We start from the raw sequence: 144,179 nt of genomic DNA, 5'->3' as shown, positions 1-144,179 counted from the left end.
ATATATAGCGCCATCAAATGAGAAAAGCTTTCTAATATACGCATCCGCGCTGTTAATATACACATATAATAATAAATATAATTACCTCTATTCATAAAATTGGAAATTTTTTATGTTAGTGGAAATTTGGTTCGACGGTACGTAGTATAAATTTTACTGGCAAAGTTTGAAACCATGGCATTCTATTGAGGCCTATGGGTAAAACTTACTAAATATTTTCTTAGAGCCGTGGTGGCTCAGGGGATAGCTGACATACTGGGGTAGAGAACCCACGAGAGATTAAATTTCAAATTTGCCGGATAACGCAATTGGTCGAAAATGACATCACTAGTTGTAGGAAAGGAAAAGGTACGTATCGGGTGACGTTGGTGTGATTTTGGAAAATTGCGGAAAATCTTGCCTTTAAACAAGTTAATTTTTGACTTTCTTCATTTTTAATTTAATAATTTATTGGCGATCGAAATGAATTACAGGTAGAGCAGAACTCTCTATCTATGGCAACATTTCGTATGCTTTCCCCATTAGCGTGTGAAGAGTCACAGGGGAATGAAGAGCGTCAGTTTCTGTCTTGATTTTCGAATAGATTAAAAACTTATAAGTTAGGAAACTATATGGAACTGAAAACTACGTTGAATATAGTTCTAATAGAAAACGTAGTGGAAATTTGAAAAAAAAAAAAACGTTTTTGACAAGTAAGTATGAAAATTATTATGAAAGGGGAAAGTATCGCAGTACATTCCTATGCAATTGCGAAGTGGATAAGGGGGGGGGGGGTGTCAAGACATGGAGCAGGTCTTCTCCCTAGATGGCGTATTCGAGCGTTGCGATCGCGAATTATTGATTTTATTACAGTCTCAAGATATATAACTACATTAATTTTCAAATATTGCTTCAGCTTAAACTTGTGGTTGATTGCGATCGCTTCTATTGGCTTTCATTAGATGTGCATATAGATCCTGATATCTAACCTCTTAGTCAGAGAGTTACGACAAGGATGGTTGGATGTAAAACTAAGCACAGATGGGACTAATGATTAAAATTCGTCGTAAGACTTGGGGGTTACTACTTCCGATTGATTTTTACGTCTGAGCTTAAAAAAGATCGCCATCTAATATTATTATACTTGCAGTGCTTACATTATAACGCGTTCTTTCAATTTAAATTTCAAGAAAAGAATCGACAAATGAATTTTGAAAGCGCCACAAGCATGCTATGATTCGATCCAAAAAATAACAAACAACGATATTGTACGCTAATATAACAAAATATACAAAACATGGCGAACCTTACGCTATATTTATGTTGTGATATTAATTTTCTTAAATTTGTTTAAGGCTCTCTACCTGCTAGAGTTTATAAATTACAGAAAACTGATAAATGGTAAAATTATGCTTAAATTTAAACACAAATCACAATAATAAAATTTCTTGGAATATTAAACCTATTCACACATTGACTCGTATACTTAACATAAGCTGAGGAATACACCAGAAGTTTTCTCTTTTTCTTCTGATTTTGGGAAGTTTGTTATTGTTTACATTCAGCCAACCATCCATAGCTTCAAAATTGCCTTAAATAGCAGGGTTTCGAAAGAGAAAGATTATATGCAGGGCCGGATTTAAGCTTGGCGAGGCCCTAAGCTACTGAAAATGATGGGGCCCTTTTAAGTTCAATTCTATTTCTATACACCTAAAGTAAACTGTCGTATTTTTTATTGCTGAATATTAACATTATATTATTAAAAATTTGATAATATTGCTTGATTGTTAAATATATTGATCGTGATGGGACTATAATGTAGAGCCTTTCTATTATTGCACATATTTTTTGAACGAGGAAAAAAACTGAAACTCTTTTTAAGAACATCATAAGTACAGAGTAAAGATTTGGCATGTTAGAAGAGCCATTATATGTTTAACAGAGTTTTTTTTCCCCTTGAAATTATGAATATGTGTAATTTGGAATTTTAAATGATTTTTTTTTCTTTTCTTTTTTTTTTGCGAATTTTTTTTCTAAATTGTGTTTTTTTTCTTTAACGTTACATTTCGCTTTGCTGCTCTATGACTTCGGAACATTAAATTATGAAGGTGTGTCAAAAATAAGCAAGGAGTTAGAAAGAACATAAGAAAATACAATTTGATTATTAGTTTTATTTTTTTTTTATAACCGCCGTTGAACAACCGACTTAATTTTAAGTTTACGGCTACAAGTGTTTAACTCCGTATAATATTGAATAATCACCTTATAATTTTGAACTCAATCCAGAACACAAGAGAATTGAATCAGTACCCAGAGGTATTGATTTGTTGTGAGAACTTAGAGGACTTTGTGACCACGCAGATTTAACATGCACCAGTCACCATTTTATACATGGGTATTCTTCGGCCGGCTGGATTCGAAATCCCATTCTCACGAACACGAGTTCAACGCCCTACCAACCAGGCTATCCCGGCCAAATTATTAGTTTATTTTATAATAGTCATTGAACAGCCAACCTAATTTCGAGTTCACGACTACTAATGTTCAACTTATTAGACTTCTAATTTTAAACTCAGTTCAGAACACAAGGGAACTCCAGGATCAAGTATTGGAAGAAATTTTTGTCTTGGAGGGGGACGTTTTGATGGAACTGACCAGCATTTAAGTTACATGATGAGGAAAACCACAAAAGCTTTCCACTGTCAGTCTGACAATAAGGGGACTCTAACCTATGATCCGTCTACCACTGAGGATATTTTACTTCGGCACAGTGGCTGCTGTAAGCCGGGTGTAGAATTCGTATCGACCAGTCAACACTGGGATTCGAACTCAGTGCCCTTGAGTCTATCTTCACTGGGTAATAACTCTGCAGGAGGTACCAATTTTATTGAATTGCCAAATTTTATTCATCTTCAAAATGTAAATAGAAATTCAATCGTAATTTTTGTAGAATAAAAAGATGGAAATAAACCGTTTTTCCTCTTAATCTGCAATGATTAATCAGAAGCAACCATGAGGGTTAGTGTGCAAAATGAACAGGGGGTGTAGCTTTCTAGTTTTTTAAATACTTGTTAAATTATTAGTTTTTAGCATGCATACTTAAAAAAAAATAAGAAATACATTTTTCAGCATTAAGAAATAATAATTAAAAACTGTCATCAGCTGGAATAGAACCCGCCATCTCACAGTTTTGTGTTAGATTTCATAATCATCAGCCCCGAATATTCACACCTGCCTTGCGGATATTTATTTATTATTATTATTATTATTATTTTTTAAATTTAATAAATGAAGTCATTTGGATACTTGACATTCTTGAACTGGATACTTTAAATGCTTGACATTCGTTATTACAGAATGAAAAGCTTTGAAAGACAAATACTAGTTATTGTTCAATAATATTTAATTAAAGAAAAAACATAACCCGTATTGAAATCTAACGAATTGTCCCTGATAAATTTTGTGACAGAAAAAAAAAATTGAAGCCTGATACATGTCCGGATTTTTGAAACACTTTCTAGTTTTACTATTTAATCAAATTGGTTTCGATGTCTTTCATCCCGCCTGTCACATTAGTGATTCAGCATATTTCGATATCATTTTTGATTCGTTCTTATTTAAGATTAATTTGTTTGCGACAATTAATTTGTATAACTTTTTTACTACATTTTTGCGAGGAGCTTAAAAATATAATATCAAGGGCATTAACTGAAGTTAAATTGACTTTTTTGTATGCCTCTTTTACTTACATCATCCACACACCCACACGCGACTTACTGCTTCTTAGAAACGGATATTAAATAGTCTCTTGATCAAATAATGGGGCAAAATTTGCCTTTTAAACAAATCAAAAAACTTTTTTACCTTTTAAAATTGTTTATTTTTAAATAACTTATTAATACTCATATTGTTTAAAAGATATGTTCCTTTTCATTGACAACACAGTTTTATATTTTATCTATTCATTTATTTATATTTTTAAAACTTATTTTTTATTTGTTTTTATTTTGTTAAATTAAATTCACAGATTTAAAATAAAAACAAATCTGCCAAAATTTTATTAGTTTCAATTTGCAATTTTAAGAAGTTATTTCGACTTTGCTTTTAAAATTTGAAATCCTTATAAATTAAAAAATTTAGATGCCTTATTAACTTTAAACACATAATAACAACAAAAATCAGGGAGTTAAAAATATAAACAAGTATGATCAATAAACAATAAAATCATAAGCTAACTAAATAAATGAATTTTGTGTACGAAATATCATATTTTACAAATTAAACATAATTCATATTTCGGGGATACATGGAAAATTTGGTCAGACAGGAGGTTTGAACAATATTTTTTACATATATATTTAAACATTTGTTTAGCTGATGATCACTTGATTTCAATGCTCTATCAAGCAATATCACATGTTGCTTCTGTCTATTAGCAGTAAGTAAAATTAAGAAAAGTTGAAAAAAAAGAGCACGTTTTTAAAGGACCTTTACGAGTGGTTAAATTCAAATTTTAAATGAAACAAATGTTCTTGTTTTGAAAGATCAAACATATGGAACAGTACATTCCAGAAAATGGGTGCATTACAAAAGTCTCAATTAGTAATCAACAACACCTTTTACCCTTTTAAAATAATAAACCAAAATTCACTTCACCTGCTGTTTCAAACAGCTGCTTTTACCAGCACTCACAAGTTAGTACATGGAAGAAGAAAAAAAATACTTGAATAGCGTCTTAGAGCAGACGATTATTAAGTTAATAATTTAAAAATGTTGGATATAATAAATTTTACTTTTTGTTCAGCTGTTAAAAAAAGTTTTTTTTTAATTATGCAATCAACTGCGGAAAAATTTGCATTCTGGTAAAATAGTAGGGGACGGTCACGGCACGTGCCTCCCCCCCCCGACGCTACGGTTATGGTAAATTCGATTATAAGTCTTCATTTTTTGGGTTTGTTTTCTTAGCATTTATAGAAGTAAAAATGTCAACAGTCACAAACAAAACATTAATATTAATACTATCTTACGAATGATACGTTAATTATTCTAATGTTATTACTAATTTAATCATCATTGAAGATTTCCTAGTAAATAAAAGCACGTGTAAAACCAAAAACTTGTTTTTGTTTTTACTTTTTGTTTTTAAAACAAAAAAAAAATTGTTTCCTTTTCACATTATTCCATAAAAATTTCATTTTGAAATACTTTATTGTATTTTCAGTATAAATTGATTTACGTTTATATTGAAAAGAAGCGTGTATGAATAATATTGACCATCGGTAAATTTAAGCAAAGTCCCACGTATTTGTTACTCCTTTGCATAATAAATTTTATTTCCTGGCCGTCAGGTAAAAGTTCCCTTATTGTTTGCTACGCCCGCGTTAATTTCACAAGTTTTTCGTGTGAGCAAATTTGCCCCTTGTTTATCACATGATGTCGGAGGTCCTTAACATTTTGGAGCTCATAATAACTGAGATACGTGAATAGAATTTTACTATTAAACACTGCAAAACCGCTTCATGAATCCTCTGTTCAACATTGATTATTAGATAAAAATTTTCCCCTAGTTTCGAAAACTTGAAGAGATGGCGCTAAGGTACAACTCATTGAACTTGAACCAAAGAATATATTCTTTATGTATTCTTTGCTTTAACTACGTTTATAGTTGTCAGGTAGTTAAAAACTAAGCTTTGATATTTAAAACATTTTTTCATTTAAAATACCATAAATTTATTGTATTTTTAATTGACTCTCGTTAATCAGAAGCTACGTTAGTAAAAACTGACAAAACTTTTTTCCAACAAATTTAAAATCAATCACACAATGAAATTACTTGATTTCGGGATAAGACGTTATTTTTTTTTTTTTGGATTTTCGTCTAGGAAGACGTTAAAAACGTCAATGTTTTTTATTTATTTATTTTTTAATTTAATTTTTAAAATTAATTTTATACATTTGCCCTCGCAATTTAGCAGCTAATTTTTAATCTACGGATTTTCCATCAATTTTTCGAATGCCTGTAAAATTTTCGGCAAATTTTTATTGTATGACTAGAAAAGCGTTTCCATGTAAAAAATAAAATAAAATAAAATAAATAAATAAGTATGTAAATAAAAAAATAAAAAAAGCAAAGCTGTGTTCGAATAATTTCTTAGTTCTAATAATTTCTAAGCACAATTAAAATATTAATTAATACATTAATTAATGCTATCAATTAATTTATTAATTAATATTAATAAATAATTAATAATAATTAAAAGCATTAATTGAAAAGAAAAAGCATCTGCATTTTAATTTTCAACAATACCCAATTCTAAACAATTTAAAAATTCATTTCTCCAAAATGAACTAATTGAAATTTGTTTACGTGTTTCGAGATCAGGGTGTTAAAATAGTCCGTGCACCCGTTGCTCTAATGTCAGGACACTCTAGCACAAATTCTGGTGGGTTATAAGAGAGACTCACGAACTCTTTCTTTTATAATCATAGATTCTGATCTTATAATGACATATTTAAATTTTAAAGCATTTTTAACAATTCAAAATTAAACTTCCCTCTGCACTAAAACTTCAGAAATAGCATCATTGTTCACATTTCTAATGCGAATATTTTTAAACACTTAAAAGCTAAAACTATCTGTATTTAAATTCCAACAGTCGTCTCATTGTTCAATAACCTAATGCGATTATTTTTTGAACAATTAAAAATTAAAATTCAATATTTATTAATCCAATGTTAACCTTATTTAACCTCAATACTTATTAGTCCAATGTGATCATTTTTAAACAATTAAAGAAGAGATAAACTGCATCTAAAAAAAAAAAAAAAAAAGATAAAGCTGTTTTATTGCCATTTTAACTACAATATTAGGTTGGCCTTCTGAGCCCAAGTCTGCGGGTTCGATCCCCGGCCCAGACACCGGATTTTCGGGAGGCAGAAAATCCTCAGCGGCCATGTCGTATGATTATGCGGCATGTAAAAGATCCCTGGAGTGCCTTATTGGCTCTTGGCATTTCCGGCAAAATTAAATTCCTAGTGCCCTTTAGCATCCAAATAGAGTCTCGGTGCTGCCATCTAGTGTGGCAGAAACTAGACGTCCAAATTAACTTGGCCAACGGTATCTCACCCATTGTGGTGGTCCTGAAGTAGTGGATACCACTTCTGGAGAATGCACTAGGTCTGCACATTAGGAAGACTGATTGTGCAGCTCATTGGAAGTAAAAAAATAAATAAATTAGTCTAATATTAATCTTTTAGAAATGATTTCACGTTTAAAATTTGCTTTGAAAGTTTTTATCAGAAACTATAAAATTGTACTCCGTGGCACAAAATATATTGCTCAAGTCTACCAACCATTATATAAAAGTTTCGGTCTGTAAGTTCCACCATATGCTTATTAAATACGTACTCAGTTAAGCTCATAAACAAACATGAATATCAATTACCATATTGTACCAACGAAATATAATCTATGATAAAATAACATCCTATACACATTTTTCTGTAAGCATCAACGGAAGACTCAGTAGATATAATTTCAGATAGGTACATATTTCTGATATGTAAATAAATATCTTATTAGCTTTATTTTCATAAATATAAGTCTGCTTCCTCTATATTTATTTCAACGATTTCTACAGAACTGAAAGTTTTTAAAATAAATCCTACTCATGACAATTAGGAAAAAACTTGATAAAAGTAAATAGTTTAATTCACGCATTTAACAAAATCACATTTCAATATATTATTATCAAAATTAATTTTCAAATTAATCAAATAATCTTCTGTAGGCATAAAAAACTATATAATCAAATGCGAAATTTATCATTAAAAGCTATCATTTTAAATGCGAAATTTATCATTAACATTTGCTATAAATATGAACTTCCCTTTTAAGAAATGACTATATTAATTATTGTCTTATCTAAGTAATTAATAATAAGTAACTACGCATCTCCTCTAAGTAATAAAGATCTTCCGATCCGGCTCGCCCAGGTTTTCATGGTTTCTCGACCAGGAACAATCTTTTAATGGGGCACATTAGGACCCATAATCCTCATAGAACAATCCCTGACGTCTGTAAGCTACTTGAACATAGTTGCAGACCGGGTTCACCCATTCATGGCGACAGTTTTTCCTGCGGGGGATGGTGTTTACCTACAGGATAATGCACCATGTCGTAAGGGTCGAATCGTCGAGGAACATTTCAGTGACTTTCAAGTCATGTCTTGGCCCCAAATTCACCTGACTTTAATCCAATAGAGCATTTGTCGTCCTACTTGGAAAACCAAATTCGTACTGCCACGCTACCCCCTCGCAATGTGAGGGAATTGCAGGACCAGTTAGTGAGCGCTTGGTACCAGATACCTCAGACTACCTATCAGCACCTTGTGGAATCAATGCCACGGCGGGTGCTAGCAGTTTGGAGGGCTAAAGGTGGTCCTACATGTTATTAGCAGGGTGGTCATAATGTAATGGCTCTTCGGTGTATTTATAGCTTTCAGATCTTCGACTAATTTTAGTCACTTAACAGTTTAAACACTTTTGTAATGTCATAATTTCTGTCAGTAAATATCTTTCTTTATTTTGAGCTCGTTACTTACCTATACCTATTTTGAGAAATAAATAAAACTGTTTATCAATGATATATGTAAAACTATTATTAAAATTCTGAACGATATCTTCAATTGAGTAAACAAGAAATGCGATTTTGATTCTTTAGAAATATAATTGAAAACGTGTGTAAATACTGTAACGCTTATTCGAAGGAATCGTTAAGTCAGTAATTTCTTACAAATAGTGAATAATGTTCGATTTAACAAACTTTTATTTTGAAAACGTCTCTAGTTATTACGAGATAGGATTATTATTGAAATGGGGAATTTTTACTTTATCAGGTATTCCATTAGGGATAGCATTCTTTTGACTTACTACGCCATACTTCGTGACTTGGACGAAATCAATTGATTATTATGATTTAAAATATCTTCCTTTAGCTGTCGATCGTAGGTTTATGTCGATTCATTACGATAAAAAATTCAGAAAATTCTAATAAATATAAAGAATTAAATCTATTGATTCAAATTAAATATTCGTTGATTGGAGTTCTTGGATTCCCCCCCCCCCTTTTTTTTTATAAAATCCATAACCTGCTTATTTAAATAGATGTGAAAAAAATATTTGATTCATTTTCTTTCTTCAAAATATTGATTGCATTCATAATCAGTTTCCTCAATCAAAATTTATCACTTTACGATATTAATTAGTCGTTTCTGATTCCCTGATTAGTTTTGATTCTCAGTCATCTCTTATTCATTTTAAGACTCATTTCATTTTAAAATAGACATGGAGAAGAGAAATTCAAACGATAAAAAATCTTACTCTAATTTCCTTCATTTCTTTCCTGTGAAAGAATTATTATTTGGATTCTCTAACAGTACCGTGCTCTTATTATATTTCCTTGCAGTGAATAAGTTGTCATTTAGCTGGAAGAATTTAATTTAACCAAAATTTCCCGTGAATAAAGTTGGAAATTTAAGCAAACAAGCAATCAGAAGCTATAATTAATTGAAGTTTGTGGTGATATTCCAAACGATTAAGTACATTGTAAGTGGTAAAGAGTTCATGATCTTAGTTAGGGTTGTGGCACTGCTTTAGTAATAGGGCTATTAGGAAAGAATTTTTAAAATTCTATTTAGATTCTATTAAACTTCTATTAAACTTTAAAATTCTTTTCAATTTAATTAAATAAATAAATTGAATTAAATTAAAACTTAAGTTATAAATTTTGTTCGATATTAAAGTTTTTCCGAGTATGAACACAACAATAAGCCAACTTCGAAATTTAAACTTAAATTATTATTTGTAAATGAACTTAATCTCACTGCTCGAACAATGAACTAACACTAATGTATAATGGTGCGCGGCTTGCAACGAGTACAAACTGTGATAAACAAATAAAAAGAGGCCTGATCTCGACCGCCAAAAAAGCGAGCGCTTTCTAAACCTAGCAACCATGTCAACGAAAACAAACTTTTTATTCCTAACACAGCAGAGTTATTTAATATCATTATTATCTTATGAAATACAGGAAACTCAGAAATAATTTAATTTATTTCTTTAAAAACAAAATTATCTGTTTGGAAATATCGTCTCACAGAATAAGCTGTAGTAAGCAGCTGCATACTTTCCAACCAGAACTAAAGCAGATCTATCAATCAATCAATCGACTTCATCAATTTCAAGTTGATGTTTGATGCAAGGCCATTTCAAGGCTGCCCACGGGCTTTATTATTGCGCAATTGCATCACGCAAGTCTGGTGATAAAATTATTATCTTTTCGGATTAAGCCGGTCTGGGTTTTTGATAAAATAATTATCTTTTCGGATTTAGCCGGTCCACGTTTTTGATAAAGTCTTTATCACTGCGTATTAAGCTTCTACATTATCCTAGAACATCCATAATCTGCGTTATTATCAGAATTTGTTACATTTAATTGAATAAATATTTACAGTTATTGTTCTCTTTACCCTTACCGGCTGTTTCTTAAAATTGTCCGATTTTCACGTGTCAGACTTAGTTGTAAGTAAATTTTCAATTTCTTTCGTTTTTATATGTTTTATTTGTTTATATTTATAAAAGTGAAAAAGCCTTGTTTTTAGATAAACTCATCTTAGGTTAAATTAGATAACATAATTCTATAATTTGGTAATTATTTCTGTAAAAGCAAAAGATGTTCAAAATTCATTATTTCGGGAATGTATCTAAAAAAAAATGTATGGAATTTTTGGAGCAGAAATATATTTTTATTTTTGGTACCTTTGAGTGCATTGAAATACTATATTTTACTGCACTCAATGGCACTTTTCCAAAAGTGTCCTTGAGTGCAATTATTATTAGTGCTCAGATTGCTTGAGAAAAGATTTCTGCATGGTAATCTGCAAATAAATAATCTGTAAGTCTTTGCGACTTCCAAGCAGCCTGCATGAGAATATAAAATAAAACCATCGCGGAAGGGGATCAACTCCAAGGGTATTGCTTGTGGGAGCTGGGAGGAGCCACCCGTGGACAAACCTTTGTATGTTTTTGATTAATAATATTTTAAAATTCGTTTGGTGCCTGACCGATTGTAGTTGACACGACAGATCACAATATGGAAATATCCCCTTTGTTTGTGAATCTGTAGGAATGGATATTATTTTTCGAATGGATATAATTCGCAAAAATAAGTAATGAAAATATACGGAAAACATTTCTGACTGGTCAAGACAGCTTTATAGTTATAAGTATAAAACTGTTTCGATTATTCAGAAATGTGTGCCGTATTATTTCATTACTTATTTTTGCGAATTATTTTATAATATGTGTTATATAGGAGGTATTTCATTAGAGTTATCTATTTGTGTTAACTTCATTTGCCAGGGCACCCATGCAATTTTAAAATTTCAGAAATCAAAAAAATAATAAAGAGGGGGGCTCGAAGGTATACCCTTCGAATTGGTCTCCTTTAACTTTTTTTAAAAAGTTTCTTGTGGGGGGGGGGCAATCGAAGTCTATTGTTTTGGTCTAGCTACCAGTATAGAAATATCCACATCCGATAAATTTATTGATTGTGTTTTAGAAAACATTATTTTTATAATTGAGATATGAGAAGATTGGTGTACCCTCTATGGTTTTTAAAAACCCATTTTACATCAATTTTGCATTTTTTTAAATAATTAAAATTATTTTGTTTACTGTAAAATTTGTTTAACTACTTCTTTTATTTTAAGTATTTTTATTATTGTTTGTTTGTTTTGTACTGCAAATATTTTTGTCCTTTTAAAAGTTCTGTGAGTAGTAACTATAATGGTAAATGTGCCAGTAGGTTATCGGCGTAAATTAAATAATTGAAGTAAATGGATTTTCTGTTGGTTATGGCAGAGATCAAAAAAGTAATGTAAGATGTCTGATAGAAGCGGAATGAAGAAAACAGGATCATGAACATAGCAACAAAAAAAAAAAAAATTCAATCAAACCTCGAGGTGTAAAATAAAAAGAATATATTATACGCTTGACATTTCAAGCTTCCACTTAATATTGATATCAATAGTGTTCCTTTTGTAGTTTATACTTTTCTGATTAGGTTGTCATTTTTTCCAGTGTTATTGAATCACTTACAGCATCCATATGATGGGGAAGTTTATCTTGTAAAATTTCTATAACTTATTGCGATTTCATACTTACTACTTTATTGTGCTAGTTGAAAAGCGTTTTAAACTTATTCTTTTATTCATTCTGATATAATAAACTTTCCCTGGAAAGTTTTTATAGAAGAAAGTATTTTTTATTTTTTTGCTATGCTATTTTACAACACTATTTACTAAACAGCACATTAATTATTTCACAAAATATTAAATACTCTGAATGAATGAAATAATATTTTTAATGATGCAAACTGTCAATTTAAGTTAACTGCCCTTTTTGTGTTTAAGTAACTTCTTTATTTATAATACATTATTAATATTTAATTTTAAATTTTATCATAGTTAATTTTATAATTATAAGAAGTTTAAAATTATGCTATGTAATTTGAATCAACTTCACTTTTTTGCTAATTTTTTCCATTTCTACCTCTTTTTCTTAGTATTTTTCACGTTTGTCACAGCCCTGGTAAAAATTGATTTTGTCCAGTAAAAACCCAACCCTGTATGGTTGTATGCAATTTAAAGGATTTTAAACCAAATGTAGACAGAATTTTTATTTTTATTTTGAGACTGAAAAAAATTTGTATGAAAAGTTAAAATTTTTAGTGCTTGTTTGCAAAAAAATTTGCCACTGTAACACTGCTGATAGTTTTCTTAAATTAATTCAGTCTTAGTCAGATATGCATAATATATACGAACCGGCGAATGGTATTCGTGAAAAATTTATTAATAATACTCATTACTTATAAAAGACATATGAAATTATGATGTTATATACAGACGTATATCACTCTCTTTCTTATAGGGTAAGTATGTAATTTGATTATAGTATTTTTTAGTCATAAAATATATTGAAACAATACAGTTTTAATACTCTTTATTTTTGTACTATTATATATTGAAAAATAGGTAACACAAGAAAGCAAGGTGATTTAAGTGTAGAAGAATTGAGAAGTGATTATTAGAAACATTTTGAGCAAACGTTTCTATTACAAAGAAAGTCAAGCATAAACGAAAACATAAGGAATCATTCATTCGTTTTATATCTTCTTAAAACTGCTAATTTTAAAGAAATGTATGCTGATATGCATTGTATATATCAATATATATATTTTTTAATTAAAACATTTTTAAAAATGCTTTTTAAACAAATTTCTTTAAAATTAGGTGGTGCTAAAAAGGTTAAAGCTTGTTAGAAGACTTTATAAATTGCTTGCAGAAAGTTTTTGAATTGAGATTTTATGTTTATAGATTAGTTTTTTCATTTTATCTAAGTCTGGTCTTAGTGTTATATTGTAATGTATTGTTCACCAACAGTCTATTTTAAATATGTATTATTTAATTCTGAATCTGATGTTCATTATTCATAGTTTGAAATGGTTCATTCAAGTAAAGCCAGATCTAGAGGTTCTTCTTCAAGCATTGAGTTCCTCCCACCTGATTTACCTAGTAAATGTACTTGGCATTTGGATGTGTCTGAAAAATCGGTACATAATCATACCTCCAGGTAAATTTCAGTTTATTTAAGAATATTTTTTATTTAAACATATTTCTTAGTTTTATTGAAATTTTACAAGAATAATGAGTTAAGATACATTTAAAAGTTTTTATATGATGAAACAAGTAATTTCCTTCCATGAACAATAATAATTTGTATAGTATTGTTTATTCATCCATATGATTGAGACAGAACTGACTTTATAAAAATCATGATACTCAGATAATCAAAACAATTTTATTCATTATTATCAAAGTTTCACAGGGGATTGATCGTAAGACACAGTTCCTAGTAGACCACTGAAATCAAGTATCACTTTCAGCAGTCAGTGAGTGGGTGGAGCAGTCAGTGATCACTCTGATCAGCCCCAAAAGATTGAAGATGCACAATAATTGTCCTCATTAAACTGTTCTGCAGTAAATCAAGCAGTTAGACTACCAAAACAGAAGAGCTATTATTTCTGTAGAGTATTCTGTACGATGGTATGTCTTCTGATCATCCTCAGGGAACATTGCCAATAGCTCATTGTGCAGCTTTTATCTTACGTAAATAAAGTACTACTATTACTGCATTATTATTAAAGCTGCTCACATGGCTATATATATATTTTTTTATCTGTACTAAATTGTTATCTGCATCTAACAAATTTGTCTCTACATTGCTATCTGATATACACTACCTTTGATATTGGTTATAAACAAAGTCTGTGAATAAAAGGTTTGCTGAATGTTACTTTAGCACATATTGTGAAGAGTTTTCAAATGTTTGGGACTTTTCTGTATCTGTCCTTGATTGTGCTTGTTACAACAGCCAAAATTTTGTTTAATTGATTGCTGGTTGTGCCAATTATAATTGCCAAGAGGTCAATACCCGACTTTTGAAGTCATAACAATTTAAATATTTATATTAATATTATAACTTGTATAAAAATGGCTACAAGATTTATTCTTCTGTGTTTTTAGTTCCTTGTATGCCACTGTCTGGTTGTTGCCAAAATGTAGAAACAATTTTTGCAAAAGATCCAATACAAATATTCTTTCCTAAATGTTAACAAAAAGAAAACAAAATTGAGAATTGAACTTGGAGAACTGATATAGGAAAAATGTTATAATAAGCAAGTATCTATAGTATATTATCAAAATACTGTTGTGAACAGAAGAGTTAAAAAAAAAAAAAAGCAAATTCATAGTACACTTGTCTTCATATTTCATATAAAAATTGTAAGTGTGTTTACAATCAGGATTAATTTTTTCAATATCTATGTATATTTAGAACTTTTAAGCCTGAAAGCCCCAAAATCCTCCCTAATGTTTTGCATGCAATTGGAAATACTCCTATGATAAAATTGAATCATATACCTCAGGAATATGGATTGAAATGTGAATTATGTAAGTAAAATTTCAATCATTTATTTTTTTTCTTTCTGTTCAAAGTGCAATATTTTACATGAAACTTTTTATTCTGCAGTAGCAAAATGTGAGTTCTTTAATGCTGGAGGAAGTGTAAAGGATAGAATCGCTGTGCGCATGATTGCAGAAGCTGAAAGAGAAAAGAAAATCTCTTCTGGTGCAACTTTGATTGAACCAACTTCAGGCAACACTGGTATATCGTCTTTTATATTTGTTAATTTTTAGAGAGACTGTGGAATATTTTTGTATAAGTTTTGAGATTACTAGATTAACAATTGCACATTCTCAATTTTATATTTAGAAATTAGGAAGCATTCTTCTTATATTCATTCTTTTTTAATTAAAAAATAATGTTTCCTTATTTCTATAAAAAAATTATGTTGCAAAATTAAGTTATATAAATGTTTATAAACATAGCACATTTAAATTTTTCTTTCTGTAATAGTAAATTAAAAAATTAAATTGAAATTTATTATTTTTCTAATATGTATAAGACTAATTATATGAAATTGTAATAATTTTATTTCATAGATGTTAAAAAAATGTTGAATTCAGGAATGAGTGTTTTGATTCTTGAATTCTTTACAATCCTGAAATTTATCAACCAGATATAGTAAAAGTCATCAAATCAAATGAAATAAGGTATGGACACTTTTTTTGATCAGAGGATTACAACCCCACCAAGCTATTAACCTCCTTCAATAAACCAGGAGGCATTAGAAAGCAAAGACGATTTTCACTCAGATGGTTTTTTGATGACATTGAAAAGATTTAAAAACATTAAAATAACTACTAAAATTGGAAAAAACAATCATCTGTCACAACCGGAGGAGAAAACTTGTTTTGATGGCCTTGGTTTTTGATCTGTAGTGCCAAGAACAAAAGAAAAATGATTTTTTACTTCTTTTAAAATTATTTTCTTATTTTTTTTGTTATGTTTATGAGTATGTTAAACTGCCAAAAATTTTTTTAGCTTGCAATTTTGAAATTGCATAGAAACTGATAAAACAAAAGTTTAAATGCATGAATTGATAATGACTAAGTTCAAATGTTTAACCTATTATTTTTTGTATATTTTTATGTTTTGTAGTTTGTATATTTTATTTTTAATTATTTGTATAATAACTAGGTAACTGGAGTTTTTAATGGTATTGTTGATATTTTTATTAATAGCTTCATTTTCATATCATAACATAATCATAATCTCATTGCATAATCTTATTTTTTAAATTAAAACTTTGTTATTGATATTCTTTTTTTCTAAGATAGTCCCATAGTGGACTGATCGTAAAGACAATAAAGATCCCAGTAAAACACCAAAGTCGAGCATCACTGGCTGCAGTCAGGGATGTTTCCCAGACCGTCGCCAATAGCCCATTGTGCAGCTCTAGTGCGACATGAAGTACCTACCTATTCCAAAATAATTAAAAAAAAAAATTTTCAAATGCAATATTTTCTGGCTTTTACATTTCTTAGTGTTAATCCTCTTGTTAATGTTTAAAAAACTTGTAAGTTAATACAGCAGGTTGTAGTATAAAATTTATGATTTATTTTTATTCCATGACACAGTATTTTAATTAAAATAATTACAAGTTCATACATTTCTATGCTCAACACACAAAATAATGTTTTTCATTGTTTTTCAGCGCATTTTAACTTTTGAAAAATTTTTGCACACAATTATAAAAGTGGTTTATCCAAAGATAATTCCATGCAAAAAATAACTTTTAGTAAATATTTATTTTATTATCTTAATTCATTTAATAATGGTAGAAAAAATTTTGAATTTTAAGGTACACAATTTTTTTGCATAATTTTAAGTAATATAATTTTACAAGGCAAAATACAAAATTTGAGCAAAAGCAGTTGAATAGTTCCTGAAAAATGGAATTTTAAATATCTGAAAGTTTTGAAATTCAATTTCTCATGAACCATGCAACTAATTTTGCTCAAATTTTGTATTGTGTACGTAAAATTACATTCTTTAAAATTATTAAAAAAAATTTTATATCTTAAAATTCAAAATTTTTTCTACCATTAATAAATAAAGTAATAAATATTTTTTAAATTTATTTTTTGCATGGATTTATCTCTAGATATATGAAATTTATAATTGTGTGCAAAAATTTTCAACTCTGTTAAAAAGTTTTGGAGATACAGCAAAATGCGCAAAAAGTAAAATTAACATTAAGGAGTCCAAAAGTTTGGAGCACTCCTGACCAAACTATTGGGAACACATTTCCCAGATTGTGATTACCCCTTAAATTTTTGAGGTCAGAATTCCGAGTTCATTGAAAAAAGGCATGCTAATTCAGAGAAAGTATGTTTTTGTCTCTGATTTTGTAACTTAAGATATCGTCTGTGCAAATTGATTAGCAAATTTGAGGTCTCTCCCTTAAACCATTAAGGTTGAGTCCTGGAACTTGAAGATCCGCTCATTAGATCAAAAGTTGTTCAGGGAGGTTCATTATTTTTTTTTGGCGCACTGTACATAATAACAAAGATTATTTTGGGGGAAACAAATGCAAACTCCCCCCAAAATATTTCCTTATTTTTGCCAAAAAAGAGTGAGTAAAGAAATTTGATCCATAGGTGATTGGTTTATATTATTAATGAATTTTTCACACACATACATCAATTCATTGTGTAACTCAGTTTTTTGCTTGTAGGAATTGGATTAGCTCTGGCAGCTGCAGTTAAGGGATATAAATGTACTATAGTAATGCCCGAAAAGATGAGCAATGAAAAAGTGTCTGTTTTGCGAGCTCTTGGAGCGGAAATCATCCGAACACCCACTAATGCACGTTATGATGCCCCAGAATCTCATATTAGTGTTGCACAAAAAGTCAACACTCAAATTCCAAATAGCATCATTTTGGATCAGGCAAGAAATTTTTAATTAAACTTCAATTCAATTTATAATCGATTTTAGAGATTCCTGTTTTGTTTCCTTGTAAATTTATTCTTCTCGCAATTTTTCCATAATAATATTTAAAATTTCAATTTTTAGCTGTAGTCTTTACAAAGAATGAATATGAAGATTTTATTTTTGTATAAAAACCATTTTAATTATGCCTTATATGTAAAAGTTTTTTTTTTCTCCATTCAATATAGTGGTTATTATTTGTGTTTAAATAAAAAGCTTTTAAAGTATATTTTCTTTCACTTTTATTCATATTTGTTAGATGTCTGATGTGTATTGTTATTAATTGTTTATAAAAATTTTAATTCTGCAGCTTGATTTCTGTTGTGACATTTACAGGAAATAACAATCAGCATAATTTTTTTTAAAATTAGATTTAAATGAAAAAAATTTATTAAATAATTTTCAGAGATTTTTGTCTTGCTTTGAGTATAAAGCATGTGTTCTTTCTCAAACATTTCCTGTTTTTAATATTTTTAAATTTACATAAATTTATTATATTGTCAGCAATTAAACTTATAAATATATATTTTAGTTTTGTATTACAGAAAAAGGGAGTTAAATTTTTTTACTTTACTTTCAAGCCTTTTTTTTAAAAAAAAACTGATTTGTTATGCATCTTCACCCATTTTTGGCTTTTTTTTTTCCATCACCAACGACTTTTGGTTCAATTTCATTGGCAGTACTTTCGTGCCTTGCCATAGCTTGGTCAAATATTATAACTCTATTAAATTAAAATTTTGTGTGTAAAAAAAGACATTATTTAACACAAAATTGCAGTTTATAAAGCAAAAATACTGTAGATATATATCATATCATTACCCCTAGATAAGTTTTCTAATGAATCTGCACATATTTTTTGTAAATATTTGCAACAAATGCTTTTTTTAATATTTCAAAAAATTTACAATTCAAAAAATACTTTAGTTCTTTATCAAACCATTCCCCACTGGCAGCAGTTTTATGCATTTGCTCCAATTTTTGGGTAAATTTTATGCAACAAACACTTTTTAACGTTCATAAGTAAAAAGTACTGTAGATCTATAATGGATCATTACTATATTAAACAGCATAAAAAACACAAATAATGCCAGATAAAATGTTCATGTGCTAAAATTCTAAAAGCCTGGAAAATCATAAATAATTTATAAAGATTCAAATTTTTTTTCAAAAGAGATTTCAAAAAGAAAACTTTATTTTTTGATCAGAAATCAGCTCAAAAAACGTTTATTTCCTAGAAACTTCGATATTTTTCTATTAACTATTAATAAATAAACTTCTTTGAACAATCACAAAATATTATTTCATTCTTTGTTATTTGTCTGAACTTAGTTGCTTAGCAACAGAATTATAACTTAGTTAAATCACATATTATTGCAATAAAATATTAAAACTGTTAGTAAAATAATTAGTAATTTTAATATGTTGTTTCACACTTCTCATTATTATATTTGATTTCTTTATAGTATCGGAATCCTGGTAACCCTCTCGCACATTATGATGATACTGCAGAAGAAATACTTTATCAGTGTGATAATCGTATTGATATGCTGGTCATTGGAGCTGGAACTGGTGGCACCATTACTGGAATTGGCCGTAAAATAAAGGAAAAATGTCCTGGTTGCAAGGTTATCTACCTGTTTACTTGCTATATATATAAATTTCCTGCAATGCTTCTTAACCCACTAGCGATTTAGAAAAAGGGCAAAATTGAGAGAATGTTTCTTCCCAAGACACTATTTCTCTATCTAATAACATTGAAAAACCGGTTTTGCTATGGGAAGAAGACTGCAGGTTAAAAAAAGTTTTTTTTTCATGCAGAATCGTCAGTGGGTTATGAATCTGAATAACATCAACATCACAAATTTCTGAGTATCATTTGAAAGCATTATTACGGTATTAGATGGTGTAATCTTCTTAAAAAAAATATGTCATTAAGAATTTAAAAAAAGACAGGCAATAAGACAATGTTTTTGAAAATAATAAAAAGACATTTAAAAAAATAAGAAATATTACAGTAAATTGCAAGTTGAGAGATTTTTTTTATACCAATTCAAATAAAGTATGTTTTAATTTTTTTTTTAATAAATATAATGCATGTTTACTTATTCTTTCTGAAATGTTTCACTCATATCAGTAGTTTTTATTTATCTATACTATAATTAACATTAATAGAATTATCTAATTTTTAAAAGAGTGTGAGATATAAAATATATAATTAAAGAGATGGTTATTTACATTTTCTGGATTCATGTAATAAATAAAATAATCTTTGCCATCTAATGTAAGTTTTGCCCTTTTTTTTTGTTTCAGCATTCAGCCTCACTTAATAATTCTATTGAAATCAAAACCTTTACTGGTCAACTCAAACTCAATAGATACACCATAAAGATTTTTAGTAATGCAGTACCTTTTTTTTTTTAAAAAAAAATTCATCTATAACAAAGCAAATTTCTATGCTATGTTAAGAAAAAGTTTTCTTTTAACCCTTTAAAAATTCTGGACTATTTTAAGCTTAGGTTCCTGAAAAAATCACCAATTTTTTATTGCTGCCAGTAATTCTTTGTTATTTGTTATGACAAGAACTATTTGTATTGGTGTAATAGTTACCATGTATAATAATATTTAATTTTATGGTAACTTATTTTAAAGTCAGAATTATATGGGTAGATCATTTTTAACAAAATCAAATTTTCAGACAAAAGTTTCAATCAAACAGAAAGTTTTATAAATGAATGCATGCTAATTGTGCTAAGAGAGCAATTTCTCTGATCCATATTATAATCAAAGGTCTCATTCATAAATGCTAATCTTAAGACATAAATTAATATGCATTTTATAGTTATTGCCAAAATGTTCAGTACAAAATCTAAATCAAAAGCCCCAGTTGGTTCAATTACAGATTTTTGCAGTCTTTTTTATTTAATAAAACTGAGATTTAAAACGTGAGAAACAAATTTTTCTTTTATTGTTTCCGTTACAAATTTCCAAGGTTTTAATGATATGAAGACGGAAAATAGTTTTTCCATAAAAGGAGCTTGGACGTGAGAAGAACAAAATATAACGTAAATAGATACAACATATAAATCAGTTAGTACTTCAGATGTTAATGATTGTTAATGAATGTTTTGTTATTAAACATATTTTCTACCTAGAAAAGTCAAGTTCAAAAATGGACAAAAATCACTAAAAAAAATTTACTAATTTGTCACACAAACTTGGAAAAGTTAAGATGGCAAATGCTATGGGGGCAATTTTGTGTGGTGCCCCATATTTGTTTTGTCTTTAGAATCGCCCTTACATACTGCAATATTGGGTAGAAATTATCTTAAGATACACATAGAAAACTAGAAAAATCTGGCAATTTTATTTTTCTGCATAAATAGTGATTTAAAGAAACAAATATGTAAAGAAGTATTTATTCATTATTGTACTATTTAATATTTATTCATTGCACACTGATATTATTCTTTTAAATTGAAATATATTAATTAATCAAAAAAATTCTGCTTCTTATTTCTGTTTTTTGAGTTACTATAATGCTTTCGTTCATTACTATATAATTTTAGATTGTCGGTGTTGATCCGTATGGATCCATATTAGCTGAGCCAGAATCCTTAAATTCATCTGATCAAACATCATATCAAGTTGAAGGCATTGGATATGACTTTATTCCTACAGTTCTGGATCGTTCTGTAAGAATATGCATTTATTTTTCTTAGATTTAGGAGGAACAATTAAGATTTTATTGTTTTCAGATTTTTTAAACTGTTTTTGGAAGACAAGTTAATAGAACTTGTTAGATATCATTACTTGTTTCAGGAATGTTTTAGTTAAAATGAATTTATTTTAGTTTAAAATTTTAGCATATATAAGTATAACTATTTTTTAAGAAAATTGTGTTTATTAAATTAATGAAATGTAAAATTTATTGTATTAAAAAAATCAATGCATTCATTGAATTGTCATTTTATGTTCCAAATCTTTGATTTGCTTCTTGCCATTTTGATTTTTTAATTATGTAAAAAAAGATTCATGGCATTTCTATTTGCTAGATTGAAAAAATTGTTCGTTTTAAAACTATCTTCAATAGTGCCACTACCCCGCCCCCTTGTTCCACTAGTCTCCTCTGGGTAGTTTAAATTTACTAGCAAGATTTGTGTAATAGAGTGTTCAAATCACATTCCACATAATCTTTTCTAAGCATTTGGGCTTAAAAATAATTGTTTTGTACTGTCAAGGAAACTTAATAATAATTATAAATATTTGTAATTAATGAAAAATTGATATCAGTAGTCAAAATCTCTCACTTTTTATAGATATTATTTAATATTAATTTTCAAACTCTTTCTGTTATTTAAAGTGAAGAATGCTTTGATGAATTTTAATGAACAGCTTTGTTTTTAATGAAAAGAAATTGAAAAGAAAAATAAGATGCATGAGCATTTCGCTTTTTAAAGTGATTTTGTTTATGCCTTCTTTTCTTACTATTAGGTAGTTGACAAATGGATCAAATCAGAGGATAAAGATTCTTTTCATATGTCAAGATTGCTGATTAAGAAAGAAGGACTGTTATGCGGTAAACAATGATAATTTCAATGTCTATTTATACTTTTATGTTTGGTATATACAGCGTTTTTAAAAAATGTTTAATTTTGATTTATGTTTTTTAAAAGCCCTTAAAGGTGTTTTTTTATTTGGGGTTTGTAAAAATTAAATTTTGTCACGCTATTTTTTAACGAAGATTTAATGAGCAAAAAAGCCAGTATATGTCAGGGTGCGTAGCATTTGTAAAAAGTACTTAAAGATGCTTTTTTGGGGATTTCGTTTTTAAAAGCTTTTAAAGGTGCTTTTTTCAGCCGGCGTTTTTAAAAAGTGCTTTTTTTCCGAATAATATTTTTTCTTCCCTTCAGTGATATCTGGTGGATCCCATGCATTTCACGAAAAATGGGGAGTTTGCTACGTAATCATTCACGCGAACTTCATGTCGTACCCACGTTATGACTTGCGCATGCGCGCACACTTGAAACCGAAACCAGAGTGCTCCAATTCGGATAGAGAATATCAGATTCTTGTGAAATGTTTTTCTTTTTAATTTATTTTAATTTTGTTCTTGTTTATTTTATTTTACTTCTAACTCTTTTTTTGACGTAGGGGGTAAGGGTCAAGTTGAATTCACTCGGTGATGTGGGAAAGTACTGATTGTTTCGATTTACGCCGTTTCTTTCTTCTTTTTTTTTTTAATGCTAAAACTGTTTATAAAAAGTTTTTGTTTTCAATAATATCATTGATTGAATATGAATTTTTTGAGTGCTTGAAAATTTTTGTAAAGTGCTTGAAAAGTTTTTAAAAAGTGCTTATTTTTGATTCAAAGATTTGGCTACGTACAATACAATGGAACGTCAAGCAAAAAAAGCAAAGACAGGGCTGCCATTGGCGACTAAAAAGGCTACTAAAGTGACTATTTTAAAGCAGTAGCAACTAGGGCGACTATTTTAGTAGAAATATGAGTAAAAACAACTAATTTGCAATGAGTTGCATAAAATCGGCGACTTTTTAAGCCAATTAGCGACTAAAATTAAGAATAACTTCTTGAGTTTCCCTCTTCCCCCACTTTTTTTTTTGCCGCGCATTTTCGTTTTATCCAAACTTTATTCTTCCTTACTGATGTCAAAGGCAAGACAGACATGTTTAACCAATCAGACTAATGGAATTAGAATTTGTCTTCTCTTGGAATTGGAATTTGTCTCACTTTGTCTTCTCTTCTTATAGAAAAAACAAAAGCATTAACAAACAAAAAAGTGTGTTTCGAAAGGAAATTTTCTGATGCTGAGATAAGAGCTGCAAAGCAAAGTACTAAATTGGATTTACATATAACAGATAAATAAAAAAAATTTATTGAAGTTTCAGTTTCTTATTTTGTGTTCAGTTTCTTATTATACAAGTATGTATTTATGTACCTTTTTAGGTCAATCTTAAACTCAAATTTTATCTTTTTTTAAACAGAACAGTTTGGGAATATGAATTATTAAGATAATTATATAATTAATTAATTCTTATTAATTTTTAATTTATAGTACCATTAAAATAAACATTAAATCTTTAATATTAAAATTATGAGGTAAAACTTTATTATTACTGAGGATTACTGAAAATCCTTATAAGTTATATGTGATTATTACTGAAATCATAATTTTCAAGTTGGCATCTCTGCTGTGTTATAAGTTTGATATATAATAGTTTTATTATTTAAATTTAATTTGTTTATGATATTAATCCTGTTAAACTTGTTGTAGTCGTAAATTGTGTAAAAAAAAGTGCATTTTTTGCAGGTGGCAGTAGTGGAAGTGCAGTGAGTGCAGCTGTTAAAGTTGCACAGGAATTAAAAGAAGGCCAAAGATGTGTAGTTATTTTGCCAGACGGAGTTCGAAATTACATGACTAAGTTTCTCTCTGATAGCTGGATGACAGAACAAGAATTCATTAATATTGATTTGGAGATGAGTGCTAAACATTGGTAAGCTATTTGAAAAAGTAATTACCTTATTATAATGCATGCTTTGATTTGAGATACTTTGTAATTATTGAAGTAATAATGAATGATTGATAAAATATTGAGCAAAATATTCTTTTTTATTTTGTGTCTGAAAACATTGTTCAATTAATTTTGTTATATTATTCTCTTTATTTGACAATGATGATGTTAAAGTATATTAAAACTAAACTGATATTGCACTTTGGTATTTAATTGTGCAGTTTAAAACTATATTTTAAAAAAAAATTTGTTTATGAAATCACAAAGCAATATGAAATGAAGGTATGAGAAAAAATATTTGCTACTGTGATTGTGTAAAAAAAATTATTGGTATAGATACATTACAGATTTTGACCAAAAAGTATGTTTATTTTAAAAATTTATTTCTTAAAGTTGTAAACTAAAAGTCTTTAAGCTGGTTAAGAGGCTCAAGTTTATTTTATCTCGCTCTTGTATGCACGTAAAATGGGATTTTAAGATGATGCATTGTGGATTTCAATTCATATTTAAGAATGGATCTATAAACGAAACTAACGTTAAGGATTAATTTTGAATTGGTTTTTTAGTTAGACATTAATTTGTATGTGTTCAGAGTATCATAATTAAAAAGAAAAACAGCATATTTTAATGAAGTATATTTTCTTCCTTTGTTGACCTTGATTATACATTATTAATAATTTAATGAATCTTTACCTACTGTTATAGTTTCTATAAAACTATAGATAAACACTGAATTTTTGATTCTTATATTAATTTTTCCTCTTTCTTTGATCTAAAATTATTTTAGCATAAATGTTACACTATTCTTTTTTAATTTGTACTTAAATTTATTTTACAAACTTGGTTGAATAAGAAAAAAAAAATATTGAGAATTAAAAACAAATTTATTAGTAATCATTACTGTAAAAAGAAAAGAAAAAAAACGATTATTCAGAATGTTTTTGCAGTTTTTAAAAAAATCTTTATGGAAATTAAATGAACTGTAATGGTGAATTAGAGAAAGCTCTAAGTTGTCTTGAAAAACCATTGTCTATTCCCAGTTGCTTTAAGCCCAACCAGCTTCAGAACAGTGAGTGTTGTGCAATGTAAACACTGCCAACACGCAATGCTGATTGTATTGCCATTGTTATATCAGTGGTCTGAAAGTTTAATAAACTGTAATAAATAAAATAATTTTTCTGAAAGTTAGGTACAATACAAAATTTTATTTATAAGTTTAATATTTTTTTTAATGTTTTTAGAGTTATATTTTAAAAATAAATCCTAAGTTCTTTCCACATTTTTTGAAAGAGCCTTTTGCAAATTTTTTTATATTGTTGTTGTAAATAGTTTGTGTATTTTTTTATTATTTCAATCAGTTTTTCTTGGGCTAGCAAATTTATTTATTTTACAGTGCTAAATTTTGGTAAGTATGCAATTCAGTTTTTATTTTCTTAAAGTTTTATAACTGTAAATGTAAACTCATCATTTATGGTAACGATATCTGGCTAAATACTCATATTTGTTTTTTTTATTACAGTCTACTCACAATATTACAAACACTGTTGTTCAAAGGAAAACAGATATTGTAATGTGAGGTTGTTATGTTGTATCGTAAGTGCACAAAAATAACATACAAAAATTTTACTGATGGCTAAATTTTGGGCTTTTTTTAACAAGACAATGCTGAACTTACTTAAGAATTAGAGAACTAAAAATTAAATGACAATACTGCTTCTTGTTTTTTTTTTATTTTTTTTTTTTAAGTTTTTAAAATTTTTTTATTGGGTGAATAAAAATACCCTTTAAAATAATACATGGTGTGTGAAAAAGACATTAAAAATACCATGCTGCTTCAGGCAGCCATTTTCTTTTAGTAACATATGTGCAATTAAATATAAAGACAGCATGTTTTTTAAACTGGAAAATAAACCACCAAAGTGAACTTACATTTCACAAGTAGAGTGTATAAAATTTTCACTCTCATTTATAACTCATTTGTGTTCAATAAAAAACAATATTTCCATTCATTGTCATTATTATGGAAAATTTTATGACTCAAAACTTTTTGCTTGTTTAGAATGGAAATTGAGATAGGTCTTAGAATGGTGGTATTTATACTCTTAGAGAATTAGTACAATTTATAAAGTAAGAGTAACACACTGAAGCAAGTAAAAAATTTTCTTCAAGAGTTTTAATTACCTAAATTTTCTTTCTGTTGCTCAATTAGGTGAATTAAAATTAATTTATCAAGCCATATAATTTTTTTAAGATAAATTATCTATGAGTTGAAGAAATAATGAGTTTCTCAATAAATTTTGAGAAAAATGACTTGACAAGTATTTTCTTTTTATTGCAAATGTTACGATTTCTAAAATAGAATTTCAGAAACTGATAGAACAAAATCTATTTTTTTTTAACAATAGATAGCTTATACAAAAATGCCAAATATATAAATATCTCAATTAAGAATTTTATTTTGCTTATGTGGATTTTTCTATTGCATAACAGTATACTAAAGCCAATGTGAATGTTTTTTCTTAGCCAAACTAAAATCCTTTAAGTTGTATCTTAGTTAGCCCCTCTTTGTCGCTGACGGTTTCTCCCCCCCTCACTAGTATAGATTTGGTTGGTTCGGATATTTATTTGTATATTTTAAAGTGTTTAAAATATTTTTTTTTTCAAAGTTCATTAGTGATTAGAAATTTAATTCATTCAAACAAAAAGCAAAATGACTAAGACTTAACAGAAATGTCATTTTTTAATTTAATATAATTTATTTATGCTTTATTAATTTATTATAATTATATATTAATATAATTTACTAAGCATTTTTTATTAAAAAATGCTTAAGTATATTAGTTTAGAAATATATCTAGCCAAAGTATACTTTTTATTTTTACATATTTGACTTTATTCATAACTAAACGAATTAAGTATAAGCATGTGCTGTGCATTGTCTTTATTCATTGATTATTATTCAATTGATTTTTATTTTTTATGCTTTTTGATTGATTGATTGTTTAGTGGTAATATTAAAAGATTTTTGCTGCTATATGTTTGTATTAAAAAACTTTCTTAATTAAAAAACTTTCTTAATTAAAAAACTTTCTTAATCAAAAGACATCCTGTTAATTTTTAAGTAAATGTAATTAAAAATTGGAGTTAAGGAGTCTAATTTGTCTGCAAAAAGTTGCCAAATGTGAGTTAATAATTTAAAATATAGTCAAAATTTATGTAGAATTGATTATTGTGAAAATATATATCTTATTGTTTAGTTTATTAATACTTAATTCAATCAGATAAATCATTTATGTGGCAATTGCTGGTATTCTTAATTAATCATTTGCCTGCTTCTCATAAGAAATTAGCAATTTCCTTTTAATGAGTTTGAAAAATCTATTTAATTTAAAATGTTTTTAGTTTATTAAATATTTTGTTTCTTAAAACAGCCTTTTTTTATGGAGTCAGAATTTACCTAAATTTTTTGAATTTTTTCTGCCTTTTTCAGAAAATTAGGTTCCCTGAGTAATATTGAAATAAGTATATATTTTTCCTTTTGCAATATTGTGTATGTACATAATGAATCAGAAATACTATTAATTTGTTTTATCAACTTAATGGCTCCTTTTTATGTTTAATTAAATATCAATACAAAGTAATCATTAAATTTCACCAGATATAGTTATTAGTTAAAAAGTTTAATTTTCAATCAATTGATTTCAAATTAAAATTTAAATATAAGATTGAAAATGAAGATCTGGAGGGGTATTATTTTTAACTGAATGAAAATAATGCATTTGCTTGATGGATTATTTAATATATTTAAGAAAAATATATTTTCTTACTTAAAATTTCATTGGATGAAAATTGATCTTTATTTGTTTGTAAATACATTACTAATTTTGGGTTACTTCTTAGGTGGTGGGATACTAGAGTGAGCAGCCTAAATCTTGCAGAACCTTTAACTATTCTACCACATATGTCTTGCCAAGATGCCATTGAATTAATGAATAAGGAGGGTTATGATCAATTACCTGTTGTTGATGATACTGGGTAAGCCTTGTGTACAAATAAATACACTATTAAAATTTGATCAACAATTATTAAAATAATTTTAAATTGCATCATATTTTTAGAGAGATCAAAGGTATGGTTACTTTAGGAAATCTGATGGCTAAAATTGTTGCTGGAAAAGTATTATCAAGTGCTTTAGTTTCAGAAGTGCTATATACCACTCTCAACAAGGTAAGATTTAAAAGTATATTAAGATAATGGGCAAAATTTAAAGTAATATTTATCATTTCATCAATTTGCTATATCATGTGGAATTATAGTAAAGCTAAAAAGAAATAATATATTTATGTTAGAGAAGACTAAAAAATGAAATAGATACATTTACCTCTTTTTTCCTTTTATTTTGAAATTTTTTTTTTTAATTTTAAACTCTTGTTGAAATTGGTTTTGAGTAGACTTTTTTTTGACTGCTTTGTCTGCAAATTTTAGAATTTAGAAGTTTCTGCAAGATGCCAAAAAATAAGTAAATGAAATTTTAAAGTGCAATTGCTTTTGACCTTATTAATAATAGTGAATTTTGATTTCATACAACAACCAAATTAGCATTCTATTGAAATACTGAGCAGGTTTTTTAAAAATAGCTAAATCTATCTTTTGTCAGGAGGAAGATAATGTGTCAGATGGACGCACGCCTATTGTCTTTATTAATATAAAACTCTTAGATTGTATAAATGAAATTATGTTCATTTTTCACTTTTATGTATTGATTTATTGATTTCTGAAATAAAAATGTGTTTCATTTTGCTAATTTTTTAATTTTTTTTATAATATCCTATAAAAACTGAATGCATTTTCGCAAAGGAAATTTATCTCAATAGCAGAAGGCTAGTAATTTTAAACTGGTTATAAACAACCAATTTTTGCATCTTAAATATTATTAATTATTATAAATATTAAAATTACTTAAAATTATTATTATAAATACTAAACTTACTTAGAAGGTGACTTGGAGACTTGTAATAGCAGCAGGCTTCTCATATTGTACTAGATGTATGTACTTTTTATATAAAGCTTTCAGTGTATTTAATACTTGTGTTGACAGATCACAAGATTTTGTATGAAAAAATTCTTCCTTACAATTTGTGTCAATAAAACAAATAAAGTGGATCAAGTGAAAAAGACCATCATGATACATATTATCATCCAACTGTTTTTGCAGAAAATATATTTTCTCATGACAATAATATAATAAGTACTAAAATAAACTTGTAAAATTTAAAAATTAAAATTGTTGCTAAACTAAGATAATTTAATTTTATTGTTATAAATTACCACTCTTTAATCATAGATATAGTATAATCACCTGCATTTGGCTGGCAAATATATATATATAGTTATTATTAATAAAACTTAATAAATTAATTTTCATTTTTCTCTTTTCTTTTTGTCTTTATCATTTTACTGTGCTATATATATATATATATATATATATATATATATATATATATATATATATATATATATATATATATATATATATATATATATATATATATATATATATATACAGTAACATCCTATTTAATAGAAACTTTTTTATTCATTGTTTTTTATTCTTAATGTTTTGTTATTGCTTTTTTTTAGAATTGTGTTTTGTTTTAACAAAAAATTTTAAAAAACAAATGTTTTTTATAATTATATCAGCTGTTTATTTTTCTTACATTAAAAAATAAATCTCTACAACAAAGTGTAGGTATATTTTTCTCTTTGTGTTTAAAAATTTTTTTGCCCTCCTGTATGGCTGGGTGGGAGTATAAGGATTAAAATATTCAAACTGTGATGGATTACAATGTTAGATGTAACAGCTAATAAATCATTTAACTTCCTTGTTCTTTCATAAAAAACTGAAGTTTTCAGTTGTATAAAACTTTGCTGACAGTTATTTACAGCACTCTTAACAATTTATCTACTGTTTCCTTTTTACAAAAAAAATTCTCATTTAACATTGTTTTCTCTGATATTTTCTGTACTACAGAGTTGTTGAATAAACGGGTTTACAAATGTTGAGTGATTGTGCGATTCTGTAAAGCATTTGTTTTCATATAATTAAAGTCTTCATTGATGTCTTTTTTTATAGATCACTCTAGATACAACTCTGGGCCGCTTATCTAGGATATTAGAGTCAGGACATTTTGCTCTTATTGTTCACAATCAGAGACAATGTGAGTTATATGTAAATCCATTTTATAATCATATTTCTTTTTCTTTTATAATTATTTATTTTTAAACCTTATACTGTCTTCATCTATAAATATTTTTCTCATAATTTGTAGGGGTGCCAACCACAGTAGAGCCCTGATTAGCTGCAGAATTGGTTGGCAAAAATCCCAAATAATTATAAAAAATTAAGAAGGGAATGAAAAAAATGATTTTAAAATGTATTCATACATCTGTGTGCATTGTTACTTTGTTCCTCTGAATATTAAAGTAATCTGCCTATGTGCTGCAGATCGATTATATGTAATAAATGTTCAATTTCTTTGCAGAACTTGCAATTAAACCGCACAACCAATAATCCACTCACTAATTATTGTTCTACTGTTTCATGATTCATTTGTAATTATTACAATTTGGTAGTCAATACTAGTCTTTTTATTAAGTAATAAAAATTACAATTTTTGAGAATTTCTATAATAATATGTTTAAAATTTCTTTTCTCTTAAATTTTGAGAGTCAAAAAATTTTGTTGTTTACAACTAATCTACGATAATTTTTTCCTACTCCTTAAACAATTCTAAAAAATAAATGAAAAGCAAATACAATTTTATAGAAACAAGAAAAAAAAAATCAAGGATATGTCATCTTTTCCCTTTCCAATTCTAAAACATAGTCTTCTCTCCTTATAGAGAAGTAAAATGACATAATCTAAAATTGGAACAGGATTTTTTGGGCAAAAATTTTTAGTCGTTCAAATACAAGGTGCTAACTCAACCCAAAACTCAAACACTTATTCCAAGTAATCTATTGAGTTTTATCATTTTATAATGAGATAAAAAGTTTGTGTTGTATAATTTTTATTTTTGTATTTTTATCTCAATGTTACTTTAAAAAAAAATTTAAATATCAATTCATGTATAGTAAATTCATTTTATTAATATTACATTATACCTATATAGATATACCTTATATATACCTTATACCTTAAAATTGTGCTAATTTGAATTTCATAAAGGCTAACTGTACATATTTCTGTGTTCTTTTGATTATTGATAGCTAGTTTTGAAAGTTGGCACTTTTGAATTTCTATTTTATTGTAATAATTTAATGATTTCTCTTTATTTATTATTATTTAGGTGGAGACAAAGAAAAAATTGAAACAAAACAGATTGTTATTGGTGTTGTGACTCGGATAGATCTCATCAATTTTATTACAAATGAGGGAGAAAGTAGATCTAAGTCCCATTCATCAGCATCAGCTACTCCATCACTTGAAAGTGATGAATAAAATTAATCATTCATTCAATGATTTAACATTTTGCACATTTGTTTGAAGTTTTATTGCACATTTGTTTAAAATTATTTATTCATGTTTTGATATTGTAAGCCAATTTGCACTATTAAAAATGTAAGTTTCTTTAAAATGTAGAATGTATTCAGAATTAGTTTGGCCCAATAAATTTTCGATCTATTATTTTTTTTCTTCAAATTATTAAATAGCTTTTTCAATCAATTCAGTTTTTTAATTATTAAAATTTTCTTTCTTCTCAAAAGAAAAATATTAGTACATTTTTAATGCAGTTTCTATTTCAAATTTTTTAGTTTCGTATTACAATCAAGTAATTAACTCTTTAATTGTGTTTGAGATTCTTGCTAAAAGATAATTTCTTTGGATGATATTAATCCTTTAAATATTAGTCTTGAACTCTGTTGTAGGATCAATTAGACGCCATCATGGGTAAAAGGATTGATAATTGTATTAATCAAAGTAAATCAGTTTCATTTTTTATTTTTATGTTGAAAAAAAATGCTCTTCGTAAGGTTTTCTAGCGACAAACATATGGAATTCTATTTTGTTCTTAACATCTATCTATGAAAGTGTATTTTTGTTGAATATATTCCTCTATTTTTTCTATTATTTTAGAAATAAGTGTTTGGGCACCAGTCCTTTTATCATTTAATGATCAAGTGATGTAAAGAAAAATAAATTTTATGTTCCATTGTTAAATTTTTCATATATTTTATTAGTAATTTGCATTGTGAATTATGTTTATATGATCAGTTTTTTCCCAACAATCAGGATTTTAAAATTGTATGAAAAATGGCCTTAATTCTATGCTATTTTAGTAGTCTTTTATTTGTATTCTAAATTTAAGTTTTTGTATATTAAGCTTTTTGAAATTAGTTGCGTTTAATTTCTCTCATTGATATTAATAAAATTTATGCCACACAAATTGAGAGTTACGTGTTGAAGTTTTAAAGTTTCTAAGCTTAGTTTTTAATGGAACAAATATTTTTCAAAAAAAAAAAGGATGTAAAGATATCCCACCTTGTTATTCATTTTGTGTTGGTAAATGTTTTTAAAAATGGGAAAAATTGTTCTGCCATCAAAAATGTTTGTTAAAACATGAAGATTTAATTGCTCTAAATATAAAATTCGATATCAACAGTTATTAACTATTGCGTGTAATTTTTATTCAGGAAAAACTAAATCACTTTTCTTAATTTTATGCTAGAATGGTTTTTATTATCTGTCTAAAAATTTATTTCAGTTTTTAAAATTATGATCATGTGATATTTTATGCTATAAAATTTATATTTCTTGTTAGCAGGAAAACAATTGTTATGGTTTTATGCGTTTCAATCTTTGTGATGGTCAAGTGCAGTTCTTAAAAGAAACTTTTTTTAGAAGCTGGTAATGATTAATCCCTATTGATTAATTTTACCTTCTTAATACATATCTGTCTGCATAACGGAAATTTGTTATTTAATTGTCAATCACCAGTTACCAAATGAGGAAAATTCATCATTTGGATAATGCAGAAATGCTGTAGATAGTTAATTATCAAAAAATTGAATTACAGTGCAAACAGTGCTAGACTTATATGTGTTAAAAATAGCTAGCTACAAAGTTGAAAATATGCATCTTTGTTTCAGGATTAGAAATTTTTATTGAATTATCTCAATTATTAACTGAATATTTTGATATTAAATGTAATTTTTAAACTTATCTTTTTCAAGCTTTATCTTTTTTGAATCATAATAATTCTACAATCAAAAATCAGTATATCTATTAAATATTTTAAATTGTTTCAAATTTAAAATTGTTTAAGTAAGTTTTAGAAGGATAAGAAACGTTAGTTCATTTCATTATCCTAAAAAATTTAAACAATTTGTTTCAATGAAATTACTATTAATAGACATAATGCTAACAATTGTAAATGGGAACAACTTATACTTTATGGTGTGTACATTCTTTTTCTTTTTTTGAATCTATAAATAATTTTTGGAAATAATACAATTTACTTTTTGGCAGTATATCCTTTTTTATATTCTTTTCCGTCAAACTTTCAAGGATACTAATATTTTTTATTGAATTAATAACAGTAATCAAATTCAGAATGTTAAATTTAATTTGATCAAACAATGTAGAAATGTACATTTGAACAAATAAATTACAGATGATCAATTTTGTTATCTTTTAAAGAAAGTGTTTTACTATCTGATGCTTGAAACTATAAAATATTAAGGATGTTTTCAAAAAAAAGATGTGATATAATTTTTTTGAATGTTGGACTTATGAAAATAAAGTTTTTTCCTCAAACTTTGCCTTTATTGAACTTAGTTTTTATAGTATTTTAGAACCTCCAATTTATTAAGCAAAATGGATTTTTCTTTATAAGCAAGCCCAAGATATATCTACCTATTGGAAGAACTGAAAAATTGACTGAGACAAAAAATTTTGTTTTTGTAATTTATTAGAATTTGATTTTCAGTATAAGTATTGTTCATACCCACCAGCAAGCTTATATAATATTTAAATATTATATTTTTAATATTTACTACAGTCGTAATGCAGTCAAGCAAAAATTAAGTTAAGCATTAAATTTTCAAATTGAATGAAATTATCAAGTAGAGGACAATATTTTGTATCCATTTATTTTTTTTAAACAAATAGTGAGCTATGTTTAAGACATTTAGGAACGTGAAAAAAGTGTCTCTTTACTCTTCAAATTTTTTTATTATTTTGCTAGTTAATGTATTAAGTAATTTGATATATTTTTAAGCATTTTGTGTTTCACTGAAAATATAATTAAAAGTAACTAAAAAGAAAATGTTTATGAATATGCAGCTAAGCATTTGTAGATAGGAAACAATGCTTAGTGAGAGAAAGCTTCCAAATTCGTCTATATTTTAATACAGCATGTTCTGCCCCATATAATGCAATTTTAATGAAGACTGGGTAATAAGGATAAATTTTAAGTAGCGCTAATAAACTTTTTCTTTTGAAAAAAAAGTTTTGTTTGTTTTAAATATTTTTTTTATTTATACTTTTTCTTCGATTTTGTATAAGGTTAAATGCTTTTTTTAAGCACACTATTAAATAAATACTATTGGTGAAACAGTTTTTTTTCATTTTACTTTTTATTCTGCATTACATACACATATTTTGTAAGTAATTATCTTTCAACTATCAAACATTCAAAGCAATTCAACAAAACATTATAATTATAAGCAATGAAAGAACATTTAACAATAAAAAAAAACATAATAAAAACATTTTTGTAACATAATTCATTCATTTTTGCAAAAAAAAAAAAAAAAAAAAAAACATTTGGACTAGAATTTTTTGTATGCAATACTAAAAATAAACTTCATTTAATAGTATAGCAATTTAATAATTTTTAGTTTTAATGTAGTAGTAAAATAAGTTTTCATTCCTAGTAAGTATTTTGTTTTAAGATTAAAGTTTGATTTTAATACATGATTTATGTATCAGGTGCCAAATCAAAACTGGCAAAATATTTTAAATGTGTTGTTTCAACAAAGTGGTTTTGAATTTATCATAACAAAGAAAAAACTAAAAAAATATTAACAATTTTTTATAAAATGTGTCTATTATAATTTATATATGTATATATACATTTAAACAACTTGAAAAAAAAAAGACTTACTTGACATATATTGATATCTCTAAGTATAACGTTTTGAGGTTTTAGATATGTTTTTCACGAATGAGTTCATAGGAAAAATATTTATTTGAATTGAAATAATTCAATATATGCATTGCTGTCAAAAATATTAAGCTATATGATTTTTCTTTCTTTCTTATACATGAAGTCAATTTTTCTAAAATATTGTAATGTGAAAAGCCTAAAAGTTTTAAGACAATATGTGAATTTTATAAGAATTATGAACGGCATGTATGCATAAAGTGACATACTATGAAGATAATTATCTTATTTCTTTTCAAAACGATAAGATGAAATTAATACTGCGTTCTACATCGCAATAACACTGTAACAGAGATCTTATGTGTATTATTTATATAAAATTGTTTCATGCAGACATTTATTAAAAATGCTTAAGTTTTTGACTAATATTTTTAAGTTTTCTTTTAATTAGATATTGCAAGATTTTCGTATATTATGAAGACAAATATATACATCATCAAGTATAATTGTATTGCTATTAGAGAATACTAACTGACTAATAGAATTATGCACTTGTAAACTACAAGAAAATGTGTATTCCCAATTTTTAATTACAAAGTCTAACAACGTTTTTGCACAGCAATGCATATTTTACTAGACTAGCTTAATGGATACAGTTAGTGTAACAATAGTAATAATTTTAATTTTTCATGTTTTACAATATTTTTATACTAATCCATTTGGGATTTGCATCTAGAAATTGTTATTAAAAACTGGCATCGAGTAAAAAACGATATTAAAGGAAATGTATAAAACATTAAAGTTTAATTATTTTTAGAAAAATACTGTCAATATTTTAAACACAGAACTGGCGCAATGCTACCAATCAGTCAAGAAGTTGTATCACACAAATCACGAGATCTCCAACTCCATTCAGAAGTTTTTTAGACATGGACTTTTTCTTCCTATCACTTTTTACTGGTTGAATAGAATTGGAAGATGAGACACCCAGTTCTGAGCTATTGCTAACTAGTTCTGAACGAGGAGATGAAATTGGTAGTAGACTGTGACATTTCTCGCGTTTCACAGATATTTTCCAACCACTCCATCGATCTGGCAGTGAACTGTCTGGAACAGGGGTACCATCATTAGTTAGACGAGATAGCAGAATTTCTTTGTCTTCTTTGCTCAGAACACCTTGACTAACAGGGCCACGAAGAAATTCTTCAGAAGTCATCGTAAGATAGCGGACTAGAAAGAGGGCTTTTCCAAGTACAGAGCATTTGTTTTCTGCAGTGAGTTCTTTTCTTTGTTTCTTGCACGCTCTGCAAGCCCATCTCATCACTGAATCAAAAACCACAGCTTCAGAGCTCACTTCCAAAGAGTCTCTTTTTATAATTTCAACCATGAGTTCGTGTTCTAAAGTTTCAAAAAGTTCGCTTTGGAGGATATCGTCTGCGTGTCTGTCTACAATAAGCAAACACTTGAAAACGAGTTCGTTTCTTTCGTTGTCGTTGTCATGACAGTCATCTTGAGAAGTCTCATCATCTGATTGGTTAGATGAGAGTAAGGCAGGATGATGAATATTTGGATACAGAAGATGGCTAAGCACAACTAGAACATTAGTAGTGTTAACGTTTTTTGAAACATAATGGAGGCAATGGGAAGTCAATATTGGAAGATGATACACTCGGCATGGATATAGGAGGCGTAGAGTTGTATCCATATTTGATAATGCTACTTGACCAGTATAAATGTACCTAAGCAAAAAAATAAAGGTTTTAATCGATATTCATAAAATCAAGACTAAAAGATTTTAGGGTATCGTATCATGGGTAGTTGGAAAACAAATATTTTAATCAAAAATGAGAGTTCAACTATGAAATGGTAAATCTATTCGATAGAAAATATGAAACAACTGATTAAATGGAGGAGTTTCATGGTAAAGGAGAATCATCTGGCAAATTTTTATCCGCAATTAAGTAGGAAAATATATTTAAACTAAAAACAAAATTAGAGGTGTCTCGAGAAATATTTTATTTCTTCTTCAGATTTAGCTAGTTTCGAAGTCGAATAACTTGTTAATAAAGCAAATTCTTGCAGTGTTTTTTAAAATATTTCCCTCAGTTATGCATTTACATTTTTATTGTACATATATTCGTATTTAGTAGCTGTTATATCTTGCATTATATGTTTTGAGCATTACGTAGTTTTCGCAAACTTTATTTACCTCAAATGTCATACATTTGATTGAGATGAGAGGGTTTATAACTACTACTACTATATAAAATTTCTTTATATAGCTAGGCTCATTTAATATTTTAAGGATGAAACAAATTAACTTTCTACTTACACTTTCCTTTTCTAATCTTTTAGAAACATCCTTAAATTATATTTCAGGATATAATGTTAGTGATGAGACAGACAGTATTTAGTGATGAGACAGACTAAAACGAACGTTTTATGAAAAGTAATTATATAAAATTTCAGAAGACTACCATTCGTCATTTCAGTTACACCAATAGTTATCTAAAAGTGCCCATATTTAAACATTACTTATTTATCAGTTGAAATGTATAACTGCCATCTTTGATTCTTTATGTACGAGTAAATTTTCTTTCATTAAAAATTTATAAACCTACAGTAAAGTGTTAATAAGCAGGGCTGAGTGTGCTCTGGAAAAAATCCGGATTTCCGGATTTTTCGCTAACAGTGATCCGGAAGTTTCCGGAGATCAAAGGTCCAGACGTTTCAAAAAATCAATGATCACAGAAGTTTCCGGAAATCGAATTTTCAAAGGTGGAACTTAAAAACACAGTTTATTTTGTTTGTTTGTAAGGGAGAGCCAGGGAGATACTTTATAAGCTCATATTCATGATTAATATTCATTTTTTATCAGTAAATAGTTGTTATAATCATAAACTCAAGAAAGAAAGACATAATTGTAAATTTTAATTACTTCTCCAGGTCATCATAGGTATGTGTAAATGGTAAAGGTATGTGTAAAATTTTAAACATATTTTAAGTAAACTAAGAAATGTTGAGAAAAAAGAAGAAAAAAAAACGTTGTTTAAATTTTTTTCTAATTTTTCAATTTAAACTGTTTTTTTTTTTAACTTAAGAAATTTTCCGGAACTTTGACTTGGGGCTCACAATCACCCCTGAATAAGTCTAAGTTACTACCTAACTGAATAGAAGCAAGGATTAGACATGTATAAAATAAAACAAATTTTGTTTTTCCCAAAACAATAACAATAAAAAATATTTTTAATATTGTGAACTTGCTTAGGCATTATACATTAATATTATTTCATGTATTTTCAATTTAAAATGAAACGATACATATGAATTTCAGCAGTTTCTTTTTTGAGTTATAGCATTTTCGCTAAGGTTATTTAGCTTTGCCCACCCTTTTAATATACTTTTAATACCCCCTTTTAATAAAATTGTTTGACATGTTCATAATTAACTAACTGTTAAATTTAGGTGATGAGAATCGTTTTACAAAGGTTAGTTTCAAAAATTAAAAGTATAGATGTAGACGATAAGTTTATAAAGTTTCACTTTCTTCCAGTTTTTTTTCTTCGATTAATCAAATCACTGAACTCACTCACAAAATTATCTGACAAGATGTGGAATGTTCAAATAATACTTCTTTGAACTAGACCGATCCCAAAATATTTTTTATCAGCTTTTTCCATTAACGAATGTAATCAACACTCTCTTTTTGTTGTTAAACCGTTAAACGAGATTACAATTCTAAAAACGTTAATTTAAGACATATGTGAATACATAATCAGCTCTTCAAAAATTTAAATTTGGTTATCAGTTTCTAGCGTAAAGGTAAGTAATTTCGTTTGAGAAGTTTTTTAAGTTTATGACCGAATTGATATCCAAGGGAGGGAGGGAGGGAGGAAGCTCTCGGTCAAGGGCTCGATCAAAATTTTTTCCCGGTCAAGGTTCCCAAATCTTAGTGTTTTTAATATAATTGTTTTCAAAAGAAAACTCTGTTTACTCTTTTCCATTCATAAAAACTACAATTTTGAATAATTTTTTTTCAAATCTTCTACTAAATATGAAAAAAATAATTTTTGTGTTTAGTGAAAGTAGCCTGCAGTATATTTCGTCTTGGGGGCCCGTAACACTTGTGTCTAAAATTGTTTACAACGTTTATTTCTCCAGAAGAGTGGTTTTTCACTTGATATGTACTTCATATGTAGAGTGAATATCTTTGTAGCTTTCCCTGAAATTGTTTTAAAAATATGACAGTGCATTGTTTTTTCTTTTTGCATATTTACTTTTAAAAATCCCACTTTTTTTTCAATATGTTAAATATTTGACCTATTTTTGATTTTTGAATAATCAATTTGTTTTACTTGATTTTTTTTTAAAATTATTATTTTAGCTCACTTATTTTATTGTAAAATTAGGGTAAAATTAATTACCTTAATATTTGTTCAAAGACTTCAGGTTGCAACTTGGGAAGCTTAAGTATGATGGGAGACCTTTGAGCAGGACTTGTGTCTGTGTTATTATCTGAGCAAGAGGATATGTCTGCAAGTTGAGGTTGTGCAGTTCTCAGGAAAGCAGACAGAGTAAGGCGGCTTTTTGTCAAAATGAAAGAATGGGCTGGGAATCGCCATTCTTCCGGGCCTACTATAAAAGTAATATCACTGTGATCTTCACTATTGTAAAATAAATGTCCAGGACTAGGAGCGGAAGGTTCTGGCCGGGGTGTATACTGAGAAGCATTATCCTGCAATAAAAGACATTGTTTTACAATTTATAGAGGTGTATGTTGTCAGAAACCAAATAATTAAAACACATTTATACATGAAACATAAAATGTTCTATGCTTGTTTTAACTTTAATGCTAAATTATGATTCTTAAAGTAAATATATATTTGCTGTACAATTTATACTTTTACTGTTTATTACTATTTATATGTACCAAGTCAAACCACGAATTTAGGACTCGAAATCTCTTTACAGGGGTCTGTCCAGACATTTTGTGAAAGGTCCGTTTTTCGTGAAATTGTGAAAAAATTACTCACATTCTTTCAACCAGGGTCCGCTTTTATAAATTTGTGCAAATAGGGTCCGTTATTGCAAAAAAAAATTTCAGAGTTTTTAAATTGTAAAGATATACAAGATTATGCTCAACACTGTAAAATTATAATTAAAAAAATTAAATTTCAAAAAATAAACAACAATTGCTGCTTCTAAATTAGAGATGCAACATACAAATATTTGGTATTTAGCCTTTACTGCTGAACGCAGAACATTAATTTCGGACGAATAATGGAAGAATCGTCTGCCGAAGACAAAACTTAATTCGATTACATCCATCTTTCTTGTTTTCTGTCCTGGTAAGGGTTTATTCGATTAACAAAATAATAATGAAGATAAACAAATTTGTGAAGGGTCCGATTAAAAGAAAAATCATTTTGTGAAGGGTCCGTGTTTAAGTTAAAATATTTTGTGAAGGGTCCGTTTTTAAGTTAAAATATTTTGTGAAGGGTCAGTTAACGGACCCAAATTTCTTCTAAATAGACCCCTGCTTTAGTACAATAAAAATAAGATTTTTACCCGACATAAAAAATAGTTTTACCCAGTACCAGTGGTAAACAGCTAGTGAATGGTAAAAAGTTGCGTTACATCACGCGTCGGGTTTTGGTGGGAGGGAAAACTTGAATATTGATATCGGAAACAAATAAGGTACATTTTAAAATAAAGGAGCCGAATGAAACCAGGTGCGAGACGTTGAGACCAATAGTTTAAAAATTGCAATGATTTTATGAACAAAAAGAACAATGTATGACTTGTACCTATTTACGCATCTGACAGTTTAATCTAGGCAAGTATTTTTAGTTTCCTACGTATTTTTTCATGCTAAATCAAATGGAATTACCGAATACGGATAAAAAGAACTAACGGTTCAAAGTTGCAAGGGTTTTTATGTATAAAAAGTACTTTTTTTGTCTAGTACTTATTAACAAATTTTACACTGCTATCCGATAACTTCTTAGAAAAATTGCTTTGTTGGGCATTCAAGATATTGACAGTTGATCATTTCAAGATATTGGCAATATGGTGATTTACTTACATGAAGTCTGATTTAATTGATAAATTTGTCATAGCCGATTAAATACAAAGTAAGTTTCAATCTTCTTTCCTCATTGATCACAAATATTCATTGTAGCCGATTATTTGCCTAGTAATTTCAATCTTCTTGTTGGATAAATTTGACAAAAGGTATTTTTAAAATGCTTGCGTGTTTTTAATTTAAGTCTTAAAAGATTTACGTAAATCGGTTAATTGTGTAAAATAGTTTTATAATATTTAACTTCTATTCACTTCGGTTTTGTTCGAATTCATATTAATATTCTGAGTAAGTTTTATTAAAAAACTTATTTTATTTTAAAAAGTATTGTGTATACTTCACACACACATTCTAAATTTGACTCTTGCTTTAGATTGGGTCATAAAGTAACTTTATTGATACTTATGTGTATTATATCTTGTTTAATAATAAATTTTAGTGTTACTGAATAACAAACAAACTGAATAACAACTATTGAACACCAACTGGTTTAAAAGAACATTCCTAGGCGTTTCACTACACCAGAAATTATCCTTAGTTTTGGTGTTAAGGAAGACTGAGTGAAACACTATTTGGTGTAAAGTAGTTGTCACCATTCTTGATGTTCAGATACACGAAAATTTTCACAGCATGGGAAAAATTATTTCAGATAATTCGAGAATGTACTTACTATCGTGTGGTAGATATAGTTTTGTGAGTTATCTTCACTTTGTTGAACGCGAGTTGTTACCACAGGTGCAGTGGTGCCATTGCCTTCTTCCCTCAAATTATCGGTGGTGCAAGTCATGGGTGGAAGTAGGAGGGTCGGGCGAGTAGATGGTGGTGTTGACGAGCTTCTGTGAGAATGTTTCGATTTTGATTGACTCTTGCGACGCCATGCGGTACTACTGTCCGACTTCTTGATTTTGTTCGGCAAACACTAAAAAAAAAATTAATGCTTTGAAAATTAATTAAGAAAAAAAAATTAATGCTTTGTAGTAAACGTACACATGTTTAGTTAGCACAAGAATTTGATAGATGGATTTTCCAATTACAAGTTTTAAGGCATAAAGATTTTAATTTTACAAAAAATGTTTGAAAAGAAATCATTAAAAATTCTGTGACTTAAAGAAATCATTGTCTTGCAAATAGGCTGTCACATTGTTAAAAATTCCATATCAAATTACAGTATAAAATATCAGCACTTTCGGTGCATCATCCGGAAAATTCGTTTTTACCTTAAAATATTACAACGTAATTTTTACAGTAATATTTACGTAACTACAGTGATTTTACTGTAATTATTACTGTAAAATCACGGCAAATCAGATTTTTTGTTTCGTAACATGTTTCGGTAAAAAATGGATTTTACGATGAGAAGTACCGGCACCCTGAGTGCCGGTAATTTTTATCGCAATTTGATCCGGAGTTTTTTTTTATGGAGCACAAGACAAAAGGTTATGTAATCGGATAAACTGAGAAACGTTCAGAAGATAGTATAGAGCCATACATCCCAACCTGAGATAGATGTAGATGCATTACAAAAATATATATTTTGTCAAATAAATTTGCATTACTAGCTTATTTAAAAAGAACAATCTGAAAATTAAATTTCTTTAAAAAATTCATAAGAAAAATAAAAGCGAAGTTTTGAGCCATTATCTAGCAATACTTTAAGGTTTAAAAACTGTTTGCAATTTTATTTTTGACGACTATTGCAAACTATTCGCAATTTTTATTTTTGACGAAGAAAAGAATTTATCCTCTCATTACAAGTCTTTAATGATATATATATATTTTAAAAACCAATAAGGTATAAAACATTGTATGAGTTGATAAATGCGTTAAAAAAAACATCCTAAAATGTTAATTTTACAGGAGTGTCAAAAGATTGTTAAATGGCGTGGTTTGACTCTTTTTTTTTTCAATTAGGGTGATTTATTTTAAACTTAACTACTGCCTAAAAATTTTTGAATAAATGTTAGTTTACAAACTATAGACATGTTGCTATTTTACAGTAATTGATGAGCGTATAGATTATTTTTAAAAAATCGTCAAACAATCGTCAAGCAGTGACTGTGTGTAGAAAAAAATTTCCTTTTTACGTTTGCAAACTTTGGGAAGAAAAATAAATATCGTTTAAACCTTTTTTTTTTTTAAAGAAAGGCTACACAATGAAAACAGTAAAATTTTTTTATACAATTGGTACAATTTCTGAATAAATAAATAATCAAAAAAACTCATGTCAACATATAATGTAATATAATTTTTTGCTAATAAATGCGATAAAGAAAAAAGTATTAGTTAATTACTTTAAAATCTCAGTAAAAATACCAAAGAAGAATAACACAATTTAGGTTTGAAATTTTATTCGTTTACGAATGCTTACATTTCAATGCAACGAAGATTGCTTGAGTCACTATAAATTTAAATTCTATTCTGGTATAATTTTATAAGTTCTAACTCAATAAGGCGTTTCATTTTATAAAGGTCAAAATTTTTATATAAGAAATACTTGATATTTTAAGAAAGAAACATCTTACCTTCGCATTTTGGGAAAGAATCAACTGTATCATGCTGAATAATTGTTTTCACCATTTTAGAAACCCAAAACGCATTCAAATCATTCGAGCTAATTTTTTAAAAGAGGCTTTTTTCAAAGCTTCCATAAGATTTTTCCACAGGCGAGCGCCTGCTCTTAGTCTTCCCTTCATCGCACCTTCCCGATGCGACGAATAATTAAAATCTCTCCCACGTAAACTTAGCATTAAAAACCCCCAAAAATTGACTTCGTTTCATTGAGCAGCAGAGAGCGTGATATTTTACGCTTCTCTGATTTCATACAAGGTTATAGTGATAGGATAAAGTGAGCTAGAGGCTTGTACTATTTGGTAACTATTTAGAGATCATGGAGATGAAGAAAATGATTCGCGCTCTATGATTTTTTCTATCACGCAAGGAGAAAAGGGACATATAACTGTGAAACAGAGAGGCTATTTTAGTCAGCTTTAAAAGGGATTAATTATAATTTCCCAATCAGATTCTGATTCTTTTCTTTATCATTTTGAAATTTATTTTTGAACATTTTAATTTTGCTTTAGAACGATAGTATCTGCCGAGAAAAAAAATTGGGTTGAAGTAGTTTATAATAATAAAATCGACAACATAATGTAAAAAAAAAAAATGAATATTTAAGCCCCGTAAACCATAAAACTATGTGTTAAATATAGTAAAATAGAGATGTTCACAAAAAAATAAATATTTCTGTTCAACACTGTAAAATATTCCGGATCAAATAACGGTAAGAAGTACCGTAATTTGATCCGGTATGGAAAAAAGTACTCCGGGTGCTGGTACTTTTTATTGCAGAATCCATTTTTACCGGAACCAGAAAATCTATTTTTACCTTAAAATATTACGGTAAAAATGGATTTTATGGATGCTGCTCAGAGAGTGGCAGTACTTTTTACCGTAATTTGACCGGAATTTTTACAGAGCATTCTCTAACTTTACGGAATAAAAAATGTAATAAACCGTAATTTTTACAATAATAATTACTTTAAAATAACCGAATCAATTAATTAAATGAATATTTCTGCAAAAATTGAGGTATAATATGTTACAGTAAAAAGGATTTTACAAATGATGCATCTAAAGTGCCGGTACTTAATACCGTAATTTGATCAAGAATTCTTTGCTGTGAAATTGATAAGTAGAGCTTTTATAACCTCTTAAATCAAAAATTTTCCCTCGAGCTCTTAAATTATTGATTTCATATAATTACTTTTGAGAATGTAAAATGCAAATAAAATATCAATGCACATTGAGAATTGGGAAATTAATTATTGTACATTGGGAATTTTTAAAATAACTTATTTATTATTAACGTGATTTTAAAGAAATGGTGATAATATGTATTAATTATAAGAACGAGTATGAAATACATATGTAGAAGAAATATCATAAAAAAGTGACTATAAGCATTATTCCTTTTATTTATTTGTACAATTTATATTTACTTATAACAACTAATATTGAAATAAATAAATAAAAGGGTTTAAAAATAATAACTTAAAATGAACTTAGAAATCGAATACGTCCAACACTAAGTCGCATACTTCTTTTAAATCACAGATATACCATAACCAATTTCCTAAAAATAAGTTTGATAATGTTTAATTTCTTTTCTATTATAAATAACTCTTTCAAAAAAAAAGTTTAAAAGCATTTTTATGTTCTTCCTACGTAATCTTGCACTTCCTTAGACAAGCAACTAAAAACGGCGGAGGCATCAATTGTGCATCTATCATAAAGTTTACTTTATTTTGAGTTGTCGGTACTATCTTTAGATCTAAGATATGTCATAGCTTCTTTTTAAGGAGGATTAATATCGGTAGTATTTGAGCTAATACATTAATAACATCATTTAAACAATTAATTAATAACAGTAATAAATAAATTAGCATGTAAAAATAGAACACAGGCCTTTACTAGTTTTGCTCTATAATCAAGAACTGATTTTTACGGGGATTGTTTTTTAAATAAAAAAAATTATATTTTGTAGGAAAGTTGATAGTTTTCAATTTAAGCTTATTTGCCCCGAAAAGTTGCATTTATTGTTTAAGCATTTTAAAATTGGATTATATTAAATACATATTTTACTTCTTTTAATTGAATTCATATCTAAAAAATCGTTATGAGGTATTATGAAAGATTAATAAGTCGATATATCTATGATGACAAAACTTTATTATTTATGAAGATAAGGTTAGTTTAATTTAACTCTTGGAAGAATAGCAATACTTTGTAATTTGTTGTACACTTATGTAATTATCCTTAAAAATCTTAGTGTTCTAATAACTTAAATTGCATATAGAGTTGAATTCATTTATAATGAGCAAGGAAGGGCAGCCAAATTTACTCGTTATAAGCGAGTTCTTGTAAAAAATGGGTTCGTGAAAAAAAATCATAAAAGTTGACAAATGCTTATAAAATTTTATATATAATACTTTATTTTTTTGGAACAAAAGAAAGTAGTTAATTGATTCGAAGTATCTTATTGTTTCTTTGTTGAGTTATTATTATTAGGATAAGTTTCAATAGCCCAAAAAACATAGTCATTTACATTTCTGCTTTTGAAAAAAAATATGAAATTTTTTTACGCATTCTGAAGTCATTAAGTACATTGGGGCGGATTAGCTTAACATTTTTAGCATACGTTGTTATTACTATGGCTTTTGTTATTTTTTTCTTTCAAATTTTCTAGCTTGAATTTCAGTCTCAAAATATTGTTCGCTAAAACTGGGGTTTGCTCGTAAAAAGAGAGCTATGCTTGAATAGGCTTAAGATTGTACCAACGTTAAGATTGCATTTCCAATTTATTCGTTAAATCTAAGTTCTCGTTATAAGCAATTTTGACTGATCGTTATAAGCTAGTATTAATTCTCTATTATGTTAAGGCTAGATAAGTTACGCAAGCGATAAGAAAAAATAACCCTTTTAAATCAAAATTGATTTAAAAGGGTTATTTTTCAAGTATCAATTTTTATGTTTTCTAAATGATGAAAAAATATTCTGAAAAACTATGTCGCCAATATGATTTTCGAAATTTTTAACATATCATAAAGCATATAAACATAAATTGTTGGCATCAGAAAAATGTTATTAAGTATATCGAAACATTAATCCCCACAAATTAAGACATGAATTCAAACTTTAATCTAACTAAAAAAATTTACGAGAAATTTCAAAATAAACAAAAATTCTCCCGATTTAATTCCAATTTGTAAAAATTATCTATAGGCTAGTTCTAGTAGAAATAAAAAAGTAGAAATTGAAGTGAATTGAACAATACATACTTTAATGATGATGCTATCAAAAAATTTATCAAATCAGAATTATATTCTATATTAGCAGGACTTTAATTTACTTATAAATATCCACTCCGTACCGAATATTTACTAGAAAATGAAAGATTAACATTCCAGTCCATATTCGCTGCATAATACATATTCCAATACCTATACAATTCTATCAATTTTTCTCTATATTTCAACCATAGTATAAAACAACAATAACTCTTTCGAATGAAATATAACTAACGGAAGCTGACTAATCAGGATGTGAATAAGTCTCATATAAGCTTTATATGACAAGAAATGGCTGTTTTTGATTTTTGTTTAAAAAACAATGATGAAAAATTTTCTGTACGTAGAAACCAATAGACTAAAATGTAATAAAAGGTACAAATATTTATTTGTCATAATTTAACCACAGACACATTTTCTTCAATGAGCAACTGGTCATTAGTACCAGATCAACCGTCAATCATAATTTTATTTACAAGATAAAAGAAAGGAAATAATTATTCGCGTAGAAACGTGAGGCCTTTAAACTACTCTTCACGCGGCAGATATCAAAGATAAATAATTTGCAGTTCTTAGAGCCTTGTAAATCAAAAGAGTTAGGCCTGAGTCATAAAATAAGATAATTGCCGCTTTCGTTGGAAAGTCTACTGCCCTTCTGCGAATCACACTCCTTTATTACGACATTGGGCATATTGAAAAGGCTATTATAGGGCAATGAATTATTTAGTGCATAATATAATAATACAATTCTCAATACGGTGAGTTGTTACAAAACATTTTAAAGTAAGCTAATAAACTTGATTGTTTCAGACAAGAGAAGCATTTTTGTAAACAAATTTAGTACAATAGATGAGTAGATCAGTTAAATATCTTATTTGCTTTCATTGATTTTGTTTGCTGAGTTGTAGATAAGTATATTTCATTTTGAAAGTTATGCAGAACGGTTTTTTGAAAGCAATTGTTGATAAATATATATGTTTTTGAATGAATATAGTAATGTAGAAAATCATGCAATTTTTCAGATGAATGCAAAGTTTACTTCAGACTTAAATGAAACTGAAGTAAAAAACTATGCACAAAATCTTTAAAAAAAATGTTCCCAAAAAGCTTAAGAGATTTGACACAAGCATTTTCTTTTGAAGGGAAAAACTGTTATCAAAGCCGAAGTTTTTATTTTTTATTTCTGTAAACCGCTTTCAAAAAACCGTGTTTAAAAATACAAAATTGTGAATATAGTCTTAATGTTTTCATGAAAGCTATCCTACACAGTTAAAAATTCTGTATCAAATTACGGTAAAAACTATTGGCACACAGGATGCCCGTACTTTTTACAGTAAAATTCTAACTTTTATAGAAATAATTACCGTGAAATGACTGAATCACTCTAATGAAATAAATAATATTGTAAAAATTTTGGTACAATAATTTTTACTGTAAAAATGGATTTTGCAAATGATTCACCTGAATTGCCGATAGTTCATACTGTAATTTGATCCAGAATTCGTTACAGTGTACCTGAGCCAAAGCAGCAGGTTTTCTGTCATAAGGAAAGTTTATTAAAAAGAGCTTTGGAAAAGGGTTTGTACATACTTTTTCATGTTTTAAAACTTTTATGTTAGAAAAGCTAGTTTCAGGAATAATGGTATTTAACCATTAAGAATGGTTTAAATTTTCATATAGGTTATTCATGACGATTTAAGAGATGAAAAAGCTTTTAATTGATTTTTCCTGCCTATTCTGAATATGCGTTCAAAAATTTTTAACTGACCACAAAAAAAAAAAAAAAAAATGCACACAATTTTTTAGATTTTTAGTTCAATAAGTCAATTTGAAAGTTTAAGTGCATTTTTTGAAATCATAAACTTCAAAGTTATACATATGGGTATAACTTTAATTAGAGATTATAAAAACTTTGATAAGAGATTTGGTTATACTTATATGATTTAATTAAATAGAAATTATATTTCATCTAACATATTCTTAAGAACAAAAAAAAAATACATGCTGAACTTTGAGATTTTTAACTTGAACAAAAAAAAGGAAAATAAAGCATGAAAATGACATAAAAAGATATCATAAAAGATGGAAAAATAAAATTTAAAGTTAATAAATGAAAGTATAAAACAGGAAATGAAGACATGGATGAAACAAATGCCGTTCATAAATGTTGGAAGCCAGAAGAGTAAATTTTTTAATGGGGGTCCAAAGCTATATACTAGCGAACTTTAATAGTTTTGAAAAAATAATTCTGTTTTGTAGTTTCAATTATGTTTTTTTTATTCAGTCTTTAGAATAGATCGTTATATTTTCGTGAAGTCATTCCCTCTCCCATAACTTTTGCACGAATTTATAATCAACCTGCATCATTTAAAAATTATGGTGGTTGGCAAAATAAGTTATATTGCAGCATCATGCCGATAAAAAATAATTCTACAGGTAAAGAACAACAGAAAATATGTTTACTGATGTAAGGAAAAAAGTTCGTAAAAATAGATAAAAGTTTTATTTATAAAATAAAATAATATAAAATAGTATAAAATAAAATAATATAAAATAAAATAATATAAAATAAAATAATATAAAATAAAGTAATATAAATAAATAAATGAAATATATCATAATTTGATATAATTTACAGGTGAACATGCACTTTTATAAAAGTATTGAATTGTATAAATAGTGGTTGGTTTAAATTTCTTATTAAAAAAAAACTGGAATGCAAATGAACAGCATCATAAATTAAAATGAATCAGCGACAGCTGTTTGATTTAGTTTCTAATGCATTGTGAAAAGCTTTCTAAAACTTTCCACAATAAAATTTGATTTTTTGGGAAAAATAATAAAACATTTGGTGGAATTGAAAAAAAAAAACTTATTACACAGAGGAAAAAAAAATGTAATTCTAGTTAATGAAACCAAAATAGATACTATCTAAAACACTTGGTAATTTTTTTTAATATCGTAACGGCTAACCAAAAATTCAAGTTTTTAGAATTACAGTTCTTATTACCACACATTTAGTAAAAAAATACAAAACGGAAAGGTGAATTTAACTATATAAATGATTTTTATGCCACGCTCTAAGGCAGTGTCTCCCAAACTTATGACTTTTGTGTACCCTTTCTAAATTTTTCGTAACGCTGTGTACCACTAATAAAAAAAGTTAATGTATTTTTTACTTTAAAAAAATTGCACAAAATTTAAAAATCACAATTGGCTGTTCGCACAACTAATTGTTAACTAACTGTTAACTCTGCAAAAAATAACCAATAGAAAAATACGTAATCGTATATTTTCATGTCTAGCTTTGTTTTTAAATAAAAATTTTTGAAATTTTCGTTTGTTGCAACATATCTCGCATAAGAACGCGTACCCCTGCTAAACTGTTCAAGTACCCCTAGGGGTACGCGTACCACACTTTGGGAAACACTGCTCTAAGGTATCAAAATAAAATTACCGTATTTTATCACAAATTATAAAACCATATTTTATTGTTAATTTTACCAAAATCATTACCAAAGCTCTTTAGAAAAAATTACCGGGCTTTTTGGTGCTCCCATAGAGCCGGAAACACAGTAAATCTTACTATATATTCTGGTAGTTTTGACTATACTTTTTGTTTCAGTGTAATGCCAAAATTTTTGCATGTAAGCTTTTTAATTCTAAAACGTTTCAAGATATTCTACAATCAATGTCGAACTTAAGATTGAACGGTTCCAATACGCTGATATTTGAAATCTAACAACAAATCTTTTTCTTTGTTTATTTTCTGCGCGTGTACTCTCTCCAACGGACAGTTAAGAAACGAGGCCAAGTAATCCATCGATGCGGAAAAAATGATCGTCATAATATAGTGACAGATATTGATCTAGCCATGACAATGAAACAAATTCTTTCTAAAATCCGACTATTTTCATCGTTTGAAAAATAAATTTTCGAAATGATGAAAATGAAAGTCACCAGGGCGTATGCCCATTGCATAAATGAGTGTTGTCAACACCCAACTCTGCTCAATAACGGAGATTTTATTTTTGGATAAGTGGGTCATTGAAAAATGAAACAAGCGGGATTTTCGACGTTACAGTAATCAGTCACTATATGCTTCTCAATGTTAGGGGTACAGGGGCTTGCAAAATAGTAGGATTATTTATAGGATTTTGGAAGACGGTTGAAGCGTGACAAAATATTTTAAATTGGTAGAAACGAGAAGAAATTGAAAATAATTAAGAGATACTATTAAAAACGCGTTTATTATACTATATTACAGGGTTGGGTTTTTGACGTCAAAAAGTGGTTTTTGACATGACAAGAGTATAATACTGGTTTAAACCGTCAAAAACTGAAGTTTGCCAAGAAAATATATAAACTTCAAAACTACCAACAGTTGCCATGCATTATATTGAAATTTAATTATACTATAGGTAATCAGCAGGTTTTAAAATATTTTTTAATTAAAATAAGGTAAAATAACAAATTTAAAATCTCAGAAATTTATATTCAAATGCATGTGCAGAAAAATTTTGCACCAAAATTGTTTAAATATTTATATTTTGAAGAAAAAAAAAATTTTTTTTTTGATATTTAAGAAAATTAAAAGTTTATTACTATGCATTTTTGACATATAAGGAACATATAACTGATATTTATAAGGAACTTACAAGTTATGTTGTATAAATACAAACTTGATAAAAGTCTATAAAATTTTTTTTAATGTTTTACCGAATATCTTTATTGTCCAGTATGTTAATTTGAATTTAAAAGTAGTTATATTTATGAATAATGATAAATATAATTCATATTGTTTATTATATTTATTTATAATTATTACACTTATCATTTTAAAAATCTCTTAATTTTTTTTTCTCCACTTGTATTAAGAATACAAATAATGTATATCTTGAAAGCGAGAAGTAATTATTCAACAGCTGAATATTTAGATATTCAACAAAACTATATAGTATTCAGCAAAATAAAATTCACAAGTATTTGGATAAACTAAATTTTCAGCATAGTAAATGAATAGGCTGAATATACTGTAAATCGACACTAACTACTCTGTGTATTTAACAGAAAGCACTTAAATTTGTATTGTCTTATATTAACTATGAATTAAAAAAAATTGAAGATTTAAAATTCAGAATTACTGATTTTTCTGAAAAACTAACAACTAATCACAAAAGTCAAACTAAACAGAAGAACATTACAGTCACTGATCCATGAAATATTTAAACAAATTATTATGGAAATTTTTTAATTATCCTAATTAAATACATAATTTTAAAAATTAGACCATGCATCACACTACGTAATCAAAATGAAAATGATGGAAGTAGAAATTTAATTTAAAATTCAATAGTCTAGTTCATTTGCTCCTATATTACACATTGCTCCTATATTACACATTGCTCCTATATTACACATTGCTCCTATATGCACATTGGTTACTATTCAAAATATAAGTGTTTCTTCAAAATTTTAAATTTATTTTTTCTAGAACATATTTAGAAACACTATCCTTTTTAAAAAATATATAATTTTATGTATTAATTAAATTTCACTATAGGTTTTTGACATTTCAATATAGGTTTTTGACATTTGTGACATCTTTGACAGTGAGGTTCTTGACGTGACGGTTTAAACCATGGTTTAAACCGTCAAAAACTGTCACATGTCAAAAACCTGCCAACCCTGCTATATTATAGTACTATAAATGTGCCATTGTAAAAAATTCCGGATCAAATTACAGTAAAAAGTACCGGCACTCAGGATGCCGATACTCTTTACTGTAAAACCCATTCTTACCGAAACATGTTAGAATCAAAAATCTGGAGTACCGTAATTTTTATAGTAATAATTATCGTAAAAGCACTGAATCATTTTAATAAAATGAATATTATTACCGTAATAAACTACTATCGTAAAATATATAAAAATTAGTATATAAAAAGTAGTATATAAAACATATAACTAAAGTAGTTCTTTAATACTGCGCATGCGGGCGAAAAAAAATTTTTTTTTTCTTCTTAATTTTATAGAGCTAATTTTATTAATTTTATTTTCGTAATTTTATAGTTCAAATAAAAAAGTCCGATTTAAATATCTTAAAAATTTAAAAGGTTTCAAGTAATTTTCGAACTTTTAAAAAGAACATTAAAAATGATAAGGGTTTTTCTACAAATATTATGATAGTACCTTAAACCAAATGATAATATGTACTTCACAATAAACGTTCATACACCAAAGTGTCATTTAATAAGGAAAGAAAACAGGTAAAAAAAAGATACTTTTACTGGAAAAGATAATGGTTTAGTTTTGGTTTTGCGGATCGGATATTCAGAATGATTTTAAGGTACTCTGGGACAAACATTCATTTTAAAAATATGCAAGCTACGCTGTCAAAACTGATTTTATCTCGCGGAAAAATTTTAAATTTCGCTTAAAAATGAAGAATATATAGATACTTTTACTGGAAAAGATAATGGTCTAGTTTTGGTTTTGCGGATCGGATATTTAGAATAATTTTAAGGTACTCTGGGACAAACATTCATTTTAAAAATATGCAAGCTACGCTGTCAAAACTGATTTTATCTCGCGGAAAAATGTTAAATTTCGCTTAAAAATGAAGAATATATAGATACTTTTACTGGAAAAGATAATGGTTTAGTTTTGGTTTTGCGGATCGGATATTCAGAATGATTTTAAGGTACTCTGGGACAAACATTCATTTTAAAAATATGCAAGCTACGCTGTCAAAACTGATTTTATCTCGCGGAAAAATTTTAAATTTCGCTTAAAAATGAAGAATATATAGATACTTTTACTGGAAAAGATAATGGTCTAGTTTTGGTTTTGCGGATCGGATATTTAGAATAATTTTAAGGTACTCTGGGACAAACATTCATTTTAAAAATATGCAAGCTACGCTGTCAAAACTGATTTTATCTCGCGGAAAAATGTTAAATTTCGCTTAAAAATGAAGAATATATAGATACTTTTACTGGAAAAGATAATGGTTTAGTTTTGGTTTTGCGGATCGGATATTCAGAATGATTTTAAGGTACTCTGGGACAAACATTCATTTTAAAAATATGCAAGCTACGCTGTCAAAACTGATTTTATCTCGCGGAAAAATGTTAAATTTCGCTTAAAAATGAAGAATATATAGATACTTTTACTGGAAAAGATAATGGTTTAGTTTTGGTTTTGCGGATCGGATATTCAGAATGATTTTAAGGTACTTTGGGACAAACATTCATTTTAAAAATATGCAAGTTACGCTGTCAAAACTGATTTTATCTCGCGGAAAAATGTTAAATTTCGCTTAAAAATGAAGAATATATAGATTATGTTTATTAATGTTAACATTTTTTATAATCTTCACTTAGCTAGTTTATCATACTATCGGAAATTTTTTAACTCAAATTTCAGTCAATTTTTAAATTAAATCAAATTTCGAAATTTAAATGTTTCAGCATTCTACTAAAGTTTGGAGAAGATTTTCTACAGTCATAATTATGATATTAAATTATTTGATATTAAATTCGTAATAAAGATCTTAAATTTTGATAAGAAATTTAAAGAAAACTTAAATACTTACTAAAACTATTTTAAAATTTTTGAAACTCATAAAAAGAAGTGAACTATCAAAATTCCAGATCAAATCAGAGTAAAAAGTATCGACACTTAAGGTGCCGGCACTTTTTCCCGTAAATTCCATTTTTAACAAAAATATATTACGGAAGAAAGAATCCGATATACCGTAATTTTTACAGTACTAATTACCTCAAAATTACAGAAACTCTACATAAATAAATATTATTATAAAAATGGATTTTACGGATGGTGCAATACAAAGTGCCGGTACTTAATACATAAATTTGATCCGGGATTTTTTAACAATGAAGAATTCCACAAAATATTTGATAATAAAATAAAATAAATTTTGAAACATTTAAAATTCCTCTGAAATAAATAAATAAACAATGAATTAAAATTCGTCTTTTATTAAAACCTACTAATTGAATATCTTATTTTAATTATAATTATTAAAAACAGTTATTTCATTAAAAAAGTTAATAAGAATATAAAAATTGAAATCAACATCCAACTATGTACTAGATAATTTCATTAATTTAACATAAGTTGGTGATGAAACTTTGATTTTTAAAAAAGATAATTTATTATACATTTAACTTCAAATACTTCTTAAAAAATGGAAAACAGTCCCCGCGCCTTCTTAAGGAGCAAGAACGCTCTAGTCGAATTTAATTAAATTTCATACTGCTTGAAGTGCTAGTAAATAAATTTAATTTTGTTTCAGTTTTTGTGCATCACTTTGAATATAATTAAAACATACCTGATTAATAAGTATATATTAAAGAAGGCAACAAAAACTTTCAAATGAATTCAATAAAAACATAGACATGCAGAGCGAATGTACTTCGTGTTCTGAAACATTCAAGTTTGAATGTGGCATATACATGATACAACATACAACCATTTTTATTTGAATTTATTGTATTATGTTTTTATTCAAAATGTAAAATGTTATATCAATATGAATAGTTTATATATTGTAAAATTTATTTAAGAGCGTCAATTTGGTGAATGTGTGTTTTTATTTTCTTAATTCTATTCTAAATGTGTTTTCATTTTTCCATTTTCTCTTTCTAGAAAAAACTGTCTACATCTTTTTCCATTTAACGATTGTGAAGTCAATAAAATATACTACCGGTAATACTAGAAAAAAAATCTGATGCGGAGGTTTCTGTCATTCACACGTTTCATACACAGAACGGTTTTTATGTTTGGCTCGTTTTTTCTATCGACTTTTTCTCAGAAGTGCCTTAATCTTTTATGGAAGGAGAGCAATAAATAGGATTTACAGCCTCACACGAATTCATTATGGTCTTTCGTTCAGTCAGTAAAGTATTTTGAGACAGTAACACATGATACTTTACAATAGTCGTTGTAAAATGGCATTCGCATAAAAATATTTTGACAATAAGTTTAAAAAAAAAAATATTTTGGTATTTCAACGATAAATCTTGGGTTTCGGTGAAAAATTCAAAGAGCCTAAACAGGGTGTGTAGCCAGATATTTCAACAAAAAATAAGCACCTTTTAAATATACTTTAAGCAGTCAAAAATATTTTAATCACTTTCAAAAAAGAAATTCATAATTAGGATCTGTGCAGTAATAAAATGATTTTTTTCTATCGTTTAAAGTTTTTAATTTATAAACATAAAATAAATAAAACTTAGAAATACTTTCGAAAACTTTATATAATCATGGTAAAATAACTAGTTTCTGTTAAATATTGCACAGAAAATTGTGAAAATCATGCACTTTTCGAAAATTAAGCACTCTTTATGAGCCCCAAATAAAAAAAAGCACCTTGAAATGCTTTAAAAAAAGCGTAGATAAAAATAAGTATCTTTAAGCACTTTTCAAGAACACTAAGCACCCTGTTAAAATGAAATAAAATTATTTGAGCAGCTTTTCGTTTTGAGAAAGAAATATGAAGACTGTATTCTACAATATCTCTATTTTTTCTTCTCTACATATCTATATTTTTGCTAAATTTTTTAAGCATTAGATACTTAAAGACTGAAGTATAATATATAGATATAATTTGGTCATCAAGCTTCATTGCCCCTTGAAAATCTTTGCTGTAAATTTAGTTTTTTCTTAAGAAGTGATTTCTCAAAAGATATATGATTTATTTTATTGAAAAATTAATATAAAAGAAAAAAAAAGAATATAATTTTTGAGCGATAAATTTCATAAAACTGACGCATTTTTAGAAGTAAGCTTTTGCGATTAAATAAAACAATACTAAACCACGTTCAATGCTAATAATTTTTTATACAATTTGAAAAATGGGATAAAAATTTAGTAATTTTTTTACGATACCTTCCTTAGAGCATGGCATAAAAGTAATTTATTCAGTTAAATTTATTTTTCAGTTTTGTACTTTTTACTAAATGTGTGTCAGTGAGAACTATAATTTTAAAAACCAGAATTACAGCTAAAACGTTATCACATAAAAGGAAAAATCACTAAATGAATGGTTTAAATACCGCATATTTTGGTTTTATTAAACAAAATTATGTTTTTTTTTCCTAAATTTTATTCACATCACAAATGTTATTACTATTCATTTTAAGCAGTCAGTCAGTTAAATATTTCAGTTTCAGTAATGTTTTCCCATTGTTGTTTCAAAAATGCATGATATGGTTTTTTAAAAGTCAAACAAACATGTAACTAGAAAGCTATTCATCTAGTAAAAATCTGTGTCTGTCCTTTTATTTATTTTTTAAACGAATACTAGTTTATAACTAATTATATATACATGTAAATATATAAAAAAGAAACCGTAGCAGCTATTGACATCTAACACAATTGCGCAAAAACTAATTACTTGAAGAAAAAAGGTTTAATGTTAATAATTTAAAATAAGGTTTTATAAAAAAAGAGAAAAAAAATTCTAGGATTAATTAACTTACATTGCAAATTGATTTTTATTGTACTTCAAAAGAAAAGTCTTATTAAGGGAAAGTACAATCTGTCAATTCTGTGCCACACCGTGAATGGGTCCTCTATACAAAAGATTACCCCCTTCCCCTAAAAAGTCAGTGCAGTCATTGCACTTTGCGTTTGAAAGGGGAAGAATGCAGGCGTTGATGGATATTGCAGTAAAAACTTAAAATATAAAATAAAATAAATTCTCCAGAGGTTAATACCCTTACATGGTGATAGTTCCCGATTTTTTTCTTCTTTTTCTTGAATAGAGAGAACCCCCGAAAGGGTTAACCAACTTTCTTTTCTATTGGTATTAAAGTGAAAGCATCTTAAAAGGAAGAAAGATGTTAAATTATTAAATATTCAAATTTGTTTAAAGTTAAAGAACGTATTTAAAATTCAAATGCTCTAACGTAAATGAAGAATATTAAAACAATTTAAGATTTTTTAAATTAATTAAGTATTTTAAAGCGAAGAAAGATCTTAAATTATTAAATATTCAAATTTGTTTAAAGTTAAAGAACGTATTTAAAATTCAAATACTCAAACGTAAATAGAGAAAGGTAAAGCAATTTAAAAAATTTTAAATTTATCAAGCATCTTAAAATGTAAAAATGTGTTAAATTATTAAATATTCAAATTTGTTTAAAGTTAAAGGAAGTATTTAAAATTCAAATACTCAAACGTAAATGGAGAATTGTAAAACAATTTAAGAATTTTTAAATTAATCAAGCATCTTAAAACGGAAAAATGTGTTAAATTATTATATATTCAAATTCGTTAAGGAAAGTTAAAGGATGTATTTAAAATTCAAATGCTCAAACATAAATGGTGAATTGTAAAACAATTCATGACTTTTAAAGTTAATCATAAATAGCTTCATAATTATATCGATTATTTTAAAAGGAATTTTTTTTTCATGATCTTGGACTAACGATTTCTTTCTTGACTCTTTAAATTTTCCTAAGAGGAATAAAATATAATTTTACTTTTAAATTTTTAAGAGACCATGTTTCATACGCATTGATAAAAACATTCCAAAAGATTTTAAAATTTCACGGAAATATTTAAAAAATTTTTTCTTTAAATGCAAATGTTTATGTTCCTTTAACTGTAATAAGTTTACATTTCATGCATGTAATAAATCTCTATTTGCTTAGCTAAACGTAATTTATAAAATTTGAAGGATATTTTAAATAAATATTCGTAGTTTTACAGTATCATGATAAGTAAACAAAACTATAGCTTCCGAACATTTAAATTATTTTCCTGACATTTAATTTAATTTAGAGAATTAAATTAATGTACCTATTGCTCGAAAACTTTATCGAAACAATAAGCATCAATTTAAAAATTATAAAAAAGGACGAAAAAAAACTGATGGTTTTATTACTTTAGGCACTGAATTTTTTAAAAAATTATTTAATTCCAGAAGTTAATGGATTAGTATTTTAAAATTAAACTAATTTTAAAATTATTTATTATTTATTATCTAATTGGAGGAAAAAATAATAATAAATGAAGACTGTATTGATTATTCACACGAAGAACTGTCATTTTCTTGCCCTCACAATATTTTATATTGATTTTATAACTTATGTATATTTATTTTCTGGGATAAGTTTCTTTCAGTATACAGCTTAACAAGAAGAAACAGTAATAAGTATTTATCATAATTTATTTAACTAAAATATACCAATTTACCATTTTCTCACTCTCCCCATTGTTGGTTTCTTTTATAAAAAATAAAATATTAAAAAAAAAGAAAATTACAGTTTGTAACAGCTATTTTTAAACATATTAAATTCATCATTCGTTCACTAATATATAAAATGAGGGTATGATGCTAAAATGATGAAAGGATCATAGAGAATTAATTATTCAAAAGAAATTGCTTGAAATATAATTTTTAGCTATTGCTTGAAAAATTTTAATCTATTGCCTGAAATGTAATTTTTAGTTTTTTTTGTTTTTATTTTTTCTTGTTTTCATTAAAACTATAACTATAAATTATAACAATCATCTCCAACAATGCAGTGAAAATCGTGAATGCTAATTACCTACCTTAATTACTTCAAAGTAGACAGAATGTAATTAAAAATCTTGAATTTATTGTAAACACAGTAATGCATCAATAACCTCATTTAAATAGTTTGGAAATCCAGCATCTTTTTATTTAGTTCAACGAATATTTCTTTTTGATCAAGGGCAAAAGAGATTTTTGATGCAGGTGTTTTGATAACCTGCATGAGATCAACTTCCTACCTTACAGGTTAATTTACTTAGTCCATTGTTTCTAAGGCTAGAATGAATATCACCACAAAATAACTCTTAATATTAAACTATAAAGTAGCCTTTATAGTTTTTTCTTATAATTCCATATAACCTAATATTTGTCTTGAACGAGAAACCTTTATATTGTTATGTTTTGAATGTGAGTTAAATTTGATGACTTAAGTATGTAAATTTACAGTAAATGTGGTTATAGTTAACGATTAAATTAAGTGTTGAAGAGCAATATAAAGAAGATATTTAAAAAAGTTTTACTTTTACATGCAGTCAACAAATATTAGGACTACTTTAATACAATCTAATACACGAATAAGAATACGAATTGGCGTATTAGCAAGATATGAGTCATTAAGATTCTACTCTGCGAGAAGAAAATGGAGCTAAGCGTTTTTTTATCAAGATTTTATGTCAAAAAAAATCTTGACAACGAACATAGATATTTTTTATATATAAAATATATAAATTTCGGGTAAGGAATTCGGATATGAAATTTATTAAGGCCACTTCCAAAGTTATTCCCGAAAAGCGTTATATGTAGCATAACAGAAAAAAAAAAAAAAAATTGCAGTCGGCATGATGCCCCGTTGGCGAAACAGGATAACACACGTGTCTTTCGTTCATGAAACGCCACCAGTTCCATGACTTATGCTTATTATTTGGAAAGTTTTCTTCGAATTTTGAGAGGTTTTTTGTTAGAGCTTTTTCCACTTCATTAAATTTCACACTTTTTATTGTATTTCTTTCTTTAACAACTAATATCATTTTTATTGATGCAAATAAAAATGTTTACACAAACAGCTTTCACATGTACGTGTTACGATATCTTTAATTGTATCGCAACTTAATTTATAATCTAATTTAAACTATTTAATTTAAGTATTTTTCAATTCAAGTTTTTTTAATTGCCTTTTTCTTATGCTTAAACTAGTGAGTTAAGATTAAATGTATTTCTGTTCCTAATCTGTTTTTGGAACATTCGTTTAGGGTTAGCTTCTTCGCGTGCTTCTGAACAGGTTATAATAGGGGAAGCTATTCTAGCCACATACGACGACATTTCCATGCATGATTTCCCATGCAATTTGAATCCTGATGATATGCCCTAACGCCCCTAGAAGTTTGTAACAACATTTACCCGACACTTTTTTTTTTTTTGTAAATTTTTTAAACTTGTACATTTCCTCAAAAAGGAGAGTAAAAATGTCATCCTAAAAAATATATCTAGCTTTAGTGGCACATCTAATTTCGGATTCGAAATCCCCACACCCGAATTGGACAAGATCAAGTATTTGTGTAATGCAACATAAGATTAGTTCTTCGGTGTGATTTATCGAAAGAATTCGGCGACAAATTTAATGTTATTTTATTAAAATATCCATTTTTAAAAATATTCATTTTCAAAAATATTGCATTATAGTGAAAAATTCTTGCGATATTTTTTTTTTTGCAATTAGTAATATTTACTCAAATGTAAGCATAATTGTGATAATTAAAAAAATAAACAATACTATAAAAATAATCTAAAAAAATATAATTAATAATTTTTTTGAATTTATTAGTTAGCTGTCAAAACTGCTGGATATTTTGTAGCGGTTGAATATTTACTCGGTCTGACGGTCCAAAACAATGGCGGATAAGTTTGATCTCAAGGTGGGGCTGCTTGTTATGGCTAGGCAACGGAAGAATGACTTCCGGCCGATAATCTTGACCAACTCTCAGCCCCGATTTGTTTATATCACAGTGAAGAATTGATGAACTGCGACAAAAATAGATTTGCGGTTCTCTCCTCTTACTTTTTTTCCAGGCCGGGTAGATGTTTCTTTGCATATGCTATTGATGTAAAGGATTCATTGTTAAAATAAATAGGTTGTATTTTGAAATGGTATTATATTACGATAAAACATTATTGAAAATCAAATAATGTACTTTAAATAGGATGCTGTAGGTGCTCTTTAATTTGATTCAAAAATATATGAAATGCAGGAAAATTAGCATTTTTGAATATGCATAGCTTTTATTAAAAATATTATAGGAAATGTTAGCTATAAAATTTATCACTAGATAAAGAAAAAAGATAATACGTGTTGTATTATATTTTTCTTATCCATGAAAAAATACAAAACTATTACAAAAACGAAGAATGTTAATTCCATTAATGTTTCAAATGTTAAATTACAAACACTAATCATTTGAAAATTTTTATTCACTTCAATTTTATTCACATTATGTATTTGAGGTCACTTCATCAAACCATTAAGATTGAGTGAAGAGAACGGGAAGATCCGATCATTTGATCAAAACTCATGCAGAGTGACCTATTTTTTGTTTTGCGTATTGTACGTATGAACGCTCAAAAATAAAGTATGCAAAGTGAGGGGAAAAAAGCAGAAAATTTGATTGTGTAGTAATTATGATAGTAAATGAATAGTTGGAAAAATATCACATAACTCATAATGAATAGTTTTTAATTAACATCCTAAACTTAATCTTACATATGGTAATCTATAAAGGTAAAACTTAATGCTAACAGTGCAGTGTTTTTTTTAAATAAACTAATCAATCATGGACAAAATCTTTATCTCTTGGTGTGAATCGCGGTAAAATCTTTCTCAGAAAAGGACAACTCCTAGTAACTGGAATACCTTTTTCTGATTTTGACCCCGATTTCGGCCTATTGTCCAATTTTTTTTCTTCCTTCATTGGATACCACTCCAAGGATATATGTATTTTTTCTAACCTTCCCACTGCATCTTTTTAGGGACGGTTGGGGGTGGGCGGGATTTTTCAGGGGAAGGAATCGATTTTCTTTCATAGACGCTATGAGTTTTTAGGGGGTTATTGAACCAGAGTTTCTTTGCATTGCAGGCTCTGTTATTGTCACGAGTGGTTACCTGTCTCCAGACTTGCACGTCTATATCTATTGGTAAACGATAGGAGAAAAGTTAATAAATACCTGGAGTGTGGGAAAGTTCTGTTTTCGGACTTATGGAGTATTTAAAGAAACGTTTACTCCCGTTGGATGTTTAGTTGGTATTATTGATTGCACTGATTTTAGTTAGAAAATGTTGCTTTTCTATTGACGTGATTTATGCATTGAAATAAAAGATGAAAAAATTTATTTTTAGAAACTTGAGCAATGCCTTGAACATAGTTTGTTGAATTAAATTTTAATGAACAGTCAGTAATAAAAATGGACTATGTTTCAAGCTAATTTAGTTGAAATTCTCTCTCAAAATCACTTTGTTTTAAAAGATGAACTAAAAGCCTTGTTAAATAATTATTCTAATAAGTAAATGAACTTCAATAAAAGTGATCTATTTTAATTACAATTAACAGAATAGTATAATACGATGCAATTGAAATGAATTTTATCATATTTAAAATATTTGTTTAACCGTTTGACGTAGAATTTTTGTCAAACACATTTTCATTATTTTGCATTAATTTAGTCAAAATAAGGGGAAAATATTATAATTAACATTTAAATAATTTAAGATTATGAAATACAGTATGAAGCATCGGTATCTTTATCTGAATTAAAGGTAAAATCTTCCAAACATGGCTCCCTTCAAACAATACTTTTTCAATTTAGTACTTATTTGTAGTTATTTAAACCTAAAAGAAACAGTCATTCCTCAATGAAATTTGTTTAATTGACAAAATCAATGATGAATAAATTCTTTTATATGAATGAAAAAAAAATTTCAAACTACTTCTTCGCATTTTATATTTTGGTACAAATACAATAGAAAATATCAAAATATATTTTTAATTTTAATGAGAGCGTTATATATATATATTGGGCACCTGTGTCTTATCTGCGTTAAAGGGTTAATTTTTCATTATATAGTTAAATATTATAATCTAGATCATGGTCTCTGACTTTTATTACCTTTCCATAAATTAAAACCACTAAGAATTTCTTTATATTTCGCTCCATTATGAAAATCAACGGCAAATCATTTTCTTGGCCGGTTTTTCAGCCCACTAAAATCTTGTTTAGAAGTAAACAAATGACAAATATTATTGAAATACTACTGGAAAATTATTATTTGAAATAAAGAAAAGAATCATAAGAGAGGTGTGTGGGACCAAGAACTAAGAAAGGAAAACAGATTTTACAAGATGGTTTACAAGAGTTGGGCTAAACATATCTTTATAATTTGGTCTGCCCTGCCTAAAATGTTAAACTGATCTACTTGCAATCATTTTTTATAAACAAATAGTTCATTACATTTTTACTGCAAATTTCTGAGTTCATTTTTAATAGTACTAGAATAATTATTTTGAATAATAAAGGGTAGTTACTGACATATAACTATTGTGATTTACATCATTAGCATAATGCACTGACTTAGAAAAATTGTAAATACGATAATGAACTATCCATGTTTTAATATTACAGATTATCGATATTTTAATATTAGAGATTGTCCATATTTTAATAAAAGAAATTATTCATATTTTATTATAAGAGATTATCCATATTTTAATATTAATGATTAATTCCATATTAGTGATATAAGTGATTAATATTAGTGATTATTATTATTTTAATATTAGAAATTATCCCTTTTTTAATATTAGGGAATATTTATATTCTAATGTTAGAAATTATTTATATTTTATTAGTAAAGATTATCTATATTCTAACATTAGAGCTTATCCATATTTTAATATTAGTTATTTAATATTAGATTTTCCATATTTTAATATTAGTTATTTAACATTAGATTTTCCATATTTTTATACTAAAGATTGAGATTGAAGTAAAACAGATTAAAAATGTTTCATTTATGTAAGATCTGAGTAAAATAGATTATGGTTTATTCGTTTTCATATATTTTCGCGAAATTCTTTTTCTATTTAATAAGTATATCGTAGATATAAATGATTACAAAACAGAAGAAAAAAATAACTTCATCATTTTAATACTTCCATTTAAAACATCAATAGATCCACCTGATAGTCATCAGAAGGAGAAAGTCGAAATTTTTTATATTAAATTCCCCAGTGACTTTCCCTGAAGAGTTATGGGAGCCCCACGCGTGATTCATGCTGGGGCTACCCCCTTTTCCTTCAACCCAATGGCAATTAAGCCCTTCATCCATTCCATTAAAGGGGATAGGGGAAGCCGGGCAAAATGGAGGGGGAAAAAATTGAATTTCACTGGTGGGAAGAGTGCAATGACCTCCACCTTGCAGAGAAAGAGACAAAGAATAAAAACTTTTAGAAACACTATGAAAAAAAGGATTGCTCAGCATTGTTTCAAAATTTTTGCGTTCTGACAAATGTTAGAAGGAAAAAAAAGAAGAAAAAAAGAATTACATTGAAACTGTTAAAAAAATGTATCAAACACGCATACCAGTTCCTTTTATTCAAGCAATGCACCTGTTAATTTTTTTTTCTATTGTCTAAATGTAGTCGTAATTGACGATTCGGTAAAAAGGAAATAATGTTCTCTAATCATATCAATCATATAAATGGAAAAAATAAGAAAAGTTTCTATATTTCTTTTTATATTCCATTAATTCATCGTTTTTTTTTTTTTTAAAAAGCAACAAACAAACTAAAAAACGGTGATAGTTTTTTTTTGTATTATTAATAAATATGATAACAATTTATATGAGTATATGATTTTTAATTTCTTTTACATCTGTTCAAAAGGATAATTTTTTTTTATTCAGTATTTAAAAGACTGTGCAGATCACGTTTTTGAAAAATTAATACACAGAATTTTTATTACGTTACTACGGTGGTTTAAAAGATCTGACCGAAAAAAAATTTTTTTTGATACAAAGAAATAGTAGATATTTGCGTATTTACAACTGTTTCATGGAAAACCATACATCTTAAAAAGTAATAAAACGAAAATATAAAAGTTTTAATACAGAATTTGCTCAGTTCCAATTTTTTTTTATAGATTTGATCTGATTATTAATAATTTGAATTTAGACACAAACTGATTACAAATTTGCACAACGGTTTTCATGTAAATTTTAAACTTCAAAATTTTTTATAACTTAAAAATATCCCCCCCCCCAAATTGAGCTCAGTTCTATCTCTAACAATTTTATAAAAATTTTTAAACAATTATTTTTATTATATAAAAATCTGGGAAATTATTTCACTGTGTTACTAGCATAAAAATCATACACAATTTAAGTCCTCCAAAATATTTATACATTCTTTTGCATGTCTAAAAAGATGCCCATATACAACGTAAAAAAACGTCAATGCTGCAGTTACTATAACAAATGGAAATAATTCCAATAAAATTATTGTAACATACTATGTAATTTATCATAACAACAAATGATGCACTTCTATAATAAATAATACTTGTGAAAAAGTCTTCGTGTACTTGAAAAGTATAATTCTCCGATAATTGATTATGCCGTTCAACTATTTTCTATCAATTTTGCTCAAATAATTCATTGAATGTTTAGTTTAATCAATATAATTCTCTTCTCAATGTATAATAACTTGTTTAATGTATACAAATGCTTGAATACAAATTGGTAAATAAACATCCCCCCATTTAAATAAACCTTATTTTCGCTTGTCAAATTAAATAATACATCATGCAATAAACTTTAACATATGGCATAATTTATACATTAAACTGACTTAAACACATGGCAGGATCAAGTTTCATCTAGTTTCTACAAAGTTTAAACAAAACAAATAAATGAAAAAAAAAAAGATTAAAAAAAACTTAAAAAAATGACGCTTGATAAATATTTATACCGTTTGCTGCTTTCGGAAATTATAAATACAAATGGGTGTTAAAAACTCTAGAATGTTTTACCACAGGCTAATTATTGCAGTGAAGTGGGGAGTACCCTTGATACAACTCTCAAACAGAAAATAAATAACTTAACGGAAGAATAAACTTATAGTCTGCCCTTGAGAAAGCAACGTATTTTCTGTTGTCACGCGACTTTATTATTATTTTTTTCTTTTAATTCATTTCCACTTTCTGAGAAGGCGGGAGGATTCAAAACTACTTTCACATTCAAGTGCGACAAGTAAATCGGGATGTGTGAGGAAGAACTTGATGAACACATAAGTCAGAAGCATGTTTTTTCAGCAATGCGCGAAAGATACTGTTTATCTTCGCTTAAAAAAAGGGAGAAAAAAATGATAAATTAATAACATATTTAATAAGTAGCGTGTTTTTATTTATATCAGAATAAAATGGTTCGCAAAATTATTTTTGCCTGCAATTTTAAAATACATCATCAATGTTATTATTAAAAATTAAAATTTATTTGTAAGGAGTTCATCATTTAACTTTTCAATATACTGTGTCCGTAAAAATTAAAAATATTTAACAAGAAGTTTTCTGGGAGAAGTAGGAAGTTTTTTTTAAAAATGATATATTAAGCATGTAATAGGAATAAAACTTACAGAGTGGTTTATCATTTCTAAATAATAATAATAATAAAATTACAATTGAGGGGAAAAATCAATACTTTTGGTAAAATCAATAAGAAACCAGAATTTTAGCAAAATAACTAAATATTATGTTTTTTTTCTCTTATGATAACAATTCTAATAAAATAAGCCGGTGGATATAATGTAAGATGAAATGACATTTAATGGAATACATATTTTCTTAAATACAAAGAAGAATCGCGAGATAATGATAACCCACTTTTTGCTGTTTCTTAGTTTCTTGAAAAAATATAAAAGTTTCAACTAATTTTTATAGATTTGTATCAATCTACGGAGTAGTGAAAATGTTAAATACGTATAATGAAAGAATTTTGCTTAATATTAATCTAATATTTTTCCCCCCAATGTCCACCCGATTGACATTTGTCAATCACGTATGAGGAGGGCAAAGTTGTTAGATGTTGAGAATGAAAGAACATTCATGCCTTGTCCGGGATTCAAACCGACGATCTTTCTGATGTGAGGTTAGCTCCTTGATCACTAAGCAGTCAGGTTGGAGAATTAATCTAATATTACATCATAAAATTGAAATGAGGGCTAAAACAAAACTAACACAACGCACTTCACTTTAGAAATTCTCGATTACTTCTTTTTCTTTTCCAATTTGCCTTTTTTTGTGACTGTCTCGCAATAAAGCCTTCAATATAACTAATGTTTTGTATAAAAAGTAATCAAAGATTATTTGTAAATTATTTTTTTTTTAATTTAAAAGACAAAATTTATAACGATTTCAAAAACTTAATATTTTAAGCTTTCAAATAAAACGTTCTCATAAGTCAAATAAATAATGGAATTTTGGCAGTCAAAAATTATTCTTTTAATCAATTTGTGTAATATTAAGACAGTGTATTAATTCTTACAATAAATAATTAATCATTCATAACAGTTAATGTATGTTTAATTTTGAGATTGAAATAACAAAATAAAAACTTTTTAGAAATTTTTTAACGTTGTGTTTGAGTCAAGTCCATCTATTCGTAAAATCGAATTAATCTAGTTAATACTATTAGACACCGATAAAAAAATTGCTTTTTTTTCCACTTTAAAATCGAACATTTAGCGTATCTTTCGCATGGACTTTTAACATTTTAATTGATATCTATTTTTGATAACGTTTTATATCCAATAGAGCTAATTAAAAATATTTATTATACCAGGAAACCATATGAATAGATAATTGCAATACATTAAAATAAGAAAAAACCTTTATAAAATTATATTTTACAGGGAAAGATAACTGAAAAAAAAATGAAGACACTTACATTTTTAGTCACCAATTTAGCTCGAATAACCACAAGTCTTCTGCGATGTATTCGGGAATGAATAAAAGGCTTGATATCTGTACCTTTGCAATAATTTGAATAAAGTTTAGCATTCTGGAAATCTATGACGAGATAATAAAGAGGATATGATTTCTTGTTTACATCTGGAGTGATCGCTGAAGGCATATTTGTAGGTAATTAAGATTCCGAAAATATTTTTCTACAATTTCAAAATACTAAATGAACATTAATTATTTTAATCTTCTTTATATTCAATAAAAAATAATCTTTAGCTCTTATCTATCCTTTTTACGTATTAAGAAAAAAATACGTTAAAATCGTTTTTAACCGGAAAGATAGGGGAAAATAGCAGTAACTCTGTAGCAGTCATAACGTTGTATCGAGTATTATCAATGACGAGAATTCAGAATTCATCTATAACACGTGCTCGGTGTTTTCTTTCGGCTCTTGGGATAAGAGTCTATCGAGCGGTGCCTCCCGCTACTCCAAGGGTTGCCAAAAACTCAGCTAGTAAGAGGTTTTTCGCCAAGTCTCTTGCAGATTGATTGTAGGATGTTTTTAAGTGAGACTTTTTAAAATAGGCCTTATTATGTTTAAAATGTCATAGGTTTTATTTTTTATTTGGTAAAACTTTAAGCACACTGGGAAACATTTTCTAAAAGCAGAATGTATGGATCAATGATGCATTCATACATTCATGCAACAAATCATTCAAAAATTGATGATAAGTTTACAAAAATTTTTAGGATGGTTCAGAAAGAAAATACATATAGAAAAAGTTAAACAAATTAATTAATTTATTTGGGAAGTAAATTCAAGATTGAAATATATCTGCGATTTAAATGACAAGGTTTATATATTTTTAAAGGTTATATATTTTATGGTAGTACATGTTTACTGGTTGAATTTCATTACTGTTAAAAGTGAAATTTCCATTCAAAAGAATTTTGAAAACTTTAATTTCACAAAAGAATAAATTCGACAACTTGTGGATTATTTATACAATTTCGTTTGAAATTTAACAGCATAATTGTGGTTTAGATATACATAATTTTTATTGTGTTTTTAATTAAACATTTAAGCACAAACTTTAAGTTTATATTTTGTTCAATAATGCAACCTTTTTAATAAAACTAAACTGCATCAATGATATGCAAGCTTTAATGAATTACATTATGAAATATACGTATATAAATTTTTGAAAAAATATATGTACATTAACTGTTAAGAAATTGGCTGGAGTTGTATAAAATTATGTAAAAATAAATTGAGTAGTTTTTTATTAGATCCATGAAGTTAATTTAAGGAAAGTTTTCTTTCTTAAATGTTTAATTCTTAGCATTAACCGAATGCCAAAAAAGTAAATAATTTTTTAAGAATGTAATAGTTACTCTTTTGTATAAAATGATTAGTTTCTGAAATCTACCATATTAAATAACGTGGTTAAAAGAACGCTTTTGTTTTAAACTTAGTTTGGGTTAATAATTATAAAAACATTCGTTAACATACAAGCATTATTTAAACTTATAGTGTCTTTTTGCTGAAATATAAGTATTTTTTTGCCAAATTTGGTCTATCCCATATACATTTTGGAGAATGTCGTACTGAAAACAAAGGAAATATTTTTTGTATTATTTAGAAATCGTAGTTTCCTATTATTTTAATTATTTTAATATTCTAAATTATTGCAATATTTTTTTATTTTATAATTTTCTTTTTCTGCGATGATTTCGTTATATTTCATAACAATTTAAAAATTAATTTTTCTAGATTGGAGAAAAAAATTGAGAGATGCATTTCGATTAAAACTTTGCTCATAAAATTGTAATTAATTGATATAAAACATTTAAGTAGTTTAACTGCTCTATTAAACTGCTCTGACTATTTTCCATTCTTACAATGAAATATTTTAGTTTATCACAGTTTTTTTTTCATTTAAGACGAAATATACAGTTATACACAGTTACAGAATTTATAAGTTCATTTATAAAATATATGAATTTAAATGAATATCTTAAGATGAATGAAAGATAAACCTAGAAAACAGAAATTTTGATTCTGGACTATTTTGGGCGATAAATAAGCAAATATTGCTCTTGGGTTGGAGCCAATCATCAAACGTGTTGACAACTCTTCCGACTGAGATGTGGTCGCTAAGCAACGGAGGATAGTTTTTGTTTTAAAACCCTACTGTGAGGCAGCTGTTTTTAAACTCCCGCATTGAAATGAGCAAATAAAAGGCTGTGATCTTAGCAAAATTGGCTTTTATTTTAAATAATATTATAATCAACTGTTTTAAAAGTAAAAACCAGAAAAAATAATTGAAATAGTTAATCAAATAAATGATAGATAGTTTAAACTACATGTTAATTATTAATCATATGAAAATTAAAGAAAGAATTCCCAATATCAACGAAAAAAATTTAAAATCGAAAGTGAAAATTTAGATCATGAATAAAAATTCATTCCAGTGGTGTGAAGGGAAGAGAGAAGACGACGCCAAGTTAAATCCATTCGATGACTAAAAACAACAATACTTATTTTCTGCCAGGATTATGAAATTTATTTTTAAATCGAAAAATGCTTGGTTTAAGCAAAATGCTTTATGATGAATAAGATGTGATTTTCAATCAGGCTTATTAATGAAATTTTGCTCTTTAAAATTTAAATATTTTTTATATTTTAGAAAAATGTAAGAGCTTTATATTAAAAATAATTTTTTTTTTTTTAACCAAAGAACAAATTTAACTTATAATAGGATTATTTATAAATGTTATGCATATTTCAAGCGTTTTTTTTTCTTTTTTTCCGCACCTCTGAATCTAATTACTTCTTTAGAGGCATTTAATCAAGAAGTTTGTTTCGTCCCTTCGCACATGCCTCTACGCCTCTGACGGAGTCTAAAATTTCAAATTCAAAAGACTAAGATTTAGATTGATGAGACATTAAAAATATTGCAATTTTAGCTTAAATCATTTATATTAATGATTAGTTTGGTAAGCTTTATTATTATTATAACCGCCAGAACTTTTTGCATCAAAAACTTCGCCATAAAATTTGAATAAAATCTTGAAATTACAGGCAGTACCGGTAGCGATGATTTTAACCGAAGTGTCAAAACAGTTAACAAAGTAGCTATATAGAAATTAAAATATTATTACAAATCAAATTCAACTGTTATATGCTAAATTTAATACATATATACTTATTGATTAAAAAAAATGAAGTTTTAAAAAATGTAACTTCAAACATTTTTTCTTCTAATTTTTTCCCCATAACATATGCTGATTTAATTTTAAATGCGTATAAAATAACATACAAAATAATGTTCAATTATTTATCTTTAGATTGTAGTTAATTTTTAAATTGAAATATTTATTTTACTCATGAAAATTTTGCATTAATAATATTTCTTTAATTATAAACTCCTCACCGTAAAAGGACACAACCCACCTCAGATAGATTTTGATAAAATTTGATAAAAACATAAGTTAATGTTATACAAATAAAATAGTTATTGAATAATTATAATATACAGGCATGATCGCGCATAACTCTCATAGGAGTCTAATGGTATGAAAAAGTCGTTTCAGAATCAAACAAAGGAGAAAAAAGGTTGTTAAGAGGTATAGTCCCACACAGTATATTTTCTACAGCATATACTGTAAAAAAAATTCTGAATCAAGTTGCGGTAAGAAATACCAGCACTAAGGGTGCTGGTATTTTTTACTGTAAAATCCCTTTTTACCGGAACATGTTACGGAACAAAAAATCGGATATACCGTAATTTTTACTGTAAAATTTCCATACAATTACTCAATCACTCGAATTAAATAAATATGTCTAAAGGCTTCCTGCTATGATTTCATCCTGGAAATAAAAGCAGTTTGATGTTGGATGTTGTCTACAGCTAGCTACACACCTCTCCAGCCCTTTGGAAGAGGCATTGTGGTTGGTGAGAGCTTGGCGAACAAAGAGCACGGAACTCAAAGAGAACTCAGAGTATCCTTTGGCCAAGGGTGAGAGATAAAGGGATATAGGAGTCCTATGTCGTATAGTCGTACTGTCAGTTCAGATTTCATTTAAATTCACAGTACCACTAGTACACAGGGAGTTCATCTAGTTGACGATTTTTTTAAGAGTTAGGGTATCCGTAATATGGATTGGCCAGCCAAACACTCCCGACTTCAGCTTTATTAGACATGCCTGGGACATGCTGGAGAAGGCGGATGCATTTCGCAATTTATTCCGGTAACAATTGGGGTCCGAAAAACAACGTTGCTGTACGAGTAGGACTAATTGCTGAAGAAGCTTTTAATTTTTTTTTCTTCAGTAGGAAATTAAAGGGTGAAATCTTGCTGTATATGATGAATAATATCATGTGAAGGAGAAACCCCCTATTAATCCATTTTTCTAGCTCATCTCTCTGTAACCTTTGTTTAATACGATCTGACTTCGACACGTGAACATGTTTGCTGCTTTTAACTGTTGAATGGTTGTTTTATTTGCACGATATTAACCTGTGTTCATACGAAATTTCATTAAAATCTCCCTAGCAACTCTGGAGACAATTGGCCAAATCTAGAAATTCTCTTAATTTTCAATTCAAGGGCAAAAAGAATAATAAATAGCGTAGAAATATAAGTTTATTCTATAGTAATTTTTTCGAAAATATAGATAAAAAAATCTAATATAAGTAAAAAAAGTCTTATATATTTTATATCGGATTGTCAAAACTGATGGGAACAACTGAGGATAGAAATTATCGAATTATTCTTTGGTAGACAAGTGGAAGACTAAGCTATCTAATTTAATAGAGTCCATTTTACAAAAGAATAATTTTAACAATAGAATTTATGATTACAGTTTGGAAATCATGCAGAATTTAAAACCGTTTCTTTAGGGTTAAAAGAACTCTAATACTTAAAATATTTTACTCTTCATTGTATTTTACAGCGATTAGAAATTTAAATGAGAAAGAAAACGTAATTTATATATTTAAATTATTTTGTTCTAAACGAATTCCGTTATAACTCATCCAACAAAACGATTTTTACAGTTCTTTTATTTTATTTGTTATACTTTCTCTTCTCCAACTGAGTGATTTATGCTCATGAGATAGAGCTGAAAAATAATAACATATAAATAATGAACTATTTTTTGAGCAATTTAAAGGGAATAAAAATAAATGATTAAATTTTTTTTAAAGTTAATTTTTAAGGGCAAATTTGATTTTTTTAAAAATAAATTATAAATTATTTTAGTAAATTATAAATTATGGAATACTTATTTTTCACAACACTACAAATACTGTAATGTACATAAAATAGATACTAACTAATTTTTTCAAAAATTTTGAACAATTTTTTTCGTGTACGCATTTAGAAAAATTTATTCTACGTTGAACCATTTTTTCTGAACTGTAAACTATAACTTTGGCTCAAATTTGCTGCAACGTTAAATTGAATTATTCTTCCATTAAAAATGAATTTTAGTATCACGTAATTTCTGAGGTATAATGCTATGGTTCAACTTAGCATTATACATAGTAAATGTTGCAGCTAATTTAAACCATATCCTGAGTTTAAAACGATTTAAATTTCTAAAAGTGTTATATATCATTCATTCTTAGATAATTATGTTTTTTTTCACTCAATATAAAATTTTAGAGATTGTTATTTTACGAACGTAATTCGTTTTTGGATGACAAATATTTCTCAATACCTGCTATTTTCTGAGTTGAAAGGATAAATTCCTAATATTCCTTATACTCTAAAAATTCCGGATCAAATTATGGTATGAAGTGGAGCATCAACCGTAAAATCCATTTTCATCGTAAAATATTATACCGTAATTTTTATAGTAATATTTATTTAAGTTGAGTGACTCAGTGATTTTAAGGTACAAATTACGGTACATCAGGTTTTTTCTGGAACTTGTTCTAGTAAATTGTTCTAGTGGATCTTGCGGTAAAAAGCACCGGAACCCTGAGTACCGGTACTTTCTACCGCGATTTGATCTGAAATTTTTTAAAGTGTGTAAACTGTTATCAGACAAGCTTTTCCATATTTAAGGAAACAAGGTAACATTTAATTAATTCAAACTAGCTTTTTAGTCTCTTTTTTTAGCTATAAAAAAATACCAAATGTGGAGACAATGTAAGTAAAATTGCTTACATATAGTTATGACTTTTATGATTTTTTTTATTTATTGAAATTCCTATCGGGCGTATGGATGGGTTTCCTGACTTCTTAAGTTATTGATTACTAAAACCTGCCCATTAAGACAACAAATCATTAGATTATTTAAACTTTGGGTTGTTCGTAGTTTAACTAACTTGCTTATCTATAGAAACATTTCTCTAACGGGGCACCGAAAGTATACGGGTATTTCTCTGTGTAAGTTGGCAACACTTAGTCATATGTAAATGCGTGGGAGTTTTTGTAGTTTTTCAAAATGCGTAACTGCACCACATACTAAAGAAATCCAAATGTTTTCTAAGAAACTCATGTAGACCAAAAAAAACAAGTTTTTTCTTTTATTACCCCCTTCCCCACAAAATGATGCATTTATTGTCAAAAGTGTTTTTTAATTTGTCTAAGGATATTTTTGAAGTCAAATAGGTGCAATAAGAAATTATTCCGCAACACTAGATTGCATAAATATTAAAACCCCACAACAATTTTAGATTTGTGAAGATAGATTTAAATAGATTAGGGAAGTATTAAAGAGATTTTAAAAAAGATGCCAAGTATCAAATAAATTTGTATACTCAACTTTAATTAATTGGAATATAATTCAAGTTTAAACTTTGCAACAAAGTACATTTTCTTTGTAGTTTAATGTGATGAACTTGAAGGGTGTTATAATTTACATAATTAAAACAATGTGATTTTTTTAGTTATTTAAATTATATTTCGGGACACCAGGCGTTTACTAGAGTTCCCGCATGTTGTTCAACGTGTAATTTAGAACTATAAAAGCGTTTTTGTAGATATTGATGTTTAACATTTCTCTTTTTCTTAGCATAATTGATATGAAGAATATTTGCAAATAATTTTTTAACCTTTAAAAAATATATTTCTTTTTCTGGATTATGCTTGGGAACAAATATATCAAAAATATATTAGAATTTTCTTAGAAAAATCAATGTTCAGAACAACAAAAAAAAACCCGATTAAAATATAAATAATTAGCAATGAGTTGATTAGATAAGCATAATACTATTCTCAATATATTTCTCAAACAAAACATTACTTTTCCATTTTAACAAGCGGGAAAAATTCATACATAAAGTGTTATTCACCAATGTATCTAAATTTTTCAAATAGAATAGGTTCGTTAAAAGCACATGAGAAACATTTTTTTTCTATTTTGAGTACTCATGAACTTCTAAGGTTAATTAGAAATTGAAACTACATGCTCAAAAGAAATATAACATAATTTTCAATTCGTGGAAGAAAACGAAAAGCATTGTTGCATTTCAAAAGTTGCTTTGGTTTAATAAAAACTTTCATTCAAGTACATTCAATAAAAAATTTTGCATTTACATTTTTGCATTCCTTTTTTTACATTCAATAAAAAAATATAGCTGGATTTACTTCCTAGAGTTCTTAAATATACAGATTATTGTTTTATTAAAAAACAGTCACAAAATGTCTCGTTATAAATTGTATTTAGTTTAAGTAATCAGAATTACCGTTTTCTGTGTTTCTAATTTTGTATGAAAAAGAAAGAAGTCAACGAAATTCCTATAAAATTATGTGAAAATTTTTAGCATAAAAATTCTATTTACGATTGAAATCGGTGTATTCGATTCACTGGAAATAATAGCCAAGCTATGTTTTTGTGGTTTTTGGATTGAGTTACCACGCAATTATTTGTAATAATTCTCAGATATTTTTTAAAAAATTTACTTTTTATGTTCTTAGATAAGTTCTAATTTGAGTAGAAACGTTTCTGAGTTTCAAAATGGATATTTCCATCTCGCTAAACAAAGCTCATTAGCTCTAAGTGAGGCAAGTTTTGACAACATCTAATTCACTTTCTTACGTGACAGGTCACGGGCAGTGAGGCGGGTTGTGTCCTTCTTTTACGGAAGAAAGAAGGGTATAATAGAAATTGAAATATGAAGGACATACAGGCTCTTAAGTTCAAAGGTATCAAAGATAATAAATAATGTTACTTTATGAAGAAACATAAATAAAAAATTATATTAACTCAAAACGTTCAACTTTAAATAAAAATAATAATATTTTTATTAGTTGAAAGGTACCAAACATTTAGAAAGTAAATTTAGTTACTGTACGAAGAAAAATAAGTAAAAAAATATAAAAATATATAACTTTAAAAAAAAAAAATATTTTTTGCGTTCAAAGGTGCCAAACATATTTTGTTAGCAAATTTTATTACTACTTCAATAGTCTATTATATACACATAAGTTTAAAACTATAAAAACATAAAACATTCACCTTTAAATAAAATAATTAATATTTTTGTATGTTCAACTGTATCAAATATATTTCGATAGTAAATTCAAATTACTATTAGTAAAGAACTATAGATACATAAAACATTCAGCTTTAAAGAAAAAAAATATTTTTACACGTTCAGAGGTATTAAAAATATTTTGTTATTAATTTCGTTTTATTATGAGAAGAAACATAAGTTAAAAACTATAATAAAATAAAACATTCAAATTTTAATAAAAAAATTTATACTTTTACATGTTCAGTGGTATCAAAATATGAAGAAACATATGTAAAAAAACTATAAAGACGTAAAACATTTAACTCTTTGCACTCGGATGTCACCTCTGAGGTGACTACTAAAGTTACCAGTCTAAAATTAAGAGCTTTTTTTTAATAACTAATTTTTTATGAATTTTAAAAATTACGTCAATAATACTTTAAATTATGTAAATAAAAATTATTTGAATTATGTAGTAATATAACATTTTCACTTGTCACTATTTTCATGAAATGCCAACAGTTTTTGAAATGTAACATACACATACTAACTTTTAAAGTTAGCAATGTTAACATATGCTAACTTTTTGACCGCTGAAAGTATAAAAAAGAGTAGAAACTGAAAAGTTTAATCACACTTGTTGCAAAATAATGATTATAATAATTTAAAAAAAGATTGCCATAAAGTTTCTATGATTAAATTATCATCAGAAATTTCAAGTCATTAAATAAAAAAATTTAGGTATCAGAAATGTTTCAGTTCTTAAAATTCTGAATTATTGAGATTCTGAGCAAACCCCGTCATGTGTCTCGAATTTCAAAGTTTCCGTACGCGTTTTTCAATCTATGCGTCATCCCGATTTATAGCGGGTAAAAGTGGAAAATTCATGACCGCTTTATAGTTATATAACTTATTTTTGCCTTATTCGCTTTTTTTAAAAAACTAATATTAATGTTTATATATTTTTTAAAAAACTTTTTCAATATAAAACAGTAAAAATTATACCGTAAATTAAACAGAAATATTCATTTAATTAGAGTCATTCAATGTTTTTACGGTTATTACTGTAAAAACTACGGTATATCAGATTTTATTGTTTCGAAACATGTTCGGTAAAAATGGATTTTACGACAAAAAATACCGGCATCTTGAATATTTTTTACTATAATTTGATCCGGAATTTTTTAGTGTATCGGACCAATTGCATACGAATTAAAATCATTATTGACGTAAAAGAACCTATCGTAAAACGTATACCTAAGGTAATGAAATTACTACCTAATTACCAAACAATTTTGTATTTAATTCGGGACAATAACAAATTCGGGATCAAATTACGATAAAAAGTAATATAAAGTCTAAAAATATCTGAATGATATCTGTCTAACAAAAGCATAAATAAAAAAAAACGTATAACGAAATAAATTAAACAATGAAAGAATGAGACAATTTATGGAACATCAGAGAATTGTTGATTTTTGATGAAAATAGTTTTAGTTTTGAATTTAAGGTTCATACTAACTAGTTACGGGTTTTTCAAGGTACCATTTATTTTACAAGGTTATTACTAACCCGCTACAGTCCTTTTAATTTAATTTTGCTTAATTTAATGCGTGGTTAACAAATAAATGTGCTTTTATTTTTTAAAAAAACTTTTTTTTTAATGTAACCTGATTCGTTATAGTACTTGCACTCAGGGTGCCGATATTTTTTAACCGTAAAATCCATTTTCACCAGAACAAAATCTGATAAACCATGATTTTTCGAGAAATAATTACAGTTAAATCACTCCAATTAAATAAATATTACTATAAGAATTACGATATAATATTTTATGGTAAAAATAAGTTTGATGGTAAAAATGGATTTTACGGATGATGCAAAATGTCAGTACTTTATACTTTATTTGATGATTTTTTTTACAGTTCATTATATCATACAATACATCGGCATAATGAAATAATATCTTTTACGTGAATGAACGGAAGAAAAACAAGTTCAGAAAGTTTTCGTGAGTAATAATGCAGTAAAACAAGCTTTTATGGTTAATAACGAAGATTCAATTTCAATGCAATATGGCTGAATCACTTTAAAGGTACTTTAAAGGCATGGAATTACGTACAATTAGAAGGGAAAACAAAGCGCTGTTTTAGATTAAGTAGCAATTTTAAAGTCACTCGTCCTCCAAATCCTTGACTTTCTCGTAAAAATAATTCAAGTTTCGAAGTGTTTTCCATAGCAGTTTAGGCGTTATGGGGAGATGACTTATACTTTTTCATTTGCTACTCAAAAAGAATAAATGGACCATACCCATACCTTGTCCTTACGGAAATTTTATGATTACATAAACTCTTCTTTCGACAGACAACTCTATAGCATAAATATTTTATGAGTCCCTGCTGTTTCCTTTGGAAGAATTTTTATTTACTTATTTATTTAAAAAAAATAAAGAAAGCCGCTCTTAGCGAAAAAAGGTACATTTTTTGAGCTATTTTTGTGGTTGAAGTTGCTGCAAAGAAAAAAAAAATAGTATATATATATTATTTAAAGGAGTTTTATATTCTATTTTTTCTTTATTTTTTGTCTTGTTGATGAAAAACGTTTTTTTATGGAATGCAATAGTAATATAAACGAAGCAATTTTTTGTTTAATATAAATTTTGTTATAATAAATTAAAATTGCAATCGAATTTCTTTATAAGGGCTGCTCATAATTTTTTTATAAGCCACATCAATAAAACTCATAGCAAAAATAGCATTTCAGTAAAAATACGTTAATATTTTTTGAGAGCTAAGATCATCGGTGAGTTAAAATATTTTGTTTTTTTTGTTGTTGAATAAAAATACATGAAAAAATTATTATTTTCTCTAAAGCGAACATTTATTTACATTGAATAAGAGCCCGTGGTTTGGGTTAGCTATTAGTAACAGTAATTGATTCTATTTCCCGGGTTTCATATATTTAATCCATGCTCTTATTTAGGAATGAGGGGTAAAATGAGAATATATTAAAAAACATCTAGTTTCTCTCTTTAAATTGAGACAATTATCATTTTTTAATACATTTACTGGTTATTGTGGTAAGCATTTTTATTTCAGTTTTATAAACGGATAAAAAGTGTAATGTTTACAGACTATATGCTTATGATCAGATGATAGTTTAAGCTGCTGTGGAACTTTCTTCTAATAGTTATCATTAAAAACTGGCAACAAGCTATTAATTTTAGTTGAAATTAGTAGATAAACACTTAAAGAACCTACATAGAAAGTTAAGAATAAATTTCACAAATATTTCTAAAAAAAATAACTGAATTGAATAACAATACAAGTATATTTCAAACAGTAAAAACGTCTTAAATTACCACTATTGATATTAATTTTTACACTCTCATTTATATTTCAAACATACCAAAAACTATTACACTTTTCTTGCTTTTTGATGAAATTGTATTGACTTCAGCAAAGTATGCTGCATATTAAATGTAACCTAATTGGGATTGCCATAAACATCAACTCCTTAATATAGTAATACTAAAAACATTAATTTTTAGCATTTTTTTCCAAGTCTAATTAAAATACATTTATTCTAAAAGCATTTTTAATTCTAAAACAATATTTACATATGTTTTTTAATGAAATATTCACTAATTTTGGAGCAATCCCCACTTTGAAGTAATATAGGTATATCAAAACATGTTCTTTTGAATGCATTACTGTAAGAAAACAATCAAACGAAATAGATAAGTTATGCTTCATATTTTATTTGTCTGAATCCAATGCTTAAAAAATGCACCCAAAAATTTTGGTAAAATAAATTTAATATTTCTGTTTTAGAACCTTTATTAAAAAAAGTTTGATTTTATACCCACTTTACTCCACCTGAACCTATGCAGAAAGAAAAAAAAATTATCTTGAAATTATCCCAAGGTGTTTTCAATATTACTATCTCCCCACACTTTTCGTGATTAACCTGCGTCTGGATTCCTTATGCCATCTGGATACTTTCACTGAAACTTTGATTCACTAATTACACTCCTGTAAGATTCCCAGGGGGAGGCCTTTTGAAGGAGTGAGAAGGGGGAAAAAAAAGTCTATTCTCAAGCATGTAATGGCTTTTCACATTCAAAGCTCAAAAGCTTCGGAAATTCATAAGCACACCTGGAGTCAAAAAATGTTCGTTCAATTTGGATGACCCATTTTGATTAGCTAAAATGTTCCTCTTGGTGATGAAGACTCCTGAAATCGTGGGTCATAGAAGAGAGAGTGTCTTTAATCCCCAGAAAACATTGCACTCACTTGAATATTTATGAAAAAACTTTGATTTTTCACGGTATAATTTTGTAATTTCAGATATCAATCTAATTTTTGAAATAAAAGTAACCGAGGAAATAATTATTATTAGAATTCAGAAAATAAAAATAGGGAATTTTCGTTTCTACCCTCTTTTGTAATGAATTTTTATCCGTAATTTGAACACTTTCTAAAAAAAAAAGTGCTAAATAGGTATTTGCAATATGAAATACTGTATTTCGAAGTTTTTCTATCACTTTTTCACTGTTAACGGAAATTAAGTGTTGAAAATAAGTTTTTGAGCATTATTATCAATTTCAACACGTTTCACTTTGGCCCAATAAATTATTTCTTTATAGCTAAGTTACTAAATGATTAAATGTATGTGTTTTAATGTATGTGTAAGGATAAGAAAATTTTTTTCCTATATTTATGAATTCAACTCATTTTATCCCAATAAAATTCAGTTTCTCAAGGTAGAAAAGTTTTTATTAAATTTGTCAGTAATCTTTAGTTTCCGAAACATGCATTTAAAGAAAGTAGAAATTACAATCTAAATTTATTTGAGAAATTAAATTTAAGATAAATTTACGAGTTAAACGAGTAGCAAACTGATATGTAAAGTGCACCCCCCCCCAAAAAAAAAAACGGACCACTCTGAATAACCTTTGATCTAATGATCAGATTTTCACTTTCAAGGACGCATTCTTAATAGTTTATAAGAATGATTTCAAATATGCTAATTAATTAATCCAGACAATATTTTAAGTAGCGAAATCAGACGCAAAACGCACTTTTCTAAACAGACACCCCTTTTTTTAAGCGGATTCGGATTTCTGACCCCCAAAATATAGGGTAAGTCTGGGAAACATGGTCCGTATAGCTTGATCAGGACAGCGGTCCAAAGTTTGGACCACTTAATGTTAATTTTACTTTTGCAAATTTCACCAGATTTTGAGAACTTTTCAAGCGAATTTAAATTTTTTTGCACGCAATTATAAAATTCGTTTGTAATTCCACGCAGAAAATAAATTTTAGCAGATATTTATTATTTTTCATTAAATAATAGTCGAAAGCATTTTGAATTAGCATTTGTTAGCATTTTGATAAGGTATGTTATTTTTTCATTATTATAAAGTACGTAACTTTACGTAAGATAATACAAAATTTGAGCGAAATCGGTTCAATAGTTCCAGAGAAATCGAATTTTAAATATACGACTTCCTTAAAATTCGATTTTTCTGTAGCTATTCAACCGATTTCTCTCAAATTTTGTATTTCCTTATGCAAAATTACATATTTTAAAATGACGTAAAAAATTGCACGCCTTACGATTCAAAATGTTTTCGACTATTATTTAAAAAAATAAAAATAATAAGTATCTATTAAAATTTATTTTCTACATGGAATTATAATTGGATAAAAAAATAAAAAAATAACTGTGTGCAAAAAGTTTTCAATTCGATTAAAAAATTCTCAAGCTATGGCAAAATATACAAATTAATATTAAGGGGCCCAAACATTAAACCGCTCGTCTGACCAAGCTATGGGGACCATATTTCCCTATTGTGTTCGATTACCTGCTTTATTTGGGGGAGGGAGGGGGTTAGAAATCCAAATCCGTTGAAAATAGACGTTTTTATTCATAGAAAGTACGTTTCTGTGTCTGATTTCGTAACTTAAAATATCGTCTGCGCTAATTAATTAGCATATTTGAGGTCACCCTCACAAACCATTAAGAATGAGTCCTTGAAGATGAAGATCCAATCTTCAGATCGAAAGTAAATCCAGATCCTTTGTGTGCGCATCATCCGTAAAATACATTTTATCGTAAAATTCATTGTATCATAAAATCTATTTTATCGTTAAATACATTCTTACCATAAAACATTATATCGCAATTTTTACAGCAACATTTATTTAATTAGAGTGATTCAGTGATTTTTACAGTAATTACTACTGTACAAATTACGGTACATCAGATTTTTTGTTACGTAATATGTTATGGTAAAAGTAGATATTACGGTAAAAGTACTGCTGCTCTGAGTGCCGGTAGTTAGATCCGAAATTTGATCTGGAATTTTTCACAGTGTACCTACAGTACTGGTCAAATTATTAAAATAATATCGTTTTTTCCATAATTCAAAGATATAAAACAGAAAAAAAAATTCATTTTCGTTTTAAAACTGTTTTATTAACCTTTTTGTATTATATGACCATTTAAGTATTGGGTTGATTTAAAGCTTTGGCTTGATTCATCACTGATTCATCACTGTAAGGACTTTCCCAGGTATCCCATAAGGACTGTATAGTCTTTATAGTATGATAAATTTGTGTGAGAGAAAAACTTATTAGTAATTACTATTATTATTTATTTTTATTTTCCAAAACAGAATTATATTCATTAACCCTTTATCAACTGACGGTACTTATAAGTACCAATCACTTTAAACTAATTACTTAAAGTGGTACTTTTAAGTACCATTTTAATTAATTAGTTCTAACAAATTAAATTTCGCACCGGGGAGATTTTTTTTCTTGTATATTCCTTAATTATCATTATGACAGCTAAGAAAAATATAAATTTACGAATAAATTTTCAGTAGTTCATAATGCAGTAGATAAATGGTTAAAACTTTATTCAGTACATTTCACATGACTGGAATTTTTTCTGAATCTTATACTGTTCAAACACTTGTAAAAATTCTCATACAAACATTCTATTTCTGCTATGTAAATTGCAGATATACATGAATATAAACCCTTTAAAAATAACTATAATTCATTTCTTCCAAAAGTATTATTTACTAGCAAATGTCATTTGCGAACTTGAAAAAAAATTGTTTTATTAATTTGTCTATTTCAGCTAAATGCTTTTTCACGTTGTTTAAATCTTTCTTTTTGACTAAGTTCCAGAACTATGCCAAAAAGTTATATAAATTACTATGTCATTGATTTCATGTTTACGTGTTTAGAATATAAATTGGGTTTAGATTGTTGATACATCCCTTGAGAATATTACATTATTTCAAAAAAGCTTCAACAGCCTGTTGTGAACATTCCGATCCGCGGGACTGGGGAGCAAAAATGCTTCCTTCCCTCCGATGATTTAAACTATGAGATTTGATACCTGGGAAAGGGCTGGAAAAATGTAGTGGAGAAAAAGAAATCTCCCATTCTAACAAAAAGAAGGTGATTGAGAGGCGAGATGGGGGATATAAAAATATAAATAAAATTAGCCTGCAGCAAAAGATGGTAGCTGCCCGCGGTGACCGCCAAAATCTTTCTCTGCACAGATGGCGAATGACGGTTTGCTCTTGGATGGTGGATGAAGTAAACATTCGCAGTGGAAAGCATCCGCCCGTAACGATTCTTTTCTTGTTTATTTTCCGTTGCAAATATTAACAACGGCATTTTGTCACAGGGTTACTATTGAAGCAACTGATTAATTGTTAACGATAAACAAAACCTCGCGTAATACAACTGGTATCGTCGATATGATAATAATAAAATTTAAAGCCTCGAATTACTTTTTTTGAATTATCATAGAATAAAAACTGTCCTCCCTTTTCCTTCAGATGTTAGAATAGTAGACTCGGGTTAAAAGCTCATTTCGAATAAACCAGTAAAATAAGATGATTAAACTATGTGTTAGGCTACTTTCCTATTATTATGCTACTTAAAAAAAACTGTGATGTTTTTACTAATGTTTTTACAAAAAATGATAATGATTTAGCATTGGGACATTCAATGTTTAAACATGTTCTTTTTATATCTTAAAATATATCGAGATGATGGAAGGAGAGCTTCGCGAATCTATCCATCTAATTACGATAAATGTATTACTCATAAAATAGTTAATGGCGTAAACTAAGCAACCTATCAACATGATTGCTAACCTAAACATTATAAATCAGATGACTGACAATATTATTTCAATTGGGGAGAATAATCTTAAACCTATCTACATTTTTTTGTTGTCTAATATGGGAAAAAAATTGGAATATCATACAATAAAATCTAATCTATTTATATTTTATTGATTGCCGTATATCAAAGTGGGGAAGAGTTTCAACCCGAGTATAATGCAATAAATAAAAATCTAGTTAATTTATATAATTCCATCAAGTTTGTCAAATAGCTACTGTTATTAATTATTGCCACAAAGTTATTTGTAACAGCCTTTCATGGCGCATAACAAGGTGAGACGTGTTACGTTACAAATATTAAAGAATTCGATTTGAGAAAAGTTCATCAGTATTAGAGAAAACAGAAATTTTGCTCGTTATGTTTGTGTGTATGATATATAAATAAATAACAAATAGTGAGTGCATTTTAAGAATTTCTCGCTTGAGTTTAACTGTAAGGACACCCTGATTGAAATTTACAGACACCTTGTATTCTTTTCATACTCATTGAATTTGACATGCAATGAATCGAAAGAAATATCACCACCTCTAAAATTTGAATGGTAGAAAGAAATTTCATAATAGCATTTTAAAACCAGTTTATATATTTTTTTTAAAAATGTCCTTTCAATTAAAACTAGACTCATAAACATATTAGTGCATTTTACTCCACCGACAAAAAGAAAAGCAAAATCTATTGTTTAGAACTTTTTCCGTGACATCTGTTTCTAAGGAACGCGGAAAAGGATGATGATAACAGCAGATGATATCAAAAATGTCTAGAGACGTTAAGTGTGAGCTATAATGGGAGGGCCCTTTAATTATAGCTATACAGTTGTAAAAGTGTCTACTTCTTACAAAGCGATATTTTGTTAATTGTTCGAATCATGAACCGTTACGCCTTCAGGGGATCTACTTTTTTTTCTTTGGGTTTGTAGTGACAGTCAACCCTTATGGTTTTTCTTGGTTTTCTTCTATTAACCAATCAAGTGGTGGAGAACAATCTCTGGCTTCGATGTTTTGCTTTTATATGAAAATTCTTTTTATTAATTTTTATTTCAACAAAATCCGACCGGATGCTGGCAACATCCGGTTTGAATGAAATTGTTGATTACCAAAAACTGAGAACAAAGGCTTGTTTTGCTGTCACGTTTTAATTAAACCCAGAAATAAACATTATAGTTAATTTCTTATTATCTGAGCAGAACGAAAAGATGCAATTAAAACATCATTATGACCTAATAATTTTAGGCAAGAGCTTTATCGTTATAAAATAAAATTTCGAAATTATAAAAAGATAATCTTTATTTAATAGCAACGAAATTTTTACTGAACCATATAATGGAATATTTTAAAGCGTATAATTGAACACTTGTTCCTTCGTGATCCAAATTCTGATATTCAAAAGATGTTAAAAAAATTTTGATATTCAGTAAAAAATTATTAATATGATGATTTATCAATTCAATGAATGGAGAATTTTTTTGATAGAACAATTATAAAAAAAAATAAATTTTTAGTCAGATGATTAGTGCTATTTTTGGTAATTTACCTATGCTAGTAGTTCAAAAAAATGTTGGTTTGTAGCTACTAAAGAAAAAAGTGCAATTTTTTCAAGTTAACGTAAAAAAAAACCTTAATTGTTTAGTTTTAAGAAATTCTTATTATATAGAATATTTATATAGAAAATGAAATAAAATATACATGACTCCACCAATTCTTTATGTTAGTTTTAAATTTGAATAGCTGAGTTTTTGACTTAATTATAAAAATAATATTTTAATTTAAAGTTGTATTGTGAAGTTGTACAATTTAAAAAAGTGTCAAATTATGATTAATTTAATATATTAGTGGCTCGTAATACGGCATTAGAAGTACCTAATCATAAAAGTGGCCTTCATTTTATATCGAGTATAATTTAAGTATATTTAAAAAAGCAGTTTTTAGTCAGTAAAAGGCTTCGGAAACAAAATTTCAAAAAACTTCCATATTATCTACTTGTTGTAACGTTAAGTATTGAGTCATTGATTTGTTTTTTTTTAGCAGAGAAATTTTTAAGATTTCCTGTTTCATTAAATACACAAATCGAGTTCCCCGAGTAAATACATACCAGTTCCCAAATTACACAATTCTATCAATTAAATTTTTAGAAAAACATTTAGCTTGATAATTCTAGAAATTGCACTAAACAGTGGCTTCACATTGCTGCCGGTCCTATTTTTTTTGCCCGGGACGAACTTTTAACCCTATCTATAACTTTTTAATGGGTGGTAATTTTTTTTTCTAGCGGGAAAAAACAATAATAAAAATTTTATTGTTGCCAGTAAGACAACGAAAAACATTTGAACACACGGAAGTTCTATTGTACTGAAAAATACTATAATAAAAAATATACAAAGTCCACCGCCATTTTTTTCACAGTACACACCACATGCTCTGTGTCAACATTGCGTGATGACATGCTATGAAAATTATTTTCTCCCCCTTTTACAACTTTTTTGTTTCGTTTCGGTCAATAACCTTTGGGCTAAATATTTGCCCACACTATTAAGAAGGCACGTTCATTAGATATTTACCACCCTCTCAAAAGCGCGTCATCAAGTTGACCGACTGATGTAAAATACAATTGCTAATTGGATATAACACATGTAATAACTCTTTTCTGCAGCATAACTAATAGGCGCTTCTTTTTAAGTTGTTATTCAAGTGACATATTTAAGTACACTCACAAGTAAGATACATTATCATTTTTTGCCTGTGATGCAGAGGCGAATTATTCATGGGATATTATATACTCTAGTTTATTTTATACTTTTTCATTTATAGGAATTATAATGAGATGTATAATGCTGTTGGAATGATAACCCTAGAATGTTTGAGCTATTTATTACCATAAAAGAAATATAAACAGGGTCATTTGTCACTTACTCAAATTTCACATGCTTAAAATACATAAAAATTGTAAAATAAATAAATGAAAAAAAAAAACTTATACGTTTTACCGATAGGAATCATAGTAATTTCTAAATGCTTAATATTTAAGAAATTGATTTGATAAAAATAATTTTAAGTTCAAAAATCACGTTAAAAACCTATAAATTTGGTAAAATTACCATACTATAATGACATTTTTTGCACAAAAAACGATAATTCTGGTATTAAGAAGCAAAATTATTTAAAAGTATGAAAGCGGTATCTGAAATTTATAATTTTTAAAATTAATTGTATTTATTATTTTTCTGTTCATATGATAACGGTTTAAAAGAAATTCTGGTTTTGAAAATTATAGTTATCCTTACCACACTGAAATTTACTTTTAAGTTTTGCAAATTTCATAAAATTTACAAAACTTAAAAGTAAATTTTACCGAATAAATGGTTGGTTTTTATGCCATGCTGTAAGTCATTATGATGAAATTATCAAATTTTATCACATATTATATTTTGCTACTAATTTTACCAAAATCATTACCAAAGTGCGGCAGTAAAAGTGACCTATCAGCAGTTGTCACCATATTTTCTATATAAAGTGTGAATGCCAAAATTTCCTTTGTAGGTAATAATGTCTCAGATTTTCACGACATTGACGAGCAAATAAAAATATTATTTTTTTCTTAATTTTAATTTTATCAAATCGAAGCGAATTAAAATATATTAACAGTTGAAGTTCATTTCTTTCCATAGCAGATGAGATAAACTTCGAAAGTTCATTTCAGTTAGTAAATAAATAAATAAACTTACCTTGAAAGCAAAAAAGCCATTTATGCCATCTATAATTTGGAGTGTATTGACTTTCGGTATGTTTGTCTTTAATAACATGATTTTGACGCTCTTAGGTACTAGGATATATTATTATATCTAGTAACAAAAGAACAAAATTGTTTTCAAAAATTTTGAAAACCATGTATTTAATTTTAAAAAATGACAAGATATATAGATCTCTTTAATTTATAAATGTATATTTTATACTGTTCAGTTACTTGTCAATATATATTATTATTACATATCAATATTACCACGCCTACTTAAGTTAATTTTTTTAACCAAACAGTAATGCTTATTGCGTATTTTTTCCCAATATATAAAACAAGCGTATTAGCCACCAAATTTGATTAAAAATAAAAAAAAATAGTATTATTTCTAGATATTTTTTATACAGATAAGAAAGCTTATACAGTTCTTTTTTTTATTTTAAGTGGACAAAGCATTCAAATATAGTTAAGGACGAAATAGGCTTTTCTGTAAATTAATTCTATAAAAATTTCATCAGTTTTATCTTGGTGCTTCTGGACCTGTTGTTTTCTTTTTCTTTTTTCAGGACTGTTACTTTTTCTCTTTTTTTTCGATCTATTACTTTCTTTTAATTAACACATTTGGGTGTTGTACTTCAAGAAGAAGATTACAGATACCCACACATGTGACCTTTGACGTCAGAGCTAGCTTATCGTTTATAAGCAAAATGGCGTGTTAAAATTGAGCTAAATTTCTCCCTAAATTGGAATGTTAATTAACGTGAAATTAATTAAATATGACTTAGTATCGAACACTTAATTTGTTGAAATATAATTCTTTCTCGACTACGTTTTTTACTTGGCCTAGATTTATTATTTGTTTATGTATTTTATTGTAACCATGTTGTAAGTTTGTTTTGTGCACCTGGTAACTTCGATGCAAACTTAGTTTGTTTACGTTCTACATGTCTTCGTGGCTGTCTTTATATTAAGTAAGAAATATTGAGTGAAAGAATTGAAATCTTTGTGAAAGAAAATAGAATGTGTTACTTAAGAGAATTGATACTTGATTGGCTTGGCTTACTGTAAATAGAATGGAAATAACCCACACTTCGTCACTTTTCCACACTACGTCACAACCACATTTTCAACAAATAAAAACTTAGCTCAACTTTAAAACGCCATTTTGCTATAAACGATCAACTGGCGTTGACGTTATAGATCACATGTGTGATTATCTGTGATCTTCTTCTTGAAGTGCAAGTACTTAATTATCAGATATGATCTGATTGTGTGTTTATAACACTTATTATATGGTTAATATCTTCCAATATTGCATTAAGTTTTTTTATGATTTTTTCCGGTTCACGAATATTTTTTCCACAAAATTACTTAGTTAAATGGTTCAGTCTAGAGTTATTTTAAACCACGTTTTGAGATACGAGATCTAGTTCGGGCTTTCTACGATAAAAGTTTTTTTTCTCACGTCTCTCTTTTAACAAGAAAATAATTCTTAGCGTGGAATATTTATTAAAATTTTTCCTACAGAGAAAACCTTTTAATGATACAAAGCATAGATTTTAATTCATTTCGAGCAGTAAAATAATCTTTATCTTTTAAGCATCAGTAATTTCTTAAAATGTACGAATTTAGTGATTTTTTATATTTTATATAAAACTAATAATTTATGTTGAAAAATATACTTATAAAGACGCGTCTTTAATATCTTTGTCAAGATATAAATTCAAATTAAAAGATAATTAACGTCACGTATACTTATATATTTTTTAATGTGAACTGTAAAAAATTCCTCAGAAAATTCCAGTCGAAAGTACCGCTCTCAGGATACTAGTACTTTTTATCTTGAAATCAATTTTTATCGGAACAAGTTATGGAACAAAAAATCTGATATAATTATAATTACTGTAAAATCACTGAATCACTCTAATTGAATAAATATAACTGCAAAAATTACGGTATAATATTTCATGGTAAAAATTAATGTTACGGATGATGCTCTCAAAGTGCCGGTACTTTATATTTTAATTTGATCCGGAATTATTTACAGTGCGGATAAACCATTCATTTAAAATTAGGGTAAATAGAACAAAATAGTACCTTCAAATAGTTACTAAAGATAGTCTTACTCAGCTTTCTTCTTTTGAAGATTTCTTTACTATTATCAATTACAAGGTGATTCGAAATATTATACTTTTATTCCCAAATAAACAATTTTTTAATGAAAAGGAAATATATATATTTCTTTTTTATTTATAAAATTGTTATAACCGATTATATAAGGTGATTATATAAGAACCGATTAAACAACGAAATTTTATTTGCTGATTTATTAACTTGAAAAAATTTATCTGTTTTTGTCAGTGAATTTCAGTTATTTAACGTCTAATGACGTCTTTTGTAATATGAAGTTTAAAGTTACTGTTTAAAACAGGAAGTAAATGTAACTATAAATTTATTATAAATCAAGTAATAATTTATGTGCTAAGACTTCCAAAATAGATTTAACATTAGAAAAGAAATAAGATTTGTCAGTTATTATAAGAGATTTGATTTTTTTTTGAAATTTTTCTTTTAAATTCTATTTTATTTTTATTTTTCGAAAGTAAGTTTTTACGTTTCAGCAGTTTCATAAAAAATAACAACGTTAGTTGACATTTATTAAACTACTTAAGGGACTAAATTTAAAATAGACACTTAAAGGACTAAATTTAAAATAGGATTAAATATTTGATATAAATGTTTAGCAAATAATTTTTTTAATTCTAATTATTTCGTGAAACAAAATTGGTTTACTTTGAGAACATTTTAAATTGAAGGAAAGAATAAAAAAAAACGATATGCATCTTAACGAAACGAATTAAATAGGACATTACACTTTTCTTATTTGCGAAAACAGTTAGGACAAATCAAACAGAATTATAATTAATCAGTTAAATTTGACTTCGTAGAATTCGATTAACTTTTACACTCTTGTAAATATGCAATTATTAAGTAAGAAGTAAAAAAATAATAATTCTTAAAAAAAAAAACACCAAGTAAACCTTATTAATAACTTTTTTCAATTGAACAAAATAAAATTCAGTTGGAAAAAGAAAAATTTCAAAACATTTGTCAAAAACCAATTGTATTTCACTAAATTTACAATAAATATTAAATATTTAGTTATTCAATTTTAATTTCTTTCAGGAATTTCAGCTTATTTTGGGAAAATATAAAATGTGTATTATGATTTGAAAGAAACGAATGAAACCATAGGGTATTCATTACAGAGCTTTAATACTTAATTATAAATTAGCTAAAAAAAACTACTTATTTATGTAAAATTATGCTTGGCCTAAATAATAATCAATCACACTCCAAATTCGAAGAAAACAGTTTTTACAATTATATTTATTTATGCCAAAAAATTAAGCTTGATCTCGCAAAATTCAACCCACTTACTTCAAAATCTTCGTGTGTGTGCAAACTTATAAATATTAAATGAGTTTTACTTTCTAAAAATATACACGAAACATATTAATAATGTTTAAACTAAACAAAAAGAAATTCGGGTTTGCAAAAAAATAAAAATTTCTACAAATTTTCTAAAAACTTATAAATTATGATAAAATTTTTACATTAGATACCTTACCCTTTATCATTGCAGAATAATCACAATTATGCATGTAGACAGGACTGGGTTGATTTAGCTTTGTTATGGATGAGCAGTTTTAGATGCTAGAACTTATATGTGTCAAGGTTATCAATATATATTTTCAACCCGAAAAAAATATTCTCAATGTTAAATTGTTCTCAAGTTTGTAAAAGAATTCTCAATATCGGGCGATGACAGCGGATGTGCGTAGCCATTCTCATCCGTTTCAGACGGAAATCAAAGGAAGATTTAATGAGAAACAAGCCTTAGTTGGCAAATATTTAAAATATGCATTAAAGTTTGATCACTAATTTTCGAATAATAATAATTTAAAACAAGTGTCACATTTTTACTTACGTTTCGACTTCTTACTCATTGCCAAAATTCTTTTGGAAATTTAATGTTACTAAACGCAAACGATAACTGAGTTGTATCTGTGCAATAATTTGAACACTGACATGTAGTTAATAAATTGTGCTATTTTTAATTTTGAATAATAAAAGAGATTTTTTTCAGTGTGACCCCTGAAAATATTTCATTAAAAAGATTTTTCGTTTTCTAAGTGCTTGAAATATTTTTATCAAGTGTTAAACGTTACTGCATAAAAATAAAAGAAAACTTTTGTCCTGTTAATTATCCTTGAATAGAAATGTACTTATAACCATACTTATATACTTATAACCAGATCATTTGACTACAACGATATAAAAACATGTAAAACAAAACTCTTAATTTCCATAGTGGTATTTCGAAAAATATAATTCAAACTAACTTTATTTTTAAAATCGTTTGCATTAGTTTTTGTTCAAAATATTTGTGTCCATTCTACTGGATGAATTTCGTTACATGAAGCTACTGGAGCGTACTCCGAATTTCTGCAAATTAGAATTGTGAACAATGAGTTCCCTGACTTGAAGTGTTTGAAGCTCGCTCCAAGGTGTACTTACTCTATAGTTCGAAAACAGACAGAAAAGATTAATCAATTTTAATCTTAAGAGAAGAGTGGATATATTTCATCCTTCTTTTTTTGTCATAAGCAAACGATTTTGTGTCATAAACAAACGATAAAATGTTTTGGAAACAAATGGAAAAATGTTTGTCTATTCATTTTAATACAAAATGTTTTCCAACACTACACCGATTGTATTTTTTTATAGTAACTTTTTAATCAAAAAAAAATTAATACGAAATATAAATTTAGAAATCGAGAATTAGATTGATGTATTTTGGCACAATGATCAAACAAAGATTCAGTAAGAATGTTCCTTAACTCGTAACATTAAAAATCGTAAATGGTATTTTGTTATTCTTTAAGATTTTCATTTATTTTTATTTTAGTTTGCTGCTTTGATGGAATTCTTTAAAATATTTTATTAAATTATCACATGAAAACTATGAATTGGAAAGTTCGAAAAATCGACCATCAAACGATTGTTTACCTTTCAAAAGTTAGAGGAATTTGGAGCTAATTAGTTTGGAAAGCTCCCTATTGCGGAACTTACCAGATCATTTGACAACAAATTTTTCAAGCAATCTAGTTCATAATTTGTATGTAACGTCACGTCATAAATCTTTATTTAATAACAAATCTTTCTTCAACATTTAAAACAATTCTGCCAGAAAAAGGAGCTATACAACAACAAAAAAAAGATTAAAATATTCCGTTTGAATAGTTTCTGTTCTGAGAAATAATAATATAAAAGTATAAAAACTTCTTGTCTTTATTATGAAGGCAGTTTCTTTTGGACAGCTTTACGACCAAAATCGTTTAGCTCGATTATCGGATATTAAAACTTAGTAGTCAAGTATTCTTATGTAAGAGACATGCCCGTGTTTAGACCAAAACTGTCAGTCATTTCTATGTATTACACTGTTTGAAATTTACCGGAAAAAGGGTTAAATAACAGTTCATTTAATTGTTATTTTGCCACATTTAACCAAAATAGTCAAATAACCATGAAAAAGATGATATTCAAACTTTTAATAGTGAGAAAAATCCTTTATTGACTGCTTCCATTTAATGCGATTAAACAATCAGAATAGAATTTTAGCCACACCAATTAGGTCATCAGTTAATGAGAATGAGCCAATTAGGTCATCAGCTAATGAGATTTTCAATCATCAGATGTCTGACACAACAACGGGTGTCTAATAATTATATAATAATTAGTGTGTGATGATACAGTCTTACTTGCATCTGGATACACGTTTTAGAAGAGAAGGCTACTCTGTCAATCTCGTGATCAGTTGAACATGACAAGGTTTATAGGTAACTGGATGGACAGACTGCTGTTGGTTATTTTACCGTAATTTAAAAACGAAAATTTTGACAGAGATCAAACTTATACGTCTTAAGTCATTGAGAGCAGTAATACACAGAATAGTTATAATGAATATTGATATTTCTCCTCTATATTAAAGTATGTTGAACTTACCAAGCAAAAGAAACATAATGATGATTGTTTGCTTTTATAAAATGAATTTGGATCTAGAGTGCTTACCTCAATTGTGAATAACATCCTCCTACTCATTGTTTGGCACTAAAACCCGACACACCTGAGACATCAGAAATTTAGTTTTAACCGAGTATGCTAAACAAATGCCTTTATGTTATTTTATCAATAAATAAATTAAATTAGCAATTTCATATTGATGATTTGCCCTAACAACTTATGCTAATGCGCTTATTTCAATAAGCATGCATTAAATTAGCTGAAAATTTCAACTTTTAATTGGCAATAATTTTTACACATCTTAGTTTACTTTTGCCATTATCTGTTGCCAACGGGCAGAGAAGAAATAGAAAACTCGTTGTCACGTTGCTGTTACCTCGCGATCTGATCTAAGAACTTCACTCTCTCCATCGTTTCGGAGTAACATCCTACTTTTATTTAAAAGTTTATAAATTTTCCTTTTTATTTTATTTGAGAGATTGCTTGCATTTGAGAGATCGCTTTGCTAGAAACAAACGTAGTCCTTTGTCGGGGTTAAGTAAGCTTTTAATTTGTATTATTTAACTTGAGCGTAATTTTGTAATCTATGTCATGCTTACTGGAAGCAAGATGTCTTTTGCTAATATATATCTGAGGAGAATACCTGATGGAAAAATTAATAGTTATAAAAACAGTCTTCAATTAAGAAATGTCATGGCCAAGCGACCTAGATCTTCTATTTACGCTATTTGGAAGGAAAACCATGGCATCCTTCCGTTAATATCTACGCAAATGACAACGGAAATATGATAGATAAAAAAAGAAGATAAAATTATTTTTCTAATCATTCTTTTAACTCTGTCTGCCTAAAGAAATTCTAACAATATTCTAATAAAATTCTTCAATATAAACAATTTAAACTTCAATTGAATGGAAAACTATGCTTATTTCCATTAAATCCAATTTTACATTGTATGATATGTTATGTCGCGATTTCTTAAGGGAAGAAAAATTTCTCATAAAATAAAAGAAAATTTTCTCTTCTTTTTAAAAAATATAAAGCTTTCATTTTAAATGATTTCTGAGCTTAATATGCAATTAGGAAAAATAAATTATAGAAAATTTACACTATTAAAAATTATGAGAGCCATTAAACATAAGAAATCAAATTCATAGAAGAGAAAATAATCAAATGAAAAATTAATCAGAAACTTTCGACATAGAACTAGAAAATTATTTTATTAAAATTTATCCCAAATTGAATTTCTTTTAAGCACTTATTTACTCATAATGGTGACTGACAATTAAAAGAAAGGAATTATTTTTAATATATAATTTCTTATTTACTTAATTATAGTTATTTAGTGAATAGCATTGAATATTTGCAGTTATAACTTATAAGTTACAATAACAAGGTTTGTTTTATATATATATATATAATATTATTGACTTAATGGCTACACAGAGATAGATGCTTTATAGTTTTCTTGACTTTCATTTTAATTAATATTTTTGAGATTTAGTTATTTATTATATAATTTCTTATTTGCTTAATTACAATTATAATAAATACTTTACTATATTTCATAGATATAACTTAACAAAAGTTACAATAAGGGCGTTTTATCTTAATTATTAGAGAAAAAAATTACACCAATTATTAAAATGTCAAGAAATGGATAGATGCCTCCAGTTTTTCAAGACATTCATTTTAATTAATATTTCTTGAGATTTAGTTATGATAATGCACAATATTTTAAGTAGTTAGCGTAATTATTAACTTTTATGTAGTTAGCGTAAGAAGTTATGACATTTATAAATTAAAATCAATTTTAAATTGAAGCTTAAATCACGTTTAATATGACTTTTAAACTGAAACCAAGGCTTAGATTTTCTAAGTACGTGAGGTTATCCAGCTCCGTTAAAACAAATGCTTAAAAATTACAGACTAACTATTATTTTCCTTTGATATTGTGCTCCTGATATATTAAAAAGAATTATACTTATATATTAAAAAGAATTATATAGATTATTTAAATTGATATAAACTTACACACCCTACTTACACACAAAACTTAAGATCGAAACTTACACACCCTATCTATAGTATAAATGTTGGAATTTACTTACACGTTGTTTCGTGCTGAAACATGAAAAAGACATTGAACGATCATCTGATGTTAATAGTTCTTACATTTTCAAACATTATTACCAAAATATTTATGTTTTGCCTTTATAGAGGATAAGAGTTTTCATAATATGCTAAATGCACTTAAATTTAACAATAAAAAAGGATACAGGTGTGATTTTGTCATATTTGATATAAGTACTTGGATTAAAGCTACGTTGTGTTTTGCTGTCAATCATTATGACGTCAAAGTGAGCAATACAGTTCGACTTTTTGTTTCCTTTGCTTATTAAACCTTGTTATTTGAAATGACTTCGTAATTTTCAAAAATGACGCAGCGAAATTCATTTTCACATACTTTTTGAATGTTTTGAAATCAAGTGCAAAATAATGATTCATTTATGAGTTAAACTGAGAGTTCATTTTTTTAAATATTTTTAATATATAACGATAGTGAGATATCAAATTTTTGCACGTTCTTTCAAAAGTTTACCAAACTGTCTATAGTAGTTTAAATGCAAATTTATAAGGAAACACACTATCACGAAAAATTAAAATGAATTAGACTTTTCTACTGATATTATTATGTATTGCCCTAGCTAAGAAACCTATCACCGGGGTGCTAAATATTCTGAACACAGCTCCAACTGCTCATTTACGAAAATGAACATAGCTTTCAAACTCTAGACAATGGATATAGCTGTACGTATTTTAGAAAATGGACATGGCTCAAAACGCGTAATACAAGAAAGTGGTTTAAGCTTAAACGAGTATTGAAGAAAATACATAGAGCTTAAATATGTATTTCAGAAAATACACAGAGCTCAAAATGCGTGTCTAAGAAAATACACATAACCTAAAGCGCGTATTTAAGAAAGTGGTTTCATCTCAAAATGCGTTTTTAATAAACACATAGCTCAAAACGCGTATTTAAGAAACTGATCTAAGCTCAAAATGAGTATTAAATACGCATAGTTCGAAATGGGTGCTTAAGAAAATAGTCTCAGCTCATTTGAGAAAATGGTCTCAGTTAAAAATGCGCACTTGAAAAATTAACATAGCTTAAAACGTGTATTTAAGAAAGTGGTTTTAGCTCAAAATGCGTAGTAAAGAAAATACACATAGCTCAAAATGTGCGTTTAAGAAACTGGACAAACCTATATATGTGTACGTAATAAAATGGATATGACATAGTTAATCGAACGTATAGGAATACTTGCAATTTCTTAAATAAACATTCAAGTGCTGTGTGACTTCATGTACTATTAAAAGCCACGTGAAAATGGTGAGATTTTTTTTGTAACATTAAAAACCCCCATTCAAATCAGATCAATGATATTTTGGTACTAATCAAACAATTAAAACTAATTTCGAAATCAATATTTTATGTTATGTAATTGTGCATCTCAATCTATAAAAATTAAAGCGATAATCACTGCATCACATTTTTTTAAAAAATTAAACCCTTAAATATTTCTTGACTTAATTCGTTATTTTAGAGAATATAATTTGTAATTTTATTTTAATTAATCGTAATTCAATAAATTATGTAAATATTCCGTGTTATGATGTAGCTAATTTTTTCTTAAAAAAAATTAACCTTGAATTTTTACCTGAATCAACTTATTTAATGAACAATGATTTGCTGAAAAATAATATTTATCAAAGTGATTATAATGCAGTATTTTGTTTACATTTTGGCGGAAATGTTTTTTTTAAAATTCAGTATTTAAGATAAAGATATTTTTTTTCTTTTTCAGGAACATTTTTACGATTCTTTTACGTCAAAATGTAAAATAAAAAATAATAAGTAAACACTGGAGTTCAATTTAAATTACAATAACCAAATATTTTATTTGTTTAAAATTTGTATAAAAGCAATTGTATTAAAATCAGTTCAATTAATGTAAAAATCAGTTAAAATAATGACGGCCAGCATTCGTAATAGGGAAATAGATGAATGGGAACATATTTCGAAAATATGTTAATTAATAATTAGAAGCTGTATCTTTTTGGACAGCACCACTTTAACACCACTAAGACAGTACAAAATAGTGCCAAGCAGTACTAATAGTGTATTTTAGAACTGAAAAATGCATTTTTTCAAACGTAAATAAGGGTTACCCAAGTGAAAAGTGACCACTCGTGATAGCGTCATTGAATAAATTTAAAGTGGAGCTATGATGAATGAATTAAGAACAAATTATGCATAATAGAACAATTTTTAGAGGCAGTAGGTGAACATAATGCAGACATTTGTAGTCACATGTTTGATTTTTATCTTGATCTAGAGAAAACAAACTCCATGATCTTCAATTAATTAATATCCGCTGTTATTAGTAGAGGTGATCAAAAGATTGAGACGAGGGAAATTTGAGCAGCACTGATATTTGAACAAAAAACAATTAAACCACCTTTTGCCAATAATAATCGTTTTAATTTGCTTTCATATTGTTCTGTTCTAGATGCATGTTTCTTAGCTCGAATTTGCATTTACTTTATAAGATGTGAACCACTTATACGCGCTATCTGCAGTGTACTTCTCTTACACTGAGAAAAAAAGTATGAACAAAATTACCAGAATATGGAAAAATTTATCGTGTTTCTCGCTCTATGGGAACACCAAAGAGCTTGGTAGTTTTTACCAAAGCGTTTAGGTAATGATTTTGGTAAAATTAATAATAAAATATGGTTCTACAAATTTTGATAAAATTTGATAATTTTATATTGATACCTTAGAGCAGTGTTTCCCAAAGTGTGGTACGCGTACCCCCAGGGGTACGGGAACAGTTTAGCGGGGGTACTCGTTCTTACGCGAAATATCTTGCAACACACGAAAATTTCAAAAATTTATATTTAAAAACAAAGCTAGTCATGAAAATTTACGATTACGTATTTTTTTATTGGCTATTTTCTCCAGAGTTATCAGTTATTTATTAGTGGTATCAACAGCCAGTTGTGATTTTTAACTTTTGTGCAATTTCTTATAGTGAAAATTACATTAATTTTTTATTAGTGGTACACAGCTTTACGAAAAGTTTAGAAAGGGTACGCAAAAGTCATAAGTTTGGGAAACACTGCCTTAGAGAATGGCATAAAAATCATTTATTCGGCTAAATTTGATTTTCAGTGTAGTATTTTTCACTAAATGAGTCATAATAAGAACTATCATTTTGTAAACCAGAACTTCCAGTAAACCGTTACCATATGAATGGAGAAATAACCAAATTAATGGTTTAAATACCGCATATTTTAGTTTTACTTGATAGAATTGTTTTTTCTTTACCAGAAATGTCATTACCATTCAGTATGATAATTTTCCCAAAATTTTTTCTATGTGTATTCTTACTTTCTTTTAGAACCCAGAATTGTGCTGCTATCATTTCTATGTTCATGACACTTTTTTTCAAATTTTCATTTGGACAGACTTTAGACATTATTTAAAAACTTAACTTAATTTTAATGACAAAGCACTTAGTGTAGTTAGAAATATTCTGCTATTTTAATTAAAAAAATGAAAAATTAATTAGTCAAAGGCAAAATATGTGTTAAAAACTTTTTTGCTAGCACTTTTATGTTTAAGTAATTTTCGACTACAAGTTTTTTGAAAGTCATAAGAGATTCGTTGAAATTATCTCACAGGAATATAAGTCTGATTTAATATAATAAGTTATAATGAAATAAATTTTTAATTAAATTATTAAATGTAATAATTTTTTTTATTCTTATAAAAATATTTGCCCTTATAAAAATCTTTTTGATCTTTTAAAAACTTATTATTGTCATAAAAACAAAATTTAGAGCCAGATTAAAAACGATTACTGAAAATACATTAAAAAACTGTATTATATAACATATTTATGACTATTTCATTGAAAATACTTTTAAATTACATACTGATTGTAAGCCCAAAAAATGATAATTACGAACATTGTAAATATAAGTGAAGGTATTAGGTAGAAACTTCTAAATTAATTTTTACCATCTAGCAATTTAATGATATTTATATAACTATAAAAATCAACAAAACTGAAAAACTAAAAGTTAATTTGAAAAAACCTAGCAATTATGGGAAAATATTTTCAGAGTTTTAACTTTTTCATAGAATGATATTTTGATATTCAATATAATATAATATTTTGATATTCAATACAAACTTAAAATTTAAATAGAAGTATTGCAATACAAAAATATAAAGACAATGTAATTTTTCTAAGAATAATAATTTACTTGTTTATAAAGATTTTCCGTTTTTTTGAAAACATCAAACCTAACGAAACAAATTAATTTAGTTATCTCAATTATCAAGATAGTATTATTAATTTATTAAGAATGTAATAATAAGGTAAAAATTTTTTTATTGCTGTTATCAGCATGAAAAGTAAAATTAAAGATCATATCTATGATTTTTCTATTTAATGAGAATGCGCAAAATAGTATGACAACAATTCTCTTTTAGGTTCGAAAATTCTTCTTTAAAAATATGTTTTAAACAAAATATTAATTTACATTATTGTAGAAGTTTAATCAATAACTTGATCAATGAAATATGAAAAACTTAAAAAATACTTTATATACTATTTTAAATAATCATACAAAAAATAAATTAATACCTCCTTTCTGTGTTTATCTCTTGTCTTCACCCTTTTTAAACCGATTGTTAATTTTTAATATTTTAGAAAGTTAATCAACCACTCGAATACTGCAACCTGGAAAACTCGAAACAAGCCTAATAAGTACTCTTTTAAATAATAAAACAAGTTAATGCATCATTTCTGCTTTTATTTCTTGATTTTTTTCCCGTTTAAAATTGAAATTTTACTTTTAATATTTTAGAAGCATGATCAATAACCTGGATAATGAATCAATAACTCAAAAAATGAAAAAAAAAACAAACCTAAAATACTCTCTTTCAAGTAAGCATACTAAAAATAAGACAGTGTATATATCTTTCACGATTTTTTCTAGATTTTACATCAAAAAGTTAATTTTGCATCTTCAATGTGCTTAAAAATAGAGGACATGCAAAAAAAATTTAACATCTCTATTATAAATTCGCTTGGGAAAAGTTTTAATTCAGAATAAAAAAAAAAAAGATTTTACATTATCTCATATAAGATTGTTATTAATTAGGTAATTAATATAGTAACATGGTCATTAATAAAACTTGCACGTGATTATTACTGAAATATACACTTTCAACTCCAAAAGTGCTAGATGATACATAAATCATCTTAAAAGAGTTGGATAATAAATCATCATAAATGATTCATCGATTCGCAAATGCTCTGCAAGGCGAAAATCCATTTTTTTTTAAGCGGAAGTCTAAATTTGTACCACTTACAGCCCTGACCGATAGTGACTCTGTTTTTCATTATTTTTGTAGAACGTCAGAGGAGGATTTTTTTTGAACCATTACGCCTTGGCATTATTACTTGTTAAATGATAGGAATTTTCATGATAGGAATTTTCAAGTGCATACGAACGTGCATTTATTTGGTTTTCGTACTTTTTTAATGCTCATATACACGCTGGGTATAAAATATTGAGTTTTTGTGATTAATTAAGAAGATGCAAAGTTTCTTTAAAAAATAAGTTCAACAAAAAAAAAGTAAAACTCAACAAAAAAATTTTTCTCTACTTGTAACACATAACTCCCAATGTATAAGAAATATTTCGTGTAAGATTTATTTCCCCTCCAAAGAGAAAATGTTTGTTATGAAAATTTTAGATAATTGTAATAAAGTCAATTTTTATTTTTAAGAGAAAAGTATTTTTTAATGGAGACTTTTCAAAATGATTCAAATTTTTTATTAAGTTAGATGAAAACATTCTCTTAAAGATTTTATATGTCTAGTAAGCAGTGTTTTCCTTCATTTACTTAGATGTTTTAACTTGTAGCCTTCAAAGTTTTCCTATTCTGCAAATTTTTAAAAACCGTTTGTAAATATATCAAAAGTGAGAAAAAATATTTTAACATTATACAAAGAATTGAAAAACAAAGAAAAAATGCACTTTACTAAAAATTATTTAGTGAAAGAGACCAACAGATTTCTTCATAACACATAATAGTTAGTAGTTAAAATCAACGAGAATATTTTTAGATAGTTAACTACATAAAGCAAAGCATAGAAACTTACAAAAATATTAAGTTGCCAAAAAAATGGGCTTTTAGATGCTTGGTGAACCAATGCTAGAACTTTGTTATAGAATTGCTAGAAAGTGGAAAAATTATCACACCCAAAGTATACTCAAAAGAGCTGCAAATTGTTGCAGTTGCACCGCGTCAAAAAGGGAAAACATTAGAGAGTGGAAAAATCAGCACTAGCGACTTGTATTCCAAATTGCTGCAAAGGGTTACAGCTGCACCGAGTCCAAAGGGACTAACACTTGAGTGTGGAAAAATAAAAAATTGGCGAATTGTATTTCTAATAGCTGATAAGGGTTACAGTTGCACCGTGTACAAAGGGGTTAACACTTCAGAGTGGAAAAACTAACACTAGAGAATTGTATTTTTAATTGCTGCAAAGGGTTACAGTTGCACCGTGTCCAAAGGGGCTAACACCACAGGGTGGAACAATCAATACTAGCAAATTGTATAATTAATTGCTGTAAAGGGTTACAGTTGCGCCGTGTCCAAAGGGGTTAACGCTTCAGAGTGGAAAAATCAACACCAACGAATTGTATTCCTGATAGCTACAAATGGTTACAGTTGCACAGTGTTTAAAAGAGACTAACACTTGAGTGTGGAAAATTCAACACTGGCGAAATGTATTCCTAATAGATGATAAGGGTTACAGTTGCACCGTGTACAAAGGGGTTAACACTTCAGAGTGGAAAAACTAACACTAGAGAATTGTATTTTTAATTGCTGCAAAGGGTTACAGTTGCACCGTGTCCAAAGGGGCTAACACCACAGGATGGAACAATCAATACTAGCAAATTGTATAATTAATTGCTGTAAAGGGTTAAAGTTGCGCCGTGTCCAAAGGGGTTAACGCTTCAGAGTGGAAAAATCAACACCAACGAATTGTATTCCTGATAGCTACAAATGGTTACAGTTGCACAGTGTTTAAAAGAGACTAACACTTGAGTGTGGAAAAATAAAAAATTGGCGAATTGTATTTCTATTAGCTGATAAGGGTTACAGTTGCACCGTGTACAAAGGGGTTAACACTTCAGAGTGGAAAAACTAACACTAGAGAATTGTATTTTTAATTGCTGCAAAGGGTTACAGTTGCACCGTGTCCAAAGGGGCTAACACCACAGGGTGGAACAATCAATACTAGCAAATTGTATAATTAATTGCTGTAAAGGGTTACAGTTGCGCCGTGTCCAAAGGGGTTAACGCTTCAGAGTGGAAAAATCAACACCAACGAATTGTATTCCTGATAGCTACAAATGGTTACAGTTGCACAGTGTTTAAAAGAGACTAACACTTGAGTGTGGAAAAATCAACACTGGCGAAATGTATTCCTAATAGCTGATAAGGGTTACAGTTGCACCGTGTCCATAGGGGTTAACACTTCAGAGTGGAAAAACTAACACTAGAGAATTGTATTTTTAATTGCTGCAAAGGGTTACAGTTGCACCGTGTCCAAAGGGGCTAACACCACAGGGTGGAACAATCAATACTAGCAAATTGTATAATTAATTGCTGTAAAGGGTTACAGTTGCGCCGTGTCCAAAGGGGTTAACGCTTCAGAGTGGAAAAATCAACACCAACGAATTGTATTCCTGATAGCTACAAATGGTTACAGTTGCACAGTGTTTAAAAGAGACTAACACTTGAGTGTGGAAAAATCAACACTGGCGAAATGTATTCCTAATAGCTGATAAGGGTTACAGTTGCACCGTGTCCATAGGGGTTAACACTTCAGAGTGGAAAAACTAACACTAGAGAATTGTATTTTTAATTGCTGCAAAGGGTTACAGTTGCACCGTGTCCAAAGGGGCTAACACCACAGGGTGGAACAATCAATACTAGCAAATTGTATAATTAATTGCTGTAAAGGGTTACAGTTGCGCCGTGTCCAAAGGGGTTAACGCTTCAGAGTGGAAAAATCAACACCAACGAATTGTATTCCTGATAGCTACAAATGGTTACAGTTGCACAGTGTTTAAAAGAGACTAACACTTGAGTGTGGAAAAATCAACACTGGCGAAATGTATTCCTAATAGCTGATAAGGGTTACAGTTGCACCGTGTCCATAGGGGTTAACACTTCAGAGTGGAAAAACTAACACTAGAGAATTGTATTTTTAATTGCTGCAAAGGGTTACAGTTGCACCGTGTCCAAAGGGGCTGACACCACAGGGTGGAACAATCAATACTAGCAAATTGTATAATTAATTGCTGTAAAGGGTTACAGTTGAGCCGTGTCCAAAGGGGTTAACGCTTCAGAGTGGAAAAATCAACACCAACGAATTGTATTCCTGATAGCTACAAATGGTTACAGTTGCACAGTGTTTAAAAGAGACTAACACTTGAGTGTGGAAAAATCAACACTGGCGAAATGTATTCCTAATAGCTGATAAGGGTTACAGTTGCACCGTGTCCATAGGGGTTAACACTTCAGAGTGGAAAAACTAACACTAGAGAATTGTATTTTTAATTGCTGCAAAGGGTTACAGTTGCACCGTGTCCAAAGGGGCTAACACCACAGGGTGGAACAATCAATACTAGCAAATTGTATAATTAATTGCTGTAAAGGGTTACAGTTGCGCCGTGTCCAAAGGGGTTAACGCTTCAGAGTGGAAAAATCAACACCAACGAATTGTATTCCTGATAGCTACAAATGGTTACAGTTGCACAGTGTTTAAAAGAGACTAACACTTGAGTGTGGAAAAATCAGCACTGGCGAAATGTATTCCTAATAGCTGATAAGGGTTACAGTTGCACCGTGTCCATAGGGGTTAACACTTCAGAGTGGAAAAACTGACACTAGAGAATTGTATTTTTAATTGCTGTAAAGGGTTACAGTTGCACCGTGTCCAAAGGGGCTAACACCACAGGGTGGAACAATCAATACTAGCAAATTGTATAATTAATTGCTGTAAAGGGTTACAGTTGCGCCGTGTCCAAAGGGGTTAACGCTTCAGAGTGGAAAAATCAACACCAACGAATTGTATTCCTGATAGCTACAAATGGTTACAGTTGCACAGTGTTTAAAAGAGACTAACACTTGAGTGTGGAAAAATCAACACTGGCGAAATGTATTCCTAATAGCTGATAAGGGTTACAGTTGCACCGTGTCCATAGGGGTTAACACTTCAGAGTGGAAAAACTAACACTAGAGAATTGTATTTTTAATTGCTGCAAAGGGTTACAGTTGCACCGTGTCCAAAGGGGCTAACACCACAGGGTGGAACAATCAATACTAGCAAATTGTATAATTAATTGCTGTAAAGGGTTACAGTTGCGCCGTGTCCAAAGGGGTTAACGCTTCAGAGTGGAAAAATCAACACCAACGAATTGTATTCCTGATAGCTACAAATGGTTACAGTTGCACAGTGTTTAAAAGAGACTAACACTTGAGTGTGGAAAAATCAACACTGGCGAAATGTATTCCTAATAGCTGATAAGGGTTACAGTTGCACCGTGTCCATAGGGGTTAACACTTCAGAGTGGAAAAACTAACACTAGAGAATTGTATTTTTAATTGCTGCAAAGGGTTACAGTTGCACCGTGTCCAAAGGGGCTAACACCACAGGGTGGAACAATCAATACTAGCAAATTGTATAATTAATTGCTGTAAAGGGTTACAGTTGCGCCGTGTCCAAAGGGGTTAACGCTTCAGAGTGGAAAAATCAACACCAACGAATTGTATTCCTGATAGCTACAAATGGTTACAGTTGCACAGTGTTTAAAAGAGACTAACACTTGAGTGTGGAAAAATCAGCACTGGCGAAATGTATTCCTAATAGCTGATAAGGGTTACAGTTGCACCGTGTCCATAGGGGTTAACACTTCAGAGTGGAAAAACTAACACTAGAGAATTGTATTTTTAATTGCTGTAAAGGGTTACAGTTGCACCGTGTCCAAAGGGGCTAACACCACAGGGTGGAACAATCAATACTAGCAAATTGTATAATTAATTGCTGTAAAGGGTTACAGTTGCGCCGTGTCCAAAGGGGTTAACGCTTCAGAGTGGAAAAATCAACACCAACGAATTGTATTCCTGATAGCTACAAATGGTTACAGTTGCACAGTGTTTAAAAGAGACTAACACTTGAGTGTGGAAAAATCAACACTGGCGAAATGTATTCCTAATAGCTGATAAGGGTTACAGTTGCACCGTGTCCATAGGGGTTAACACTTCAGAGTGGAAAAACTAACACTAGAGAATTGTATTTTTAATTGCTGCAAAGGGTTACAGTTGCACCGTGTCCAAAGGGGTTAACACTACAGAATATAAAAATCAGCACTAGAGAATTGCACAGCACACGGACCACCCTGAATAACTTTTGATCTAATGATAGGATCTTCACGTTCTAGGACTAAATCTAAATGACTCAAGGGGGTGATTTCAAATATGCTAATTAATTAGTGCAGACGATATTTTAAGTTACGAAGTCAGACACAAAAACGTACTTTCTCTGAATAAACATACTGTTTTTTCAAGGGATTTGGATTTATAATTTCCAAAATATAAGGGTTAGTCGCAATCAGGGAAATATGGTCTCAATAGTTTTGTCAGGAGAGCTGTCTAAAGTTTGAAACCCTTAATGTTAATTTCACCTTCTGCGTATATCATGATACCTCGAAAACGTTTAAGTGAATTAAAAACTTTTTACACGAAATTATAAAATTCGTTTATCCAAAGATAATTCGGATAAAAAAACAACTTTTATTAAGAATTTATTACTTTTTAAAATTTTATTTCATAATAGTCGAAACATTTTAAAGCAAAGGATATGAACTTTTTTGCCTCTATTTAAAGAATGTAATTTTACAAATCGAATTACTTGAGAAATCGAATTTCAAAAAATTCGTATTTTTAAAATTCGATTTCTCAGGTTCTAATCAACCAATTTCGTTGAAAATCTTTCTTTTGCCACGCAAAACTAACTACATTCTTTAAAATCATGCAAAAATTTGGTGTCTTACAATTCAAAATGTTTTCAACCATTATTACATAAAAATAATATTTACCAAATGCTACTTTTTGCATGAAATTATTTTTGGATAAACGAATTTTATAATTAGGAGTAAAAGCTTTTAATTCGCTTACAAAGTTCTTGGCGTATCACGATATGAGCAAAAAGTAAAATTAACATTAAGGGGTCCAAACTTTGAAACGCTCTCTTGACAAAACTATTGGGACCATATTTGAAAGATTGCTGCTACCTGCTGTATTTTGAGGTTCAGAAATCGGAAACCGTCAAAAACGCGGCATGTTTATTCAAAGAAAGTACGTTTTTATATCTGATTTCATAACTTAAAGTATTGTCTGCACTAATTAATAGCATATTTGAGGACACTTCCGAACCCTTAAGATTGAATCATAGAACGCGAAAATCCGATCATTTGATCAAAAGTTATTCAAGGTACACCATTTTTTAATTTGCGCACTGTACTCATAATTGTTACAAAGGGTAGCAGCTCTGCTACTACTAATGGTTGATATTACAGTATTCGGCAGAATATGTTAATGTTTAAAATTTCTATAGCCGTTTTAGAAAAGATCAAATATATATATAAATAATTACTTCGTTAATAAGTGTTTATTTCTGTAAAAATACAAAATTAACCTAAAGAAATACTTAACGTAAAACTGACTGTTTCACATTGCTTAAATTATTACTTAGTTTAAAACACGCTAACATACAATAAGCAATAAACATCATAAGACACTCTAACTTACAATAATAGAATAATAGAAACATTGATATACTGATATTTTTTTTCATACTTCTCTATAAATTTATAAGTAATCATTTTAGAACTTCAGAATCTTTAGATCAGACTTTTAGATCATACGATTTTTCTTACATATCAATGAAGTGTAAAGTGGTTTGGGGGAACCGACAATAAATAAAAACAAAAAATACTGTTTTTGGACACTCTATGCTAAAAAATGTCTGAATAAGTTTGTAATTTGTAACAATGATTCGCATATAAATTGTATACAATTTATATGCAAAAATTATACAAAATTTCGTAAGTCTAACTTAAATATTTATGAAAATATAGGCATTTTTATAAAAAGTAATTTTTGTTTTACATTTTTTAATTATAACTTTAAAAATATATAATAAAATTAAAAAAATTTTTAGAAAAATGCAAAAATAATCAATTTTTAATAAATAAATTCAATCCAATTTAAATAATAAATTTTTGCTTTAAAATTTGAAAAAACTTTATTGAAAATCTCTTTAAATATTCAAATCAGGACTTCATTAGATGCCAAATACGATTCACTACAAAAGTAAGAAAATTTTTTAATTTTTTTGCATGCGCAGTATGCAAGAACTACTTTAATTACTCATATCTAGCCTAATTTCAAAAAAATTTTTTTAATCAAATTCTAAATCAAAAATTTTGAAATTAATTTTAAACTGCTCCAAAAATTTTGCTTAATTTCATTGAATAGTTTTAAAGTTATAGCGAAAGCACGTAAAACAAAAAGAAATTATCTTTCCTAAAAAAAAAAAAAAAAAAAAAAAAAAAAATAGAATGTCCGTATCTCCATAAAATGCTATGTTTAAGAAGTTTCGTGCAGTTATTGCACATAATAACCAAAAGAATGGTACAAGTTGCAAACTTATAGTTACATGTTTTGGAATAGGGTGTTCAAAAACAATATTTTCCGTTAGTAATATATCATCGGTCCCTCAGACCTGTGAAAGCTTCAAAATTCATTGATAAATACGAGAAATCGCATAATTTAAACACTTTTAACTTTGCAAAAAATTAATATAATATAATACAAATATAAAAAAATTAATATAATATAATAATAATATACATAATATAATAATAATATATATAATATAATAATAATAATAATAATAATAATAATAATATATATATATATATATATATATATATATATATATATATATATATATATATATATATATATATATATATATATATATATATATATATATATATATATATATATATATATATATATATATATATATATATATATATATATATATATATATAGTGACAGAGAGAGAGAAAGAGAATGATAAAATTCAGATGTTTAGTTTTGAGAATAATATATGCGCAAATAATTTTTATAGCACAATGTGAAATGGAATATTTTATTTGATAATACTCAATTTTTATCAAAACGTCATTCCAAATTACGAAAGTGCTATTTCGTAAAAAATGAAGTGTAGCTTTAAAGTAAAGTTATACAGCATCTACTAAATAATTAACCCGTTTTTACTTAGATATTTTGTTTGAATAAGAAAAGAATGATGATACATTACACTTGCACGTACAAAATAGTTGTCATAATTGGTTACAAGGCTACAATTAAAGTGAAAAAAACCTTAAATACATGAAAAAGGACTTACATCTTTTGAATTCATCGTAGACGATGTTTAATCTAAGAAAACTTTCGTATTTCTCAAACTAAACCAAAAAATAAATAATACTTCTTAAGGGAAATGAAAAAAGTAAGCACTACAACAAATAGTTAAACCATTTCAAGAACTAAAAGTGAGGTTTTTGCAAAGTTTCTTCTTTCCACTTTTCATTCGAGAATTTCTCAACATTTCAGAATTTTTCGGGTGGATGCGTTATAAATAACCACGAGTTAATGTATTGCGCCACCATCCCGATATGTACTTATCTCATGTGGTCTCAAGACGACCCAAGTGTTGGCAGATGGAGTAAAGGTAGAAACTAGGCAATTTGCCATACGTAAAAATGTTCCTTGATTGGGATATTCCTTCTATATAATACCTCACTTTGCATAGATTTTGTTTGTGTCATTACCCTGTGGCAATATTTTTTCGTCGATTTGTTTCATTAATGGAGTCATAATCATAATTTTATAACCATTGTTGAACAGCAGACCCATTTTTTTCTGTGTTTACGACTACTAATGTTCAACTCCCTAGCCATGTAATTTTGAAACCAATCCAGAAGATAAGGGAACTCTTGGATCAAGTATTGGGAGAAATTTGCCTTCGTGGAGGTTGACGGGACTACTTTTGAGGGAACTAACCTAGATTTGTGTTGCATGAAGAGGAAAGTCACGAAAACCTCCCACAGTTAGCCTGAAGGCAAGGGGACTCTAACCCATGATCCGTCTACCATTGAGGATATTTCACGTTAGCACTGTGGTCAGTGTGAGCCGAGTGCGGGATTCGTGTCTACAAAGCATCGAAGGGATTTAAACCCAGTTCACCTCAATGAGAGGCGAGTGCTCAATCTCCTCAGGAAGTTAGACATCTGTTTTCAAAAGGAGAATGCCGATTAAGATTACATGAACGCAGTAAAAATTTATGCCAAAAAGTACAGAACCTCGAATATCATATTGTGAAATCCATTTTTTACATTAGAATTTTACGAAATAAAACATCTGGTACACCGTAATTTTTCAGTATCATTTACTGAAATTCATTGAATCACTTTAATTAAAAAAATATTATTCTAAAACATTTCGTTACAAAATATTTTGGTAAAAATGGATTTTATGAATGCTGCACCCACGGTGCCAGTTTTTTTTTAACGTAATTTTTAACAGTGCGGGGGCCTGAATTTTACGTAAATAAAAGTCTGATACACCGTAATTTTTATATTGTTATGTTTACTATAAAAGCACTGAATCATTTTAATTAAATAAATAGTAGTGTAAAAATTACGGTATAAAATATTACGGTAAAAAGGATTTTATGGATGTTACAGACAGGGTACCAGTACTTTTAATCGTAATTTGATCAGAATTTTTTGCAGTGCAGGGGTTTACTATTGTTTTAAATTTTCAAGATTAATTGTGAAGCCAGGTTCAGCATGTTGTGTAATGAAAAGTAACGTATAAATTCTTTGCTTTCATGAAATTATATCAATAAAACCATTATTTTCAGTTTAATATTATCGAAAAATAAATAAAAATGTCAGATGTAGGGCATACAATATTAATGCACAGAAGTTTATGCAAGCACAAGATCGGATAATGTTTAGAAATTCTTTTTTCCCACAAAACTTTTCAGATTTTTCTGGCTTAAAAGTAAAAGCAAGTTAAATTTTACCAAAAAACTGGATGGCAGCAGCAATTTCTTAAATACTCGATTTGTGAACTCCTGATTCCAAGGAATATGTCATGGAAGCCCTGTCTAAAACAGAACAAATCAGATGAGTTTTTAAATCTAACTCAACGAAACACGTGAAAATTTTGGAGGAGAACATTATATATATTAAAATAATGAGGAATGATATAATTATGGAGAAGTAAATTGAGTTATAATGGAGAAATGCTATATTTATAAGAGTCCAGGGGGCTCAAGGAATAAGACATTTGCCGCCCAATGAGGTGAGCATGTTCAAATGTCAGCGGTAGTTGGTTAATGCGAATTTTGCTCCCGGTACGTACTGACCACAGTAAATTTTCTTCGGTGATAGATGGTTCATGGGTTAGAATCCCCTTGTCGCCGGACTCATCAAGGGAGGTCTTCCTCTCCATGCAACGCAAATGCAGCTTAGTTTTATCAAAAGTCCTGCACGATGGCTAGTTTTTTTAAAATTTTTTTATATTGTTTTCATAACCGTTGTTGAACAGCCGAACCAATTTTATAGGTTTACGACTGCTAATGTTATACTCCGTAGCCTTGTAATTTTGAACCCAATCCAGAAGACAAGGGAATTCCTAGATCGAGTATTGGGAGAATTTGCATTCTTGGAGGACTTTTTGATGGAGCTAACCCGCATTTGCGTTACATGAAGAGGAAGACCACGAGAACCTCCCACGGTTAGTCTGACGGCAAGGGGACTCTAACCCATGATCAACATATCACTGAGGATATTTCACGTCAACACTGTGGTCGGTGTAAGCCGGACGCGGAATTCGAATCGACTGGGATTCGAACACGGTTTGCTTCATTGGAAGGCGAACGCTCTATCCCCTGAGCCATTTCGGCTCACGAAGGCTAGTTTGTCCCAATGCTTGATTCGGGAGTTAGTTTATTAACATTGATAGTCGTAAACTCAGAATTGGTTAGGTCGTTCCTCGCCTGTTATAAAATGAAATAACTAATATAAGGAGTCATGGTGGCTTAGGGAATAAAGCATTGACACAGAAAACAAAGTTAAATATAATTAATTAAGAGTGTAAAAATATTAAAATTTAAAAATAATTAAAATGTTACGTATTATTTTAACTTAAAAATTTAAGTGTTAAAATTTATTTCAAGTTTAACTTTAAAATTCATGAATTGAACTAATTTGTGACCACCTAAAATTTTGATGGCATCCTGAAGCAAACCCTAATCACTACAGTTAATAGTTCATTTAGAATAAGGTACTAAGGGGGGGGGAATACATAATTAAGTAGCTTAGCAATTAACACGACTAAAGCATAGAATTTAATTAAATATTTTGAAAAAACAGGAACAACTTAGAACAAAACAATTTAGACTGAAAATATACTTTTTATGGATATGATTTCATTGTGTGCTCCGGAGTCATTACAGATCAGAACTAGCATATAGAGCATAATACATGTATTTAGAAATATGTAGTTTAATTTGAAATAAAAGTTTATTTGTTGAGGCAGGCTAAAGTTAAAACATAAATTTAAACACAAATTTAGCTTTAAAAATTCCTTATGATCATGAAAATTTTATCTATAAACTATTTTTTAATTCAGTAGCAAATAAAAAGATGGCAAACTTTAAATTAAAATTATCTTTTTAGTTTGAACATTTTTTCAAAAAATTATTTAAACACAAACGATAAAGTGTACTACCATACTTTACTTATTCATAGAAAAACAAGCATTTTCTGAAAAATGGGTGATAGGAACTATTAAGTTAATTAAAATTTTGTAATTAAACCTTAGTCAATTTATGTCTTTTTCTTAAAATTATTGACTATTTAATACATTTAACTAAGAATTTTTTTCCCGGAATATAAACAGCATGATCTTTGCGCCTTGTTGTAAACTACGAATAAGACAATATCTAAAGCTTAGAAAACAAAATTAAGGAATGACATAAAGCATGGAATAAAATATTTTTAAAGAGTAATTCACTTAGTGTAAAATATGCAGTTTATCTTTATTCTTTTCTTCATTTACTTTTTATTTTACTTGTATTCATGATCGATTTTAAACCAAATTTGCACAATCTGAATAATTTTTAAAACAGAAATTACTGAAGAAGTCAAGTGGCTCATGTAAAACGATTGTAAGATTATTTGCTTCATTAAACCTCTTAGTTTTGGACATCGATGTTATTATGCATTTTTAAATATAATCAAAAATATTTCAGAATTATGAATAATAGTTTTTTTTAAACATTAATTATAAAAAAAAATTGAATTTATTATGAAACATAATAATCTAATACAGTATGGAACCTCAACGGCGTCCTTTCAATTTGTGTTTTTCAAAAACAATAATGAAACTAAACCGCCACTTTTTCTGACAGCTATTTTGTTTTTCTAAACTATATCAACAGTCATAACTTCTGTCGAAAAAGAATCTTGCAAAAAATTCGTGCTGCAGCTATATATACTTCTTTTCCCACTCGAAAAGTTAATGGAACTTGACTTTATTTACGTTTTAATGTCTCTCAAGAGCAAAGCAAATAGCGCCATCTGTTATTGTAGCAGAGAAATATTAAATTACTTTCCAAACTTTCGAGATAGCGTAAAATCAATTAAATCTGATGTAAAAATTATAAGCAAAAAACAATTCTTAAAGAATCTTCTGTTTTATTATTTAAACTGTTTGTAATTTTTTTTATCAGGAAGCTTTTAATTGAAACTATCAATATCTTTTTATCTGCCAAATCAGTGTTTACTGTTCCCTAAATGTTATTTCCCTGCATTTGATTAATGCTTCGAAAGAAAGCCGTTTTGCAGTGCATAGATAAGATGTTCGCTAGTTGTTTATCTTGTGCAAAAAATTCTTTTTGGGAAAAAATAAAGTATGGTGGCATAGAGTGTTAAACTTTTAAAGTGAAATTAATATTTGTATTCAGTTTTAATCCCTCCGACACTGAGAAAAAATTTATTTCCAAAGTTACCAGAATGTGGCAAAATTGAACGTGTTTCTGGCTCTATGAGAACATAAAAAATCTCAGTAAATATATTATGAAGAGGTATGGTAATGGGTTTGGTAAAAATAGCAATGACATTTGGTTTTATATATAATAAAATTTTGTAAATATGTTAAATTCTGCTAATTTTATCATACTTTCCTTAGAACATGGGATAAAAACCATTTATTCGGTTAAATTTACTTATTAGTTTTATATTTTTTACTAAATGTATGATAAAAAGAATTATAACTTTGAAAAACGGAATTTTAGGAAAACTATTACTACCATATGAACGGGAGTTTTTTTTTAATGAATGGTTTAAATACCGTAAATTTGGGTTTTATTAAGTAGAAATACGTTTTTTTTTCATTCGCAGTCCGGTAATTTTACAAGATTTTTTTTAAGCGTGTAGAAATTTCTTTTATTTATTCGAAATTAATTCAATACAGAATTAATCATTTGGGGATTACAAGCGTAACATTTTTAAATCTGGAATTGAAAAAAAAAATTTAAACATAAATGTTATTTATATAAATTCTCTGAATGAAAATTTCGAAAATTCATTTAAACTGAAAATTATTTAAATTTTAAAAGATATAAATATAGTTTTACTTAAATAGCATTCAACTTCCTTAAATATTTGCTAAAAATATAAATGATTTCCTGGCCTTGAGATATGTACTTATCTCTAAATTTAATCTACGTAATCAGATGGGCTCTCAGTGGATCCCCTGGTCCACCTAATTACGTCATTTGTCAAAATCGAATAAGGAAAAAAGTTCTGAACGTTAAAAAATAATTATTGAATTAAATAAAAAATTGATTGAATTGATGAAAATTTAAAAAAATTGAACAAACACTAGGTATTTCTCTTTATGAGAATCTTTATTAAAAAAAGGAACCACATGGCATCGCACCATATCAATAAGAAAATCTAAATAAAATCTATTTGCTCTTTAAATAGTAGAGATTCATAATTTACTTAGAAAAATTAATTTAGTCGATCATTCAATATACATATTAACATATTTGAAATGGATTTTTATCGTATGTCTACCGATGTAGTTGCAAATTGTAAATTGTAAGTACAATGAAAAAAAATTAATAAATAAACTACAATTTACGGCCGTCCTAGTAACAATAATGAACTATTATTTATTGTTAGCAAGGCAATGATAATGAACTATTATTAATTAATAATGCATGCGAGATTTCTTTAATTGCTAGTAAAAATCCTTGAATTTCGTTTTTATCACACCAAAACAGTTTCTAGATAATAAACTCCTAAACGTCATTAAATTTAAGTTATTTAAATTTGAAAGACATTTCTTATAGAAAAGGTAGAGAATAAAAGAATGGATGAAAGGATATAGAATAGGTAAAAGGATGATATTCTGTTATTAATAAGAGATTTCAGTCATAAATGCACTAAATGCTTATATTTGTTATTAATACTACACTGTTTAAATCTAAATAAAAAAGATAAATAAGTAAAAAAAAGGGTGAATTGAAAGAAAAAAGTGGTGTTCTTTATTGTAAATAATGCTAATTATTAATAAAGTTTACCTAAATACGCAACATTTTACGATAAATATATTAAAAAAATCGTTTATTTATTATTTTCAAACTATTAAACAATGAATAATTCGCAATAACTTTCAGAATAATTTTTATGTAAAAATTAAGCTTGTGAACATGAAGAAAAAAAAATGAATACCAATTTGTAAAACGAATATAAAAACGTATACGCTATGGATGCATACTTAATAATAAGTTATATACAAAATCTATTTTAACAAACATGTAAAAATTCCAATGATAGTTTGTTGCGTTTCACAAAATACCTTACAATTTTTAAGAGCGACTCACGAACGTTTGCATGTTCTTTTGGCATAGCCATTAAGAAACGGAACCTCAAAGAAAAAAAGAATCCTTGCCTAAATGTTAAGTGAGCGAATACGTACTCCAGGAAATCGTTTAAAAGGAGAAAATAATAAAGAAAAACTATTCCATCAGCTTCTTTTTTTTCAGTGAACGTGCCTTACCGGACTAAGTATAAAAATGGTTTTTATGGAAAAAAATGACCCTCACAGGAATTATGAAGTCTATTTTTTATATTTTATGAGAAAATTTCCAAAAATATACAATATGCATGCATTGCCCTTTGTAATAATATCAATATTGATTCAATCGATACAAATTGCCGTAACTGACAGCTTCTCATTCATTTAAGTGACTTTACTAACTTAGATGAGAAGTAACCCGAAATCGTTTTCTATTAATAAATGCATGACATGCCAGTCTAATTCTTATTGCTTCTTCTTTCGTGATATTGATAATGGAAATATGGCTGGAACTTTTCAGTCTCTTTTTACCACATTTTGATGATTTATTTATGAAGTTATGGCTTTGGTGAATGGGGTCCTGTCCATTTAGAAGTAATATTTCGTATGGAAAGATGTCAGTGATGGAATTCATTCTAATTATTATTCTTCGTCTGCTTACTCGTGGGATTACTTTTTTCCTAGTGATTAGGTTAAAAAGGATTGGGAATTGTTCTGACATAATGGCAGTGAGAATGCGTTAATGTTTTTAATCCATTGTTAACATTCATGCCATTGCACTTAACTATGAAAGGAAGGAATTTGACTAACAGTTAGATAGCTCTGGTTGCGTGCTTTGCGAACGGCTGAGTGTAATTTGTTGAAAGAAAATTATCTGTTGCATGGGTTATCAGTAACACTAGCTAACATAACCAATAATTTAACTACTGGAAAAAAGTGATTGGATAAAAAAGTGATAAATCTGTCATACGAAATTGAGTTTAATATTCACTAATTTTTACTAATATCATATATTCTTATTTTTCTTCATCTTTTTTCTTGAAGCCTTTTATTTTTGTAAGCAATCATATGTAATTGCAACTATGGAATAATATATGGTTTTTGTTTTAAGCATCTCGTGATAGTTGCCCATTACTTAAACTAAAATTGAAATATAAAACACTATAATCTAATTTTCAAAGAAATAATTTAAAATTAGCTCTAAATTTTTAAGAAATAGTTTAAATGGTTTTAAAAACTAATAAATTTCTCTTTAAAAAATAAAATATATTATAAAAGGAAGAAAGACCTTTAGTTATCAATCATATGACCCGACTTCAATTTATGTCCCCTTAAAGGACCAATTTCCAGAAAAATATATATCTTTTATATAATATTTTTTTTACAACCAGCGTTGATCAGCCGACACAATTTTCAGTTTACGAATATCTATATTCAATTCCCTAGCCTTGTAATTTTGAACTCAACCCAGAACACGACCAGCCACCTCTGAAATTCGAACCTGGCTCACCTCATTAAAGAGCAAACGCTTTATCACCAGAGTCACTGCGGCTTTTTATGTAATATATATAGTTATTTGTTGCGAAATGATTTTGGTTAATTCATTCCATGTTACACTAAGATTTAATTTATTTACAACCCAAATATTTATTCTTTTCAGGTTTTTAAAATCAGAACAAGAGCTTTTGTCGAACAAGAACAAGAACTAGAATTCTTCTAGTGATTAAGAAAAAACAATAGTTAATAAAATAAAAATTTAAATGAAAAGAAATCTTCTTTCTCAATATCAAATAATCTAAATCGAACATAAACTTTTACAAAAGAGTAATAAACTTTTTCAAAAGGAAAAGGAAATAAGCGAGGAACGGAAATAGCTTTCACTACGTGTCTGCTTATGAAGTCGCACTTATTATTTAGACATATTTTTAAAAGTTACGCAGGATAATATGGTTCAACTCGACCTAAAATATGGCTTTTTGTAGCAAATTATGAAAGTTGAAGCAATTTTGCATATTTGAATCAGGTTCCAATATTATGGTTCTGCATTTAACCAATACTCTGAGATCAAATTATTTGGTTTCATTTATCTGTTACTTTCTAAGTTTTGTATAGTTTTCATTCTCATAGAATGTTTTAATCTATTACAAAACCACTAAAGCATAAAAATCGGTTTGAAAATACATGTTCTTTAAGAAATTATAAACATTCTGGAAAAACATACTTTTTTTTATTTAAAAATAAAATTAGCATTTCTATACAATAATGGTTTTAGAAATATCCTGCATTTTTAAACCAAAGAGAATCTTTTAGAATAAGTGATGTCCCACAAGTAATTGCTATACTTTAAGAAATCCGTAATGATCCAGGAATTCATATATGGATTGTTTCGTGGCGTCTTAGGAAGTCCGTAGTTTTACAAATTTATCATCATTTAAAATACATTATCTACTTCTCTGAACTGAAAAATAAAAGAACAAAAAAGTACTGAATCATTTATTAAAGTACGCAAATATTTGCATTAAAACGATTAGGACAAAGTTGTAATGAAGTATATTTTAGATATGGTTTTATTTGCATTCGGTTTAGAAAGGATTGCGGGATTATGAATAAAATACCAGACACATTATAGGTAATTTTCGGTAATTATAAACAAATACGTTTTCGGATTGTTGTTTATTGTGTTGAGTAGTCCTGCAATTTCCATCATATGGTAAAGAATCCTACACTGTAAAAAATTCCTGATCAAATTACGGTAGAAAGTACCGGCACTTAGGATGCCTCATCCGTAAAACCCATTTTACCGTCAATTTCATTTTTACTTTAGAACATTATACCGTAATTTTTACAGTAATATTTATTTAAATAAGATTGATTCAGAGATTTTTCGGTAATTATTACTGTATAAGTTACGGTATGTATTTTTTGTTTCATATCGTGTTCCGGTAAAAATGGATTTTACGGTAAAAAGTACCGGCACTCTGAGTGCTGGTAAGTTTCACCGTAATTTGATCCGAAATTTTTTACAATGTAGCTGCAAAATAGTTCCAGAGTTAGACATAGAGTAAGTTAACTTAGAGATATTAAGCTAGATATTAGATTAGATAAATTAGAGGTATATTAAAGAGATAAAGCTCTTTGTTTAAAGATTCCGGTCTATAATATTACTATTTTCTAGCTTTAGTAGGACTCCAACTTTATTTTGATTTTGTTCAGGCAATGTGGTCAATTTTTGAGTTGACCTCTTATTTCCTAATCCCCATAAAAATGAGTTTTGTTATCAACATAGCATATAACGCTGAAATGTTTTTATTTTCTTCAAAAACCGGAGAAGGTCAGAAAGAAAGAAAAACACTTTACCGTGGATTGGATGAATTTGATGTATTTTAAAGCATTTATAACTTAAAAAGTCTCTAAATTCTGGATCAATCTATAAAAAGTGGCGTATGAAAGTAATGCTCATTGTTATTCTAGATCTAATAGAATTCTTCCTTAGATTCATGTTCAAAGAACGCATGTTAATGCATATAAGTTATTGTTGTTTTAGGTCATTAAGGCAAGAAGTGCGATTGTTCTTGTTTTCCAGTGGAGCCATCTATGGCCAAGAAGTCGAATTCTGCTGCACCCATACGTCACACCCGTTTATAGCGCAGACCCATTCATACATCCATTCATTCATCCACAGATCGTGATTTTGACCTGAACCAGAGAACGGTCAATATCCAATATTCAGTGCCCCCAGAGGTTTGATTTGTTATGGGAACATGGAAGACTTAACCCGACAGATTTAAGTGACAGATTTGTCACTTAGGTCCATAATGACGCTTTAGCTGACGTCACACTAGCGATAGGGTCAAATTGCATTGTCCATTAAAATTTCATGACAAAGTGGATTTCACCAGAGCATACAAGACTTTGCGAAAAGAAACCTTGTAATTACCTACCTTTAAGATTATTTTCACCTTGAGACTAGCTTTATCAAAGGATTTTTTTCACTCTGGAAAACCTTAAGTCAACCTCGATTTAAGGTTTTTAAATAGAAGGTGGTTTTCCAAGGTTTTGGATTAGGGTAATGAGCGTAGAATAGAGCAGATTGTCTCGTTTTAAGGTTAGAAGGTTTACATGTAAACCGCATGACAAACCTTTCTAGGTTTACATTATAAGATTTTTGCTGAGTTGAAATAAACCTTATTTTGCTATTTGGGTATATATAACAGTTGGGCTGAAAAGTTCGTAGGCTGACGCATAGATGGGGCTACTATTATTAAAAACATATAATTTTTAGTTAGTTCTAACCTTCGAAAGACACGTGTATAAATTTGACAGCTGTCGGACTAACAGTTTGTGAGATATAGTATTTTTAGTGAAGCAACTTTTGTTAGTTTAAAAACAATGGATAAAAAGGAATTTCGCGTGTTTATAAAGCATTGCTTTCTAGCACAAAAAAGAAAATGCTCTTGAAGCCAAGGCTTGGCTTGAGAAACATTATTCGAACTCTATACCAGGAAAATCAACCATTGAGAAGTGGTCTGCTAAGTTTAAACGAGGCGAAATGAAGACTGACGAAGATGCTCACCGTGGACGCCCCAAAGAGGCTGTTAGAGACGAAAATATCAAAAAAGTCCGCAAAATAATTTTAGATTACAGTAAAGTGAAGTTGATCGAAATATCTGAGACTCTAAAAATATCAAAGGAAAGTGTTAGACATATCGTGAATGAATATTTGGGTATGAGAAAGCTCTAGGCAAAGTGGGTGCCACACGAGCTCACAATTGACCAAAAACAACAACGAATTGATGATTCTGAGCTGTGTTTGAAGCTGTTTAATCGTAATAAATCTGAATTTATGTGGCGATATATGACATTGGGTGAAACATGGCTCCATAATTTCACACCGGAGTCCAATCGACCGTCAGCGAGTGAACTGCACGAGAAGAACCAACTCCAAAGCTTGGAAAGATGCAAAAGTCAGCAGGCAAAGTTATGGCTTCAGTATTTTAGAATGCTCATGGTTTAATATTCATTGACTATCTTGAAAAAGGAACAACATCAACATCGACTATTATATAGCGTTATTGGAGCGTTTAAACTACGAAATCGCAGAAAAACGGCCCCATTTGAAGAAGAAGAAAGTGCTGTTTCATCAAAACAATGCACCATGTCACAAGTCAATGAAAACGATGACAAAATTATATAAATTGGTCTTCGAATTGCTTCCGCATCCACGGTATTCTCCAGATCTGGTCCCCAGTGACTTTTTCCTGTTCTCAGACCTCAAGAGAATGATCGCTGGAAAGAAATTTAGCGCTGATGAAGAAGTAGTCACCGAAACTAAGCCCTATTTTGAGGCTAAAAACAAATCGTAGCACAAAAATGGTATCGAAAAATTATATGACCGCTATAATCATTGTATCGCCCTTGAAGAAAACTACATTGAACAATAAAATGAAATTTTATCAAAAAAATTTTTTTTTCTATGTTAGCCTACGAACTTTTCAGCCCACCTGTTATATTCTGCTTTTGTATTCTTTAGCTGAAACATGGCTGGTTTTTTACCCTTTTTAATCACTAACAAGAAATTGGAAACTAAACAAAAGTGAAATTGTCCTTGTCCAACTTCAATTTAATTCAAAAGTTTTATTGCAAAAATAATTTAAAAGTTTTCGATAAAACGCTTTTATTCTGCTTCTTTTAAGTTATCCTGCCTATGTAAAAAGTTAATTTACTTGATCTTCACGCATTTTTACTTTAAAACGTGATGCCGCATAACTGTGAATTCCAAATTTACTGGCACCCTTCCCACTAACGATTTTCTCTGTGCTTCATTTCATTTTATTTCATTTCATTTCTACGCGAGACGAATGGTAACATTCTTTTTCTAGATTGAATTATTAATTCAAATTCTTAAATCCTAATGTCTAAGGAGTAACTTGAACTATTTTTACTTGAAGCTAAAAATATTATAGTACTTTCTTGAACCTACTATAATACCTGATTTAGAAATTAATTCTTAACTAGATATTTTGCTAAATTTCTGTTATTTAACAATGAATCACAAGTTTTTCGTAGAAGCATTAACATTATCAATGACGAATAATTTTCAAGCGAAGATGACATTTTCTTTCAATGTAGCAACGCAGGTTTCAGAACATGAATCATCTAATAGACTTACGTGACATAAAATGATATTTGAAAAAATTATTTTGATTTTTCAAAAGGTTTTATACAGTAATAAAATGTGTTTGACCTTCCTCCATTTAGACCTACGGAGGATTATATCCACAGTGCGCAAAATAAATAAATAAATGAAATAAAATAAACGGACCACCCAAAATAACTTTTGATCTAATAATTGGATCTTCACGTTCTAGAACTCCATCTTCGTGATTCGAGGGTGTGATCTCTAATATGCTAATTAATTACAGATTAAGATATTTCAAGTTTCGAAATCAGACACAAAAGTGTACATTCTCTGAATAAACATGCCTTTTTCGACGGATTTGGATTTCTGGCAGCCGAAATATTAAGGATAACTGAAATCTGGGAAATATGGTCCCAATAGTTTGGTCAGGAGAGTGGTACAAAATTTGGTCCATATTTCGCCATATCTCGTGAACATTTTAAGCGAATTTAAAACTTTTTATACGCAATTTTAAAATTCGTTTTACCAAAGAAAAATCTATACAAATAATAACTTTTAGTAAGTATTTATTATTTTTTATTATTTTACTGGATAATAATAAAAAAAAGTTTTGAATTGTAAGATATGCATTTTTAACATTATTTTAAATAAGATAATTTTCAGTGACAAAATACAAAATTTGAGCCACATCGGTTCTAACAGTTACTGAGAAATCGAATTTTAAAAACTATGATTTCTTCAGAAATACGTTTTTGAGTCTGATTTCGTAACTTAAAATATCGTCTGCACTTATTAATTAGCATATTTGAGGTCCACCCCTCGAACCTTTAATATTGAGTCCTAGAATGTGAAGGTCCTATCATTAGATAAAAAGTAATTCAGGATGGCCCTTTTTCATTTTGTGCACTGTACATACGGAAACTTTATTTATGAAGTAAGAAATAAATTTTTTAAATACTTTTATTTAATTTTCTCCGTTAAAATGTATTCCATTAAACTTATTCACCAAATTTTATAATTTAAGTTTGTTAAAAAATTTTTATACTTAGTCTTTGAAAAACTTTGAACTTAAGTTGTTAGAATCTCTCGTCTGCCTGTAGAGGACCTTATAACATGGGATGATGAACATTACGATTCATTGATTATATTTCATGTTACTTTCTATCAAATATTTTTTTTTCAAATTTTAATTCTTATATTTAAGTTTAAAAAAGTTTGAAACTTTAAAATATATATACAAATGTTTTTTATGCATAATTAATTTTTAAGTTTTCAGTTACAGATTGTAACAACAAAGTTACATATTTTATTTATCTTTATAATTATGCTGACTCTGGGATTTAACCATTTTTATTTTAGATAAATTGTTTTCACTGTTAAATTGATTTTTTTTTAAAGTCAATAAAATATTTTGAAATAACTAGAAATTTATCATGTAAAATCTGTGGTGCAATACCTTTTCGAATTTGGTGTTGAAAAATTCTAAAAATTATAATATTGAATCAAACGTTCATACACACTTTATATAGGGGTGTAGTTAAATATTAATTCCAATAAGTGAGAAAGGTTACATAAAGATCAGATGTATTGAATTATCATTTTCGCTTCTGAAAACATTTTGTATATCGCCAGTAGTTTTTACATTGGATTATAGTTGGCGTGAGTTAGTTGTTTTTTTCCACGCCGCTATACAATATCTAATGAAACAAAAATTCGCTGTGAAAATATCTATTCCTGTTTTTATTTGTGTAATAAGGATAATTATATCTTAACTTTTAAATATTCGTGAACTGTAACAAATAATTTTATAAAAATTAATTTCCGTCATCTTTAGTTTAGTTAAGCCTAGCTCGAATTCATACTAATATTATCTCTAAACAGTATGTTTGCTAAAGAAGCTACTTTCATTAAAAAAAATATAGTATAGATACTTAACTCTATAACTATGTATGGTTTCTTTATTGATTATATATCGTTAAATGTTTCAAACACTGAAACAGTTTTAAACAGAACTCAAAAAACGACAAAAGATCTCCAGAAGTATACTTTCGTGGTAGATATTTTGTTTAAATAATCAGGTATTCGTGTTACAGGAGAGGAAAACCACGAAAATACACCAATCATTGCATGAAGTCCGTTCATCGCTAAATTAATGAATTAGCAACCTTAATATTACTTTCATATCCAATCTACCAGCAGAATTTTGTATGAACTGCATTAGTGCTATCGGCGAGTGAATTATATGTATTTTTTAAGAAAATGTTTAACATTTCGACGCAAAATTTTCATTAAATATTTTTTTGTGCTATTTTCGTTATTTTGTATTAATTTAAGCTGAAATAAATGAAAAATATTATATTTAGCATTTTGATAACTTATGGTTATGAAATACAGCATGAGACATTTGTAACCTTTTTTGCGTTAACAGTAAAATCTTGTAAACATGGCTCTCATCCTAACAATAATTTTTCAACTTTGAAGTTATTTATATCTTAGAGAAACAGTTATTTATCATTAAAACTTCTTTAATTTACAAAATAAATTATTGATAAATTTTTGAATCTGAATTTTTTTTTCAAACTGCTTTTTTTTGGATTTTATATTTTTGTATAAACATAATTTCGATAATCAAACAGATTTTTTAGTAACTATTAGACTCCTTTTTTGTATAATAAAAAAATATAAAAATATGCTTTTACTTGTATAATTAGAGCTTCAAAATATTTATTTAAACTAACAAAAATTATTTTAATAATATTTCTGATTATAAATAAAACTTACTTTATGATGTCAAACTAATTTTATTCATAAAAAGAAAAAGTCAGCTACTAAAAAGGTCAAGCAGATTTAAAACAAGCAAAAAAGTCACGCGTTGCGACCTATCAACCACAAAAAGTAAATAAAGGAATAGGAAACGTTTAAAAACTTCGAGCTAGCGGAAATCATCCAAAACGCGAACTGAAAGTCTTTTTAAAAAACAAACATAGGAAACACGTGAAACTTTTAAACCCGTTACACCGAGACAGTTCAAAATATTTTCGTTATGATTCACTCCAACCGGGTATCGGGGCTGAAAACACTCCCACGTGAATGAAAGTGAAAGCGAGCAAAAATAATAAGGAGTTCATGTTCGAAATATTCCATTCATCCTCTTATAGATATCTCATGAGAAGATCTTTCGAACTCATGTGACGAGTCTCTGATGAAGAAAGGATTTTAAACTCATGTGATGTCGCGCCATTTAATGATGCTGTTTTTCTGTCGGAAACGGTAGTATTATAATTTACAAATAAGGTAGGCGAATGAAAGTCTTTCGAAATGTTGCATCATAATAGACTCTGTAAAAGTTCGTAAATTAGATACAAATTAACGTGACTAATCCGTCTTCCGAGTTCAGCAAAAAAATTGGCGCTTGAATTTTGTCATTATCCTTTTCATGTTTCAATTACGTTGTCTAAAAAAGAGAAGCAGATTTTTATTTTTAATTTCAGGCTCAAAATGAATTTAGTTTTTATATCCCTTGATAATAACAACTTAATTTCTCGTTAGAATAATATACGAAAAACATCAGTTTGTCTTTATTAAAGCAAAAAATATAAACATTATCTTTGAATTAAAAAGCATTTAAAGTTTTGTGTATTGCACCCTCAGTTTTCTTCTATAAAATTGAATTATAAAAGGTTTTCAACTTTCTCTACAAATTTTTTTTTCAATTTGTTATATTTTACTGCATATAAATTGCTTGCATCTGTAAATTTTAATTAAATCCATAAACTATATTTGTTTAATTATGTTTTAATTAAAGAAAAATGTCATTAAAAAATTCCATGCCAGATTTAATTCTTTTTGACATCTTGAATTAACTATTATAACCCGAATTAACTATTATAACTCGAATTAACTGTTATGTCCTAGAATTAACTGTTAATAATCTGCCATAATTCTGGAGTTTATAGAAATTTATATGAAACACAGTTTTAAAGTTTTTTTTAAAATTAGTAATGTAGTTTTCTCAAATTGATTTTTTGTTGAAAAGCATTGGACCACGCATTGATTATACGAGTGCCGTACTTGACCACTGATTGGCAAAGTTGTAAACTTCTACATTGCAGATGGATTAAAGAGAAGAAGTCTACCGTTTTTAACCTGCTTTTCCTCTCGCCACTGATCTCGCCTTCCAATGAACCGGGTTCGAATCCCAGCAATGGCTGGTCGATAAGAAATTCGCCTTCGGCTTGCACCAACCACAGTGCTGACGTGAAATATCCTCAGTGGTAGACGGATCATGGGTTAGAGTTCCTTGCCATCAGGCTAACCACTGTGGAAAGTTCTCGTCGTCTTCTTCTCCATTTAACGCAAATGTGGGTTAGATCCATCAAAAAAAGAAAAAAAGCCCTTCACGAAATTAAATTTCACCCAATACTTGATCCAGTAGCTCCCTTGTCTTCTGGATTGAGTTCAGAATTACAAGGCTTCTCAGTTGAACATTAGTATTTATAAACCCAAAAATTGGGTTGGCTGCTCAACGACGGTTATAAAATAAAATAAAAACTAAGCTCATTAAAAAAAATATATAATAACCAAATAGGAATCAAATTTGTTAGAAAAATTGCCAAGTTTACATTCATAAAAATCTCAATCAATACATTAAATTCATTTTTATGTATATGGAAATTATTGTATGGTTAAAATATTTTCTGGCAAAATATTCTTCAAATACTGCGAAGCAAATTTAATTTAAAACGAATTAAAATTTTTTTAAAGTTTTTTAAACAACATATTTTTTTCTCATAAATTATTTTTCTTGAGTCAAAATTAAAAAATTTAATTTAGTAATAAAAAAATGTTCAATATTAATATTCAATTGATTTTCGTCGTCAATTAGATGCCCCTTTTGATTGTGTGCGTGGGAGCTCACTCGTAGGAACGTAACGAGCATATTTTGACAAAACAGAGCTCAGCAGATTTTATTAAAAATTGTCTCGAGCTATGGTTAGATAACTTGATAGAGCTAAGCGTGATCTATGAGGATTTTTTTTCTCTCTTCTGATTTTTTTAAAGTGATATTTTTTTTTCTCTTTTCAAATTTTTTGAAAATGATAGTTAGTTTTTTTTTCTTCCTCACTTCTGATTTTTTTAAAGTGATAGTTTTTTTTATTCTCTTCTGATATTTTAAGGTGATAATTAGTTTTTTTTCCCTCTTCTGATTTTCTTAAAGTGATAGTTTTCTTTCTTTCTTCTGACTTTTTAAAGTGATAGTTAGTTTTTTTTCTTTCTTATGATTTTTTTCAAAGTATTCATTAGTTTTTTATTCCTTTTTAAACATTTATACATTAAATTTTGAAGTAAATTTTTAGAACTCACATTAAATTTTCTGCTAGTCGTGACACTACATCGTTGATTATAAAAAAAGAATACTATTCAGTTTTTTGAGATGCGGTAATTTTTAAAAAAATAATTTACGTCTAAAACATTTATTTACTTTTTTATAATTACATGGGTTAGACAAAACAATGAAAACACTTTTGTACTAATACATTTTTTAATATTTCTTAAGAAATAATTGGAGAATCATTTTATAACTTCAGAAGTGTTTAGATCATGCGATTTCTCAGACTTCTCAATGAAGTTTAATGCTTTTAGAGGTTTGAGGGACCGACTATAAATTACAAACGGAAAACATAGTTTTTGAACAGCCTGTACCAAAATATGTAGGAATAAATTTGTAACTTGTAACATTTATTTCGGTTATTATATGCAATGATTGCATAAATTTTCGTAAACCTAGCTTAGGTATATATAGCAATATGGACATTTCTAAAAAAAACTAATTTTTTTGTCTAACGTTTCTTAGCAGTAATTTTAAAAATATTCAATAAAATTAAACAAAATTTTTTGAGCAATTTCAAATTAATTACAAAATGATTGCTTTAAAATTTTAGAAAATTTGTTTAAATCTTTGTAAGATATGAATAATTAAAGTAATGCTTTTATACTGCGCATACGCTGGAAAAATTTGAAATTTTTTCTTATAGAATCGTATTTGGCAACTAAGAAAAAAAGTCCGATTTGAATATCTTAAAAAATTTAGAAGTTTCACGTGATTTTCTAAGTAGTTTTCGTACTTTTTAAAAGAAAACTCAAAATCATAAGGGGATTTCCACAAATTTTATATTGCATTATTAAAAAAGATTCATTAAAAATGACTCAGGCATTATTGGGGATCATCTCAAATAAAAACATCTTTCTTTTGCCTGTTTTATTAAATTTTGTGTTATGATACAAAATAATATTTTTAGAAACCCCTTATCATTTTAAAAAGTACAAAAATTACTTTAAAAATTTCTCGCAACTTTTTAAATTTTAAAGATACTCAAATTGGATTTTTTTCATTAGTTGCCAAATACGATTCACTACGAAATTATGTGAAAAAAAGTGTTAAATGTTTTTCTGCGCTGCGTATAAAAGAACTACTTTAATTGCACATATCTTGTGCAATTTTAAATAAATTTTTCCAAACTTTAAAGCAATAATTTTGTAATTAATTTTAAATTTCTCCAAAAATTTTATTTAATTTTATTGAATATTTTTAAAGTTATAGCAAATAAACGTAAGACAAAAGAAACTAGTTTTTTCATAAAAATGTCCATATCTCCATAAATATCTAAGCTAAGTTTACGAAATTTTGCGCAGTTATCGCATATAATAACCAAAATAATTGTTACAAGTTACAAATTTATTCCAATATTTTTTGGCATAGGGTGTTCAAAAGCACTATTTTCTGTTTCTAGTTTATTGTCGGTCTCTCAAACCTCGAAAAGCTTTAAACTTCATTGAGAAGTACGATAAATCGCATGATTTACAAGTATGAAATATGAAACATCTTACAAATATGAAAAAATGTATTAGAATAGAAGTATTTTCTTTGTCCACACCCTGTACACTTTCTGTTGTTTACTAAAAATAACTGCATATTTTAGTCATGTTAAAGGAGACCAGCAATACAAGAAAATTTCCTAAAAACAACATATTAATTTGTTGATATCCAGGATATTAATAGACTTTTTTTAATATGTCTGAGTGAAATTTGATTTGTAGACTATAGTCTAATATTAGTTTCATTTAATAGTGTAAAGTGATGATAAATAATGGAGTATCCAGAATTTTAGCCAATCTGATTAAACTTGTATGACCCCCAATTATATATGGACATTTGAGCAGAAAACTACGCTTATTTTGAGCTACCATTTAGTTCAACATAGATTAGTTTTGAAAAATGATTTGGGAAAGTGAAGAATGAAAAATTTCGAAGACTATTAATATTTTACATACATTTTCAATTCCATGAAAGTTTTCAGAAACTATAGTAACAATATTTCTGATTTATGCTATTTATATTAATTTAGTATACGAGTTAAAGTCAGTTATTTCAGCAATTAGAAATTGAAATATATTGATAGTTCATTTAAAATATAGTGAAAAAATTTCCTTAATAAAATATGATAGCTTTATTTTTGTTATGAAAATGATTTATTTTTGAAATAGTTTTTCAATTAAGCTTTCAGTGGAAGAATTAAATTTTCAAATGCGGCAGTTTTCGATGTAAAAATATATTTTAACAAACAAACAAATTTTATTTAAATTTCGTAATTTTCTGCGGGAAAACAAAATTGCTTTGGTCACTAAGAGGCTACAAAGCAAGTACTTGTGTTTTTATCCTAATAATAACTGATTGAAACTGACTCTTCAAATTCTATTTTTTGCCATGCAGTTTGGTTTACCGTATCTATCTTTTTTCAAATCAAGTTACGATTATTTCAGAAATTATTTTATAGTTGTTTCTTTTCAAAGATTATTTTATGGTTTTAAACATCGTATAAATAAAATTGAAATTCGACTTCTTTAGTCGAATTGATACTTTACCTGATTATTATCTGCCTTTAGATATTATTTTTCGGGTACTTCGGTATTAATTGCCAGGCATTCTTATTGGGGTAAGTCAATATAGTTTTTAGCGTTTTTATTCTTAAATATGATTTCAATTCATAAGAATTTTAAGATAAAGACAGTTTGAATTTTTTCTTCATAATCAAGCGATAGTGCAGCCGTGGCTGAGAGTACAGAGTACTCTCTCGATAAGGTCACCTGGGTTCGAATCCCGGTGTTGACTGGTCCCGCGTATCCTGTTCTCGACTCGTATCGACCACATAGCTGACATGGTTATTCTATACATTTTTGCTGTTGAAATAAGAGAGTTATGTGCTAAAATAACAGAGTTCTTCTGGTAAGCAGTTAGTATCTTAAATAACAGTACTTATGTGCCTAAAACTAGGTGTCTGTTTTGAAATAACGGTATTTTTTTGAGAAATAAACAGTACTGGTACACCATCTGACAGTTTTTATTTGTTAATTTATCACTGAAGAATAATATTATTTATTTGCTTTATGGAGACATAAATGGTAATTCTAAAGTAAATGACAAAAGTTAAAATTCACAATTTAACTTCAGAATCTTTCAAAATTAAACAACGGAACTCAAATCCCTTAAAAATTCTGAATTTTCTCGCTAAATTATCTGCACCTAATTATCTTTGAACAATGACTACGCCCAAGTCGAAATATCTTTTGCATCATCTATTTAAGCTACAGATAAGTTTACCCACAAAACAAAACTGGGGATGGAGCCAAGATTGACTAACTGGGAGAACTTCAGAAAAAAATAAGTCTAACCAGTCATAGTTCATAGCATAATTTGTCTTTATGATTGTAGGACAAAATGGGTACAAGTTCATTGTTTACATGCATGCATTGACAGTTATCCCCCACCCCCTATTGATCGAAGAATGTCGGGTCCAGGCCATGGTTACTGTGGCAACCGTGGCGTTTGCGACCGTGTTATTGCACTGAGGACTAAAAAGTAGCCCTAGGAAATAAAATTTAAAAAAAAAAATAAAGGCCTGCCAACACCCGATAAAGGAGAATGTGCTGATATCAAATATATTAGGACCAATGCCAATTGGCTCAACTTCGACACGGGAGCTTTGAAAACTTTATTAACTGGAATTTCATCAAAAAGGATTTCGTTCCAGTTGATTGTTTCAGTTTTCGTTTTTTTAGAACATAGTTTAAAAGTGATTGGAGGATTTAAACTAGTTGGAAAAAAAAGTTGCAGATTGAGATCAAAAAGTTTTTTTTTGGAAACAAGAAAGAGGGAATTAAGATAAAGTGCTGAAACTGAATTTTTGGATAAAATTATATTGAAATCTCTCAATTTCAGATTTATTTATGTTTCACTCGAACGTATCGCAGAGTCAAAAATGAATAACAGTATTAATCTGTGGAGGATGGATTTGCCCACATTTTAGATTTATCACAGATTTTAATTCCTTCAGATACCTTAATTATTTTGATTAAGTGGACCAAATTTTGAATTATAAAGTTGTGAGAGCAAAGCCATTCTCCTTAGAAGAATGGTACTATCAGTACTTTATTTACGCCGCTCAAGAGACACTCATACTCAACGAGCAATTTGCGACTATCTGGGAAACAATCCTGATGATAATCCTAAGACATGACATCACAATTTGAATCCTCTTCAGAGTGGATGGCTCTACTGCTTTGGTAGCTCGACGACCTACGCGAGAGGTCAAGCACTTCACGGTAGAGCAGTTTAGCAAAGATCTATACCACCTACTCTCGGTCTCCTCGCAGGATGATCAAAGTTGTCACCCATCCGCTCACTGACCGACCAGTGATGCTCGGAGATATGATGGCAATCTTGTCAATCCACTTCGAAACATAAGAAACATAAAAGAATGGAGACAGAGAAAATTATCCCAGGCCCGAGGAATGCTGGTTTCTTTTTTTAATAAAATCCCTTACTCAAAATGTAGTGTCTTTATTTATTTTATTATTTTTAGTTTTGATTTGTAAGAAAGCTGTTAACGGAAAAGAAAATTAAAATATAATCTAAACCAGTAAGTTTTCCGTCGAATGTAAGCACGAATAAGACAAATGTAAGTTAAGGTTTTAGAATGTTTATGAAATTAGATATTCCGAAAATGAGGATGGAAACTAACAATTTTGTAAAAGAGCTTTTTCAAAAAAACTTTAAAATATGAAAATAAGACCATTTATGTTCAGAGGTAGGGAGCCACAAAAAATTTCTTCCTGTATTCTGAAAAACTGTGTCCAGTCTTGTGGCTGAAAAATGTCTGTAAATAACTTCTCATTCATAAAAACGACGTATTTAGCCAAATACTATGCTACAGTCAATAAATAATATTTACATTGGTTTCAGATGCAACGATTGGATTGATGCTATAAAAAATGATGTGTGTGTTTTGGAACGAAACGCGAGTCTGGTTGATAAGGTGGGACTTTTTTTCTTGAGACTTCAGCAAACAGCACATTTGGCGAATCCCTCATTTTTAATTGATTTATTTGAAACTTTTACACAGCACATAAAGCTTTAAACAAACCAGCTTCACTGATGTAGTTTCCATTACGTCTAAGGCAGTTTTAAAAATTTTTTTTTAAGAACATGTCGCTACCTTGAAAAAATGCCGTATAAGTGAAAGTTTTAATATTTTATTAATTATAAACTCTGATCTGAATAAATAAAAAAATCCACATGCCATGGAAACAAAATTAGTTAGCAATATGCGTTCAAGTATTAAAGAAATTATAGCAAAAATGGAAAAAGTTATTGTGTTATCAATAAGAAAAATGCTATTATAAGTTAATTTCATCCTTTTGTCCTGCAATAAAAAAGGTGCTAGAATCATTTGGATCTTTTCAAAATTTTAGAAAAATTCAAACTTCTTTTTTCTTTCTCTTCCTTTTTTTTAAATCTGAATATTTTGAAAGAAAAAGAATTTTTTTATTTAACTAAAGAAAAAAATCACTGATTTTAGTAAAAAACATTGATTTTAGTTCATATAATTGATCAACATAAAATCATTAATTAGCTTTATCATTGATTTTAGCATGGTATGCATTAAAATTTTAGAGCTTACATCTGAACTAGATTTGAAAATTTTAATTAGTTCTTGATAATATGGAATTAAAATCACTAATTGTCTTTATGCAATCTTATAAAAGCAAAAAGTTGTTATACAACTTTCCATTTCATAATTAAAACTAGAAAAATTCAGTCATTTTAAAATGTTTTGCAAATTTGATTATAATTATTTATTAATTTTGTACTTTATTTGTAATCATTTTTCAAAGTGTTTAATTATGTTTTAATTATTTATTGAATAAAATTTAATTATGTGGAAGGAGGCCCTCTGATCTAAAAAGTGGTAGCGTAGTTTGGCGGAGGCGCGAGTATTGCCTTCGAATCATCAATGAAGACGAATACCAGACAGCCAACAAAAGCCCATTAATATATAGCCTTAGTGTAACTTTAACAATCAAACCAAAGCCTAAGGCGCAAAGGATTTTTAAATTCCGCCAATTATGATTCTGTAAAAAAATAAAATGAATTCTTACAGTAAGGTGTAAATTATTGAATACATGAATCTGATGTATAGAGTATATTTATAAAAGGTATTAAAAAATTCATCCAAAATTTGAAATTTGCTCCATTCGGGTAACAGAATGCAGCAAAAAGAAAACGCAAAAAAAGTTGGAAGTTGTAGCCTTATAAAAAATTAAAAGCTACACAAAAGAGCATGTTTTCCTTGTTCTGTGCTGCTCAGTCTCATTCCCAGATCATATATTTTCCCGTTTTGGTGATTAAAAGTGTCCGCCCAGTTCATGCGATTTAACACCATAAAATCTCTTTTCTCGAGTTTTTCCCCCTTCTATTTCGGAAGTTCAATAAGCCTTAAACTTAAAACTACCCATGCCCTTGAAGAAAGAAATGGAGAGCTATACCAACAAAATTCAGCCATATTTATGTAAAATAATCATTGAAATTTTTTTAAAAAAATGGAGAATTTTCTATAGAAAGAGTACACGTGTACAAGCAGAACCGTGAAGGGAATTTAATTAATATGCTACTTCGTATACAACCCTATATTGCATACTTTATGCAGATTTGAGTTAAGGTATGATGGGGCCAGCGGCTAATATGAGACTTGGACCCAACCTATAACAAGTTATTTAAATTCAGAACATATATTCAGAAATATCCAAACTTCTTATGAAATTCAGTTCAAATTAAACTTGTTTTACAAAAAGTAAAATTTTTTGAATTCTTTTATTTTTTACAGTAATAACTAAACTAATCATTAATATTCATGTCCATCTCAGCAAAAACATCCATAAGAACAACCATGCATACAAATTATAAGAAATTAAAGAAAAAAATTAGAATTTTCCGTTCTTAATTAATTTGTTCCATTTTTGCCTGCAGAAACGCCAAGAAATCTTAAGGGTTTTGTAATTGAATTCAAGAAATTAATCAAAAAACCAAAAACTACTGACTTAAAGCGAAAGAAAAAAATGGGGAAAAATTAGGCAGATGAGTGAGGGCAGAGATTTAATTTGTTTATCTATTTTCCGAATTTTACTTTCAATACAACATACAATTTTTAATGATTCTGAAGGAAAATTGTGAAACATTACGCTTTAAAATATCCAATAATTTTTTTTCGAAAATCAATTTTACTTTAATTAGCTTTAGAAGTCTCTAAAAAAAGGGGGCCATCAGCCCCATGAGCCCTCTTAATTGGTTCCTCACATGAATTAATAAAAAAAATTATAGTTATAATTAAAATTATAATTATATTTAAAAGCTTTTTTTCCTCCAAAATTACTTCCAGTATAAATTTTGGGACAACAAAAATATATAAATTTTTCTTGATTTCATTTTCCATTGGGTTGTACAGTGGTATGCAGGGTTTTAATTAAAAATAATTATTATTAATTTTTAATTAGAAATCTTGTTTTATCAAAATAAATGTTCGTCTTGTAACACCCTGTAAACAAAAGTATATGAGCTAAAATGATTTTGTTTTGTTTGTCAACTTATGAGTTTTGTAAAGAAATATCCTCTGCATAATCTAAAATAACATAGAAGATTGAAAGGGCCATCCCTCTCAAGGCGCAACTCTTAAGGAATTTTGGGATTTATGCTACTTCCTGGTAAGAAAAAAAATTGAGATGAAAGGATCCGGTAAGATAAGTTTGAATTACCTGCTACCGCAAATTTAAAAACCACTACGCCCACCACTCGACTACTGCTTTACTACATAGTGACAGATATGAGGGTATGCACTTTTATAAAAAACGCAGAGTATTTTTTGCCATGAGATTTCATTATTCTCAGAAATCTAAAAAATGAATAGCGGAAATTAAAACACCACAAAAAGCACTACTTTCGAAATTGAATGAATTTAATAGTTAAAAAAATACAACGGAACAAAAGCATGAAATCAAAGCACCCCACTACTTTAACAATTATATGGATTTAATATTTAACCTAGTACAGAGGAAAAGTATGGAATAAAAGCCTCAAAAAAAAGCAAGGTTTTAAAAGTTATATGAATTTAACAACTGATTTGATATAATGTATTCAAATAATAATTCGATTGTAATTGGATATTTTTTTTTGAAAAATTAGTTAAATTAAAATGTAGCGAAGAGTTTAAAGTTTACGGAAAGAATTTACCATACTCCATACTATTTGACGAAATGATTAGGATTTTTAAGCAGCTATTAAATTTGTTTTAAATTTCAATAATTACTCTTATGGGATCAATTATAATACTCAAATAATACTTTTTCAAGCATTTTTTTTAATTGTATTAAATGGAAATACTGTATCATTTCTTAATATTTTTTACTTATCAAAAGATTAAGCCCTTGAGAGACTATTGTAAATGATTTAACTGATACATTATTTGTAATAATTTTATTACACATTCCATAATAGTATTAAAATACAGAAATAATAGTATTAAAATACAGAAATAATAGTATTAAAATATAGAAATAATGGTAGTTAAAAGTTTTTTCAGTCAGAATCAAATTAAACATAGTATATCAATCACCTATTTAAGAAATATCTAATCGTCTTCAAATGATTATTTATTATTATTAAATTCGGATTCAATTACCTGAATAGAATCTGACATTAAATTTATGTAATTTTTAATCAGGAGTTTTCTTCAGTACTTTTATCCAGTGCTTTTTTTATGCTTTTTCCAGTGCTTTTTTCCAATGTGGGTTTTCAAATGCGTTTTTTTTAGACATTTTCCACAGTGCTTTTTTTATAGTTCTTTTTGTCTGTCTATCAAGTGAAATAGCAAATTTGTAGTATTATATGGTGAAAAAAATTCTGGCGAAGTTACCATTCTGTTTGATAATTACATTTGTGGAAACAAAAAAGAACAACATAATTTTGGAATTAAAAACCAAAATATACGGTATTTAAACCATTTATCTGGTAATTTTTCCGTTCATATGGTAACGCTTTACCGAAAATTTTAGTTTTCAAAATTATTGTTCTTATTACTGCGCATTTAGTAAAAAATGCAAACCTGAAAAGTTAATTTAATCGGATAAATCGTTTTTATGCCATGATCCATGGTATCATGATGAAATTACCAAATTTTTTCACATATCACAAAACTATATTTTATTGTTAATCTTAAAAAAATATAACCGAAGAGCTTTAATAAAATTTCAACGAGCCATTTGGTATTTCCATGAAGCAAGAAACAAAATTGTTCCATATTTTGATAGTTTTGACCTTACTTTTTTTCTCAGTGTAGAATTTATGTTTAATTCTATTAATAAATGCTCAATATTAAGAAAACAAAAATCTTTATTTTTAAATTGAAATTTTGACAGCAAAAGTTTTCCATAATATGTTGCAATAAATGTTCCTATTGTATACATAGAGTCATTTTATTAAATAGCAATAAAAAGATAAACAGGTTTCAATTATTTTCGCTGTTTAATAGTTATGTATAAAACTTTACATATAAGAAACAATCAATATGAATTGTAGATTTATTACAGACAAATTAGTTATTAACAACAATTTCATCTTTTTCCTCGTTCTTTCTTTCTTCAATGCTTTATTTAGAAAAAATTAAAAGACAAAATTAAAAATTTTTCAAATAAATTTGTTATGAAATAAATTTTTAAAAGTTTTAATCTTATTTGCTCTAAAAGTACATGTTAAGTAAATTGTAAAGGAATTCATTTAAATTATAAAAAACCTTGTTTTCAAGAAAAAAAAAGGAAAAAAAAGAAGGAAAATTTAAGCTGAATTAAAATTTTATTCTGTGCTACATTTAAAAATATTAAGATCTACATCATGTATAACGATCAGTTATCATTGAGGAGAGTAGACGTGTAATACATTTTGAATGTAATACAATTGTAATACAATTAATTGAAAATAACTCTATAATTGCACCAATCATATCATCATTTTTGTGAAATTTAGCAATTCTTACGAAACCTTTATTTTAAAATATTCATAGCACACAATAGAATGATCAAGATGTTTTGTAATAACCATCCTTAATGTATAATTTTAGAATCTTTGTAAAGAAAATTAAGCCCATTAATGAGAAAGATTGACTCTGATTAATTACTATTTAGATCAATTAGAGCAACTGAGGAATTAAAACCAAAACTAATATAGTTTCAGGACGACGTTTAAAGGTGGTTTTGAGCGAAAGACGAATACATTCCAACTAAAATAGAAAAAATTAGTTTCTTTTTCTGATGATTTTAATTCGTTCTTTACTCTTCTTGACCTTAATAATAACTAGCTAATGTTCTCAATTTCACATTAAATAGTAAATTGATTATAGTTAACATTAAATACTCATTATAGTTAACATTAAATCGTAAATTCATTATAGTTAACATTAAATACTCATTGTAGTTAACATTAAATAGTAAATTCGTTAAAGTTAACATTAAATAGTAAATTCATTATAGTTAACATTAAATAGTAAATTCATTATAGTTAACATTAATAGTCAAATTCTACGAGGAAGAAAAATAATTCTGGTAAAATTACCATACTATCATGGTAATCACATTCCTGGTAAAAAGAACCATAATTCTTATTTTGGTAATAAAACCCAAAATACACGGTATTTAAACCCTTCATTTGTTATTTTTTCCGTTCCTTTGTCAACGGTTAGCCGGAAATTCTGATTTTTAAAATTATAGTTCTCTTTCCCATTTCCCCATGATTGGTAAAAAATACAAAACTGAAAAATAAATTTAATCTAATACCGTCTTTATGCCATACCCTAAGGTATTAGGATAAAATTACCAAGTTTTATCTCATGTTATAACCCATATTTTATTGCTAATTTTATCAAAATCATTGGCAGCACCATAATGCCCGGTAAAAATTTCCGGGAATTATGGTGCTTCCATAGAGACATAAATATGGTAAATTTTGCCATATTCTGGTAGAGTTTGCCATACTTTTTTCTCTGCGTAGTGAGCATAATTTTCATTGCTTTTATTTTAACTGCATTTTAAAAAGAGTGGTCATTTAGCAAAACTATAGCCACTTTCCGTAAACACACTAACAAACCAATAAAAGAAAAATAGTAAAATAGTATTTTACAAACTATATATTTTAAACTGACTAAAAAAGACGAAGACATGTTTGTTTGCTTCCGACCGGAAAATTTAAAACGTAAGTTGCATCCCTATAGTAATAAATTTTTACTACTTCCGAACATCCCCTATACTTTTTCATAAGTGATGTACTCTTAGATTTTCGTTTCTGTACTGACAAAAAACTATTTTTTCGCCTTTTTTAGTTCATTTTAAAAACATTTTTAAGTAAAAATTTTAAAAGAGTAGTTTTAAAATTTATTTAGTTTTAATATTTAGAGCACACGATTTACTTCAAAATTTGGAATGATATGAACATTTATTTGATGAAATAGAAAACAACTTTTCTTAAAATTTTCTATAATATAAATAAATTTTCAAAAAACGGATATTTTTATACTTATAAACAAAAATTCCTAATTTGACCGGTGCAGGGCTCAGTGGGAAGGAAGTGGGGTCCAGACAAAATACCCACATAACCCACTCTTAAGACAGTTCTGTATTTATGAAATATTATCGGAAAATTAAAACATATATTTTTACCCATTGTATTAAAATTTTCTAAAAATTAATAAAAGTATTTAATATACTTTTTGTATTAAATTTCTATTACTATCAATTGGAGCGGAGCGCATTTCAAAAGCTTCAACAAGAAGATCAGGAAAATAATATTGCAGACGCATTCGTAATTTTAGATGGATTTTCTCAAGATTTAATGGTAAATAGTAGTGCTTAAATTTTTTTTTCATTTTAGTTAAATTATTATCATTCCAAATCACAGATTTTTTCATTATTTATATTTTATTAAAAGAAATTTTTCGAAAAATCCATAAAGGACTAAACATATTTATTTTATCTATTGAGATTCTTCAAATATATTCTTTCTTTTCTGAGACATAAGACGTTTAGTGAAAGAAATTTTTTTTTTTTAAATTTTTTATTTTCAGCCAAAGACGTCCAAATCAAATTTAAGTCACCTTTTGTTAATATTTATAGTAAAGTAAATATTTATTTCTCGAAGAAATAATCAGACACACGTGTTTGTGTTTATATTTTCTAAAACAAGCTGGCGTCTCTTTACATAGAAGTTGAATGATAATTTGAAGAAAAAAAACTTTATCATTTGTCTCCTTTTTGCTTTTTTAAAACTATCTTTAAAATTATTTTATTCATTTGATTTTGATTTTTTAATTATTAAAAATTGTGGTTTGAAATAAATTACATCGTCTGAACAAAAGTTTGAATTGAGAAAAATGAAAATATTAATAATATGGTTTCCATTTTAAAACATATTTTATACCAAGAAAAGAATTATTTTTTATTTATTGAAGTTTATAATAGTGCTGTATAAATAGTTTGAAAAAATGGAATTTTTTTCCTCTTTAATCAGCAGCGTTACAATACAACTCCAGGAACTGTAGCAGACGATTTCGAAAACGTTAAAAAAGCAAAACAAACGATTGATGTCTTGAAGTAAATAAAGGAGAATGATACTTACCGGACAAAAACAACAGCAAATGGAAGAAAACTTATCCTCTTCCAACTCCATTTCCAATTTGTATGCTTCCGGATTCTCTCGCATGTTGAAAGATCACCTATTTTCTTTTCTCAAACATAACACATGTTAGCACCCAGCAGTCTTGATTTTATTCTAAGATGAGATAGAGCCATGTTGATTCGGTTTTTCTCCTCTCGTGAATCTTTTCATTGATCCTTCAACGCGCATGCGCATTTTTCATGTTTCCCGAACAGCGTTTTGCATCTCGCCGGTGCAATGATATATGATGGCGCGTGACCATTGGCTTTTTAACTCTCTGTTTATAGTGTTTATTTTTTACTAAATTGTGTAACCTATATGTTTAATTCAATGACCTGTTCAGTTTTGCGGAATCCTAGCTGGGAAGTGAATAACGAAAGTTTTAGTAGATTTTTGATCTACTTTTATACTTTTATGAATATTTTTTTTATATTACATACTTAAAAAAACATTTTTTTATCCTAGAAACAAGGATAATCTGAATAGATATTAACTTCTTAGTTTCAGGTACATCGTGAAAAATGATGTGATCATTAATTTATTTTAAATATCTTCTTTGAAGTAGTTAAACGTAAACATCTCCACATTCTTTTAAAAGACATAACTCAGGGAAAATAATAGCGGTAAGAATTAATCATGTTCTATTGTAACTAAAAATCTAGCATAACGCATGAACTAGGTGGATCACTATCGGCTGAGTAAGTTCAGGTTCGAATCCCTACATTAGCTATATTTTTAATAATTTCGCATAGTACTCTTTCCACATTAGAAAAAGTGCTGACCTAAAATAACCACAGTGGTAACAATATTGAAGATTATAGTCCAGGATAAACTTTAAAGATTTCCGTGGTTTCTCTCAGTCTGTGACGCATTGTGCACATGTGCTGATTCAAATTATCATCGGTGGTAATAGGACTAATGGTTAGAGCCCTACTGCCGTGGAACTGGCTTTGTGAGGCTTTCATGTTTTCTGTCTCTCTGAAACGCAAATGAATTGTAATTTTACTTAAAAAAATTACTCCATAAAAGTAATTCTGTACAGATGCTTGGTTTAGGAGTCTTCTTGTCTTCTGGGTTGTGAATTCAAAGATTTCAATTATGTGCAGTTAAACAAAAAAAGATAATAATAAAAGAATGGTTAAATGAATTGACTATTTAATGCCCTTGATGAATTAAAAATAAATGAAAACTATTCCAACATAGAACCCACATAGAAAATGCACGTATTTAACTGCTAAACTCCTTAACCTTTTCCCCCCTTTTATTCCGTTGTTCCTTTATTCTATTTTTCCTTTATCTTTATTCATTTTCTCCTTTATTCTTTTCATTATTTTTATCCTTTTATCACTTTGAGAAGCTAGGCTAGTTATATTAAGAGAATCCTCATTCCATCACACGTTGGAATCAAAGGTAACGAGATGGCGGACTCACTGGCTAAAGATGCTTCTTTGGAACCTTTACAGCCGGATCTACCTTCCACTTTCAACGAGATCTTTGCAGAGTGCAAAAAAATGTTTATGGACCTCTGGAGGGTTCCTCCTCCGCATAGTTGGTATTTCAGAAAACGACCTGGAAGTGCCTTGCTTTTTGAGGGACCTAGAAGCCAGCAGACTTGTTTGTCTCGCTTTGCAAGTGGTCACTTGAGGTGTCTCTCGTATGTTCAGGGGCAAAAGACTTTTGGACTTTGCACTAAATGTAGGACTGCTCAGGCTTCGCCCGAGCATATTCTAAACTGTATCGATTTTAAGATCGACGAGGTTTTTTCAAAACCTCATCTGTTTTTAGACTTCCTGGACATTTTTGGACTTATGGAATTGGTCTAATTGGGATGGACCTCTTGGGGATTAGAAACAACAACAGAGAATCCTCAACTTAATTAATTATACGTAAGCATTATAAATCATAAATTATTCAGATTAAATGATGTTGCTGAAGTAAATCTTTTTTAGTGGTCAGAATATATTTTTTATTGAAATTTGAAATATTAACCCATATCTGTTTCACAATATCTGCTTGATAATTGAAAATCTTAAAGTTTTAAGCCATTATTTCTGAATAATATATAAAAACCAAAAACGTAATAACAAT

At 27.9% G+C, this 144,179-nt stretch overlaps 2 protein-coding genes across 6 annotated transcripts; one reads left to right on the top strand and one right to left on the bottom strand.

Annotated features, from left to right (window-relative positions):
• The first annotated feature begins 9,886 nt into the window (after positions 1-9,886).
• On the top strand, positions 9,887-34,345 carry Cbs (Cystathionine beta-synthase). Its single transcript, XM_016050056.3, has 13 exons — positions 9,887-10,560; positions 13,535-13,671; positions 14,935-15,050; positions 15,130-15,264; positions 17,741-17,955; positions 19,461-19,622; positions 21,564-21,689; positions 22,489-22,573; positions 24,327-24,510; positions 28,429-28,563; positions 28,647-28,755; positions 30,662-30,746; positions 31,878-34,345. The coding sequence occupies exons 2-13, from the start codon at positions 13,541-13,543 to the stop codon at positions 32,027-32,029; spliced, it is 1,635 nt and encodes a 544-aa protein (XP_015905542.1). The 5' UTR covers positions 9,887-10,560; positions 13,535-13,540; the 3' UTR covers positions 32,030-34,345.
• Positions 34,346-35,836: 1,491 nt separating this feature from the next.
• LOC107437917 (BTB/POZ domain-containing protein 2) lies at positions 35,837-142,251 on the bottom strand. 5 transcript variants are annotated; one of them, XM_016050058.4, is made up of 4 exons: positions 142,053-142,251; positions 42,449-42,697; positions 40,121-40,431; positions 35,837-37,435 (listed from the first exon to the last, which is right to left on the bottom strand). In XM_016050058.4, the coding sequence occupies exons 1-4, from the start codon at positions 142,134-142,136 to the stop codon at positions 36,562-36,564; spliced, it is 1,518 nt and encodes a 505-aa protein (XP_015905544.1). In that variant the 5' UTR covers positions 142,137-142,251; the 3' UTR covers positions 35,837-36,561. The 5 variants fall into 5 exon arrangements, with proteins under 5 accessions (XP_015905544.1, XP_015905546.1, XP_071033654.1 ...); XM_016050060.4 differs by lacking the exon at positions 142,053-142,251 and adding an exon at positions 111,329-111,617; XM_071177553.2 differs by lacking the exon at positions 142,053-142,251 and adding an exon at positions 97,796-97,939.
• Positions 142,252-144,179: the final 1,928 nt, after the last annotated feature.

The sequence above is a fragment of the Parasteatoda tepidariorum genome, chromosome 2, assembly GCF_982258835.1.
Source record: "Parasteatoda tepidariorum strain Cologne lab strain chromosome 2, Ptep-v5.0, whole genome shotgun sequence".
NCBI classification, from domain to species: Eukaryota; Metazoa; Arthropoda; class Arachnida; order Araneae; family Theridiidae; genus Parasteatoda; species Parasteatoda tepidariorum.
This window is presented reverse-complemented; position numbering and strand designations above follow the sequence as displayed.

Coding starts and splice junctions, on each gene's coding strand:
- LOC107437917 (XM_016050057.4), bottom strand. CDS start 69,346: ATGCCTTCAGCGATCACTCCAGATGTAAACAAGAAATCATATCCTCTT. Junction 40,432..42,448: donor ACTATATCTACCACACGATA/GTAAGTACATTC, acceptor CTTTTATTGCAG/GATAATGCTTCTCAGTATAC. Junction 37,436..40,120: donor GTCTTTGAACAAATATTAAG/GTAATTAATTTT, acceptor TTTTTTGCTTAG/GTACATTTATACTGGTCAAG.
- Cbs (XM_016050056.3), top strand. CDS start 13,541: ATGGTTCATTCAAGTAAAGCCAGATCTAGAGGTTCTTCTTCAAGCATT. Junction 15,265..17,740: donor ACCAACTTCAGGCAACACTG/GTATATCGTCTT, acceptor TTTTGCTTGTAG/GAATTGGATTAGCTCTGGCA. Junction 28,564..28,646: donor CCTGTTGTTGATGATACTGG/GTAAGCCTTGTG, acceptor TCATATTTTTAG/AGAGATCAAAGGTATGGTTA.